The sequence below is a fragment of the Exophiala oligosperma genome, assembly GCF_000835515.1.
Source record: "Exophiala oligosperma strain CBS 72588 unplaced genomic scaffold supercont1.5, whole genome shotgun sequence".
NCBI classification, from domain to species: domain Eukaryota; kingdom Fungi; phylum Ascomycota; class Eurotiomycetes; order Chaetothyriales; family Herpotrichiellaceae; genus Exophiala; species Exophiala oligosperma.
In genome coordinates this window covers 26047-143165 of record NW_015622822.1, presented here as the reverse complement: position 1 = coordinate 143165, position 117119 = coordinate 26047, and the positions used below count along the sequence as shown (strand labels likewise).

At 51.1% G+C, this 117119-nt stretch overlaps 33 protein-coding genes across 37 annotated transcripts in view; 14 read left to right on the top strand and 19 right to left on the bottom strand.

Annotated features, from left to right (window-relative positions):
* Positions 1 to 4834: 4834 nt before the first annotated feature.
* On the top strand, positions 4835 to 6706 carry PV06_05448 (uncharacterized protein; the record flags this gene model as incomplete). The annotated part of the gene is made up of 2 exons (XM_016406453.1): positions 4835 to 5294; positions 5367 to 6706. The coding sequence occupies 2 exons, from the start codon at positions 4835 to 4837 to the stop codon at positions 6704 to 6706; spliced, it is 1800 nt and encodes a 599-aa protein (XP_016262057.1).
* Positions 6707 to 7714: 1008 nt separating this feature from the next.
* Positions 7715 to 10279, top strand: PV06_05447 (uncharacterized protein). Its single transcript, XM_016406452.1, has 4 exons — positions 7715 to 7887; positions 7954 to 8142; positions 8194 to 8317; positions 8384 to 10279. The coding sequence occupies exons 3-4, from the start codon at positions 8315 to 8317 to the stop codon at positions 10058 to 10060; spliced, it is 1680 nt and encodes a 559-aa protein (XP_016262056.1). The 5' UTR covers positions 7715 to 7887; positions 7954 to 8142; positions 8194 to 8314; the 3' UTR covers positions 10061 to 10279.
* On the bottom strand, positions 10171 to 12157 carry PV06_05446 (uncharacterized protein). Its single transcript, XM_016406451.1, has one exon. It carries the CDS (start codon positions 11827 to 11829, stop codon positions 10591 to 10593), a length of 1239 nt encoding a protein of 412 aa, XP_016262055.1. The 5' UTR covers positions 11830 to 12157; the 3' UTR covers positions 10171 to 10590.
* Positions 12158 to 13022: 865 nt separating this feature from the next.
* Positions 13023 to 15976, bottom strand: PV06_05445 (uncharacterized protein). The gene is made up of 2 exons (XM_016406450.1): positions 13464 to 15976; positions 13023 to 13406 (listed from the first exon to the last, which is right to left on the bottom strand). The coding sequence occupies exons 1-2, from the start codon at positions 15502 to 15504 to the stop codon at positions 13372 to 13374; spliced, it is 2076 nt and encodes a 691-aa protein (XP_016262054.1). The 5' UTR covers positions 15505 to 15976; the 3' UTR covers positions 13023 to 13371.
* A 1699-nt stretch (positions 15977 to 17675) lies between these two features.
* PV06_05444 (uncharacterized protein) lies at positions 17676 to 22231 on the top strand. Its single transcript, XM_016406449.1, has 3 exons — positions 17676 to 18146; positions 18204 to 21765; positions 21822 to 22231. The coding sequence occupies exons 2-3, from the start codon at positions 18207 to 18209 to the stop codon at positions 21920 to 21922; spliced, it is 3660 nt and encodes a 1219-aa protein (XP_016262053.1). The 5' UTR covers positions 17676 to 18146; positions 18204 to 18206; the 3' UTR covers positions 21923 to 22231.
* Positions 22232 to 22873: 642 nt separating this feature from the next.
* Positions 22874 to 24370, top strand: PV06_05443 (uncharacterized protein; the record flags this gene model as incomplete). The annotated part of the gene is made up of 1 exon (XM_016406448.1): positions 22874 to 24370. One exon carries the CDS (start codon positions 22874 to 22876, stop codon positions 24368 to 24370), a length of 1497 nt encoding a protein of 498 aa, XP_016262052.1.
* Positions 24371 to 27507: 3137 nt separating this feature from the next.
* On the bottom strand, positions 27508 to 28699 carry PV06_05442 (scytalone dehydratase). Its single transcript, XM_016406447.1, has 3 exons — positions 28466 to 28699; positions 28336 to 28391; positions 27508 to 28263 (listed from the first exon to the last, which is right to left on the bottom strand). The coding sequence occupies exons 1-3, from the start codon at positions 28494 to 28496 to the stop codon at positions 27799 to 27801; spliced, it is 552 nt and encodes a 183-aa protein (XP_016262051.1). The 5' UTR covers positions 28497 to 28699; the 3' UTR covers positions 27508 to 27798.
* A 2727-nt stretch (positions 28700 to 31426) lies between these two features.
* Positions 31427 to 31834, bottom strand: PV06_05441 (uncharacterized protein; the record flags this gene model as incomplete). The annotated part of the gene is made up of 1 exon (XM_016406446.1): positions 31427 to 31834. The coding sequence occupies one exon, from the start codon at positions 31832 to 31834 to the stop codon at positions 31427 to 31429; it is 408 nt and encodes a 135-aa protein (XP_016262050.1).
* Positions 31835 to 47587: 15753 nt separating this feature from the next.
* On the bottom strand, positions 47588 to 49391 carry PV06_05440 (uncharacterized protein; the record flags this gene model as incomplete). The annotated part of the gene is made up of 2 exons (XM_016406445.1): positions 47588 to 49100; positions 49159 to 49391. The coding sequence occupies 2 exons, from the start codon at positions 49389 to 49391 to the stop codon at positions 47588 to 47590; spliced, it is 1746 nt and encodes a 581-aa protein (XP_016262049.1).
* A 308-nt stretch (positions 49392 to 49699) lies between these two features.
* PV06_05439 (uncharacterized protein) lies at positions 49700 to 51136 on the bottom strand (the record flags this gene model as incomplete). Its single annotated transcript, XM_016406444.1, has 4 exons — positions 49700 to 50051; positions 50113 to 50296; positions 50405 to 50677; positions 50728 to 51136. 4 exons carry the CDS (start codon positions 51134 to 51136, stop codon positions 49700 to 49702), a joined length of 1218 nt encoding a protein of 405 aa, XP_016262048.1.
* A 218-nt stretch (positions 51137 to 51354) lies between these two features.
* Positions 51355 to 52453, bottom strand: PV06_05438 (uncharacterized protein; the record flags this gene model as incomplete). Its single annotated transcript, XM_016406443.1, has 6 exons — positions 51355 to 51377; positions 51458 to 51625; positions 51695 to 51839; positions 51935 to 52005; positions 52064 to 52370; positions 52430 to 52453. 6 exons carry the CDS (start codon positions 52451 to 52453, stop codon positions 51355 to 51357), a joined length of 738 nt encoding a protein of 245 aa, XP_016262047.1.
* Positions 52454 to 53114: 661 nt separating this feature from the next.
* Positions 53115 to 54352, bottom strand: PV06_05437 (uncharacterized protein; the record flags this gene model as incomplete). The annotated part of the gene is made up of 3 exons (XM_016406442.1): positions 53115 to 53516; positions 53559 to 53761; positions 53824 to 54352. The coding sequence occupies 3 exons, from the start codon at positions 54350 to 54352 to the stop codon at positions 53211 to 53213; spliced, it is 1038 nt and encodes a 345-aa protein (XP_016262046.1). The 3' UTR covers positions 53115 to 53210.
* Positions 54353 to 54785: 433 nt separating this feature from the next.
* On the bottom strand, positions 54786 to 56654 carry PV06_05436 (uncharacterized protein; the record flags this gene model as incomplete). Its single annotated transcript, XM_016406441.1, has 6 exons — positions 54786 to 55092; positions 55149 to 55275; positions 55330 to 55620; positions 55670 to 56135; positions 56186 to 56305; positions 56364 to 56654. 6 exons carry the CDS (start codon positions 56652 to 56654, stop codon positions 54786 to 54788), a joined length of 1602 nt encoding a protein of 533 aa, XP_016262045.1.
* Positions 56655 to 58927: 2273 nt separating this feature from the next.
* PV06_05435 (uncharacterized protein) lies at positions 58928 to 60000 on the top strand (the record flags this gene model as incomplete). Its single annotated transcript, XM_016406440.1, has 3 exons — positions 58928 to 59014; positions 59062 to 59679; positions 59737 to 60000. 3 exons carry the CDS (start codon positions 58928 to 58930, stop codon positions 59998 to 60000), a joined length of 969 nt encoding a protein of 322 aa, XP_016262044.1.
* Positions 60001 to 60295: 295 nt separating this feature from the next.
* On the top strand, positions 60296 to 60811 carry PV06_05434 (uncharacterized protein; the record flags this gene model as incomplete). Its single annotated transcript, XM_016406439.1, has 1 exon — positions 60296 to 60811. One exon carries the CDS (start codon positions 60296 to 60298, stop codon positions 60809 to 60811), a length of 516 nt encoding a protein of 171 aa, XP_016262043.1.
* A 112-nt stretch (positions 60812 to 60923) lies between these two features.
* Positions 60924 to 62698, bottom strand: PV06_05433 (uncharacterized protein; the record flags this gene model as incomplete). Its single annotated transcript, XM_016406438.1, has 5 exons — positions 60924 to 61354; positions 61405 to 62127; positions 62178 to 62277; positions 62328 to 62444; positions 62495 to 62698. The coding sequence occupies 5 exons, from the start codon at positions 62696 to 62698 to the stop codon at positions 60924 to 60926; spliced, it is 1575 nt and encodes a 524-aa protein (XP_016262042.1).
* Positions 62699 to 63125: 427 nt separating this feature from the next.
* Positions 63126 to 64492, bottom strand: PV06_05432 (uncharacterized protein; the record flags this gene model as incomplete). Its single annotated transcript, XM_016406437.1, has 2 exons — positions 63126 to 63971; positions 64025 to 64492. 2 exons carry the CDS (start codon positions 64490 to 64492, stop codon positions 63126 to 63128), a joined length of 1314 nt encoding a protein of 437 aa, XP_016262041.1.
* A 389-nt stretch (positions 64493 to 64881) lies between these two features.
* Positions 64882 to 67133, bottom strand: PV06_05431 (uncharacterized protein; the record flags this gene model as incomplete). The annotated part of the gene is made up of 5 exons (XM_016406436.1): positions 64882 to 65126; positions 65182 to 65245; positions 65297 to 65594; positions 65640 to 65834; positions 66688 to 67133. The coding sequence occupies 5 exons, from the start codon at positions 67131 to 67133 to the stop codon at positions 64882 to 64884; spliced, it is 1248 nt and encodes a 415-aa protein (XP_016262040.1).
* A 476-nt stretch (positions 67134 to 67609) lies between these two features.
* PV06_05430 (uncharacterized protein) lies at positions 67610 to 68464 on the bottom strand (the record flags this gene model as incomplete). Its single annotated transcript, XM_016406435.1, has 1 exon — positions 67610 to 68464. The coding sequence occupies one exon, from the start codon at positions 68462 to 68464 to the stop codon at positions 67610 to 67612; it is 855 nt and encodes a 284-aa protein (XP_016262039.1).
* Positions 68465 to 70162: 1698 nt separating this feature from the next.
* Positions 70163 to 71137, bottom strand: PV06_05429 (uncharacterized protein; the record flags this gene model as incomplete). Its single annotated transcript, XM_016406434.1, has 2 exons — positions 70163 to 70683; positions 70753 to 71137. 2 exons carry the CDS (start codon positions 71135 to 71137, stop codon positions 70163 to 70165), a joined length of 906 nt encoding a protein of 301 aa, XP_016262038.1.
* Positions 71138 to 71535: 398 nt separating this feature from the next.
* On the top strand, positions 71536 to 72571 carry PV06_05428 (uncharacterized protein; the record flags this gene model as incomplete). The annotated part of the gene is made up of 3 exons (XM_016406433.1): positions 71536 to 71608; positions 71665 to 71945; positions 71999 to 72571. 3 exons carry the CDS (start codon positions 71536 to 71538, stop codon positions 72569 to 72571), a joined length of 927 nt encoding a protein of 308 aa, XP_016262037.1.
* Positions 72572 to 76777: 4206 nt separating this feature from the next.
* PV06_05427 (uncharacterized protein) lies at positions 76778 to 78851 on the top strand (the record flags this gene model as incomplete). The annotated part of the gene is made up of 4 exons (XM_016406432.1): positions 76778 to 77154; positions 77207 to 77605; positions 77656 to 78320; positions 78373 to 78851. 4 exons carry the CDS (start codon positions 76778 to 76780, stop codon positions 78849 to 78851), a joined length of 1920 nt encoding a protein of 639 aa, XP_016262036.1.
* A 169-nt stretch (positions 78852 to 79020) lies between these two features.
* Positions 79021 to 80187, bottom strand: PV06_05426 (uncharacterized protein; the record flags this gene model as incomplete). The annotated part of the gene is made up of 4 exons (XM_016406431.1): positions 79021 to 79577; positions 79626 to 79808; positions 79865 to 80111; positions 80164 to 80187. 4 exons carry the CDS (start codon positions 80185 to 80187, stop codon positions 79021 to 79023), a joined length of 1011 nt encoding a protein of 336 aa, XP_016262035.1.
* A 350-nt stretch (positions 80188 to 80537) lies between these two features.
* On the top strand, positions 80538 to 81928 carry PV06_05425 (uncharacterized protein; the record flags this gene model as incomplete). Its single annotated transcript, XM_016406430.1, has 6 exons — positions 80538 to 80649; positions 80712 to 80782; positions 80855 to 80935; positions 80985 to 81232; positions 81292 to 81717; positions 81774 to 81928. The coding sequence occupies 6 exons, from the start codon at positions 80538 to 80540 to the stop codon at positions 81913 to 81915; spliced, it is 1080 nt and encodes a 359-aa protein (XP_016262034.1). The 3' UTR covers positions 81916 to 81928.
* Positions 81929 to 82471: 543 nt separating this feature from the next.
* Positions 82472 to 84418, top strand: PV06_05424 (uncharacterized protein; the record flags this gene model as incomplete). The annotated part of the gene is made up of 8 exons (XM_016406429.1): positions 82472 to 82853; positions 82898 to 82999; positions 83052 to 83291; positions 83339 to 83485; positions 83541 to 83652; positions 83699 to 83828; positions 83883 to 84104; positions 84158 to 84418. The coding sequence occupies 8 exons, from the start codon at positions 82472 to 82474 to the stop codon at positions 84416 to 84418; spliced, it is 1596 nt and encodes a 531-aa protein (XP_016262033.1).
* Positions 84419 to 84661: 243 nt separating this feature from the next.
* On the bottom strand, positions 84662 to 85438 carry PV06_05423 (uncharacterized protein; the record flags this gene model as incomplete). The annotated part of the gene is made up of 1 exon (XM_016406428.1): positions 84662 to 85438. One exon carries the CDS (start codon positions 85436 to 85438, stop codon positions 84662 to 84664), a length of 777 nt encoding a protein of 258 aa, XP_016262032.1.
* Positions 85439 to 88764: 3326 nt separating this feature from the next.
* Positions 88765 to 89814, bottom strand: PV06_05422 (uncharacterized protein; the record flags this gene model as incomplete). The annotated part of the gene is made up of 2 exons (XM_016406427.1): positions 88765 to 89198; positions 89238 to 89814. 2 exons carry the CDS (start codon positions 89812 to 89814, stop codon positions 88765 to 88767), a joined length of 1011 nt encoding a protein of 336 aa, XP_016262031.1.
* Positions 89815 to 90865: 1051 nt separating this feature from the next.
* On the top strand, positions 90866 to 92788 carry PV06_05421 (uncharacterized protein; the record flags this gene model as incomplete). Its single annotated transcript, XM_016406426.1, has 3 exons — positions 90866 to 91027; positions 91078 to 92274; positions 92357 to 92788. The coding sequence occupies 3 exons, from the start codon at positions 90866 to 90868 to the stop codon at positions 92786 to 92788; spliced, it is 1791 nt and encodes a 596-aa protein (XP_016262030.1).
* A 1906-nt stretch (positions 92789 to 94694) lies between these two features.
* Positions 94695 to 95872, bottom strand: PV06_05420 (uncharacterized protein; the record flags this gene model as incomplete). Its single annotated transcript, XM_016406425.1, has 3 exons — positions 94695 to 95428; positions 95479 to 95542; positions 95636 to 95872. The coding sequence occupies 3 exons, from the start codon at positions 95870 to 95872 to the stop codon at positions 94695 to 94697; spliced, it is 1035 nt and encodes a 344-aa protein (XP_016262029.1).
* Positions 95873 to 104337: 8465 nt separating this feature from the next.
* PV06_05419 lies at positions 104338 to 107384 on the top strand. 3 transcript variants are annotated; one of them, XM_016406423.1, is made up of 4 exons: positions 104338 to 105529; positions 105581 to 106228; positions 106283 to 106519; positions 106573 to 107384. In XM_016406423.1, exons 1-4 carry the CDS (start codon positions 105340 to 105342, stop codon positions 106872 to 106874), a joined length of 1377 nt encoding a protein of 458 aa, XP_016262027.1. In that variant the 5' UTR covers positions 104338 to 105339; the 3' UTR covers positions 106875 to 107384. The 3 variants fall into 3 exon arrangements, with proteins under 3 accessions (XP_016262027.1, XP_016262026.1, XP_016262028.1); XM_016406422.1 differs by having other exon boundaries at positions 105581 to 106519; XM_016406424.1 differs by having other exon boundaries at positions 104338 to 106228.
* A 231-nt stretch (positions 107385 to 107615) lies between these two features.
* Positions 107616 to 112354, top strand: PV06_05418 (uncharacterized protein). Its single transcript, XM_016406421.1, has one exon. It carries the CDS (start codon positions 108239 to 108241, stop codon positions 112055 to 112057), a length of 3819 nt encoding a protein of 1272 aa, XP_016262025.1. The 5' UTR covers positions 107616 to 108238; the 3' UTR covers positions 112058 to 112354.
* Positions 112355 to 112736: 382 nt separating this feature from the next.
* On the top strand, positions 112737 to 116377 carry PV06_05417. Of its 2 annotated transcripts, XM_016406419.1 has the most exons (3): positions 112737 to 114749; positions 114817 to 115497; positions 115558 to 116377. In XM_016406419.1, exons 1-3 carry the CDS (start codon positions 114095 to 114097, stop codon positions 116088 to 116090), a joined length of 1869 nt encoding a protein of 622 aa, XP_016262023.1. In that variant the 5' UTR covers positions 112737 to 114094; the 3' UTR covers positions 116091 to 116377. The 2 variants fall into 2 exon arrangements, with proteins under 2 accessions (XP_016262023.1, XP_016262024.1); XM_016406420.1 differs by having other exon boundaries at positions 114817 to 116377.
* Positions 116378 to 116945: 568 nt separating this feature from the next.
* The window catches only part of PV06_05416, a 2632-nt gene continuing 2458 nt past the window's right edge, over positions 116946 to 117119 (bottom strand). For both annotated transcript variants that reach the window (XM_016406418.1, XM_016406417.1), the window contains one exon: positions 116946 to 117119. This exon is cut by the window's right edge and continues 1800 nt beyond it. The gene's annotated coding sequence lies outside the window, so the exon portion shown is untranslated.

The window sequence follows — 117119 nt, the reverse complement described above, 5'->3', positions numbered from 1 at the left end:
GTAGAAGATGGTTCCGTACTGAGAAGCAAAGACCTGTCCGGTGATTTGTTGGCCAAACATGACGAAGCAAGCGATCAACGTTCTCCTCTGTTCATCGCAGTCAGTAAAGACGCTCCAAGGTCAGACGAGGGTCTGGGTTGTCTCTCTTGCTTACCCGGTTAGTGCCAGTGAACAGTTCCTGCCATCTACCTTTTCCTTCGTTGTTGTGCAGTGACCCGATAAACGCAGCTTCTCTCTCGAGAACCTCTGTAGGGACATCTCCATGGCGCAGGAACCGAAGAGATTTTACAGCGTCCTCGTTTCGTCCTCGACCGATCAGCCTAGTTGGCCAAAAAAAGTCAGTGACATTGAAAGAGAAACGAAGTATTGGGAATCAACTTTACCATCTGGGCGATTCGACCAACCAGGGGAAACAGAGAAGCATCATCGTCGGCATGGCGAATTGGACCATGATGGTGACTCGCCACTGGATTGGGTGGTGCAAGTGCGACACGCCCAAGTTCACCAGCGCGGCCACGAGGATGGCAAAGTTGATCTGGAATTGGACTTGACTGCCGATGAATCCACGGAGACCGGGAGGTGCACACTCTGCGAGGTAGATAGGGACCAGTTGGACGGTGAAGCCGGCCATGTAGAAGCAGACGATCCGTCCGACGGTGAACTGGGCCGGGCTGGCTGCGGAGATCTCGAGAGCGGCGCCGAGATAGGAGAGCCCGATGATGACTGCCATCATCTTCTTCCTCCCGAGACGCTCCATGAGGGGAGCACAAGTCCACGTTCCCAGAAGTTTTCCCACTATCGACGAGTCCCAGTCAGTTTTGTTGGAACCATCGCAAACAAAATGCCAGTGAATATCAGGGTGCGCAGGTTTTCGCGACCAAGATGAGATGTTCTGACGATGATGGTCGCTGAATAGGGGGAAAAAAGACTCACGGTATGGAGTGGAAGTCATGATGGATTGTAGGTAGGATGGGAGCAGATAGTTCTTCTTCTTTGCATGATACTTTCCAAAGCGTTTCTCAAAAGCTAAAGGAGCACACAGACATGAGTGTCAGTATTTTGCTGCAGACAGAGAGGGAGAGCATCGGAGATTGTGGCACAAGCCAGGAAGTAATCTTACAATCAAGAGCTTGAAGACCAGAGAAGTTTCCCTGGTCGTAACCAAAGTTGAAGGCCGCCAGGGATAGGACAATCATCATAAAAACCAGCTTGGGAGTGAACTGGCGCAGACGACTGCGCAGAGACCCGCTCTCGCCTGTTGAGAGACCAGTAGGGCCATCATTGGGGATAGCAGCATCGACACCCATATTTGTGGATGGTCGTTGGCCGAGGAAAGAGGGAAGAGGGAAGAGGGAAGAGAGAAAAGGGCGTGCGTGCGTAGGTGGAAGAAGCAGCTTTCTGAGTGCCTGGTGGTATGGACTGATGGGAAGACGGCGGTTTGAGGTCGACCCTTTTTATATCTTCTTGAGCAGCATGAAAGATCAAGCGATTGATTTCTTAGCGAGAGTTCGTCTTTTCTCCCGTGCCCGCTTCCCACTCGGCTGGCAATATCTTTTTCGCTTGTGACGGGCGGCTTTGACCACAGAAAAACCAGGTCGATTAAAGTACGGAGTTACCACCCCCCACAAAATAGGTGAAGAAGCGGAAAGAAAGGTGATTTGAGGTTGGGTTGGGTTGGTCCAGAACCTGGGGATCGAGGGCCTCCTCAATGGATTTCGGGTGTCCCGTGGGACGGTCGTGAATGGACACCCCGGTATCCATGCAATCCTGACCTGGCGAGCTCCGTGCGTAGCGAGGTCCGATGGAGAAGCGACCGCCGAATGTTGATTTACACCTCGTCGGGCTTTTTGCGTGGCCATTGAAAAATGATTTATGAGCCACCTTTTTACCGAGTGCTCGAATCGCCTTATAAGCAATGGTCTATGTATTAAACCATCATATTCGGTATCGACTTGAGATTTGGACTCGGCGTAAATAGGTCAAACACAAGGTCAGCACGGGAAACAGAAACAATAACAACGTCTTGAAACTCAACACCAGTCAACACGAAAAGAGAAAGGATGACGGCGAAGAAGCCCAACTTCCTCATCATCGTGGCCGATGATCTGGGATTCTCAGATACCTCACCCTATGGGGGTGAAATAACGACTCCCAACCTGCAGCGTCTTGCAGACTCAGGGATTCGAATGACAAACTTCCACACTGCTCCAGCGTGCTCCCCAACGCGTGCAATGTTGATGTCAGGCACTGACAACCATATCGCCGGCTTGGGTCAATTGGCCGAACACATGAGGGAGCATCCCGCCACGTTTGAAGGGAAACCCGGGTACGAGGGATACCTCAATTTTCGCGTGGCCGCTCTGCCAGAGATCTTGAAGGACGCCGGCTACCATACCGTAATGAGTGGTAAGTGGCACCTGGGGATGAAGAAGGAGCACAGTCCTCATGCCAGAGGATTCGAGAAGGTCTTCAGCTTTCTTGCCGGCAGCGGCAACCACTACAACTATGAGCCACAATTCGACGACCCAAAATACAAACTGCCGTGGCGAGGACAATTGTGGATGGAGAATGACCGATATATCGACCGGAAAACGGAGATTCCGGAAGATTTCTACAGTACTCCCTACACCACCAAAAGAATGATGGAATTCTTGAAGAACAGGACTGAGGAGGAGAAGGCGAAGCCTTTCTTGGCTTATTTGGCGTACTTGGCTCCTCACTGGCCTCTACAAGCACCGGACGAGACCACTGCCAAATACAAGGGCTTTTATGACGACGGCCCTTCAAGGCTGAGCGAGAAACGTGTAAAGCGGCTCATCGACCTTGGTCTGGTGCAGGCAAATGTCATTCCCGCGAAACCAGAAGGTCACATCGGACCTGAATGGGAGGAGCTCACCGACCTCCAGCGGGCGGAGTCCGCACGAAAGATGGAGGTATATGCGGCCATGGTCGAGGAGATTGACAAGGGAGTGGGAGAGGTCATTTCTTATCTGGAGGAGACCGGCGAGCTCGACAACACCTTTGTGACCTTTATCTCTGACAATGGCGCCGAAGGCTTGATGATGGAAGCGCTTCAGGCCATGGGTGACGGTACCATGATGTCGGATATCATAAACACCTACTACGACAACAGTCTGGAAAACATCGGCCACAAAGACAGTTTCGTGTGGTACGGCCCCCGGTGGGCCAGTGCAGCCACCGCCCCCAGCAGAGGCTGGAAATGTTGGCCGACCGAGGGTGGGATCCGCTGTCCGTGCATCGTACGGTACCCCGGGTTCAAAGCCACACCCAACTCCGTCACGCATTCTTTCACGACTGTCATGGACTTTCTCCCGACGATTCTCGAGCTGGCCGATATCAAACACCCCGGCAAGGAGTTCCACGGGCGTGAAATCGTGCCGGTGCGGGGGAAGAGCTGGGTATCTCATCTGTCGTCGTCGGATTTCACAAAGACCTCAGTCCACGGCGAGGACACTCACGTCCACGGATGGGAGCTTGTCGGTCTGCAAGCCATCCGACGAGGGCCCTGGAAGGCCGTGTGGATGCACGCGCCCCGGGGCGACAGCAAATGGGAGCTTTACAACCTCGGTGAGGACCAGGGAGAAACAGACGACTTATCGGCCAAGCGTCCAGACATCATGGCCGAACTGATTGCCCTGTGGGAGCAGTACTATGCGGAAACTGGCATGATCAATTACCCATTCGAGTTTGGCCCTGCCAAATCTTGATCATCACGATTTGATTTGTTCATTCCGCCTCGACAACACGAGGTATCGGTTGGTATAAACCAGGGTATCTTTATAGCGTCCATAGATCTCGATGGAAACAGAGAGTGTAAAATATAGTTGCCACGAACCTGACGCTGGCTTTCAGCCTCATGTTTGTTTCTCTTTCATGTTCATGGGCCGTAGACGAATGATTCACATTGCCACTGAATGATCGCGAATGCCGCGACGACCGAGCGACAAAGGGGTGCGTCGGGCTAGCTCTTGGTGCACTGTTGTTCGCGTGGATGTGAGCAGCATGGCGTGTCACCATCCAAATGGGAATTGCAGATTAGGTACTCCGTGTCATACTCCGTACATGGAGTATTCGCCATCCGATTTTCAGTCGCTCGTTGTTTCTTTGCCTCCGGACAGGCTTTCCGGAGTACCCAGTAGGTAGGTAACTCGTACTATGGCCTGACATTCTGTAAAGTTGTGACCATACATACCGTACAATGGGCTCCCAACCACGGACAATTTGTGGGCAAATAGCGCTGTTGAGTTTAGGACATCGGGGACTACTCAATAGATTGCATAGAGCCAATGAGTCGGTACTCGTCCTGACAGCAGTTTAGGCCCCAATCGCGACATCGCCCATGAAGACTCCCCGGGGGAGCGACTCGCCACCAAACAGCCGAGCTCCGAAAGTTCTCTCCCTCGATGCCGTCTATGGACATGGGCTCGCCGAGCTCCGACAGTTGAGTTCCGGCCGTCGGGGCACCGAGTGCCTCGAGCTATTCTCCCAACATCCATTGATGATGCCCCCCCGGTACGTAGTGACATCGCGGCACATACGGAAGTATTTACATTGTACTTCGTCGAAACACTAAGACTGGTGCGCGTGTAGAGGGGAACTTCGAAAGAAGCAACACGTTTGGCGGAACAATGAGTCCGTAAGATTTCTGTGTACGCGATTCTCTTTCTTTTTCCCAGTATCATCCCATCCAGTTGTGCAGAAGCATACAAGAAGCAGTCCAAAAAGAGGACGACGGTACACTGCGTACTTGCTGTACATATTGTGTCAACCCATCTTCTTCTTTTACACCTCATCGTCGAGTTGAACTTTCAAAATGGGCGAATATCAATCATCCCAATCCATGCGGCGGCCCAATTTCCTGGTCATCGTCGCCGATGATCTCGGTTTCAGCGATTGCAGTTGTTTCGGTTCTGAAATCTCGACGCCCAACATCGACGCACTCGCCGCAGATGGCGTGCGCTTCACATCGTTCCACGTCGCGGCGGCGTGCTCACCGACGCGCGCCATGCTGATGACGGGCACCGATCACCATCTGACTGGCCTCGGGCAGCTGTCGGAGTTTGTGCGTTCGTCACCCGCACATCAGGGACAACCCGGTCACGAAGGTTACCTGGTCGACAGCGTGGTGGCTCTCCCAGAGTTGCTTCGCGACGCCGGCTATTTTAATGTCCTGTCTGGCAAGTGGCACCTGGGTCTGAACAAGAAACATGGGCCGGCAGCTCGGGGGTTCGATCGATCGTTCGCACTGCTGCCGGGCTGCGCAAATCATTACGGTATGGGTCCTATGGTCAATTTCCTCCCCCTGTAGGCGACGGCGGTGTGATACTGATGACTTCTTTGAGCAGGGCATGAACCCCAATATGAAGATGCCGTCAACGAACCTCCCCCCTTCATGGAGACGGCGGTGACGGGTCTTCACTCCGAGAACGGCGAATACGTCAAGAACACCCCCAAGGATTTCTATTCCTCCGACTTTTATTCAGACAAGCTGATCGAGTATCTCTCTTCACGAAACGAGGAAGAGCAGGCCAAGCCTTTCTTTGCATACCTGCCCTTTTCCGCTCCACACTGGCCGCTCCAGGCACCGAAAGCCTCCGTCGACAAGTATCGAGGGCTGTACAGTGATGGACCGGCCGCCCTGCGCGAACGACGCCTCGCCAAACTCAAGGAGATGGGTCTGGTCGCACAGGACGTCGTCCCTCACGAGGTCGTCACCGTGGAAGGCGAGCCGCCGGAGTGGTCCCAGATGGTTCCTGAAGAGCGAGAGAAATCGGCGAGATGCATGGAAGTGTTCGCCGGCATGGTCGATCGCATGGACGAAAGAATCGGCAAGGTGATCAACCATCTAAAGGAGACCGATCAGTACGACAACACCTACATCATGTTCATGTCGGACAATGGGGCAGAGGGGGCTAGCTACGAGGCGTCACCCGTGCTGGGCGATTCCCTGATCCCGCACATCCAGAAATACTACGACAACTCTCTGGACAACATTGGCCGGGCCAACTCTTTCGTCTGGTACGGGTCGAGGTGGGCACAGGCCTCCACGGCGCCGGGGCGGTTGTACAAGATGTATTCCACGGAAGGCGGGTGCCGGGTGCCCTTGGTCGTCAAGCCGGCCGTGAGCGACCTGAGATGCGCCGGGTCCGTCACGGACGCCTTTTGCACGGTCATGGACGTCGTGCCCACCATTCTCGAGCTCGGTGGCACCAAGCACCCGGGCGGCGTCTACCGCGGTCGAAAGGTGCAGCAGGTGCGCGGCAAGAGCTGGGGTTCGTTCTTGGACAGCCTCACGCAGTCCGACGATATCCGGAACCTCACCATCCACGACGACGAACACGTCACGGGCTGGGAAATCTGTGGCAGCGGCGCCCTCCGCAAAGGCCGCTACAAGATCACCTTTGTTCCTCGGCCTCGTGGTCCACAGCGGTGGGAGCTCTTTGACGTCGTCGGCGACCCTGGCGAGACCCGAGATATTGGTCCCGAGAACCCTGAACTGTTGGCCACGCTGCTCGAGGCGTGGGACAAGTACAAAAAGGATGTGGGTGTGGTCGGACTGGCCGGCGAATTTGACCAAGCAGAGCAACCCGTGGACGAATTCGAGGACTTCGGAAAATGCATCAGGTTCGTCGGTAAAGATCCGTCTCTGGTGCCGGAGAACCTTCGTCACCTTGTGCCCACTTGATACATATATATACACGAAGCGACACATTAGGGGCGTATGTGAACTGGCTAGATATGGAGTACCATTCATTGTATATACTGAGCTTGACAGTGTAGAATAGTAGCATACCACGAGCACTTGGACATTGCTCCAGTGGATGGAAGAACAAAATTACTAGTTCCGTTATTTATTGATACTCCGTACCTCTGGGACCGCATTTTGTATGTACGGAAACTCCAAGTCTTTATCCCCCCCGGTCCCGTCCAAAGAAAAGAATAATACGGCAATCGTACTCGTTTACTTTCCCCCGGGTTCATTGGCTGTTGATTTCGCCACCGACCGGCCCGCGAAATCGGGGGGTAAAATACTTTACGGAGTATTACCAAGTTAAATAGATTCATTCCCGCTTCCATCCACCTCCCCAGCCAAGGATCGTTTTTCTTGCCTTCTCCTCCTCCATCTCTGGCCCACCTACGTCCTCTGCGCCGTACAGTACGACCTTTTGGCCGAATTCTAGAATATGTAATCTTTTTTCCCTGGACCGTCTTGAAATGCCTGATGGATGAACCCTCGACGACGCCGCGAGGACAGTACGGTAAGGGCTTTTCCCTGGGTTTTTTGTTTCTTTGTTCGGAAGTGTATTAGACTTAAACTGAATCTCGCTTCCAGGGTGTCTTGTCTGCAAAGCCCGAAAGGTGAGCGAGCGCCGAACAAGCTCCCGAATGCTCGTGTTTTTCTGGATATTGAGTCTCATACTCCCGCGCGAGATCACAGATTAAATGCGACGCGGGTCTCCCGGCGTGCGGCCGCTGTCGAAACCTGGGCCTCCGTTGCCCAGGGTATGGCCTAGACAAGGACCTCGATACGCGTCAAATCAATGCCCTCGTCAACGACATCTATCGAGAGGCCGGCCGGCAGAGACATGCCAGAGACGCGTGTGATCAATGCCGACGATCGAAGCTGCGGTGCACCGAGACGAGACCTTGTCAGCGATGCGCGCGCAAGGGCCTGGCTTGCACTTCCAGAAGCGACCACTCGTCTCGTCGGCGTCCAACAAGTGTTAGCAGGAGCCCAGGAGCCTCGGCCACTCCGTCGGCAGCAGCAGCTCAAGCTGAGAATGCACCACCTCGAGCTCGAACGGCCTCTTTTCAGCTGCTGCCCTCCATCTCGGAAACCTTGATTGTGGGCGACAACAATGAATGGTGAGTTTGCCTTTCCCCAGTATTGTCCTCGATTAACACTGACAACGCTGCTTTCTTCTGCCACAGGCTGTTCGCAGAAGATCTCCCGGCGGAGCCTGACCGACTGCAACTTCTCTTCAACGCCTACTTTGATCAAACGCAGGCGATCAACCAGTTTCTGCATCGTCCCTCGTTCCTGCGTGCCTTTGCGGACGGAGGGCTCGTTGAAAAATATGGGTCGGCTCTCCTGCACATCGTTTGCGCACTTGGTGCCATGTGAGTCCCGTTCAAATTTGCCGTCATCAACCATGCTCACTCGCTGAACAGACACTATGCGGCAAAAGAGGCCCCGATCACCTCGACGGACGACCATCCGGGAAAGGCTTGGGTCGAAAAGGCTCGTGCAACAGTACTCGATAAGATCGGAGAGGTGAACATTCCCAATCTCATGGTAGGTGCATACATGCTGCTGGCTGCGCGTTACGTGCGACTGAACTGATTCTCACCTCCCTTGCAGACTCTGGTCCTTCTTTGGCACTACAACCATTGCCACGGAAACTCACAGAGCTCCAGCCTCAGCCTGATGATTGCGGCGTGCTGTTCTCGTGCCCTCCAGATCCTGAGACTCGACGTGGTCTCACCCGGCGATTCGGAGATTCAAGGCCCTCCCGAGCGAGTCACTGAGGAGGAGTCGCGACGGCGACTGTTTTGGGCTTGCTGGTATATCGACATCAATGTCGCTGCCGGCGTGGACCGTCTAATCACGACGTCGAGGAGGCTACCCGTCGTCCCACTCCCGCGATGCGAGCACGACTACATTTATCAGATCCCGACGCCGACGTGCAGGTTGGGCCCTGATGCCTCGGCCGAAAGTGGCACGGCGAACGCGTGGGAACGACAAGGTCTGGAGGCGTGGAACCTGAGGATCACCTACTTGAGAGGGCTGACTCTGCAGTGCGTCCGGGACGGAAACGCCTCCCCCTTGCCCTGGAACCGAGGCTCCCCCTTCCTCCAGCTGGTCGACCAGCTCCAGGATTGGGCCAGGGTCCTTCCCGGCCATCTCCAGCTCACCGAACAAAACATGTTCGTCCACCACGACCAGCGTCGGCTTTCGTCCTTCATGGGCATGCACCTGGCCTTCCACGTCTGCCACTGCGACCTCTTCCGTGTCATGATGCCGGGATACACTTTCCCCATCGCCAACGCGCTGGAAGATGCGCCCGCCGATTTCGTGCGATTCTTCCAACGGGACTGCAAATACCACGCCGAGATGATCACCAAGGTGTTTCAGATGGCACTGACGTACGGCAGGGACGTCCGTGGCGAGATGCTGTGCCGCGTGTCGGCCTACGAATCCAGCCGGATCCAGATGCTCGCCACCAAGCTGGAAGAGCCCACCGACCATCATTCTGGTTCCTCCGAACGGGAAGGGTTGCGGCGAGCGCGACAAAATCTGGACGTCAACTTTTCCGTTCTCGATCTGGTCGTGCCGGACCCCGAGCAAAAGGAAAAGTGTTTTCGGTCCCTATTGCGCCTGGCTCACGACACCCCCCTGGCCGGCCATGCCACCAGGTGGTTCTGTCAAGCGGACGGCAATGGCGGCGGTGTCGGCGTCGAACCACACCACCACCATACGGCGTCGGCAACGGCGATGCACCTTGTCGGTGGTCCTGATACCGCCGACTCTGGCAATGGTCCTGACCACCCGGCTTCACAAGAGCATCTCCACCCCCTAGCTTTGTTCCGTCTCGCTTGGACCGAAATCACCAGTGCCACCTCACCTCCTGCGTCGATCATCACCAACAACACCACCACTACTCCGAGATCTCAACCCGACTTGTCCATTTCGGCGGCGACAAACACTCGCAACACTAAGAAGGCGAGACCGCCAACCTCTACGACGGTCAACTTGCAAGAAACGACCTTGCCAGTCTTTCCTCCACCTGCTACCACAACTACAACCACGACGCAAACCTCGCTGTCCGTGTCGGCATCCGCCCGGGGTAGAAACGACGACAATGACAACACACAGCAGCAGCTTACCTCGCCACCAGCACCAGCACCACCGCTCGGAGGGTTCGAACCTTCACAAGAACAACAACAACCAGTCCAAATGTCGATGCCATTTTACCAGTGTCCAGTCGGTTTCACCGGTTTTGATCCTTTTGAACCGTGGGAACTCTACGAAATGTAACAGTGACCGCGAGTGTGTCTTTGCCGAACGCAAAGCAGGGGAGGGAGAGCTTTGACGACTTATCTATGGTCGAAGCCTCAAAGTATTGTTTATGATGTTGATGACGATGGAGCCGAATATTGATGGGTTGGTTATCCATCTGTACAACTCTTCTGAGTTATGTAGAGGTTTAGATGCTTTCGGTTCCTATGGAGTATGCTTCGCTAAACACAGTCAATCGTACCGTATACAAATTGGCCCCCCTCCCCACTTTCCTATTTTCTCCCTCTCCAGGCATGGCTTGGACTCATGAACTCATAGATCATGTAAGGTAGTCGACTCTACATCGTCGCTAAGAGTGTACTCGCAAGTGTTGGTCATCTGATTTCATCTTTTGTCGAGAGGAAAGCCGCCAACTCTGGTACTCTGTACATATATGGGGGCGGAAAACATCACCAATCACGTACAAAGATCTCCGTACCTCATAAACCCAGGTCAGGGTTCTCCCCTTCCAGTGTCGTAAATACTGTAGATCGTCGTCGTCGTCGTCATCATTGGAAACATGTCCACCTGTGCTTCCGGCCACCTGTGGCCGTGGTTGTGGCGACTTGTTCCGCAGAAATCGCAACGTGACACTGTTTAGATGTGTGAATGGCCTTCTCATCCACGTCCACGGTATCGACATCGACACCATCATCGTCGTCGTCACGTTTGATTTTTTCCGTCGCCACTCGCTCGTCATCATGATCTGTCTCATCCGTTTCGTCGGTTTCGTCCAAACTCATTCGGAACCTCCTCACGCTGTCACTGTCACCGTCACCTCCGGTGTAGAATGCTCTCCGGGAGTTTTTCGAGTGCACACACTTTGGCAACATCTTCCTCAGGAAACCCCTGACGCCGGAATGAGCTCGGTCGATCTTTTCGTACTCTTCTCGCCGAGTGGCGTTGGAGGTCCAGGATATGACCGTGTTCAAGGGTGGTCTTCTCTGCACGGCCGCCGCCGCGGCCGCCGCGGCCGCCGCGCCGCAGTTGTTGTACACGCGTCCGCCCACAGACATTGACATTGATATTCTCGGGGTGACAATGCGTGACTGGTAGATCAACGAAGATTCGGAATAACTATGCCGGAAGGTCGGTGAGGACGACACACTCCTCCTCGTTGTGTTGTACGAACCACCATCACCACCACCACCAACACTACATTGTTCTCTTTCGACCATTTTCAACTTTTGGTCCACGCTGTGGCAAAGCTGGCGTTCCTCAACGTCCGCTTTGAAGTGAGAGCCAGCGACATCCCCTGGAACGAGCGAAGGGTGTCGAGTGGCCGTTCGTGTCGTCGAAACGCTGGGAGACGGAGTAAATTCTCGACTCAGGGCGAGCATCCCATCCAACGATGAAAAGAGCTGACAGCTCTGTCGGTGTAAAGCGGCCGGATCCTTTTTTGGGGAAGAGTGCCTTCTTCTCCTCTTCTCCCTCCCTCCAAGGTTGACACTGTTCTGCCGTCTCGGTATGCTAGGATTGGGACTGTTTGGTCGGTACCTGGACCGACTCGAGCAAGGTCGAGAAATTCTTCGGTCGGTCTCGCTTGACTCGGCCCCAGCATCTTCTGAGCTCGTCGAGCCATCAGGCTGCTTCATCAGGTCTTGCACGTGTCGCCTGCATGATCGTCGACATCTAGATTTCTTGGCGGGATGATTTTCTGGCATGGTCGTTTGTCGTACTGTCTTGTTCGTGTTTGATATGGCCGAATGGAATGATTCGGCGTCCGAGTGGTCAACTGTATCCTTCATTGCGTGTCACTGACTAGCTTTAATCATAAGTTGTTCGTCCGGGTTGGTCGCTGGTTATAGAACTTGTCGTCAAAATTCGTCAAAATGTTTTCTTCGAGGCCGTAGATGTGCTGTAGTCAAAGTTGGGGTGTGTGGGATATGACTTGGTGGTGGTACCGTTGACCCGATCGTTTCGTCAGAGGGTTACGAGAGACAAAGAAGTCAAAGCAAAAAAAAACAACGAATGGAGACAATGAATGAAAGAGAGCGTTTGTCGTCGTTGAAGCTCAGTTTGTCAGTATGGTGAAAAGAATTTTAAAGTATATTGAGGATCAGCACATGATGTACGGTGAGTGACCGCCAAATCTCGAGACACGCATCATTGCATGACGGACCATGTCGCAGTCCCACAACGGCGCTCAACAGCGGAATCGAAAAGCATAATTGAGACTGGAATTTCGCCAGGAATGAAACAATGCAAGGGGAAACGAGAGGGTCGTAGAATTATTCAGAGAGCAGAGGCGAAAAAGGGCGTCAACTGTTTTAGGAAGTCATGGTTAGCGAGACTTTGCTGGCATCTGGCGCCGTTGGGCGTTGCATCGTGTGGGGGAGTGCAAGAAACAAGCCGCCAGATGAGAGGGATTGGTGGGAGAAGGTCTTCGTAGAGATGATCGTCTTGGGCGCCAATTGAATCCAGAGTGGAGAGGAAACGGCACCGATATGCCGACATTTGTTCGACCAACATAAGGCCAGGAGGACACGAAATCGTCAATCATAGGACCATGTGATGGAAAACGGATTGGGTTTTGAGATCTGGCGGGAGGTCGAAACCCAGAGGCCACCAGACTAGAGACGCAGAAGGCCGTTGAAGACGGCGACTTGATTGGCGACGACGTGACTAGATCAAGTTGCTGCATGCCAAGGGGCCATGGTCTGTACCACCGCATACACCGCCAGATCTCGCCAATTACTGCGATATCATAGGCTCCAAGGGGGATACGATGGGCCAGATGACCTCGGAGGCGAGATCATTTTCAGGAGTCATTCCCATAGTACGTGTAGAGAGTGGCTCAGCTGAGCGGTGGCAAGGAGAACAGATACTGCAATTGTATTGCGTCAACGCCAGACAAGACGAAAAAGCTTGAGAGGGGCAATAGAGAAGAAGGTCCAAGAGACGTTTAGCTGCATCGTCGGGATTGGATGAGAAAAGGGAATGAAAAGTGATTATGATTGATGATGGTGATTTGTGTGGCTCACTCCTCGATCTTTTTCTCATTACGCAGGAGATCCAGAGTCACGTTATCTAACACGTGATCCATCCACCTCGACTACCTCCCCCCATCGAACTGATCACCAGTCTCTGTCGAGGATCATCATATCTCACTTCATCCCATTGTCCGATGCTAATGCTATGCGATGCATTTTTCTGACCCATGCCTCGTCCAACCGCGATGCTGTCCCAGATGAATCTCTGATGCCATTAAATCTTCCCAAGTTTTGCTTCTTGCGCCTTGAAATGCTACATCGCTGTATCGCTAGACTGCTGATCTACAAAGTCTCCGTCTAGAAGATACCAAACTTTTTCTTCTTTTCTCCCTCTGTGGTTCTTGTCAGTCGGGTTGTGCTTGTGTTGACGTTGACGTCAATTTGCTCACCATGTGGTCCAATATTGCCCGAACTTTTGCTGTCCGTCAACAATCCCTTCTTCCCGACCGCCGCCGCTGTCATGGGATCTGCCCCGGAACCAGCAGCTTTGATAGCTGCGATTCGGTGTTTGGCCCTCTCTTCTCCGTGTTCTGCTGCACGCACGTACCAGACATTGGCTTCAAGCGGATCGCGACGACAACCGATGCCCGTTTCTGTAAAGTAGCCCACGGTGTATTCGGCCTTGGGTAGACCTTGGTCGGCAGCCTTTTTCGCCCATTCATATGCCTCGGCTTCATCCTTGTCCAAAACGTTCGGTACGCCAACCATGTACCACGCGCAAAGTGCCATTTGTGATTCGGCATGGCCTCGTTCCGCTGCACCAGTGTAGAAGTGAATGCTGAGGGCAGGATCCTGGGGACAGTTCAATTGACCGAGCTCATACGCTTGTCCGAGTCGATAGTTGGCCTCGACATGGCCCAGGTCGGCAGCTTTGGTGTACAGCTGGGCGGCGTAGGACTCGTCCTTGAACACGTCTGGACCGTAGCCTGTCTCGTGAAGACATCCTAGATCGTGAGGAGCTTGGTTGTACTGGAAATCAGCAGATTCAGCGCCGCGCTTGAGCCATCTCACGCCCTCACGGTATTTTTTAGTCAATCCCATGTCGCCAGTCAAGCAGGCTCGTCCAAGTCGCAGCATGGCTCCAGGGTGATTTTTGCTGGCAGCGTGTTGATAGAATTGCACTGCTTTGGCTGCGTCCACCCGCGAACCCCAGCCAAATTCGTAACACAACGCGGTACGGTACCCCGCCTCGGCGTGTCCATGTTTAGATGCTGCGAGGAAAAGGGGAAATGCACGATCCCAGTCTTCTCGGCCTTTGTTGAATAGACCGGATGCATATCCGTCGGCCAGATAATACTGTGCGAATGGGTAGGAGCGATCAGACAATTTCTGCAGGATATGCTTGGCCTCTTTCAAAAGATCATCTCTCACAGACTGATGCGATTTCTCCGACTTTGCCGTATCTGAATGCGCGTCCCCTTCAAGTCCCTCCTCCTGAGCCGCGCTGATCATGAATACGGCAAATTCATACTGCACTGCCGGGTCATTGGTCTTTTTGACGTTGGCACGGTACATGTCGAGCGTTTTCCTGGTCGACAGAAGATTGGCGTTGTTCCCAACCACGGTGCGAAGACCCGAATTGACGAGATTTTCAGCACCACTCGGCGCAGCTTGAGGATACGGCACATTGAGAAGATCAACATAGGACAAAGGTCGAGTATCTGGCGAACGTGAACCTCGAGAAACAGGTCGACCTGGGGACAGATTATTGGGCGAATGTGACCGGCCCCGAAAATCAGAGGTGCTCGAAAATCCGCTATCTGGTCTCTGCAAGTTCCTGCCATATGTACTGTTACGGCTACCATCCGGCTGACCAGAATTGTCAGTATCGATGGTCAACTTGGACGCCCGCTTGTCAAGAGATTTCATTTCGGCATCCTCCACGAGCTGATGGTGGTAACTCAATGGCTCAAAGCTTCCTGGTGGTACTTCTGTTTCCAGAGCAGATGCAGAAACATGTCGTATGGCTCTTTTCTGGAAGGGTGTCAACTCAACATTCCCATCTTTAGAGGTAAAGTTCTCAGAAGAAACTCTTCGGTGGTCAGCGACGCTGTCACCGTCTACCGGCCGCCTCTTGAATATGGCCTGCGGTGTAGGTGAGAGTTTATTTGGATCTGGCTGCTGCGAAGGTTGAGGAGTCAAGGTTCGCTTTGGCGCTACAGGATCGGTTGATCTTGACATTGCTGTCTCTGGCGGAGTGATCTGCAGGCTTGAGGGCGCAGGGGATGTTGACAGTGGTCGCTCATCTGCCAGAGACATTGATATGGAAGGGTTGCTTATTTGCTTCGATTGTGCGTTGCTTGGCCGCGCAAGGCCAGTCTCGCGCTCATCCACGGGTTCAATGATCTGTGGACTATCGGTTCGGAGAGGAGGGGAGTAGATGGGTGGAGGGGGAGTCGGAGGGAGTGGATGACTCGTTGTTTCAGCCATGCCGACGCAGACACAGTCGCTGACACGTCAAAAAGAAGACATTTGTGTGTCAATATGGTGAAATGTATCTGTGAAAGCAACAGAGATGGCAGGAGATTGTTGGTCTCAGGGAACTTGCGCAAGAGGCGATTGACCAGCAACCACCAGGTCAGAGGCGAAGTTGGAATGCGGCCAATTGGTCGAGGAAGGTAAGGATGGTCTAGGAAATCACGTCGTTGGATGGAGGAATGCTGTGGCGTCTTCTTGATCACAGGGACAGTGTTCTTGGATTGACAAGGGAGCGAAGGGCGTAGGCTTGGGCAAAGGACTTCCAGGTAAAGCGAGCGACAACAGTCTGAGGATGCTAAACAACAGAACTCGCTGGCAACAATAACAGACACGAGCAGTACAGTCAGAGCGGAAGGAGAGGAATGGAGTTGCAAATAATGAAGTAGAACGTAGTAGAATGCCGGATAGGGATGGATTTGACAGGGAGCGAGGATGATGGAGGAGGTAAAAATGTATGTAAGGGAGAGTGACAGGGTTGACGCCCCCGCGCACACGCACACCCACTTGGTTGATGTCGCTCCCTTTCCTCAACTGCCTCCTGAAGCCTAGTGAAGCCGGCCTTCTTTGTTCGCCGGCTGTTGGGATATGGTTAGAATAGATTCTCTTTCTCACGCTCTTTTCCAGGAACAAACAAGACATGTCTTTGTGTAATTCTGGCAGTGCCAGGAATACAACAAGCAGCTGACTACTGCTCACTGTGCGACATAGCACATGGTTACACAACCCACTATTAGTGCTGGATACGAACGAACAACCCGACAGACCAAGCTCTCGGTGTTCATCGACGCATGGTCAATGATTTGACATTTCAGAGCCAGGCCTGACAGTACCACCTACAATACACTGTCCTGTCTATTATATGGAGAACTACAGAACGCAGAGTTCACACACGAATATGCTGAGAGACGACGCGTAGCTACCAACCAATAACTAAGGTACCTGACGTTTCTCAGGTATCAAGGTCTCCCTCATATTACGGAGTATCCATAGCAGATGCTCGTGGTCTTTGGTTCCCAGCAAGTACGGATACGAATACTCGGTCTTTGGAGTACCTCGAGACGCTCAGAGGCACCATGGGCGCTTGAAAGACCAACATGTTAGGCCTGCTAAATAGGCTGTGCTAGGCTGTATTGGGGGCGCTTAGTCTTCCGGGAGGGGCCGACCACCTAAGCCGTCTCTAGCAGTCCGTTTTCGCGTCCAAGCAGGTCTCAGTTTAGGAGTCAAGGAGGACTTTTATTATTGAGACAACAAGCCAACGCGCTCAAACAGCTGGGAATCTTGCTACTGGCCTGGAGCTTGTGCGTGCTGGATTGGGTGAGATGATGACGACTCACCACACCATCACCTCGTCGCTGACCTCCAAATTAATTCACTCGAACTTGAGATACACCCGATTACAGCACAGATGCCGCTGATGTGTCCCTCATAACGGCATACTGGAGTACGGAGGACCATTTACTGAAACGGCCTCTCACAAACTCCCCCAAAGAGCACTTTTGCCCGGCCCAACAGGTATTGAGGGAGGCAACGTGTCGAAGGTTGTCATGGCTCACTTGTCAGATGTCATCGCAGGCAGAAGAGTCGCGGCATGTGGCGGCAGAATCGTCTCTACTAGTGCCCAAGACTCCCAACGATAGGTCGATTTGACGGGCGACTGTCAGGGCAACATCGGGGTTAAAAATACCAAACCACACTAAACAAGCGATGATCGAAGCTCAGCCACAACCGAGGCCACTCCGCAGTTGAGAAACTGCGCCCAACAGATGTTGCGTACGGATTGTAGTACGGAGTATAGTACAGTAGTAGATGCAGAGGTAGCAGGGAGAGGAGAGTCGACAAAGGATGGTTTGAGTCTGTAGTTAAGCTGTTGGAAGAATCAAGTGATGTTTGACATTGTTGCTTTATGCTTCTCATTTTCGTTCTCTTTCCAGTATTGAAAAAGATAGATACAGCAACGCTTCACCCTGGTGAATTTTGTCAAGTCTCTCCTGATGATCCACCAGCCGAATCCCTGTCACCAGCCCATAGCCAATCCTGTATTTTCTCTTGCCGTATCCATGCAAGCCCAAAACACTGCACAGTACAGTACGGAGCAAGGTGCACAATTGCCATCGTGCTTTTCTCCCATCAGCACATTTGCTACTCCTGTTTCTCGCAAACACACGAACAACATTCATTCTCATTCTCTGACGCTCACTCAATCGACTGCCACTTTTCGGACTTCGTATCCATTCGATCTCTTAGTCTGTCAATAGATTTCCTCTTCGCTCGCTTCCGCAACATTCCTCGAATCTCGACCGTGGCCAACAAACGCAACCACTGTTTGTTTCACCCTCGGTGACGGTCACCACACTGCACACTGCACGTTGTCCTATCCATCCTACATCCTGCCTGTGTCCAAGGCTCTTTCAATCGCATAGTTGGCATTTGCAGGCGATAGAACAAACGCCAGACAGTATACAGACCACCATCGACTCTCGTTGAGTTTACCTTGGTTGAAGGGACGGCGCAGGCGCTGTCGTCACAGAAATAAATTTTGAAAAGAAAACGAGTTGCAGATACCAATGATCGGACGGTAATTGACATATCGAAGCGTACGTGACAATACCATTGTTGTTTGCACATACCCAGCGCTCACATTCCTCCCGTAGACGATGTCGGACCCGCGCAGGCCCTGGCCTGCGAGTTCGCCTACGCGCGAAAAATCTCACTCACCTTACCGAGACTCTCCCTCCAGACGATTGAGAGATATCGAGACTGGTGGATACAATTCACCTCACAACCGCCCTTACTCGAGTCAACGAGCCGGCCCCGAGCACGACCCTCCTTCACCCGGCTCTCGAGTAGCCGACTGGGAGCCTATCATGGCCAATATGACCCAAAGCGAGCTTGGCCGCAAGAAATCTCTCATTCGCCCTGAACGAAACAGAATTGATAGAGACCATCCTAATTACTATTACCGTCAACATGCTCAGAACATGGAAGTCTTCCCCTCGACAACGGGCAACGACCCAGCTATCGAAGATCTGGCCGAAAGACGCACTGTCAGTTCGGACAGCAGTAATCAGAAAACCGTATTGGACGATGATTTCACTCCTGCCCAGCAACGGAAAGCCCATGTGCCAGGAAAGTTGGAGCCGGTGGGCAAGAAGCATCAACCGCGCAAGTTGGTCAGGAAAGACACACGTAACATCACCGAAGAGGAGAAACTCCGGAAAAAGGAGCTAGACAAGATCAAACCTCCAAGCATATGGAACGTGTATTGTGCAATAATCACATTCTGGGCCCCCGATTTCATCCTACAATGCTTCGGTATGCCAGCCCGTGCCCAGAGAAGAGCCTGGAGAGAGAAGTGCGGCCTGATCAGCATTATTCTCCTCATTGCTGGGTTTGTTGGATTTCTGACCTTCGGCTTCACCCAAGCAGTATGTGGACAACCTGGACTCCGGCTCAAGATCAATCATGTCGATAGAGGGTACATGATCTTTCATGGCAATGCTTATGATCTGTCTCGCTCGCAACATCCTGCGGCTCTGGGAATACCATTGGACAGCAACGTTCTGTATGACCTCCCGCATAAGTATGGAGGGCAAGATGGAAGTTTTATGTTTCAGAAAGTCAACGGAGATTGCAAAGGGCTCATTACACTTGCCCCCGGATCAGATGTCCCTACAGACTCTGACGGGGACTTGGCCTGGTATTTTCCGTGTACAGCTTTCAATCAGGATGGTTCCTCGCCCGTAAACACCACTGTGCCTTATTATCTGGGCTATGCCTGCCACACTACCTCAAAAGGACGCGATACCTTCTTTCATGGTCTCAAAAAATCTGGAGAAGTGTTCTTCACCTGGGATGATGTCAAAAACAAGAGTCGGAATCTTGTTGTCTACTCTGGTTCAGTCATTGACTTGGACCTTCTCCAGTGGTTTAATGCCAGCCAAGTTGCCTGGCCTTCTCAATTTGACGACATGCGCAAAAATGATCAGATTCGTGGAATGGATATTACACATGTTTTGCAGTCTGGTAGTGACAAGAAAGTAGGCAAATGCCTCAGTCAAATTGCCAAGGTGGGCTCGATTGATACAGAATCAGTGGGATGCATCGCTTCCAAAGTCGTCTTGTACGTCTCACTGGCCTTCATCCTGTCCATTGTCCTTGCAAAGTTCTTTCTTGCCCTGGCCTTCCAGTGGTTCTTGGCCCGAAAGTACGGGGCCCCAAAAACGTCTCAGACGATGGATCCCAAGAAGCGAGCCGAGCAGATCGAAGCTTGGACTGACGATATCTACAAACCTGCACCGAAACTTATGGATCCTGCGACTACCATATCGGGTTCTGATGGCAGAACCAGCAAACGTGGAAGTATGCTGTTCCCACAAACATCACGTTTTACCAGCCCCTACGCTGTCGAACGCGTTGCGAAGGCCAATCGAGCTCCTCCAACCACCATGACCAGTCAGTCCTCACAGGCTAAACTGACCCAACCGGGTGGCAGTTTGTACAGGAGCGGCTATAACACCAGTCAAAATACGCTGGACCTAGCGACCCGCATGAGCGTCGGCGCCAGTAGATCCAGCTTGCTCCTATCCGGTCACGAATCACGTTATTCAGTCACAATGGACAATCTCGGGGCCAATGGACCCGAAGGTTTCATTCACGATAACGTCGTTCCGCAACCACCGCCCGAATGGCAGCCTTTTGGGTACCCGCTTGCTCACACCCTCTGCCTGGTGACTGCGTATTCCGAAGGTGAGGAAGGCATTCGCACGACACTGGACTCCATCGCGACAACCGACTATCCCAACAGCCATAAAGCGATTCTCGTTATTTGCGACGGTCTCATTAAAGGCAAAGGAGAAAGTTTATCCACTCCCGATATTGTCCTTGGAATGATGGGTGATTTTGTCATTGCCTCCGAAGATGTTCAGGCGTTCTCGTATGTTGCAGTGGCCAGTGGCTCCAAACGGCACAATATGGCCAAGGTATATGCCGGATTTTATGACTATGGTCCGGAATCTAGAATCGCGCCAAATAAGCAGCAACGCGTGCCGATGATGATGGTTGTGAAATGCGGAACACCCGACGAAGCCACCAAAAGCAAACCTGGCAACCGAGGCAAGCGAGACAGTCAGATCATCTTGATGTCGTTCTTGCAAAAGGTCATGTTTGATGAAAGAATGACCGAACTGGAATACGAAATGTTCAACGGTCTCTGGAAAGTCACTGGCATGTCTCCCGACTTTTACGAAACGGTTCTCATGGTCGATGCCGATACGAAGGTATTCCCTGACAGTCTCACCCATATGATCTCAGCCATGGTCAAGGATCCCGAGATCATGGGTCTTTGTGGCGAGACCAAGATTTCCAACAAGAATCAGTCTTGGGTTACACGTATTCAGGTCTTTGAATACTTCATCTCGCATCATTTATCCAAGTCTTTCGAATCAGTCTTTGGTGGTGTCACTTGTCTGCCCGGATGTTTCTGTATGTACCGGATCAAATCCCCCAAGGGCGGCCAGAACTACTGGGTTCCCATCTTGGCCAATCCCGACATCGTGGAGCATTATTCAGAAAATGTGGTGGACACTCTGCATAAGAAGAACTTGTTGCTTCTTGGTGAAGATCGTTACCTTTCGACGTTGATGCTGAAGACATTCCCCAAACGCAAACAAGTCTTTGTTCCCCAGGCTGTCTGCAAAACCCAAGTTCCCGATGAATTCAAAGTTTTGCTCTCCCAACGACGAAGATGGATCAACAGTACGGTGCACAATTTGATGGAACTCGTCCTGGTTCGAGATCTGTGCGGTACATTCTGTTTCAGCATGCAATTTGTGGTTGGAATCGAACTCATCGGTACATTGGTCCTGCCAGCTGCCATTGCATTCACCGTCTATCTGATTATCATCTCGATTGTGAGGAAACCAGTGCCAGTCATTCCTCTCGTCCTGCTTGCTCTTATCCTCGGTCTCCCGGCAGTTTTGATTGTTCTGACGGCACATCGTTGGTCATATATCCTATGGATGGTGATCTACCTGGGTTCATTGCCAATTTGGAACTTTGTGTTACCAACCTACGCTTATTGGAAGTTTGACGACTTCAGCTGGGGTGACACACGAAAGACGGCAGGCGAGAAGACCAAGAAAGCCGGTCTGGAGTACGAAGGTGAATTTGATAGTACCAAGATCACCATGAAGAGATGGGCAGATTTCGAGAGAGGTGAGGCTGTTTTCATACCCCAGTTTTCTGATCACGCATGACTGACTCTTGTATAGAACGACGAGCCCAGGCTACTGGGAATTGGGTCCCACAACCAAGTCGACCTGTCAGTGGTTACGGATCAACCCAGAACTTGGATCACTACCAGGACTACTGAATGGGAATGACGACTGGATTTATGTATGATGATAAAACATGACAAGCTAAGCAATAAGGCATATTGCATTCTCGGACAACGGAGGCGAAAGAAGAGTTGTTTGAGAGCACGGCAGCGAAAAATCTTTTTAATAGAATGGGATGGATTGGCGGCTGATATTGTCGGGTTTCTGTGGATTGGAGTTTCAATTGCACTTGAAATGGCTGTAGTGGTTGGGAATGGAGCAGAGATGTTGTCTTTGCAGGCTGGCAGTCGTGTGGATGTACTGTAGATACCATAGTACTACTAATATTTCTCCTACGAGAGCACTTTTTGACTTTCATCAATACTCTACAATTGCTATGGTACTCGTTGACAGGGATAAAGCTACCTAAAATCATAATGTAGGTTACTGTTTACACAGAGCACCATGTAATTGGTCGGTCTGGGGAGGGGGTAAAAGGGGGAACTCCAGCCTGACACGTGATAGGCTGACTTGTCATGCTGTTCGTTGGGCGTGGGTTGACCAAACTTGTCTCGAACTATGGCGGGAGGAAGTCAACGCCGAGGATTGCTCGTTAGGTACCTAGGTCAGTTCAAGGAATAGTACGCACTTGAATCACCGCTCTCTCCGATAAGGGCGGTAAAAACAAGTCATATGCCGCTCGCTTGTCCGTGCGGTTATCTCCAGCACATCCCAACAAGCCTTTAAAAGGTAAATCGACCAATCTTTCTAACGAGTCCGAACCCTGACCACGAGTAACCTCGATTTCAAGTCATCTTCAAACCACTACAGTACAATACGTCCTTTTGAAGAAGCGCACACCACGACATATACCTTTTTTGTTACGGAGTACAACGGGGGGGTTTTTCTGCAACCATGATATAATAACGACCACTTTTTAAATTCGATTTGGACCTTTCTTCCGACTCTGTACATAAACAAACACAAAAAAGACACCCGGGAAAAAAATGTCCAATGATGATACTCGGAAGGAGATCAAGGTCCTCATCGCCGGTGCAGGTATTGCGGGACTCTCCACGGCCATTGCCCTTGGTCGCCTCGCCACCGACACGCCCGGCCTGCATTTCGACGTCCAGCTGTACGACAAGGCCACGGAGTTGAGGGAGATAGGAGCCAGTATCGCCCTGAGCCCCAACGGTCTGCGGACGTTGGAGCGCCTGGGTGTGGACGACGCCCTCGCGGACGACGTCAGTTACCGGGGCCCCGCCGCCTTGCCCATGATCTACCACCACTGGAAGACCAACGAGGTGGTGAGCGCCGACCGGTTCGTGGACGTGCCGGACCGCAAACACCAGACGGCGCGTTTCCACAGGGGTCATTTGCACTCCACCCTTCTCGGTCACGTACCGCGAGAGACCATCCACCTACGCAAGGCCGTCGAATCCGTCGTCGTCCGTGACGACGATGCCGCAAACGGTGTGGGAGGCGGCGGCGGCGGTGGCGGTGGCACTGTGACGCTACTCTTCCAGGACGGTACGAGTGCGACCGGAGACGTACTCATCGGTGCCGACGGTCTGAGGTCCAAGGTCCGGAGGACGTTTGTACCGGGGCACACGCTACACCACACGGGTCGCACCTGGATCCGGTCGACGTTCGACGCTTCCCTGATCAGAGACATCCCCAATTTGCCAGCTGACTCTGCACACTGGTGGGGTCCGAGGTACACCTTCTTCGCCTCCCGGTTGGGAAGGAACATGTACACGACCGTCGGCAATTATGATCCCGAGGATTTGCCCGGACGACGAGGCCACGGAGAGTTTCGATGGGACCAAGAAGGCGACGTGAACTTCTTCAGGGACTTGTACGCCGACTGGAACCCAGTGGTGAAGGCGCTCGCCGATGCCACCCCTCACGTCCGCATGTATCCCAACCTAGCCGGAGAGCCGTTGGAGTCTTGGGTTTTCGAAAAGCGGGTGACGCTGGTGGGCGACGCCGCTCACACCCACGGAGGCGCCCACGCCGCGGGAGGGTCTCTGGCTTTGGACGACGCGTGGGCGTTGTATCTCAGCCTCAAACACGTTTTGAGCTCGAGCACGATCGACGACGACGACGACGACGAGTCAGACAAAACGTTTGGAAGCGAGGAATTCGAGCGTGCATTCACCCTCTACGAAAATACCCGAAGGCCTCACACGACGCGTCTCGTGGAGAGTGTCCTGGCGACCAAGGCGGCGGCCGTCGTGCCTAGTACCGACGAGGAGTTGAGAGAGAAAATGAACAACAGACCGAACATGACTTGGCTGACGGAACACGATGTCGAAGCCACGTTTGCAAAAGTCCTCGAGAATGAAATGGGTAACAATGTCGTCGAGGATGACGATGCGAGACAAGTCGAAAGAGAAAGCGTGATATTCGATATCAGAGAGGCTACCACCATCATGGGCATTCCCGGATCGGAGTCGGTACTAGATACAACGACAGAATCAGCTGTGATGGTGAAATGAATTTCTTCATAGACTTCTATCCTAGACACCGGATGATACTTTGATGGCCCTCACGAAGATGAAGAGAACGAGCCACGGCGTAGTATTTTCTTTGAGTCCTCAGGTCTTCTGACCTTCAACTTCCTCGGAATGCGTTGCGCCAATATGCCTCATTTTCAATCCGTCGTCATGCAAGACGTATACGTCGTTCGCGGCATCCTGGCGCAGAGCACATTCGTACCTGGGGAAATTGCGGACAGAGACACGGTTGATGAACATCTCGTCGAGTTCTTCGAGAGAACGTCCTTTCATTTCTGGCATGAAGAAAAACACCCACACGACGCAGACAAAGTTGGAAGCTGCCCAGACGTAGCCGTACTTGGCGCCCTATCCAGAACCCGAAAAAAAGTCAGCAACACATCGACTACCAATAGTATCTTTCGAGTCTGCTTGATCCAAAGTGACCCGGGTGGTGCGTGTCTAGTACATCCTCGGGGATGGAAAGGTGACTTACCAAACCAAGTTCAGCCGGGTTGATAAAATACGGAGAACAAAAGCTCACGAGCCAGGCTAGCAAATACCCAATGGCGGTCGAGCTTCCCACAGTCCAGGCTCTCAATCGGGTACTGACAACTTCAGTGGCGACTGGGTACGATGCAACGCCCACTCCCCCATTGTAAAAGAATTTGAACAAGGCGATGAAGGCGGTCAGGATGTTGGCGCGGAGTTTGAGGTCGTTGGTGGTGCTCGCGGCGATGGCGGGCGCGAGTTGGCAGAGACAACATGCCGCGGCCCCGATCATGAGGATACTTCGTCGACCGACCAGGTGTCTCATCGTGTACATTCCCACGTTCTATGAACCTGTCAGTAACGGGGGAGATGGGATGGCACCTGACGATGCGTTAGTGTGCGACTTACCACACCGATGAAGCCAATACAGCTGGTCATGATTGTATATTCAAAAGCCTTCGTGACACCGCCTTGAAGGAGGAAATACGTCTGGTAGGCGATCAAGAACCATATCCCCGATGCGCTCTGGCATCCGATCATGCCATAACAGAGGAGTGTGCGGCGCAGGTCAGCGCCTATGAATAGTCAGGAGAGGGATTGATCAGGACAGCAAATTGTGGGACTGGTACTTACCCCTGAACATATCCATCCATGCAACACTCTTTGCATTCTTCTTTTCCTCTTCAAAGCCACGGAGCATCTCGGCCCATTCGAACTCCAGCTCCTCCTGGGTGAGAGCTGACCCGCGTAGGTACACCAACGACTTCTTCGCCTCGGCTTCTTTGCCTTGATGTAGCAGGAACCTGGGGCTTTCCGGGATGAAGAACAAGCCCACGGCCAAGATGGTAGGCACAATGTACAAGCACCCAAGTGGTATCTGGTAAGACGACTTGTCCAATCTCACTTTCGTGGAATTGTTGACCGTCGCTCCGAGAATAGAGCCGATATTGACCCACCACGCAAACAGTCCGACGATGATTCCTCTCTGATGGGCAGGGGCTGCCTCCGAGGTGTAGACGTTGGAGAAGGTAACCAAGAACCCGTTGGCCAGGCCAAGCAGGAGTCGGCCGAAATATATAGCTCCTTTGGACGTGGTGGCGATCTGAATGGCAACAGCCACCGCGTTCAGGGCGCACGCAGCCCAGATACCAGTCTTGCGCCCAAAGTACGCTCCAAAGACGCCAGCTAACAGGGCCGAGATGAAGGATCCGAGGGTCAGAAGCGAGCTAATCAGCTGTTGGAATGTCGACTATGTTTTTTCGGCAGGTCAGAAGACTGGATGCTTGTGTGCATTGATCGTCGAGGTACTTACATCAATGGCGTACCCATTCGGGCTTTGCTCACTGGGATAGCCAAACACTTTGAGAAAGCCAGGCATGGCTGAGAAGAGACGGCATTAGCTACTTTGGTGTAGAGAAGTTTCCGTGTGTCTCATGACATTACTTACCTTGCAAGCCTCCCACAGCGGCAGTATCAAAGCCATATTGCATGTTCGAAATGGCCACGACGCAGCAAATGAAGAGACATTTCCGGTTTGTCCAGAGGCTAGATTCTTTCGTGTCAAGCATCTTGTCGTCTTTGTTGCGATTGTCCAAAGACCCAAACCCCTTCCACGTGCGATTTCTATGGGGAAATTTCTCAAGCAGACCAAAACTCTAGAAGCACATAGACAAGAAGCGAGAAGACTGACGAAATGGTCATTTAATGCTTTTTCAAACCCATCGGCGTGGGTTATAACCACAAGCGGGATATCAAACATTGTCGCCCAAGCATGACTCGTACCATTTGCCGATCCCACATTGGAAACGGAGTCTGGGGCCCCGGCATATGTTGAAGAGATTCATTTCGGGGACACTCACCTCATCCCAAGAGATGTTAAAGTCTTGGAAAGCCACAAGGATCCAACCAGAACGAGTAGATACGCAAGGGGGCGATCGGTGCCAAGGGCGGGTTTGTGCGAATGCTTCAGGAGAGGCCCCGTACTCAAGGGACCTTGGCGTATGCTCTACCTCGGGCCAGCAAACGTGGATTGAAAAACAGATTAACTGTAGTGGGGATTTGGTGGAAGGGGCTCACGATACTTTGATTTGGGAGCTCTGATCTGATCTGTGTTCGGTACATAGCTAGGAATCAGTGACATACTTCAAGATATCTTCCCCTATCGGCATATAAGGATAGCAGCTCGTGTTCGTATATACAGTGGAGAGAGTAGAAGCATGGGTTAAATCGCAGACCAGGCGAGCTTTGGAGCTAGTCTTCTTGGACTTGGATTGTATCACCCACTCCTGGTGCTCGCCAAGCTGGTGTCAATGAAATAGCCATCCTCAAGCTGCTGTGGCGGGAGAAAAAGAAGTGCCGATAGAACGTGGGGCACTCATATATCGATATCCTGAAAACAGACAAGGGCTTCTGCGAGATACACTGCTTAATCCGTTAATTCATAAAGGACATCGAATCATACTGGGCGTCAGTTGAAAGACGCGGAAAGAGGCGAGCGAAAGGAAACACAAGTGATCCATGAGGCTTTGTGCTTACACGTGACCACACGGCTTCACCAGGCGACTTTCGGCTTGTGGAAGAAATATCAACGCAGAGTGCAGGGTACCAGTAGAGTAGTGGCATGCAAGGACTGGCTCAAGAAACATCTACTACACGTAACTCATGTCGCCAGTCCAGCTCACATCTTCTTCTCTGAGACAAATCTAGTACCCTCATTCACGGCCAATCGAGGACATCTGGCCCCTAATATCAGTCTGTATGGGAGCTTGGCCACATTGAGAAGACGATAGAGTGAGCATTTGCGAGACCTTGTAATTCTTCGTATTCATTAAATCCTTGGATTATCAAAGTCCAGCCTTTACCTTTGGTCGCGGCCTGTCCAGTTGACTCCCTTGCACTCGGTCTAGTCGTATGCCAGTTAACCAGGTTCCTCTGCCACTCTACGCAGCTGGAATGCCCTGGGCTTCCTGTGCCACCTTCTTGGCCTCTTCCTCGCCGAGCTCTTCGCGGCCTTCAGCAAAGACCTTGTCAAAGTCGTACTCGCCCCATCTGATGTCTGGGTTGAGACCGGCGAACTTCCAGACGCCATCCACCTTCTTGTACCAGTGCATGTTGTACGAGTGGGCGTGACCCTTGACCTTGACCTTTGTGCGCGAGGCGTCGGTGTACTTCTGGTGGGGGACGCGGAGTTGGTGGTGGCCGATGATCTCGGTGTCGCTGACCTTTTCCCACTTGGAGGCACCGCAGAAATGTTGAGTCATGAGGAGAGGGTCGCCGAGGACCTTGGGGTCGGAGATCATCTTGATAAAGTCGTCGGCAGGCATGGCCTCCCAGAGTTTGTTCAAGAAAGAGCGGTAGTCAATGCGGACGGTGGGTGCGACGATTTTTCGCAGGCGTTCCCAGTCCTGATCAGAACGAGAGATGTTAGCATTGTCATTGTTGGAATTGTTCCACGCCGACTTGGTAGGACTACTTGCCTTGGAGTCATAGCTCTCCGCCCACTCAAAGTAGGCAGTGAGACAGCCTTGGTAGTCTGCGCCGTTGTCAGTGTTTGTGGTTCTCTAGGCTGCAGGCGCCTTTTGCGCCGCATGAGGCATGGGGACGCACCTTCATATGAGATCAGCTTGTCGGAGGCCATGATGAAGTTGATTTAGATCTTAGACAGGACACAAAGAGGAGAGAGGGCGAGAGTGATGAAGTATAAGAGTCGAGAAGGAGAATGGAGGGGTCAGGAGAGTGCGCAGATAGTCCATAAATTGTTTGGTCTTGGGTGTGATTTTCTGTCGCACACCGCCTCCTATCTTGGGAACTTTAGTTCCTACGGAGTACTGTACACTGTACTTACCTAGGTACTCCGTGTTTTAGGTGACTATTGCACCACCCAAAGATCAGAACTACTCCGGGTCTATATTTAGCGAAGTGTGATTTCAAGCAAGCCACTCGGGGCGTCCCAAAGCCCCCAAAGCTCCCTCGGGTTCCTGAGCAACACTGCGAGATGCGGACGCTAAAGGCGGGACAAACTGCGCGGGGTCTTTGAACTACAGTCCGACCACTAATTAGGACTTTTATTTACCATACAGCCCAAAACGCTCTAATCGGAGTACTGTAAACACGCCAAAATCCCCTTTCACAGATGAAATCACCATTTATGTACTCCGTACGCCGTATGCCTCTGCAACACCATTACTAATCTATTTGGAGTGGATGTCACTTCTTAGTATACCACTACAAGCTTTGTATTTCTCGGCCTGGTGCTCTCTAGGATGATGGAGGTTCTCAGGAAGATCAAACTCAGGAGTAATTTCGACTATACGGTATGCAGTGGTGTCCAAAGCTTTTCCGTGAGGAGTCGCGAACAAAGATCCAAGCAAGACCTCGAGTGTGATGTTCGGATGACAATTGTGATGGGTATGACATGGAATCTGGCCCGGGAAATGACTGAGGCTGGCTCGATGTCAGTTTTTGGCGCAGCATTTTCTACTTGACATGATGAGCCTTCACACAACGGACATGTTCATTTCGCGAGAAGGGCGTTGTATCAAAAAAGGCTTGTGAACCCCCAGAGATGTAGTTAGCGAGTTGGCATTAATTCGTGAGTTTGAGATGGAAGACGCTTAGAATAGTACGGTGCATCGAGTCTATGGGTCTGTCCAACTGCGGGAGACGCGTTGCGGTGGGCTCCAAGAGGCGACGCATGTTTGTAGGTGAAGTTTCGTAACTACAGTATGGAACGATTCAATCAATGACCCTCGTGGATCAAGTGCACATATCGTCAAGCGAAGCCGCGGATATGACTGGCGAGGACGCTCTGCACAAATCCAATTGGCTCTTCTATACTCCGTATCCGTACCCGGATTACTATACTCGGTGTTCGGAAGATAGATACTCCGGCGCGAGTTGTCTACTTGATCCTTCTTTCATCTCTTCCTACCTCCCTCTTCCCAAGGTCCGCCTGTGATATCGCTACTGATGTTGGATGTTAGTTACTACACAAGTCCTGCCACTTAGGCCACATTTGGGGATGACCCTCGTACAAGGTGCAAAGTAATTCCCCTCCAGTCACCAACGCTACTTTGCATTTCCTATTTGAGATCCATCTGGCGGCCTCGTGAACAAGGAAGGTCGATCAAAGAAGGCTGGGGTGAAGATAGCGTCAACCTCTACTTTGGAATCACTGCACCTAGCGAAGTAAGTTCATGGAGCCGTATGATGATGACTGTACGTTCTTCCTCTCACTGAGTAGGAAGTTGTTTTGCGGGGTTTCGTTCCCGATGACGCGGCATCCCGGAATAATGAAGCCTTGTTGGTTGGCTGGAGAACCTTTGGCCATTATCATTGAGAGCTTGCTTGCGCCGGCAGAAGTGTCCAAGATCTGGTATTTAATACGCCACAAGGAACAGGCTGCTGACGAAGATATAAGTACCAGTCATTGTCCTTGGGAATACTGGATGTATATGAAAAAAAATCCTCAAATGCTTGTCAATGCTTATGTACCAGCAGGTGATCAGAAGTAAAGAACCAAGAAACCAGAAACAAAATTGTGCTCAGACCGAACCCGCAGTTACAATCCATCCTCTCTCTTCAAAGCATATCCATATATTCTCAATCTCTCGATGCGCCACTCTGGAAAAGAAGAAACAAGTTGTGGTGGACTCGAGTTGATGACATTCGGGGATGTTGTCTGCGTGTGTGTGGTGCCAGCCATGCGATCGATCAATCATGTTTGTATAGAAGTCTTGAGAAGCAAAAATTTCTCCATCACTAGTTTTTGTTAATCTCTCAATTCAGTCAACATCCACAAAGTGAGTTCAAACCAGGAAATACACACCTAGGTAGTTTTCCATACCTCGTAAGTCTCCCACCTCCTTTGTTGAAACCCGCACCATCTTGGCATCTTAAGAAACATTTCACCACCACTCATTTTAATCGTTTCCCTTTGGTCTGAAGAATCGTAGGGAGTGTCTGACTTGGGTCGAGACCGGCAGGACGGGCAGGAGGAGACAAGTAAGGAACATCATTGTATTGGTTGAATTATTAAGAAGTGCCAAATACTCTGTAGGGTCCCCTTGGTGAAGTTGGGATGGAAACAGAGGTACGAAAGGGCGAATACTAGGTATACATAGTCTTTATATATCCCGCATACTTACGGCTTGGGAAATTTTATGCAGTTCCTCGAAACACCGCTTACTAGAGAATCACTCTCTCGAATGACTACAGTACACGTACACAAAACTCGTTGTCGCTCTCGTAAGCACTCCTCTGGTCCGAAAGCCCGAGCATCCGGGGGAGCAAATGTGGGATTGGCGGTCTTGTGATTTGATTTGATTCCCGAATACGTCTCTCACGGAAGTTCAGACTGTCTTCCGAGATGTACCAAATTGTGCAATTACATTCTTGTGGTTATAGCGGCGCGAAGAGAATTGAATGATACGAAACAATTTAAGATTTATACCCTAGTTTTACATAATTGTAGATATATTCTATAGATTCGAGCGCTATTGTGGCTACAATATAAATTACAATATATATAACAAATAGCGATGTGTGTTGTTGCGAGATTTTTCCGATTTACGGATCTTTGCAAGGGACAATACAAGGCGCATGATCTGGCCTGAGTATTTTCAATTTACTCTCGCTGATAGAAGCGAGAGAAATCTTCGCAGTCAGAGGACATATTGTCAGTACGGTCGACGTTATGCCTGTTTCGCTTCCCGCTTTGTCTGAAGCTGGCGGTTTCTTCGCTGCCACTGGAGCGCTTGCCGTAGTTGCAGGGGGTGCCGTGATGGTGCGCGATGTCACCGGTCGAGAGCGGACGGATGGTTCAGCTTTAGCGATTATTGATTGCTGCGACAAGAAGGTCGACATTGTGGTTGTCAAAGTGGTTGACAGGTCTGGTGGTCCATTTTCGTCCTCGCCGGTGATTTTGTCTCTCACCAGACTGACCACGACGCGGGTAGCCACCGATTGTTCTGGCATGGTATGTAAAATGCCCCAATAGAAATTCTCCTTGACGCAATGACATATGGCTCGTACTTTGGGCCAAGTTTGTTTTTCGTGTCCTGGGGGAAATGGACATCAATGTTGATGGTAACCTTGGAGGAGATTCTTTGCGTACGTATGTATCTATCGACTGTCTGACAAGACTTTTAGGATGCATATGATATACACGGCGAGGGAGATATACTGATAAGGTGTCCATGAGAGCACCTTTGCGATGAAGGGGTCATGGAATTTCAAGTCCGCCAGAACAAAGAATAGCTCAACATCGGTCAGAAACTGGGGTGTGTCTCCCTCGTCCGACCCGCGAAAGGATTGGCCCAAGAAGAGCTCTCATAGCTATCATTAGCAGATGAAAAGATGCAATTTCTTTACCAACAATGTCAAAAAAAGCCAGTCGAAATAACTTCGACCTATCAATAGGCTTGACCTCCTTGGCCTCCAGTACATCAATGAGCTTTTGCAGCTGGTTCGCGATCAAAAGTTCAGCTTCAACCAAGTTTGATTGAGAGAATGCATGGCTCAGTGATATACTCCTCTGACTGTGGTCTTGCTCATCTCTCTCATGCTAAACACAGCGTTGGGAGGCAAAATCAGAAATTCATATATAGGTACTTTGGTGAAAGCAGTTTGTTGTCGTAGAGTTCCTTGACACTGAAAACACCTGACAGGGTTATGTCGTTGGGTCCAGCCCGAACAATATGCCCATACTGTCTGTAGAGTTCGTTGAGTGTGGCTGTAGAGATATACACAACCCGTAAGAACCATGTCGCCACTCGTGCCAGGAAAGGTCCGGGGATCTCGCGCAGAGGTGACCATAGAATGTCGCATACGATCTGTCCTTAGTGAGACAGGTACATTGGACGGCTCAGGTGCGTAGCCTCGTACCTTTTAGAGAACAAAGACTGCAATAAAGCTTGCGAGTGCAGCCAACCACCTCGTCATCATGGAGCATAGCTAGAATCTTGTTGGTTCGTTTCCAGCATGCATGACCGAGTTAAAGACGCTGTTTCTGATGAACTGACAGACTTGGTGGATTGATATCATTCTCTATGATCTATGAAGGATGCAAAGCAAAATGGAAAACAGGCAAGTGCTATGAGGCAGAGGGTGATAGAGATGCCAATACTCATCTAGCACGTGACTTAGCCGCCAACGGTCTCTATGTCTGAGCTGCTTGTACGGAGTAACTCTGGCTTGAATATAATACAAATTGTGCTGCTCCAAATTACCTAGGATCGCCAATGCAACCCGCGGTTGTTGAGCCGAGCATGCCGTACTCTGAGAAGCCCACAAACCAGCATGGACTGGTATCTCTCCGGCCTTGTGGTCGGACAGGTCACAAGTATATCTTGCCCATCTTGGTGTAAATTGTAGCAAAGTAAGTGGTAACGCTTCAGTAATCCGTATCGAAGTCCGTTTGGAGGGCTTTGGGAGACTTGTAGCAAGTCTAGGCAGCATAGTGCCTTGCTTGGTACCCTATGACCCTCTGAGAAGTCTTGTACCTTTTCCGAAGCTGTTCGTACATAATACAGTGTTCCCCTTATCCTCAGTCTCCATAGTGTTGTTACTGCCTGTTGCGTATTCGTGAGCTTCGCTCGAGACTGCCTAGATGTCAGAGGTTTACTCTGGCTTCCTCCCTTGAATACCAACCGAGACACCGTCATCTGGATCGGCAAGGCTTTCTAACCCCTGGCCCTGTTCAGGAGTTTGGTCAGATCTCTCCTTGTTTGGCACTATTGTAGAAGTTGATTTAAAAAATATATAGTGATAATCTACGCTTATCTCAAGTACAATTTTCTTCTGGTAAGATATTATGCTTCTCTATGCCTCTTCGGTATATCTGGCCTGTCTCGCTTGAGCTCTCGGTATGCCTGCAAGGGTAAGTGCGGTTAATGTATGGCGTGTCGCAGGGCCGTTAGTCCATGATGCGCAGCGGAGTCGAGCATAGGCAGGATACGAAAACACCGGGGTTTTGGTGGGGGAAAGCCCGTTCCCCGGGCCCTCCCTCCAGTCTGCGAATGGGACTTTTGGGCTTCTGACCGCAAGGCTACATTGTCGTTACGAGATTACAAACGGCCGCCTCATCAAGTCCATAACATATTTGACTCAAGTTATTTGAATTGTAAGGCATATCTCGCGTGGATCGTAGTGGGAGTTGATATGACGGACTTCGCGTCTTCTATGACTGCCTCCTAGTAACCATAAGGTCAAGAGCTGTAGATGATGAGATGCAGTAGGAGAGCCATGTAGACATGCTAAGTGGCACTTCGATTCGATGGACCAAAGCTCAGGGGTTGGACGACTGGACCACGGCAAATCCTTCGGAGAGCGCATCCGAGGAGTCGTCGGGTTACAACGACTCAAGTAGTACCGCGGGATCTCACACTTTGTGCGCTTTCTGGAGGGACTGATTAGGCTGGGAGAGGTCATCCCTTTTCAAAATAAAAGCATTGATCGGAGTCGAACCTCCCTCGGTGACTATAGGGCGGTAACAATCTGCATTGCAAAAGCCTGGCTGAACACAACAATGATGACCTTTCCAACTGACTTGGTCCCTGTTTCATGGACTACTGGCCTCGTCGCTATAGTGCTAGCACTTATCCTTCGGGCTCTACATCTCACTGTTCAACGCTGCTTCTTCCACCCTTTGGCGAAGATACCAGGGCCGCGGCTAGCCGCCATTTTGTATCTCTATGAATTCTACTATGATGCCTGGTTGGGCGGCAAGTACTGTTTCCATATCGAGGACTTGCATGAGAAATACGGTAGGGTCGTCTGGCACTTTTGGGTACGAGTCTCTGATTTAGGCGTAGGACCGGTGGTGCGAATCAATCCAAACGAAATCCACATCAAAGACTCGGAGTACTACGACAAGTTCTACAACATCTCGTCCAAACTGAACAAGGATCCATTCTACTACGGATTCTTGGATGGCCCGGATGCTGCCTTCGCGACGGACTCTTTTCTGGGGCATCGACAGCGACGGAAAGCCTTCAACAAGTTCTTCTCACCCGCCGCTCTCAACGCACTCGAGATCCAGGTTCAGAAGAACATTACGCAGCTAGTTCACCGCATGGAGGAATTCAAAGCCAGTGGACGACCCCTCCGACTCGGGAATGCATTCCGTTCTCTGGCGAGAGATGTCATCAGCCAGTATGCGCTTCCGGATGGATTCCATCTGCTGGAGTCACCGGATCTGGGTGAAGACTTGAGTAGTGTCAATCAGATGCTATCACATGTCGCAATTTGGAACAGACACTTTCGCTTTATTTTCCCGGTTCTGATGGCAACTCCTTCGTGGCTGATGCACCGGATCGCTTCACCAGGGATGATCCAGCTAATGAAGTTTCAAATGGTAAGCTGCTTGACCTCTTCTTCTCGTGTGCGAATGACTCACTCCAAGTGCCAGTACAATTACGAACAATCGAGGAGAATCGTAGTAGGCTCAGACAAAGGAGATGACAGGGAAACGGTCCTCCACGGAATCCACAACTCTGATCTGCCCGAGAGCGACAAAACTCCCGCTCGCCTTTTCTCCGAAGCCACCACCATTGTCGGCGCTGGGTCCGAAACCACCGGAGCGACCTTGGAAACCCTTTTCTACTTTATTTTGACCAAGCCCGATATCAGAAGCAAACTCGTCGCGGAGCTTGAATCCGCAAAGCAGAACGGTGCTGACATTAGCTCCAAGGCCACCCTTCTCGGCCTCCCATACCTGGGGGCCTGTATGAAAGAGTGCCTGAGGTACGGGAACGAAGTCTCTGGCCGCCTGCCCCGGTACGATCCAAACAACGTCATAGTCTGGCGGGACCACTCCTTTCCGCCGGGGACCATCATCAGCATGAACATTGCCGACATGCACATGGACCCCAACTGCCATCCACGTCCCCACGAATTCGATCCCGAGCGGTGGCTTGACCCCTCCACGGCAGCAACGGCGGAGCGCTTCTATGCCCCCTTCGGCAAAGGATCGAGGGCCTGTATCGGCAGGGATCTGGCGCAGTTGGAGGTCCTTATCACGACGGCGACGCTGTTGGACAAGTTCGACCTGCGCATCTTTGAGACCGAATACGACGATGTCAAGCCGTATCATGATTTCTTCTCGCCTTTCCAGAAGGAAGGGTCCAAGGGCCTGCAGGTCATCGTCCAGTAATTCGGGCTTTGCTGTTGCTGACGATCGGCTCTCCAGAATTCTGTTTGGTCCGATCGTGTCGTCGTCAGTTGTTTGACACCTCCATTTGGACCTGCAAACCCCATCACAGCACTAGGCGCAGGTTTACCGCGGCGTCCTATCCTTGACAAAGATTTGCAGATTAAGATCTACTGCTGCGAACCATGTGAGAATTCAATGTCAAGTATTATATCATCATTAGCTTCGAACAGAAGAGGTCCTTCTCAGTCATTGGAGCAAACCGAGGGAATCAAAGTGGAGGTTAAGCAGGAGAAGACGAGGGCAAGTAGAGGATAGTTATTATCATTATCACCATGGCTAGATCAGGAGCACGAGGAGACGCAGCCCCGTCCGAAATACACCTAGGCATCGCACCAAGGCACGTTTCATCCGGTTCATGTGGCATGACGGCACTTCACGGGATCCGTGATGCCCCGAACGAGACAATTTTCCAGCGCCGTCAGCGCCGCCAGGTAGGTCTTGATGGGCGGCAGTGGCGTGTCGTCGGTTTCGGTGCTCATCAGTTTGCGCAGGCTCGAGCCATTCGACGGCGCTGGGTAGGGCACTTTCTCAAGCAGCAGCCGATCGTACGCGATCGCGGCGCACATTTCGACGAGCTGGAGATAGTAGTCGACCACTTCGTAGCGTTCGGCGAAGATGGCGAGCATACGGTAGCAGGTCGAGAGATCGTGAACGATGCAGGCCGAAGTGGATGCTGTCGAGCGAAGGTAGACGGTGCTGATTATGAGGGGGACAAGGACGTATGGTATGCTACGTAGTGCACGCAGTTTTAGTATCTTACTCTGGTCAAGTTTTGGGGGTGGTGGGGAAGAGGCAAGAAGTACATTGTGTCCTGGAGATATCTGACATAGTCCTGCTGCAAGAGACCACGGAGGATTCGGGTGATGTTGGTGGAAGCCTGCTGGAGCACTGTGCAAGACGTCACCTGCATCACCGCCGCCCACTTTGTCGTGCGCGGCCGGTTGGATGAGAGGTCCAGTTGGTGTACCAGAGATAGGATATACCTATGAGATGATGATTAGAACGAGCAGGCCGTCTAGGAGGTGTTCCTTACCAGTAACTTAACTCGACGCTCGCTTGCATGACCCAGTTGCTGACTTCACCCGGAACAAAGGTCGCGGGCCATTTGATCTTTTCGAACAACTTTTCGCGTGCATCGTGCCACTCGGTGAGCTGAGATTCCACGGATTCGAGGTCGCTGGTCATCTGAGACCGCTCTATCGTATTGGGATCTCTGCCGAGCGTTGAGAGCACCTCCGCGTTTCGGCACTGTAAGAGCCGACGCAGTGGCAACAAGATCTTGGACACATTCACGTAGCCCAAGAACATCTCCATCGCCTTTTTCTTCGTCTCGGGGTCCATGAACCAAGTGCAAGTTGCGTCTTCCAAGTCCTCGATCTGCATCTTGGGAACATCATCGGGGACATCGATGGTCGGTCCCCGGAGTCGGGAGGAGATGATGTGTGAGCACAGTTCCATGATGAAACAGCAGTAGAGAAGTCTCCATCGCTTCTCCAGCTTTCCACGGGAGTTATTGGTAAACTGATACTGCAAGTCTGCCTGGAGAAGGATCCGCCGAGCTTCAAGGAGCCAGGATCCAGGTTCGTGATTGGCCACGGGGAAAGACTGGAAGTGGCTCAGCAGCAAGCATATTCGCAAACGATCCATGTTGTTCTGCTCACAGCCGGCATCGTATAGAGTCTGTTGAAAGCATGTGGTTTAGCCAAGGGACGACAGGTTACCACATATGACGCTTACTTTGGCACGAGTATAGAATGTCCTCCGCATTAGCATAATGCTCGAAAACCCTGCAGCCTCGGCGACTTCTTTCGAGACAAACTAGCACTTGATTAGCATCGTTCTATTCCAGAGGTGTGTCCCGGCGGCTCCGATGGGAAACGTACCCCACTAGCTGCGAACAGAACCGCGTTCAGCAACGACAGACTAATCTTCCATTGTTGGCCCTGCTCGTCCGATGACCGCTCAAATATGCATCGGTACAGGTCCCATTCGCTGACGCAGGGCTTGGATGTGTTCAGGTGCACGAAGTAGTGCTCGAAAAGCACCAATACGGTTTCGAAGGAGGGCGCTGTCAAAGATTGGGTGGCTTGCAGTGTTGCGATGGTAGCTGTGTCTAGGTTGCGACGGCACCAAATCGCAACCCACGGAAAAGGAGACTTGCACGCAATATCGCAGACGCAATCGGAAGTGGGCTTTGATGAAGTCGTGGTTGACAGTGCTGACAAGGCCTGAGGTTGTCCCCGTAGACTCTCGAATTCGTTGGACATGTATGTCGGCGCAGGTTCTGCTGCAGATAATGCCCCCAAGGCGGTTCCAAAGTCGATGTTGTCTACTACCTCGGCCGCGAATTGCGGGTCGATCTCGTTCGCCAGTCTGTCGTTTGACTGATCGGAGATCATTGGCTGAGAGGTGCTACCGGTCGGAGGCAGCGAGAGTGGACTGCAAGTGACGAGGAAATCAGACAGGTCAATGTCAGAGTAGAGAGCAGAGTGGTCGAGTTGGGGTTGGCTTGCCGCGCTTGATTGTGGTCCAAGAGACACATCGTACCTGTTGAGCCGACTAAGCTTCCCGGGATTCAATCGACCACACTGGTACTTACGCTGCTATCTCGGGCCGTTGAGACGCTTCCGGTCTTGCGTCAGGCAGATATCGAGGATTGCCTGGACGTTGTAGACTCGCCGGTGGAGAAGGAATTTTGTGTGACGGCACAGGTGGCGGAGAGCGCATATACTGCCTCCGGCGCATGATACATTCTGTCTTATCGTACTGGCAGTTGCTACACGGCTGCGGCGCTAGGTCAACCGCATTACACCGGACTTTTCTTGCTCGACATGACAGGCAAGCTATATTAACAGGTGGTCAATCACTGTGTGGGATGTGTCAGATCTTCAGCTAGTAGCTTACCGCGTGATGCTCTCCGGCGCTTTTGCCCTCGTGTAGACGAAGGGCTGGCTGGCTCAAGGGTAAGTTGATGAGCTGAGAACACTGGCCCTTCGGGGCCTGACATGGCCGACATCATGCGCTGTGGAATCGAAGTTGTCGCTGTCGTTCACGAAAAACCGTCGAGAAAAAAGGTGGCAGACAGTCGTGGTTCAAAATGCGGCATAAGAGGATTTTCCTCAGACCCGGTTGAATTAATACCTGGGGTTCTGTTTCCGGGGTAGTACGTAGGCTCTAGGAGTGTTAGAGTGGGGGACACTGGGCCTATTTTAGAAATACCGCGGTAGTTTCGACGTTGGACACATGGAGGCGAGGAGATGGATCCAATCAATCAAGGCTGGGGCTTGGTCTGGCCCGCCTCCATGGGGAAGACTGACTCGATATTGGGATCCTTATCCCTATGATTGGGTAGAAGCTCCGAACACATTACTCGGGGGAGCCTGATGAACTCCAATCAAGTCGTACATTTGTACTCCGTACTGTACCGTCGCCGGGTCTTCTAAGTACCGAAAACAACGCACGCAAGTCTTCGACCCTCTGGTTCTTCTCTTTATTTCGAGCACTCATTGGTTATTGGAAGACGCTTATGATCTGATATGCTCCACAGCGGGATGGCTGATTTGGCCAGTACCAACCAAAGACTACAAGACTGTCCTGCGCCCATGCCATGGACTTAGGACTACGCAAGCGGAAGGTTCCCCAGAGGTGTCACTGCATGTGTGGGTCCCCTGAAGTGGTGGGAAGTATTACCAGCAGAAACAATAATTTCGTGTTAGATGGTGTTGCCAAGAGGGCAATGATAGTTGGAGATCCAATATGATGTATTGACGAGTCTGACCTCGATAACTACGATGCCGTTCTCTACTATCTGTTTACATATTTCAAAGGGCCGTAGATCTTGCTTCGGTTGAGGCTGCTCTCGTTGCCGCGTCAAATGTCACCGAGGTTGTCTCAACAACGAGCGCTCTTCCTGATCGACTCTGAAGTAAACGAGTGACAAGACGGGGTGTACTAATGGACGTAGACAAAGCAGAGAGTCCAAGAACGTCTTTCTTGTTATGAACCAAAAGGCTTGTTGGGGAAGAGAAAGTACCCAGTGTTGCCGGAGTACGTAGCCTTTACACCGTGTGCCCCGACAAACACGGGGAAGCACGCAGCCTTTTGATGACCTACATTGTCTTCCGCCTCGTAGCACGCCGATGATCTATGCACTCCATACGTTGTTACACAGCTTGACATAATTTTGCACAGGGTAAGGTAGGTGCACCAAGGCGCGAGTCAACAATCGTAAAGCTACAGAACGCCCGTAGAACCTACGAGTAGGCTCGGAGCACGGAGCATCTTTGGTAGTTGTGCAGGACCAGTATCAACCAGAAGTACCGAGTGCATGTGGCCCAGCGCAGGCATATTTGGGTAGCACTACTCGTACCGGTCCACCGCGGGGATTAGACTTGTGCTTCCTCGAAACCCGTGCAGCTGGTTGGCCAATCTGCCTTCTTCGCATATTCTTGTCGCCATAGGCCGGTTTGCAAACAGTTGACTGACAAGGTCTGGATGAGAATGAGGATTTTGCACTACGGACTGAACAACTTTTTCGTCTATGTACAAAGTCGGGATCCAATGTCGGAAAGATACAAAGCTGTCACCAGGTTCCAGGTGAACGAAATGTCCACAGCCGGTGCAACAGTACGATAAGGTCACTCTCTCTGCTTGTCTACCTTGCTCGGTTAGGCTGACGTGATTGGGGCTTTGTCCGTCAGAGCCGTGATTTCCTTGCCGTGAAGTCTCCTCTCGACGGTGTCGTCCAGCTTGGCCTCCATATTGGCAGAGAACAAGGAGAAGATGATGCCAGCACCACCCCACGCAATTGTCGACAGATAAATCAGCTTGAATGTCTTGGTGTAAGCTGTCTGATAAGCCACTGTCGATGCACTAATAATCCCGGGTGTGATTCCCGCGATACCAGAAAAGTTGCCTGTGCCTAAACCCGTGATCAATCCTGGGAGCTCACTCGCTGGCAGGCCAGCATTAGTGGCTGCGGGAATAACGTATTTGGGAATGTTGGTAGATAACTTGCTACCGAGTACGCTCAGGTATATGGCTGTAGAAATGCTAGGGATGAATGTGCGTGCCGTTAGCATCACTCCAAGAGCGAGTCCAATGTCTTCCGGTGCACACAGAAGCGGGGCCAATGTGTATGCCATGGCTTCGATAGCTCCCACTGCGAAACAGCTCAAAATGACGAACGCAACCGCCATCGACCTACTACCAGAGTCGGTCGCTGCCAGACCGGCAGTGAAAATGGTTCCCATGACGGCGTAGAATACGGTTTGCCACCTGTGTTTTGGCAGAGGGCGAATCAGAGAACATGCAACCAGGTCGCCCAACAATGCGCCTCCACCTGTAGTCGTCGAAAGCCAACCAATTCCGACGATGCTTGTTGGATACACAACAGCAGATTGCATCGGCCACAGAATCGAAATATTGTAGTAATTTAGTGTTATAAGAGCAGCGCTGATGATGTATCCCATGTACGGGAGGTTCGTGAACAACCGCATGGGAATGAGGGGGTAAGGCTGTTCGTGAAAGACCTCTAGGCCAAAATGAGCATAGAATCGGAAGACAAGCACCGAAGAGACATACCATAGAGCCCGAAAGCAGCGAGGAGGGCGACGCCGCCGACGATGCACCCGATGACCTGTCCGGACTTCCAAGGGTACCTGTGACCTTGATTAGCTTGCAACGTGGTTGGTAGGAGCATGCTCACTGGTTCCCGCCCCATGATATGCCCAACAAGAAGCAAACCAGACCGCTGGAAAGCAGGATCAAACCTCCAATGTCCAGCATCTGGAGTTTGGACACCTGCCTCGTTTCGGCCGCGCGCAGTTGCTGGAAGGTGGGAGGGTGGTAGAAGACAAAAAACAAGACTGTAGCAGTCACACTCATTGCCATAGCAATGTAATAGCACCCTCTCCATCCTGCAGCTGTGTTGGTGTATAGACTTCGGGCAATGACAGGTGAGAAAACGGAGAATGGAAGTGCTGTTAGCCAAACGATGGCGTTCACAATTCCACGATCGCGGTTTGGGACCAGTTCGTCAACCGCCATCGGCCACATCTGTTGCACCCCAGCTGCAAGCCCGATAAATACGCTGGCACCAATGAGTTGGGGGATCGTTTGCGCTTGCTGACGCTGTCAGTATCGTTCCGACAGGAAAATCACTTGCTCTTGCTCACCGAGGCAAAGATTGAACCTATGAAGCCACTTTATCGACGATCAGTATCCGTGTCGTCCACAAATCCGACTGAGACTTACAGGACATTTCCCACGATAAAGTACCACCGTCGTCCGAATAGGTCGGACAATCGGCCACCTACCGCAAAAACAACCGTCGAGCTAGTTGTCCATACGAGCGATATCCACACATAGTTAGGATTTGGCCCTGACGGCTTGTTAAGGCACTGTCGAGAACCACGCACCACAAAGAAAACGTACCAAGATCTTCGTTGATAATTGACAACAAGTTAGTCGGAAACCCAAAAGAAGCATAGGCGCAGGCACTATTAATGCAGATCGCTGCGAAAGTTCCGATGAAAGTCCAAGATTTGTAGTATCCCTCTGGGATCTCGTTTCGGTGCACTGCAGTCACCCCAGAAATGTTGATTTTTTCATGGCCTGGGAGGCTGCCTGCTTCGATTTGCGCTACATCTCCATGCTCTGCAACAGCATCGGTCTTGCTCTCAGTAGATGCCATCTTGGGAGCTGATACTTCTACGCACACAGTCACCAAAGATGCGCAGAGAGGTGATACTTTATCCCCAGTCAACCCCGGAGTGGATTGCGGGCAAACTTCCCCCAGATAGACGGGGGTGGGATATGCAGTCCCCTCATTGGTCCCTTCGGCTCGTGATCCGCGGCTGTGCGCGGCTGTACAGCCTGCAAGAGCTAGACCTATTTCGATCCCTGAGGCGATAACCGGGACCGAGATTACCATTCCGTCTCCTGAAGTGCATAGTCGAAGCTTGCCTGGCACGGAAACAGCCACGCCTAAAGCAAGCGTCCACCGGGCAGGCATTGTGACATAGCGCTCCCTGTTTTCCTGTAGCCGTGGTTCACGCTGATCGTTGTAGAAAGGCGGTGGTGAAGCAGGCGGTCGTGGGGACTCTGCGGCCGGAATGCCGCAAGGGCACAGCGTTCGGCTCGCCGTGGCTTGAGGCCTGATAGAAGTGGCCGCCAGCCTTGTGCCCAGCCGTTCATGATTGGCCCACTCCAGAATGTCGCTTCACAACATTGACTGTCGCGACGATGTTTTACCTCGAATCCCTCCCAAACAGAGAATTTGTTCATCGGCGTTCTGTTTACCATTGGCCAGCATGAAGGACGGGAATATATATAGATCATATATTCCAGACATCAAGGTACCCAAGGATTTGTCAATTCATCAGTATCTCACTGCGTTCAATCCCGACGATGCGCCTGCTCAAAAAGTCATCTGGGAGGATCTTGAGTCGCCCAAGAAGACGATGACCTACGGCGGACTGCGAGAAGCTGCGTCACTTGCGGCAGGCGGATTAGCCAGTAAATACGGGTTGAAGGAGGGTGATTCGGTGGCAATCATAGGCTCGAATTCTGTGGACTGGGCTTTGGCAGCACATGCTTCAATCTGGTTGGGCGCAATAGCTGTGTATGTACGCATCAACACACCCATCGGCTGTGCCATGAGCTCGAGGTTGGAGCATACTGACCCATTCCAGGGGCGTCAATCACCTCGCAACGTCCTATGAGCTCAAGCATTACCTTGAGTTGGCCGATCCATCAATTGCCATCGTCGAAGCAAGCAGCCGGACCAAGGTGCAACAAGTGCTCAGTTCTATTTTCCCGGACAGAAACATTCCGATTTTGATTTTGGGAGGGAATGATGCCCATATCGCAGTATAGCCCTTCTCGAGCAAACATTCAACGTCGCAATGCTGATCATGCAAAATAGTTTCCTGACTGCGTCATGGTTCAAGAGCAGCCTATCCCGCCGCTCAATCTCAATGGTCGCAACAGCCACGACGTCCCAGCCTGCGTTTTATTTAGCTCAGGAACGACCGGGAAGCCCAAAGCAGTCCATCTTAGCCACTACAACGTCCTCGCCAACCTACTGACGTATCGTGCCGGTGCGCCACACTTCAACAATGTCAGCATGGTCGAGGTGTTCTTTCCACCGTGTAAGTAAGCCCTTGAGGGCGAAAGAGCTGACCCACTAGTCTAACAGCAATATCTGTCTAGTTGCACACATGCTAGGTCTTATGACTGCAGTACTCGGCGCGGCGTTCTTTGGAAACTATGTGTTGATTATGAAGCAGTACGAGTTCCGCAAATGGATTCGATCGTGTGCAGAAAAGCGTGCAACTTTGATGAAGATCGTCCCCTCAATCGCCATGAGCATTGCGAAAGATCCAGAAGTGCCAAAGTTAGACCTGACCAGCCTGCAATATATTGTCTGCACCGGAGCACCACTTCATTATGAGATAGTCAACATCTTGGTAGAGCTCATGAATGGCGTCCACATAGTACAGGGTTATGGGTATGTTGTCCCTGATATAAAACACCCACAAAGTGTTCCTGACGTTGCTAACAAACATGTTAGAATGAGCGAAGGCACTGTTTCGAGGTTGCACCCGGTCCAGGCGACTCTCAAAGCTGGGAGCGTGGGAACTTTGTTCCCCAGCGTGTGAGTTTGCACTGGCCCTGAGTCCCCTTGCGTTGGCTAACCAAGTGGTTCAAGTTCATTACGACTTGTGGATGACAATATGAAGGACGTGTCTGTAGGCACACCTGGCGAAGCCTTGATAAAAGCGCCAACGGTGTTCATGTATAGTCAGGCCGCTCCATCGACCATACTGTTTGGACTAATTTCGTTGACCAGGCACTACCGGAAGAACGAAGAGGCCACCAAGAATGCATTCCACGATGGCTGGCTGAGGACTGGAGACTCGCTGATAATTGACAGAGATGGCCATCTGTGGTTCCAGGACCGAAAAAAAGACATGATCAAGTACAAAGGGTTAGTGGGAGTCGCGATTTTTGAAATATCTGCTGACCCAGGGGCTGTAGTCTCCAAATAGCTCCGTCTGAGCTCGAAGACATTCTTACTTCGTACTCTGACGTTGTTGAAGCTGCGGTCACTGCTACCTGGGACGCTACACAGGAGACGGAGATACCTGTTGGTTACGTGGTTCTGAGTCCGAGCATAGAAGAAGAACAGCAGCACAAGGTTCTGGAGAATATTGTGAAGGACTTCAACACCAAGGTGTCGTCGTACAAGAAGCTCCGAGGTGGCTTATACTCCGTCAAGTCTCTACCGAAGAATGCCACCGGGAAGATCATGCGTTCCCTTCTTCCCGCTCGTACTGCATCTACGCCGCGCGGTGTCTTTGTCGGCCTTTCGCCAAAATTGTGAGCCAAGAAAAATTTGTAGCGGAAGTAGACAAATAGAAAATGTGCGGTTAAATGTGTATCAAAGTCAAGGAAAATTGAGGATTTGCTTACTCAACGTCGGTCAAAGTCTCAAATCATGTCGAGCTCTTATCTCTAATAGCATAGGAAAGGCCCTTAACATACAATAGTATCCTAGTAACGGCTTTCGAAGTCGTTGATAAAGACACTGGGACAGTGAATCATATCCCCTAGAGGCAAGATATGTAGACAAAGAGGTAAATGATCAGATTCTGTTGAAATGTACCATGATATCTTATAAATTGCTTGTCATGTCTCTGATGGAAGCAGAATGAATTACGAGACTCAGGATATCCGCTGCATTTGGCTTTCCGAGATCAGTATGCAGCCAGTACGGAATGCATAGACCATGGTTGCGGAAAGACACAGGATGATTCTATTCATTTATAACAGAGCTATCACATTTGGTGTACTTGCCACTCCGCCCTTGACATTCAGCGGAGCCGATGCGAGGAGAAAACTCCATTTCTTGAGTCGAGCGCACGCATCAGCCAATTTGTCCAAGTGCCATAGTTCCCCTATCGGTACCCCTGCATGCGGAATAAGCCAGTGGTGCAAAAGCTCTGCCCCGATCGGTGGGTTGCCTAGCTGTTATCAGTAATAGCTTCACTCAGGCATGAACGAAAGGACGGCTCTCCGATGAGGCACAGAAGCGTTCAAGGAACGTACACTCGAAGCCAAACGAATCAGCAGCAACTGCGGCAAATCTGCTATCCCAGATCCAACGCTGCATCTCTTCTCCTTGCTTGGCACCCGCGAGCTGGAGACCTGCAAGCTGTTTATCCCTCTCAGCCTCTGCCGTTGCCTCGTACCACTCAAGGAAGCCGACTCTGAGGACGAGGACGTCCCCGTGACGGAACTCGACTCCTTGATGGGCTGCTATGGACTTCATGTCCTCGACGGAGATTTCTGAGCAGCTGTCAATACAAAGTCAGGGATTGTATAAGGAGGGTGCAGCTACCTTGTCGCGTGACCGCTGAGGGTACTTCCTTGCCGGTCTCCCTTAGCCATCGTGGCCAATCCAGCAACACCCCCCGTCCCACAATCCCAGACTCACACCAGTCTCAGAGCCCATAAAGATTAGCAATCATTGTACTCATCCTCCAAGTGATGACTGGAATCTTACAATGAACGCTGTGGGCACCCTCCTCTGTACAAACGGTGTCGCTGTGCTTAAGGCCATTATAATAAGCTCCACTTCTTTGATCGCCTTGATGCATGAAGCCGTCCCATTGTGACCCAGCTTGTGTGTTGAATGACACTTCATCATCGTGCACTAGTTGGCCATTCTTCGGCTGGAATTTGATGAGCGTGTGTTTTAAACCGTTTCGTCCGAAGGCTGGCGTGCCGATCTTATGGAAGGGCCAATCAAGCTGGAAGCTCTCCCCGTACTTGACCTCTTGAGCGGCCAACAGACGCCTCTCTGGGGTGAGATGGTTGAGGGCTGTGGATGCCATAATCTTGGGTCAGTTGATCTTGTCGCCAGTCGAAAATCATATACTTTGGAGGAGTCTCACCTCCTAAGTGATCCCTTTGGCCATTGATATCCCAGATCCCTATCGCTGATCGCTTATCCACATCCGGATGAAAAGGGAGAGAATCATAGCTCGGGTATTGGCGCTCCATATTCTCATTTGAGGCCCTTGCTCAACACATTCGTCGGGGACACTCCAGGAAACCAAAACTTGTCTGATATTTGGTGTTGCAAAAGTGTCACAAGGAGCCTAAGTCCGAATGTTTTGAGCATGACAATGGTCCCCAACTGCTTATTATCCTGTCGTTTCTCTTCTGTTGGCAACCCCGTCAACCGGGGGCCGAGGATCCGAAGCCGCCTCAACCGGATTCGGGAACCTCACAACAACCGCCAGTCTGTCATGCTGTGGAGGTACTCGATCCTAATCAGAGATGGGCTGCAGGCAAGGCTGGCCAATGTTTCCTTCTCCCGGCTTGTGAGCGCTCTCGATATGCGCGAAGGATCTACAGTGACACGGTGAAAAGACATCATCAAGGCCTTATGGATATCTATTTATGCTGGTGAAGTTGATCTAGGAAATGTTGTCTTCAACCATGTATCAAGCACGATCGCCATTCTCAATAACTTTCCGCGCGAGATGACCTTTGCTCATCTCAAAAGAAGCAAAACCCGAGTCTGCCTCTGCATTGCAGTAATTGAGATATTGCGCAAGTCCTCCGAAATACAACAGCACTCTGTGTTTCTGGCCAGGAACATTGGCGCCCACATACCATGATCCCACCTTTCCCGCTGCCTCTGGGATCAAAGTCTTGCTCACTGCATCATTCATGACCTTCTCCCACCGATCGACGGCTTCCTTTTTAGGCTCAACCTTCGTCATACCATGCTTCTTCATGAACTCGAATGTTTTGCCCAGGAACTCGATACTCACATCCACAGTCATCGGTGCGTTCACGGCCGGTGCTTGTGCACCTGCACAGAGGAAGAAGTTGGGGAAGTCCTGGACGCCGATGCCGAGATACGTTGTCAAGCGGTCGTCCCAATCCTTGTGTAGCACGTGGCCTCGACTCTTGATGTCCATCTTCATAAGAGCCCCGACAGCCACGTCGAATCCGAGCCCGAAAACTATGATATCGACCTCATACTCAGTGTCTCCGACCTTCAGACCATTTGGAGTGATTTCACTGATTGGTTGCTTGCTGATGTCGACCAAATGGACGTTGTCCCGATTGAAGGACTCAAAATAGTGATGACCGACTGGGGGTCGCTTGACCGTGAAAGGGTAGTGAGGACACAGCAAGTCGGCTGTTTTCTTGTCTTTGACGATGGTTCGAATCTTATGTCGGATGAACTCGCAGGCAACCTCGTTGGCCTCTGGGTCCGTCGTCATGTCGTCAAACGTTTCGAAGATGAATCTGAAGCCTCCAGACTCCCAGCCAGCTTCCAGTATCATTTGCTGCTCCTCCTTTGAGTAGTCTTTGGTTTTCCTTCCGTATGTTGGGATTGCAAACCCCATCGAGTGCTTTCGGGCCAGGGCCCACATGTCTTCATAGTTCCGCTTGATCTCGTTCATCGCCTCCTCGTGCAGTGGCCAGTTCCTGCCTGGAAGCACGTAGTTGGGCGTTCTTTGGAACACGTGAAGCGACTTCGCGCCGTGGGCGATGATAGGAACAATCTGGACCCCTGTCGCACCGGTGCCAATGACGGCTACACGTTTGCCCACAAAGTCTACCGGCTCGTATCCCCAGCTCGAGGTCATGAGCCACTGCCCTTTGAACGTCTCAAGGCCGGGAAACGGTGGTTTTAGGCTCGAGGACAAGGATCCGGTCGCCGCAATGATGTAGGTGGCGGTATGCCGCTCCCCCTTGTCGGTAGTCACCGTCCACATGTTTCTGTCGTCGTCGTACTGGGCTTCCGTAACTTCGGTGTTGAATTGAATGTGCCTGCGCATGTCGAAGCGATCGACCACATGGTTAAAGTAGCGTTTCATTTCAACCTGACTGGGGTATCGCTCTGGCCAGACCCAGTCGTCGTTCAGTTCTTTGGAGATGTTCAAGATGTACACCCAGCTCTCGGTATCCGTGCGGGCGCCCGGGTAGCTGTTCCAGTGCCTGTGACGACCGGTCAGTTCACAATTACCCAGCCCGGCTGTCTCAGATTTGCCCGTACCATGCTCCACCGACCCCAGAGGCCCTCTCGAACACCTTGAACGTAAAGCCTTGCTTCCTGGCTTCGTGAATAGCCCGGATGCCACCAAAACCCGTGCCGATGATCACAACATCGGTGTCGACGTCTGGGCGGTGGGTTATGTCTGGCGCCGGGACTGCTGGAATGTTGTTGTTTGTGCTGCTTACTTGCACAGACGGCGGCACGAAGTTGTTCGGGGGGCCAGCGTCACCCATGTTGGTTGACTCGGAAATTGTGGGGGACAAGGTTGCACTTCAGGGGATCTATCATGGTGGAATTCAATATCTTTTGAACGTTGCTTGTTTATATCGTCCCCTGTGTATGCTAAACCGAGGATTGGCCCGCAAACCGGCGGGAACGGTGGGCTCAGGTGACTCGCCCGAGGCCCGCGGGGATAGGGAGATCAGTGGACTGACACACTGGCCGAAACTACAGTTTAGGACACTGAATTTGGGCCTGGCCTCGCCTGTCAGCGGGCCGGAGTTCTGCTTTCTACAGTCCTACGCCAACCGCTGGGCAGGGTTTATTGTATCTGAGAGAAAAAGTCTTCCAAATCTTTTTTGAGCACCTCTGGCTGCTCTAATCCGGCGAAATGACCACCTTTGTCATGATGCCGGAAGAAAGTGACATGGAGCTGCCCTACAAACCAACTCTGAGGGAACGGGGCTGGTTCTTTTGGAAACCAGCTGATACCAAATGGCGTTGTCTTGTTCCCTCCCTGTGTTCCAAATGAGTTGTTCGAACCAGAGAACAAGTCCCTGTATGGGTAAAGTGATCTGGGGAGTGTGTCCGTCAGCCAGTAGAGAGTGGCCGTTTCCAGAATCGTAATCAGAGGTGGTGTAGTATCCGTCCAGTCCTGGTACTTCTCCCCGATCCTGTCATTCCATTAGGATTGAAACATAGCCCACGGTCTGCACCTTGTGGAGGGTTTCTTACCAGGCCAGTAGCGCGAGCGGATTCGTTGCAAGAACGAGGCCTATTGTTGCTGGCTTGGTAGACTGTTCTATGGCGTAGCCCGTCCCGCTCCTCGAGAACTCTGCCACTCTTTGCAATCCCTCGACCTCCTGCTGAGTGTAAGTTTCGTCTGCGTCGTCAGGTTTGGATGATATCCCGTTGGTCACTATGATCCAAGATTTAGAAAAGACCACTATTTTACGCCTGGCGGGACTCACAATGTACTGCTGTTCAGAGTTAGTACGGGCTACTCTGGACATCGGTTGATAGCTACCTTTCACCGCCGATGAGGAGTTTGCTAATCTCAAGGCGACTTGGCTTCCAACATCGCCTGCGTGTATGAGATAGCTTGTACCCAGCTTCAGGCCGTCCATTAAGGAGTGGATAATCTTCGAAACGTCGTCGAGGCTAAAGTCTGTCGTGACCGCTGGTCCGGAAGAGAATGCATAACCTGGAAGAGAAGGAATGATGATATGATACGGAAGGTTCTCCTCACTATATTGGCGCTTGAACAGGTCGGCGATTGGCAGAAACTCGAGGAAGCTTCCTGTCAGCAGGGTCAGTAGCCGCAGTCGATCCGCCGGGGTCGATCTCTACCTGGCCAGCCATGCAAGAGCAGCAAAGGGCGGGCATTCTGGTTCTTGGAGAAAAGACCGACAAAATGCACATCATAATCATGGTTTTCATAAGCAAGGGAAGCCTTGAAGTTTGGGTATTTGTTGATGTATTCTTCTGATTTTCGCCAGTCATATTCCGCCCAGGCTGCTTTAGCCTGGACAAGGAAACTGCGGGAAATTCCAAACTTTTCATCTCCAAGATCGTTCTCGTACGTTACAGGAGCAATTTTTGCGCTGCGGACCAACAAGTGTAGCTCTTCCAGAGCTTCTGGTGACATAGACGCCTTGAAGCGCGAAACCGGTACGGTTGTGCCGTGGGGCAGGACGCCATATTGCATATCAGCCTGGGTCTTGAAATGCTCCTTACATCCATCTACTATCGACGACATTTTGTACGTGGGGTTTAACAGCACGAAATAGAAACAACAGCGCCAGTGAGTCGGCTTATTGATAAGTATATTCTAAACATTTATGGCTGAGCAATCCCCCTGCACAATCCCGGCAGGATGGAAAATGCGGCCGAAGGAACCTCGGAAAGGAGGCGGCCGGCTATTGGCTGTTACCCCACGCTTCGAGCAAAGTCCGATTCCTCGATAAGGCCCAATGCCTAAGCAGTCCACCCTCCGTCAACTACATTGCGCGCAAATGTGTCAGCAAACGGCACATCTTGATGGGATTTCAGCGAGTTTGCACAAGCGAGAGATACCAACCTGGATAGGCGCAGCCTGTAATGAAACTTGCCTCTTCGCCCAACAAGAAGGCAACTACGCGAGCCACCTCATCAGGATCAGCTCCGCGTTTCAAAGCCTGCTTTTCCCACGGCTTAAAGTTTGGATCCTTGTCTGCAATCTTGGTTGTCATGGTCGTCATGATAGTGCCTGTACATCCATGACTCATTAGACTCGTTCTCTGGTCTTAAAGAATGAGGAGCAGCGTGTTGGTCATACCCGGGCATATCGCATTCACCCTGATGCTTCGCTCTCCGGCTTCTCGAGCCACGGACTTCGTCAAACCAACCACAGCCCATTTACTTGCGTTGTAGACGCTGAAATTCGGGGTGCCAATAAGACCGCCGACGCTTGCAAAGTTCACCTGGAGATGTGGCCCGTAGTGTTAGTTGCCTACCACGCAAGAGGTACAGGAAAGTATATCGGCACGGTGCCATACACTAGTCAGGTTACACGCACAATAGAGCCGCCGTCATTCATATGCTTCAATTGGGCCCTCATGCAATTGAAGATGCCTTTCGCATTGATGCCTGCGTTCGAATCAGCTCAAACTATCCCGGGCTAAGATCGGTCACCGCAGCCTCTTACCCATTGTTGTGTCCCAATTTTCGTCGCTTTCTTCAGTAATGGGAGCAGGATGGCGGCAGACTCCAGCTATGTTGGCCGCGCCGTCCAGCTTACCCAATTTTGTCGCCGCTTCCTGTATCCACTCTTCGACCTGCTTCGAGTTGGTGACATCAACAACGGTTGCAATGTGCTTTCCCGGACCCAGAGAGGCCAATGCTGCCTCCAGCTTAGCCTGGCTGATATCGCCGAGAGCAAGTGTAGCACCGCGTTTGGCAAGCATACGTGCACTGGCAAGGCCGATGCCGTCGGCTGCGCCAGTTATCGCAATCTGTGAAGTTGTCAGTGCAGTTTCTGATGTTGGGCATCGTGTCCGAGACCAATACATACTATTTTACCTTCCAGGGAACCCATGGTGTCGACGGTGCACAGGTGTTCCAACGCACGAATGAGTTATTGTCGTGGGATGTTTCTCATTTGGTAGCAAGATCCTGACTGGGGTTTATCTCAGTCCGTTGAGACAATATACCGCCGCCTCATTCGGCTTTCCGAGTAGACCGACCATACTCGGAAGCTGCCCAACGTGATGAATTACTCGTGTTTTGGCTCATCGGTTCGAGCTGAAATCGAGCCGAAGTCCGCCGATGGACCGATGGAGCAAATCAAGGCTCGGTGGAGTACCGATAGCCTACAATAGTTGTTCCATTTATATTTTCGCGTACCAGGTCCCCAGTTTGCACTGCAGGTTTGTGCTGGCACTGATCTCTCAGGATCTAAGTTGCGCTGACAACATCCAAGAAGGGTTCCCGCCTAGAGAAAGAAATGATACAGAACTCCTGGCACGGATGTCCGGCACAGCAACCTTTGAATCGGAACTCCAAAATTGGAACTCTTTCGCCGTGCTAGGTTGACAACAGTGCCTTTATTGAGGATGGTAAGTCGTCTAGTTTGTAGGGCCATTCACCGAGTGCATGGCCACGCTCAAGACATGGGTATTGCCGAGTTGGCAAGAACATAAATTGAGTCTATGGAACAGTTCTTATGGCGACATATTCTAGGATCTGATGTAATATATCTTAGAGATAGGTAAATGCTTGTCACAAGGCGGTGGGCATGACCAAGTTTCCCTTCTCCCAATTTCAAACTGAAATTGCCCTCTTCGAGAAAACATTCACGCAGAAGAATCCTGCGCTTCCATTTCAAGGAAATAGCGACATACATCTACGAGAGTCTCCCGAAATGGGCGGTAGCTCACTCCTAATACCTCTTTTGACAAAGCGTTGTCTGTACGAAACATTTCTGGCCCCAAAGTATGGTTCCCCGGATTGCCCAGTGGAATGTTCCTGTCGCGGTCAGGGAATGCTTCTCTCATAATATCAGAAATCTCTTGATTGAGATTTTCTCCCGCAGTCACAAGGTAGCGTCTGTTGCCGACGCTCGGGGCAAAGCATGCCTGGTAATGCGCAGTAGCAAGATCCTAGACAGTCAGTCAGGACTAAAGAATCATGATTCAACTCACTCGAACATCAACGGATGATTGAACATAGTCTTCGGGAACTGGCAGTTCTTTCGAGGAGGCGAAGAAATTCTCGTACAAATGATTGTTAGATGAATTCAAGTCTTTGATTGAATCGATGCTGTGCCGCAGAGGGCCGTACACCGCTGTCGGACACAGGACGACGAGTTCGAACGGGGGCTTTTCGTTCTGAACGAACTCCCATGCTGCCATGAAATGGAGTAAGCCAAACTCAAGTTTTCAAGCTGCAAGTGGAAGCGTCTCTTACCTGCTTTTTCGGCGATTGTCTTGCCCGCCCAGTAAGCCACTTCTCCATGACTGAATTTTGCTTGTTCCATCGTAATTGGGTTCCAGCTGTCAGACGAATAGACAATGCCACCATTTTGTATGTCGAGTACATTACCAATCGACGAGAAGCTTCCTGTAATTACCACACGCTTGACAGTCGGCGCATGGCGTGACACTGATCGCAGAATCTCAAGCGTTCCTTGCAGCATAGGCCCGAGAGATTTGGAGAACTCAGTGGGAGCCAAAGGCGCCGCAGTGTGGACGACTGCGTCAAGAGGTTGGCATTCCTGCATGCACTTGTCAAAGCAGCCTTCAACTGTTATGTCGGGGACAATTGAAAAGTCCAACCTTGTCTTTTCGAATGCAGAGAAGTCCTTGCGAAGTCTAGCTGCCTTCTCAGGGCCACGAACTATCGCCTGCACAAATGCACCGTTTTTCAGGAGGACGTCGAGGACGTGGGCTCCGATAAATCCATTTGCACCCGTGAGCAGTACTCGAGGGCAATTCATGTTGTTGGAGATCGATCTGTGAGGCTAATGTGGTATGGTGTACGTGGAATTAGTGCAATATGTAGTTTGCAGCAGATCCCAGCGTGCAGTAGCGGAGCTTTGGCTGGTGACTGGAATATCCTTAGCCACGGGCAGATGTGCACTGCGAATGGGAAGTTGGCACCCGATAGAATCCAGCTTCCCGCAAAAAATGCTCCGAGTGAACCGCGGCTGGATCGTAGGAGAAACCTCTTCTAAGATTGAATACAGACGATGCATATATTTCCACTTGCCAGGAGTAGCCTGCTCTTGGTATCGAGCTCGGATACTGTCACCAGTACCGTCTGTATGGCTAGGACGCGAAACGACGGCACAGCAGTAAATACGTCCTGCACAACGAATACACTAATGCCATCCCCTGAGATCGAAAGGGATACCTGCCACGCGTGCTGTCTTACACAAGTGTAGCTGGCCTTGTATCTCCTCGTTGGCTACCATCGTTCTCCACTTCTGCATGCACGCCTTGATGTTTCTCTTCCGCCAAATGATCAGAGGTGTATATGACTGTGTCTTCCAGCGCACTCAAATCCCCGACAGCTGCAAGCTCACGCTGATAAACAGCTACATCTTCAGCATCACCAAAGAGTTGAGCAACTTCTTCTAGTGGCATTCCTCTGGTGTTGGGATAGAAGAACCACATGACAACAGCCATGACGCAAGAAATGACAATGAACACGATATAGTATCTCCAGTGGATGTTGCTATACGATCTGTCAGCAAGCCCTTTAGAATCGTTGGCGGAAGGAAGCTGTCTTACTCGAAGGCAGTGGGAGCAATTTGGAGCCAGAGGATGCATGAGACGCAAAAGTTCGCAAAAGCAAAACTCATGCCTTTCGCTCTAAGATGGTTTGGCCAAATTTCACTGAAAAAGGCGTATTGGATCCCTAATCGTTGTCCATAAGCAACAGATCGGGGGTCGCGTGCAGTTCAAAGCTCACCTTCAAGAAATGCCGCAATGAAGAAGTTGAAGATAAAAAGCATCCCAACAGCAGCTTTCAAACCTGAGGTGTTGTTCGTGGGAAGATACTCTGCTATAAGTGCGGTGAAGACGGCGAGACATAGACCAGCGCCGCCTACGCCCGCAGCAGCAAACTTGTTTCGGGCAATACGGTCGATGTAGAAGGGTACAAATAGGTTGATCCCAAAAGTCATGGTGGACCAACCGGCTGGATAAAGGAGCTGCTCTACAGGGCTGAAATTGAGGCTCTTGTAGATAATTGGGCCGTAGTCTGTCCCGGTGTAAGTGATGAGAATCCGAATTCATGCGGTGCAACTCACTATTTATGACCAAGACTCCAGTGCTGCTAATACTCCAGGTCATGCCGGCTGTGAGTAGGCAACGCTTCCTGTTGGAGGGCTTCCTAATCAAGTCCAGCCAGGAAGCGCTCATCTGACGGTCAAGTTCAATTTGCTTTGAGATTTGAAGAATCTCGGCGGCCACGAATAGACTGTGTTCTTCTTTAGGCTTCTGATGGACTCTTAGTAGAATCTTCTTGGCTTCCTCAGTGCGGCCTTTCATCATGAGAAAACGTGGACTCTCAGGCAACCAGTAGAGGCCGCCAAGGAGGAACAGGGGGAATATGGATTGAAAGGCCAAGGGGACTCTCCATGCGACGGGCTCGGTCCAGAAGTAGAATCCCAAGCCAATCCAACCCTGAACTGCATATCCTAGACAGTAGCCCAGGGCGTGGATTTCTACCACTGCTCCACGGTACTTGGGAGGCGCAATCTCAGCAGCCCATGTCTGTGGAGTGTAAGTCAAGCTTCTTAAACATGACCTTGTCGTTGACTTACAGGTACGCCGATGATGAGTGGAAACGCTCCAAAGCCAGCGATGAAGCGAAAGACGATGAATTCTGCAATATGAACGCTACCAGCCAAGAAGGCTCCCGATATAGTAACGATTATGAGAGCCTACATGTTGGTGTCAGCAGGCTAGCTCAAAAAGGCCGACTGATTCTTTGTAGCATACCACAGCGATGGCCATCTTTCGTCCCAATCTGTCAGCCACAAGGGGATAGCAAAGTACACCAAAGAACCCCCCTGCAAAGTAGAGGCCGTTCATGGTCCCAATCAAGCCTGCACCCTGGCTTGTAGTGAGGACAGGAAAGTAGGCGTAGAAGGAAGGCTGACCCAGGGTCGTCCCAATGATGGCGCTGGCGTAACCATAGGCGAGGGAACCAACTGCCATATAAAGCAGAATGCCCATCATATAGAGGGTGAACGGCTGGCGATTAAGCGCCGCAACGTCGGTGGCAGTCATGTTGGAGACTGGTAGGGTTGAACAGCTCAAAGGAAGTTGAGACAGCAAAGATCCTGAGTGTAACGAGCTGGCTGGCTTTGGAAATGGGACTTCGGTGTCGGTATGGAATCCCAGCTATATTTTATACTGCTGACCCGGGACACAGCGCTGGAGTCGAGTGGATGAGATCTGTGGGGTACATATCTGGGGAGACGCACGTTTTCGCGATCTAGAGCCAAGAGGAGCTACCCCAAGCCAGTGTTCTCGGTAGACTAACCTCCTTCAAGGCGTGCCGGGGCTGTTACGACTGAGACCCGTTCCGCGGCAAGAATGCCACCTTCATTACTCGGTTACTCTCCTGCAGCGCGGATGAGTCGCATCAGCTTGTGGAGCGTGTTCGGTGGATATCCCGTGACAAGCATACAAAGGTTCAGCAAATTTGAGCACCATCGACGACGTCGGTCCGCAAGCGCCCTGTCTCTTTTGGAAGTATTGATTTCAAGGGATACAGCTCAGAGCAGGTCTTTGCATCGGTTGTTACCCATTGAGGGGCATCACAACGTCAAAGGAAGCACTCCAGTGACTATGACGGCCTTCAACTGGGAGTATGTGGCCGCGCACCCCTTCCGGTTCTCATTCATCATGCTTGAGTTTGGGCTGCACAGCATTTCGCTCAGCATTAGAAGACTCCTGACCTTCTGGAGGACCAAGCCGACAAACTTCGTTACCGCGTGGAAGTCGCTTTTATTGCGCATTTTCATGCACCGAGACTACCGCTACGTATACACGGCTTCGAAAGCTGAAATTAAGGCCGCGAGACGAGTTGACGCTCCCGGTGTGGAAGCCTATGTCGTCTCACAGTATCCAACTCGCTCACTCGCGAGTTTCGATGCAGTAATTCTGTACTGCCATGGCGGTGGCTATGTTATTGGGGAGCCTCTACAATGCTATAGTAGCTTTGTACGCTGGACCAAGAAGGCTTCACAGAAGGGTCTAAATCTGGCTGTGTTTAGCATCAGATATCGTAAGGTTATTTGTGTTACACTTGAAGTTGAGCCTGAGCTGAAATTTCCAACAGCGCTGACTGGAGACAAACCCTTCCCAGCCCAAAGAGACACAGCTCTAGGGGCTTATGACTATCTCATCAAGCAAGAGGATGTGTCGCCAAAGAATATCATCATTTCCGGTGATTCTGCAGGTGGTAAGGCGCTCTATGCCTCATGCAATAATTGCAAACCATGGGTCGACTGACGAACTTAGGTCATCTTGCCGCCTCGATCATATACTATATGAAAGATCATCCAGAGATTCCACGCCCGGCTGGCACGATACTGATCTCTCCCTGGATGGATCCGTCAATGAGAAACACTATTACAAGCCCTTTCACTTACGTTGATTTTGTCTACGGCGATGGGACGAGCAGAGCAGCCCAGCTGCAGGCCAAACAGCTGGCCGGTAATAGGCCCATTACCTCGCCTGAGATCTCGATGGCGTTGGCCAAAGATCTAAAAGGGCTTCCGCCGCATATGTGCATCTACGGCGACGTTGAAGTCCTGGAGGAACATTCTAGAGCTTGGATCGAGAACTGCAAGCTCAATGGAATCGATGTAGAGGTTTATGCTGGGAAAGGTGCCATTCATACTTTTCCAATGGGGGGCCTGACAGCCGACAGATTTCATGAGAGAGAGTCAGATGATCGTCTGATTAGTTACATCAAGAGGCAGGTTTTGGGCGGAACATAGCATAGCTTTGGAATCCGAGAAATTGGACAATATTGATTTGATACAACATGTCAACACTGCGTTGCTGTTGTAGTACAGCTGGAACTGGGCGGCGGGACTGTTGGTTTTTGGAGTTAGAATTCTTGCAGGATACATTTGAGCTGGTGGCTTATACAACCATAGAGAGCGCACGAGACAGGAGACAAGCTTAATGCTTCCTGCTAGCAGGGAGCGTTTACCTACCCTGAGACACATACCATAGAGCAGTGTGATACAAGAGCCTACTCCACTTGCCACAGCTCTACCCAGGACAGCGTATACCGAAGACATGGAAAATTTGATCTTATGTTTTGTGATTGATGGTAGATTGTGATTTGCGGACCTTCAAGGCTGTTGACCCAACCAGAATTGTGAAAGCGAGTCCAGATGACAGCGGCGTGCTCTTCCGGCGAAAAAAACCCCTCGGGAAATTGCCGGCTTTGATTCCGTCGGCTACGACATTATAAAACGTAGAATTTGGCGTGATTCTACCACCATCAAGCCCACTTCATCGGCATTTCAGCGACATCTATCATGACTAAGAGCAAGGCATTCGTGGTTGGTGGCGGGGGTGAGACCGGACGTGCAATAGTTGAGGCTCTGTTACAGGATGCACACTTTGTATGACTACGAAGTCTCCTGCGTCCAGTATTGCTGACCAAATGAAGGAAGTGACATGCTCAGTCCGATCACCAGCTGCTGCCCATTCAGCTCTGCGAACCTTTCGACAACAACACGGGCTCAAAATCGTCACTGCAAACCCCTTGAACGATTCTGTGGAATACCTTGCGTCTTTGCTGCAAGGTTTCGATGTAGTCATTGTGGCTGTGAATGCCTTTTCACTCTCTGTGCAGATTCCACTTATTGATGCTTCAGTCAAAGCTGGAGTCAAACGTTTTGTTCCCACAAACTGGGGAACACCATGTCCACGAGGTGGCATTATGGATATGCGTGATGAGAAAGAAGAGATCCATGACCACATTTTCCGCCACCGTCTCGGCTTCACGATCATCGATGTTGGCACATGGTATCAGGTCAGTTTCCCCCGGGTGCCTAGCGGCCGTCTAGACTACGCTGCATTTGACCCCTCGAATGAGATCTATGGCGATGGCGAGACGCCCAACATGTTGATCGATGAGAGAGACGTTGGGCGAATCACCGCGCAGATTATCAAAGATCCGCGAACTCTGAATAAGAGGGTATACTGTTATGGGCAGATTCTGAGCCAGAAAGAGGTTGGCACAATTATTCGCCAAAAGACGGGTGAAGAATTAGATCTGGAGTCGGTGAGTGAAATTGCACCTATCCCATGGTATTTGCGGTAGATTGATGGTGATCTATAGGTCTCGGCTGCCGACATCTACGATAGAATCGCAACCGCACGAAAGGCTTATGCTGCAGAGCCGCAAGACTGGATGAAACAGGTCCAATTATGTCAGGCTTTGTATCTGCCCAGCAAGTATCTACGTGGTGACAACACGCCGGAGTGCTCCGAGTATCTGGGCTATATCAGTGCTCATGATTTATATCCGGATTTTCAGTACAAAGCATTCGAGGACTTCGTGGATGAGCTTCTCCAAGGATCTGTCAAGAAGCCATACACATAAGGACGGTCGCCTGTCGTGGCGACCTGATCCAAGTGTTTTTGTAAACTGAGGCGTCGTTGTTTCCATGACCCTCGGGACCCTCGGGATGTTGGTTTAGCAGCCTTACTCGGCAAGTCTTTGAGGATGATATAGCAACCACCCCTTCAGACCGATGTAGCCGAGACTTCCGATCCACTCTGTATGTACATATAATCTACTACAGTGAAAAAGGGGAGCAAATATTCCGGACTTAGAGCGCTAGCACCCGGTAATCCAACTGCTTGTTACGCCAGTGCACTCACATCGAACATCTGAGATGGAATCGCCCAACAACACGAGCGGAAAAGGGCCCCAAAACGTCCAGCGAATTGACCACGTCGCATACGTTTTCTACAAGGAAAATATCCCGTCGGTGATTGAAACTTTGAGCAATGCATTCGGGATTACCGACTGGGATGGACCCGCCGAAATGGAAGCCTTTGGCATTCTCCAAGCCCAGTCGGTAAGCGCAGGAATCGAAGTCCTGGCGCCCCTTGATCCTTCCGACGGTTCGCAGTTTTCTCAACACCTGCGAGAAAAGGGAGAAGGATTTTTTGCACTCATTTTCGGGGTTGCAGACCTGCGCAGATCTGCTGAAGCGGCGACGAAGAAGGGCATCCAGTTCAAAAGGGGGCCGGACGGGGAGTGGCTGTTAATTGATAGTATGAAGAACAAGCATGGAGGGCCTGCGCATGCTTCGTGGGCCAACAAGTTGCACCGCTACCATGAGTACTGGCTTGAGCCATTGTTTGGGCAGAATTTTTTTCTATCGCAAATCGAGCTGAAGGAATAGGATGCGAAATGATTTGAAACTTGCCATAGCTCACCCTTTCGCCTCACTCAGTGCGGAGAATTGAAAATCAAGATTATGACCCTGAGGGCATTTGTCGATATGCGGCAGACATCTATAACAAAGAATCGTTGGCGCCCGCCGTTCTCTTGAACATGATCTTTTGCTCTGCCGGCACCCAAGCACCTTGACCCATCCGCATTTCAGGAACGCGTCCGCCTTCAGGATACTTCCAGTCGTAGCCGATCAGTAAGTACACGAGAGCAATTTTGAGCTCGTTGCTAGCAAAGAATCTGCCAGGGCATGAGTTTCGACCATGACCGAAGCCAAGATGTTGCGCAGACGTCGATACAAATTGCCATTTGCTGTTGGCAACCGTATCAATCTCTCTCAGCTTCATGAATCGATCCGGGATGAACTTGTCCGCGTCTGGGTAGATCTCTGGGGAACGGTGGACAAGGGTGTCGAGGAATGTGTCCGACCCTGCAGGCAGAGTCAGGCCATTGGAGAGCGTGACCGGTGCCAGCACCTTTCGTTCCATCATAACTGTGCATGGTTAAATGAAGTCACAAGTAGAGACTGAAGGAGTAACATACTAGCACTGACAGGATGTAAGCGTTGACTCTCTTTCAAGACCGAGTCCAAAAGCTTCATCTGCCCAAAAGTGGTTTTAGTCCAGGTATGAGTGCTAAGAACTTCAACAATCTCGTCTCTCAGCCTATCGATCAGTCCTGGACAGTCAACAATGTCAAGGAGAACGTAGGTCAGGTTCTCAGTAGTGGTGTGGATGGCGGCAAAGGCAAGGAAAAGCTGTGCATCCGCCACAGGGACAGTCGTATTCTTACGACTTGCTATTTCCTCGAGCCAGCCAAGCATATCGGAGACTTTCACTTTTGTATCGGACCTGTTGCGGCGTTCCTGCTCTTGTTGCTTGATGACGGGTGAGATAATGTCTCGGATCGTCTTTCGAAGCTGTCTGACCCTTTGGCACTCAGGAATGAACCAGTGCACGAATGGACGAAGCCAAGGTTTCCATGTACGCAGAATACGATGAGCCATGAATGAGTCCATCGTATAGGATATCGTGGCGTCGAGGTACTCGTCATTGTTGGAGACCCCGGCACCGAAGAAAATGCGACTGGAAAGCCGTGCAATAAGACGAGCATTGATGTCTTTTAGACTCATTTCCTTCCACTCTGTCAATGGAGTTAGGTCAAGGCTCTTCCGTTCTGGGCGCAACGAGGATTTACCTTGGTCTTTACCCAGGATGATGTCCACGGACTGTCGAGCTTCGTCACGAAGCTCTGGAGTAATAGCGTCTGTTCATGATTAGCTTTGAAAATCGGTTGGCATTGCCAGCGTTCCTAACCCAGGGATCTGGTGAGCTTGAGTCTGACAACATCTCTCATAACACCTTGATGGACAGCGAGGCCGAAGGGTTCGAACCCTGACAAGGTATTAAAAGTGCCCTAAGTCAATAGTCAGACTAGTAAAGTGGCAAGACATCATGCTGCATCACCTCTATCGCAGATTCACCAAAACTCATGTTCTCATTGTCGCGTATCTCATCTGCAAATGAGTTCGGGAGTACGATACGCCGGCCATCGCCTGTATACACCTGGAATGGTCCATTGAACTGCGAGCACATAGTCAGAGGTGAAGTCCTCGGCCCGCGAGCTTGTGTACCTTCTCAGAGCCCTTTTTCAACAGTCCATTACAATCGGCCATAAACTGCATGCGGCAGACATCAGGATCGCCAACCTCCTTGTCGTCGAGCGAGGCGAAAGGAAGGTCGGGGTAGATCACCGTCCGCTTGCGTCTCGTGTACCACAGCGCTCCCAACGAGCAGCAAACACCGGCAATAAGTATGAGTCGAACAAGTGCTTCCATTTTGGTATGATAAGAGCTGATGCTCAAAGGCAGGGAAGAAGCGATCGTTTCATTTGCTTTCCCAACTGCCTTCACGATCACATAGTTGTATGGTAATTACATTCGAGGTTTCCGCGGCAGTCTGGAAGCCTCCTTGGCGTAGCCACAAGACTGCCTCGGGACACACAGTTCCTCATCCCAGACTTTGTCAAAACTCAATGTGGGGCTTTTAGATCCTCTGGAACTTAGACCGGCAGAGCTGACGAAGAACTGCCTTTACACCCTACAGTATAGCAATTCGCGTATTCTGGATTGTGGTTATTTGCGGAGGAGCCGAGGGTTTTGAATCGGACTCTGTGGACATGGCAGACCCACACACCCCGAGGAGAATTGATTTCAGTGTATCATCGCTATCAATGACAATCTTTGGGTTCAAATTGTGAACTGGTTACAGCGTGGCTTCTATGCCCTGCCTCCAAACCTTTAGGATCCCATCGCCTTCCCACAGGCATTGCAGATCCCGAACAACGTCGCCGCGTACCAGTACGAGATCTGCTCTCTTGCCTGCTTCAACAACTCCGCGGTCATCAAATCCGAATCTCCTCGCAGGCACTGATGTTGTTGATCGTAAAACTTCAAGAGTACTCATGGCACATAGGCGGTGATACATGGCGAGCTCCATCCATAAACTTGGCCCCAAAGCGGTGCCATTGAGTCCGGGCATAGAGTCAGTCCCCGCAAGAATGTCGATACCCTGTGCTCTCAGCACCCTGACAGATTCAACTGCGTACTCGAACTTGACGCCATGATCGCTCCAGGATACGGATTTTCGCATCAATTCCAGAGTTTTTGGATCCACCAGTCTCTTCCGCTCTGCGGCCTTTGCAAACTCGTCTCTGAAATCCTGTGCCTCGCCTGTCAATGTTGACAGTGCAGTGAGTGTTGGAATAAGGAAGGCGTTCGTCTCCTTGTACTTCTGAACAATCTGTGTCGTGGGATATTGATCTACGAATGTGTGTGTCAGGCCGTCGACTCCAGCATCGAGAACGAGTTCGGAAGACTCGACACTGTTCGCATGTGCAAGCACGAGTAGTCCCTCCGCATGAGCAGCTGCAGTAACGGCGCGTTGCAATGTGATCGTTGGTATGGGAACACATCCCGTGGGGACAGCGAAGCACTTGCAATCCTCCTGGAATAGCTTAATGTAATCTGCTCCGTTCTCTTTGCTGTTTTTCACGTACTCGCTTGCCGTGTCCTCTGTGACACTTGGCCAGGAATTGATGGTAGCTTTTAACTGCGATTTTATTTAGCCTCGAGCCTCGAGCCTCAACCCATGACTCAACACACCTCATCCGAAGGGTTCTCGCCCAAGAGGAGTGACTTTGGATACCCATGACTGACAGTAGCTGCGTACAAGGCGCTCTTGAGATCAGGCATGCTGACCTTTCCCCCCATTTGAAGGGCCTGCTCTCGCTCATTAGCTACTCTTAACCGCCATCGCTTGACAGCGACTGGGTCGGAGTGCATGTCGCAGACAGTTGTGATTCCACATCTGAGTGCAGCTTGTGATATACCACTCTCCTCTCCACCGTCCAATACTCCTGGTGCATCACAGTGGATGTGCGAATCAATGAAGCCGGGCAGTAACGTGCACCCTTTGCCGTCAATCACCGATGCATCTGGAGTGGCTTGTAGTTTCGTCCCGACAGTGACAGATCTTATGATGCCAGATTCGGCCTCAAACGCGATGGTGGCGTCCTGGTGGGTCGTATTTCCGTCAAAGAGAAGCACGGAGTGTACAATAGTTGTGCCCATGCTAAGTGCCTTTATCGTCGGTGATGGCTCAGAATATCATGTGCGTCGATGCAGACTGTTCATGTCTAGATGATTGCTTCTCCTTGTCTAAGATGGTCTTCTCGATTGGAAATATTTTATGTGATACCATAGGTAATCGTCCACAGGCTGTTCTTGTGTACCCACCCCGCGGTAAATCGCGGTCCCGCGGTTCAGATTTGATCAATCTAGTCACAAACAGCTCTATCGCCCCATCAAGAAGTAGTCGAACAGGGTCAACTTGTACGTCCACAAAATACATGTACTACTCTGCTAGCTCGTGACGAAGTATAAGTCAACTCGCAGAATAACATCCATTTCACTCAAACCCCTTCACCGACACTGCTTCACCATGATATGAAATGACCGAGCTAAGCGTCACTGATATCGCAGACAATAAAGTGTTGCTCGATCGCCCCCCCAGCAACTAATGTTTGGCGTTTGTCATCAAAAGCAGCGCCTGTCAGTACGCTCAAAAGCGATCCGTCGTCCCAGTAGAGTAGTTTGGGACGGTATTCGTCCCCCTTGCCAAGACGAATAATAGCTGCATCGACATGAAGGCTGGTATTCAGCGGCTGCGATAATCGTTCCCAGGTTTTTGCGATGTCAGGAAATGCTGGCGAAGCAATATTTAGCGTTCTGTCCCAGACGAACCGTCCTTGATTGCTTACCGCAGACTAAGACATCTTCTGACCCAGACACAAGTGAAAGATTGTCTACTTGCGAGCCGTGAGACTACATCAACTGATTTAGCGGTGACCACTGGGAGCCTTCCTTCGTACTCACTATCTTCTTCATAAATGTAAGCATGTTGGATTGCGGTTCGACCCGATAGATGGTCGTGCTCGCGTCAAGTAGATCGTTGATCAATAGCTTAGTGCCGTTTTCCACCAATACAGCCCCGTTAGCCGCAAGAAGCGACCATTTCGGAGAGACGGTTTTGCAATTCACGAAATCATCAGTGGTTGAGCAATGCACAACATTGGATGCCCACCAGAACGGACCGTACTTGTGCTCCAGATGTCGTGGAACGCCACCCAGAGTACCTCCGTAGAAGTAGTGATCATTGCTAACGAAGAATGAACTGTTTCGTAAGATTTTGGCTTGCTCGTCGGGAAGGACCACTTACCTAGGACTTGCGGCAGCTACTGCGTTCGGTGTCCTGATTGCAGAATGCTTGAACTCTTGCTCGAATCTGAGAGTATCAGTGCCGAGATCATGGGAAAATTTGACAATGCTCTCTCCATCACGGGCATGATTCACAGCAAAGATGTAAATCTTGAATCGCTTAGTGCCTTCTGCTCTGTTGTTGTTCTTGGATCTTCTAGCTCACCATGGACTCGTTTGAGCTCGAAACCACATCCATACCATGGAGCACAAGGTCCTGTGCGGGATCGAGTCCTTCCACCCGGAGACGTGTGGTTGAGTTTGTCTGGCTGGTCGTCAACAAAAGAGACGCCCTTTGTTCAATTCCTTTTACCTTTAGGTCATACTTTACAAAGTACTCAAGATAAGTGGAAGCCCGTTCTTTATCGTGGTTCCCAATGGGTGGAAAAAAATACTGCCTTGTCTCTGGATACCCGCATGCTTTCCGCTATCAGGATAGGAAGACTAGCACTCGGATAGATGCCTACCTAGGAAAGCTACACCAGAGTCGTGGTGGATACGGACATCCTCACATGCCTTGCCAACTGTAACCGGTCAGACAATGCCCCGAGGGTAAGACTGCAAGCTTACTTGAATTTTTCCAACACCTGTCGTTGTTCAGCGATCCATGGTTTAGTAGCCCAGTTGCGGAAGCTGGATTTGCTCGGCGCCCTGCAAAAGTGTTCAAGATCCAATACGGCTCATACCAGGCACATGCCACGAGCACAATCAAAAGGGCGGTTAGAGACTTCAAGCTTGGCATCTTCGGAAGCTGAAGTTGTTATTCAATATCAATAGCCTACACAATTTGCAGTCCGGGATGTTGAGTAGTTAAGCATTTCTACCCCATCTCTAGTTATGGCTTCGAAATACCGAACCCACCCCTCGGGTAGTGACCCGTTGCCAAACAACATCTGGTAATAACACCTCAGCCCATAGTCCGCGCCTCGAGAATTATCCGTTACTGCACCCGTCTAAAGCGGCGGACGATCAAGATTCGTCCCGATACATCAATCAGCGTTGCCACATACGTATCCTGGCTCTCATCCATGCGCCGCATAAGGATAAAGTCCGCCTGGCCGTTGACATCCTTGCTGATACGGTAATGCGTACGCTCATCCACTTTGATGGTGCGGACATATTGAATGGGTTTACCGATAGCAAAAGGATATGGGCTCTTTGTACGTTCACGGAACTCAATCGCTGCCCGCTCTTGATCTTGTTCTGGGACCCCTTCGATGCCTCTCACTGTGTAGGGAGCCCAGTCTGTACTGTCGTAGCGTGAGGTATAACCCATTCGTAATGTCGGATTCTGCCCATAAAGGACCTCATACTCTTGGACCCCATTCTCGATCTTCATCTTCGTAATTTCCGAGCCAATATTGTCGGCGACATAGGTTTCTTTCTCAGCATCCCAAATGCGACTCTCCTTGCTCGTGAGATCAACATTCCATGTTCCTTGGAATGGGTCTACCATGTTTGCTCGCGGACAGTAAATCTAGCAGTTACAATTGGATTAAAGCTGTTGTGCCTTGCATGCGTGTTGCCGTGTGAACCCAAGTCATAGAGTGAGGTGGACGGCTGACGATGGTGCTGAGCCCCAACTTAACCCCTGTGGCTGACTTACGGCTGCAATAGCTCCCGCGCATATTCTCGGGTTGACGTACCGATCACGTTGCTAGAGGCGGATAAGAAATTGTTTCACCTTGGCAAGAACAGCCGCGGACGTGTTATTGAAGCCTCCTTTGCGCAACGGGGAACAGGCCGTGTCTGAATTTCACATTGACCGTGTGAGCCTCTATCGTGTTGCTGAAGAGTAGCATCCTTTATTGAGCTCCTCTTCGATCCAGTAATGCGTATTACAGGCGATGAAAACGAATTGCGCCTCATCGACCAGCCTCAAGCAGGGAGGTGATGTCGATTCTCTCCTTTTCTCATTTGCTCAGCGACATTTTACAACTTACAGCCACTGAATTTCGGTGCTCTCTTCTCAACGAATGCCTTGACCCCCTCCTTGAGATTCTCGCCATTGAGAAGCCTTCGCTGCCAGACATCCAAGACCTGAGCAGTTGCATGCTCTGCAGATCCATCCTCCCAGCCAGAGGTGATGCCGGCTCTGGTAACAATAACTGCATCAGGGCTATTTATGGCCACGTTCTTCGCCCACTGTAGCGCCTTCTGGACTACCGGCCTGTCCATCACTTCTGAGTCAGCGGGTGCATCTTCGGAGACCTCATTGATGAAACCCCAGGATAGTGCCTCCTGCGCAGACACTGTTCGACCGGTCAGGCCCATATCCATTGCTCTCACTCTGCCAATTGTTCTGACGAGTCTCGGCAAGAACCCCCCAACGGCCGCGACACCTCTTTTGACTTCCGACAAACAAAACTTTGCATTCTTGCTTGCGACCACCAAATCCATACTGGCAACCATCTCCATTCCACCGCCGTATGCCAGACCGTTGATAGCGCCTATAATAGGCTTCTTTCCACTGCGACGGCTGATACCGCCAAACCCGCTGGGGGGCATATGTCTGAGCACATTGCCTTCGTCATTCGTTTGGTTCCACTCTTTGAGATCTGCCCCGGCGCAAAATGCTCTCCCAGCGCCAGTAATGACGGCACAGATGAGCGAGGGCTCATTGTCGTACCATTGCCAAAGGGCATCGAAAGCCCAATTCCCGTGACTCGTTATCGAGTTGAGCCCTTTGGGGTTGTTGAGGACGACAAGAACAATTGATTCGTGAGGATAGCTCAGTGTGTAGTGACGATCAGTGGGTGGCTGGGTCTGAAATTTCGTTTTCACCATGGTGGATGCTTGCTCTCGTTATCTTTCTAGTCGATATTGAGGTCGCGGCCAGATGAACTCGACCCTGTAAAGCACTCGTGCGCTTCTGGAAATATTTCGTGCCCGGTGCCCACCTAATTAAACATTCCGAGGATTCTGGACAGCCCGAAGCTGTGGAGTCTATTGACACTACCGCGGAGTGCCACGGCGGTGGATCCCCATCTCGGTATGCTGCTAGGACACATGCATTTTTCCATCAGAACACTCGCCACAACGGAGTCGCTCCAGATGCATCCCTTCCACGTAGCCGGTTCAAGAAACCTAAATTTTAATCGATACACGTCTCCTGTACAGAGATGAGCACGCTTACCGGCCTCAAGCCTGTGCCGATCATGCCGGTTATGATCTATGGTTCCACTTAACGAACAATGTCCGAGGCCACAATAGAAGCAAGCGCCATTTGCTCTTCATTGAAGCCCGAGAAGGTTTGACTGTCAAGAGGCTATCTCAGTACGTCCAAAGTTTCTAGATCAGATTCCTACCAGATTTCCCTCTGGCGCGGGCTCGGCAGCGTAGCGAGTGTTGTAGTACCCTCCGTCACAAATCACATTCGAAGCGTGCATGAACGTGCTCTCATCACTCAGCAGCCAACTTACTGTCGCCGCGAGCTCTTCTGGCTGACCCATTCTTTTCGCTGGGGGCCCGGAGATGATGTTGTTCTCTACAAATTCTTTCGCTCGAACCTCAAGAGTGGGAAGCCATTTGTGAAACCCATCACTCATGATTGCACCCGGCGAAACAGTGTTGATCCGAATATGAGAAGAGCCATAGAACTGACTCCCAGTGCGAGTCACCGATTGGACTGCGGCTTTGGCGGCAGCGTATCCAGGTTGGCCCATGCCTACCAGTCCGGCAACGGATGCAATGTTCACCACCGAACCTCGTGATGGTACAGTCTTGGAAGATGGTCCGAGCTGCACCTGTCTGGGAGGTTGTTTCAGCATTTGTTCGCATTCGTACTTCTGGCAGAGCCATGCGGCCCGAGGAAGAACGCTGTACATCCTGTACCAGCCTGTCAGAATTGTTGGCTCACGATCTTCTACATCAGACTCACCTGTCGAAGTTCTGTACACTGTAATCTTTCTCCGTGAAAGTGATGACCTCTCCAATAGCTGCATTGTTGCATGCGTAATCGAGCCTGCCCCAGCGATCGACGGCCGCCTTGACCATCGCTTTAACATCGTCTTCATTGCTGACATCAGTCCTGACAAAAAAAGCATCCACGCCAAATTGACCCTTGAGTTCCTGTGCCACTTGAGGGCCTGTAGTCTCGTTGAGATCTGCAACGAGGACGTTGATTCCGCGAGAGGCAAGCTTTCGGGCCAACGCAGCCCCTAACCCTTGACCAGCACCGGTTACGATCGCCGTTTGTGTAAGAGGCATGTTGATGTAGAGTCGCGGTTTACAATCAAAAGTAATCGTTCTGTGGTCTTGATATTCACTCGCGATGGCGATGTCTCCGACTCCTTATACCCCAGCACCAAGGACACAACTCGGCACGGGATTGGTGAAGCGGCCCGCCAGACTGACAGCCGCGGACATAATGAACATAACCAGCGAAGATACGGAGCCATGTGATTACGTCAGTCTCAAATTCCGGGGTCTGAGACAGGGTTTCAATTCCATTCAACCCTTTTTGCATACTATGTAGAGCTACTTTTACCGTATCAAAAACCCGCCGTCGACTGGAAGTTCGACTCCGGTCATGTAGCTTGCCTGATCTCCCGACAGATACACGACTGCCTGAGCCACCTCTTCTGCTCTTCCGACCCTGCCTACTGGGCACATTTCCCCAATCAACGTTGTGATGGCATCCTCCCCATTGTCTCTGTACAAGCCCTCAACCATATTCGACTCCATGTATCCAGGTAAAACCGAATTTATGGGAATACCATCTCGCGCATACTCCAGTGCGGCGGCCCTTGTCAACTGTGTTATTGAACCCTTGGACGAGCAGTAACAGGTTGACCCTACGGCACCGACTCGACTCAAGATGCTTCCCACATTCACAATCCGACCGCGAATGCCATTGACGTCAGGTTGCTGTGACAGCATTTGTTTGACTGAGTGCTTCACCCCCAACCAAGTGCCCCTAGCGTTGACGGACAGTACTCTGTCCAAAACGGAGACCTCTTGATCGTGAATGCGCACGGGGCCTGTCGTAAGTTCTGGAGCTATTCCTGTACAGCAATGTTAGAGATTACGTTTCGACTTCGCCTCGCACCAGCCACGGCCATGGACTAGGGGACCATGGAAAATCGCAATTGAGTACGTGCCTGCATTATTAACCAGTATGTCAAGTCGCCCGTAGGACTTCACTGCCTGTTGAACCGTTGCCTCTACGTCTGCCTCTTTTGTAACATCGCACTTCTGGAAAATTGCCCGTGGTCGGCCGTCGATGTTGCTGGGCCAATTCGTATTGGCGAGTTCCACTGTTGGGGTGTGGAAGTCTGTTTCTTTGTATCTCTTCTCAAGGATCGGTGTGACAGGGGGCTTAGGTGAGAGGTCTGCAGAGACAACATGAGCTCCAGCGGCGGCGAATGCCTGTACAACGGCTCGTCCTAATCCTGAACTGCCGCCGGTCACGATTGCGACTCTATTACTCAATGAGCTCAGATGCTTCACGGCGGCCATTGCATCAATTAATTGCGTCGTCTGACCCAAAACTACTCTGTCTATATCATGATTGACGGCCGCCTCATGCTCGCGTACTTCAGACCGAACCGAGGAAACAATGGTGGGTCTTTAGGCGTTAACCTGTGGGTACAATCAGCTGAAACGGGCTAGCCCGCTGAGGTATGTTTCCGCGGCTCATGCATAGCCTTGGACCGCAGGCTACCAAACACTCAACGCGCTGCTGCCTATACCGGGACACTCGTATACATGAACAAGCGATTTTCCGCTCGAAACGTAAATGGAGCGAACTCGTTTCCAAATCCTCGAAAGGTGACGGAGGACAGACAACACGTTCGCGCAGCTGACCAATCAGATCTTGAGATCAACTTTTTAAAGCCGAAGCAGCCCCTATCAAAATGTCAACGCCATCAGCGCCTAAATATCCAGATTTGAGGGGCAAGGGTGCTATTGTCACAGGGGGCGGCTCGGGTAGGTAGCGTTGCTGCCACAACACATTGACATTGACGCTGACCGGTCGGATATAGGTATTTGTAATGCCTTTGTCAAGAAGCTGCACGCAGCAGGGGCAAATGTACTGATTGCGGACCTTCGCCTGCACAAGGCTGCGCAAGAGTGGATGGATAATCTCAATCAAGCCAGTGCTCAAAGCGGGACCCGGAATGGAGATGGCCCTGCACCGCGTGTCGCCTTCACCAAGATCGACGTGACGGACTGGGACCAGCTCGAGGGTGTCTTTGACGTCTATGAAAAGGAATTTGGAGGACTACCATACCTCATTTGTCCAGGTGCCGGCGTCTATGAGCCTGTGAGTTAATGCCGAACGGATTTTTCTTCACCCAAACACTGACCCACGACCAGTCCGCCCCAAATTTCTGGAATGAACGTGAAGACAAGTCATATTTGGTCCTGCGAGTGAACCTGGAACATCCTATTCGAATCTCGCGCATTGCCATTAGGCGATGGGTCGCGGCAAATCAGTCCGGTAACCTTGTGCTCATCTCGAGCGTCGCAGCGCAGAAAGCCAGCCTTTTGACGCCCCTGTACGGAGCGTCAAAGCACGGAATTAGCTGTTTCGTGCGAGCCATGGCTGGCCTGGACAAGATGGCCAACATTAGGGTCACTGCAGTAGCTCCAGGGCCAACTAGGTCACCTCTATTCACCGATGACCCGAAAGCACTTAGCTTTATTGATCCGGAAAAGGACAAGCTGGCACATCCAGATGAGGTTGCTCAGGGTCTTCTTGGTGTAGCTTTCTCGGAGTCTGGTTTCCCAGCCGGTACTATTCTCGAGGTTACCCATTGCAACCAATGGAGGGAGGTGAAATTGCTGAATGACCCAGGCCCAGGAGCCCACACTTTCCCCAGCAAAAAGGACCAAGCAATAGTCGATGTACAGAAAGCCTTAGATGCGGACAGAGCATGGAAGCGGTGAGACACGATCACGGGGGTATAGAACAGTACTCCATGGTTCTAGTCAAGCTGGTGACTGGGTAACACTTGGTAGTGTCTAGAATGGAAAACTGTATATCTATTACTCGTAAGCTCAGGCACCACTAGGCCAAAGAACAGAACCGCCTATAACAGGTACGGTTCGCGGTCTTGCGGTAATTCTTCTCTTGGAAACTCGCTTCGCCCGCAATGAAGCGGTCTTTCTGCCGAATCGTTGAAAATAAGTGGGGGTTTTCACCCGGCATTTGTATTGTGCCTCGTACAAAACCATGCCACCCCCCTCTTCATCCCGATCGGTTGCTAAAGCAGGCCGCGTACACAGCAATCGAGGACCATGGAGCACAAAAGTATTCAATTCCCAGTCTCTGATAGCACGACTAAAGTGCGTATGATTGATACGACAGCGGTTATGATGGTACGATCGGAAACTCTGATTGAACCAGTTCCTGCCGGTCATGAGTTCCTGAATGTGACCGACATAGCTTTTCTGGTCGAGCATGAAAGCTCCGGGAGGAAGATCCTGTTTGATCTTGGTATTCGGAAGGACTTTTGGAACTTGCCACCATTTCTCCAGCAACGCCTAGCCCGTATGATACCAAGCTTGCGCGTAGATAAAGACGTGGCGGAAATCCTCGAGGAAATCGGAATCGACTTGTCGTCGATTGGTATGCATTTCTCAGTCTCGCAATATCATCCCGAAAATTCCTTACACTAATGCAAAATCATTGTGCAGACTCAATTGTATGGTCACACTACCACTGGGATCATACGGGCAATGTATCACTGTTCCCAAGATCCACGGGCATTGTCGTTGGGCCGGGGTTGAAAGAGACACCGAATCTGCTTCCTGGGTTTCCGCAGAATCCTGACGGGTACCTAGCAGCAGAGTATTTTGCTGGTAGGGCACTGACGCAGATCGATTTCGACAAAGAAGATGATTTCATCATAGGAGGGTACAGAGCACACGATTTCTTCGGCGACGGCTCATTTTATCTTCTTGGTACGTCCGCAGTGCTTGAACAGCTCTATCTCCATGTTAGCGATCTGAGAGCTGACAATCGTTTGATAGACACTCCAGGGCACTGTATTGGACACATGTGCGGCCTCGCACGGACTACCGGTGGCCCTGACAGCACATTCATATTGATGGGGGGAGACATCGCCCACTTCGCGGGTGATCTACGACCACATCCCAAGATTCCGCTGCCGGCAATCCTTCCGGAGGGTGTTCTAGACGACGACCTTGCCAATTTCCCAGTGCCATGCCCCTGCTCTGTCTTCACCGACCACCACCCGCTGATAAATCACGGGCTAGACAAGGGTGATCGGCAGCAAACACCATTCTACAACGTTTCAACTGGCCCGGTCTCGTCATACATAGACCCCGCAACCAGTCAACAATCAGTGGACACACTCAAGGCATTTGACGCTTCTGATTCCGTACTCGTCTGCCTTTCACACGATGGCGCACTTCTGCGTTATCTTCCCACCTTGAACCAGTCGCCCGAAGAGACAATGAACAATTGGAAACAATTGGGTTGGAAGTCAAGGTGCCATTGGGATTGGCTGAATGAGCTACCGAGAAAGTCAAAGCCTGGGAGGGCTCCTATTGTAGATGGATACTGGAAAAATGGAAGGCCCTGGCTCGATGCCAAAGACGCGTTGATGGAGGGAGCGTCTGTTGCATTGGCGAAAGCCATGGAAGCCTAGGACCCAGATTCTCACAATGAGGCAACTGGAAAGTGTCCGTTGGTATTGGGCTCTCGACAATGCAACGAACGGAGAGGGCTCACTGAGTGTTGTTCGATACCTTTTTTAACCCCACCGATATCTCCTAATTGTTCAGAGTGCGATCATTGCCCTGTTTTGGACACGTATGCGATATCTTGCGATTCCCGTATGCGAGTACACTCATTCGTGCGACTATGATTGTTGATTCTTAGGCTCCTCTAGTCTCCTGAAAACACGGTAAGTCATTCAGCACACGCAAACCAACCATCCGAAAGTGCTAGAATTGTCAGCTATTCGCCAGAATGATAGATATTACACTTGTACGTGATCAAGGCAGCTGAATCAAGGTCGTAGAGGTAGCGCACATCATTACGGGAAGGAGCCCTGCTACACGTACATGTGTGTCCGTCTTGAAATTTTCAAGATAGAAGCCGTTGATTGAGTACTATCATGGTAGTCTAGTAGAATTAATTCTAATATGTATCCCCTAACAGAACATTGATGGCCTTGATCTCCGTATGGGCGAGTAATTCTTCCAAACACCCCTCTTTACCGTAGCCAGAGTCCTTAAGACCTCCAAAGGGGACACCGAAGAAGTGCTTGGACGTTTGGTTCACCCAGATCCATCCAGCGTTGATCTGCCGAACAATCTTCGTAGCTCTCACTAAGTCCTTTGTCCACACAGATGCACTAAGGCCATACGGCGTATCATTTACTAACCTCATCATCTCCTTCTCATCTGACCACTTGAACACAGAAACCACTGGTCCAAAGATCTCTTCTCTGGCAATACGGAAGTCTGGCTTCACATCGGCAAATACTGTAGGTTCGATCCAATAGCCTCCTTGCATAGACTTGTCGAGGACCGGGACTTTACCGCCCGTCACACAGCGCGCACCTTCTTTCTTTGCCGAGTCGATATAGCCCAAAACGCGCGCATGGTGCTCCTTACTAATCACGGGGCCCATAGTGGTGCTCGGTTCAAATGGAACACCTGGTCGATAGTCTCTCTCAAGGATTGCCTTGACTTTCTCCAACACTACATCGTGATGAGACTCGTGTAGAAATACGCGAGAAGTAGAGATACACGATTGTCCAGCCCAGGTGAAGTTCATCCCTCGCACAACTCCCGCAGCGAGTTTTTCGATATCGGCGTCAGGAAACGCGATCAACGGGTTCTTGCCGCCCAACTGGAGGATTGTCGGCTTTAACGCTCCGGCAACTGACTGCTGAATCAACTTTCCCGTGGCTGCGCTACCGATCAGTGTGACCATTTTGACGAGTGGATGAGCGGACAGGGCTTTCCCGCATTCAGCCTTGCCTGGAAGGACGTTAATAACACCTGGTGGAAAGACATCGGTGAGTAGCTCCGCCATACGTAGACAGGCTAGTGGCGCTTGATCGGGTGTCTTGATGATGACCGTGTTACCAGCAGCTAGCGGCGCTGCGATTTTTGCACCTGCAAATTGAACCGGGTGATTATACGCTATAATGCGAGCAACAACACCTAGAGGCTCTCGAACGGTATAGTGAAAGGTGTCTGTCTCGTCTTGTGGAATAGTTTCTCCCCTTATCATTGGAATGAGGCCAGCGAAAAAGTCGAGTTGAATGGCTGCGATCTCGGCGTCTCTAAGCATCTTTGATAGTGGGTTACCAGTGTTCCAAGAGTCCAGACGAGCTAGTTCGACGGCGTTTGCACGCAGTACGTCCGCGGCCTTTCGTAGCAGCCGTGCTCTCTCGGTCCCGGGAACCGTCTTCCAGGACAGGAATGCTTCATGAGCCACGCTCACAGCAGCGTCGACGTCCTTGGCTCCAGCAACTGCAACCTTGGTCACGGGCTTGCCGTTGGCAGGGCTGAACGTGTCATCGTATCTGCCATCCTGTGGCTTGTGCCAAGAGCCACCGTAGAAGATATCAAGGTGCTCTGGCAGAGTCGGGCCTTTGATTTCACCGTTCATGCTTGCTGATTGAGTGGCAAGTACTGTTTTAAAGCCTCGTGGAAGTTTTGCGTCAATAGGAGCAATGAGGCTGAGAGGAATGCCGCGTTGTATTTGTGCTGCAATATTATCGCATCGAGAACAAGTGCTCGTCGGCAAATCGGATTCTTCACGGATTAATTTAGACCGAGTTACCAAGAGCAAAGGCTCGGATTGATTAGACATGGGTATACAGCACAATTAGCTGGGGCTTTTCGGCCGGCCCAGTTTTCTTGCGCGCGGTATAGGTGGACCTTGTCATGGTGCTATACTCATCCGCGGTCCAGCCTTCTGGAGGCGATCCACTACTTGCACGTGCCTCCCCACCTTACTACGTCTGAGTCTGCAAACCGAGGAAGTCGTCCGGTATGCTCATCAAGCCAGGAAGAGGATCAACTCGAAACTGAAGCCGAAACGGCATTTGCGGAGACGCAGTACCGCCTGCCGATCCTGGCTTCTGTGTATTATGAACAGTGACTGTCATGTGCCAAGTGGCCTACGATGCTCAATATAGAGTAAGACTGTACTTTAGAAGTCCGATTCAGCCAGACCTGAGTAACAACGCAACATCCCAATATCCCAACAATCCGACATCACCATCTACACCCATGTCGACCCTACAGAGAACTACGCTTTTGCGAGATCATCTAACCAGACCCGATCATCAACACCTACCAGAATGGAGACTCAGCCGTCCTATTCATGAAGAGCGGCACTTGCGTGTGGTGTGCGTAGGTGCCGGGGCTTCTGGACTATGCTTTGCCTACAAACTCCAACGATCGTTTGAGAACTTCGATCTGCAGATATATGAGAAGAACCCCGCAACGTCGGGCACGTGGCATGAGAACACGTATCCTGGGTAAGACTGAGTTGTGATTGATGCAAGGGCCGGGCTAAATAACAAAATATAGATGTGCTTGTGATGTTCCTGCTCACAATTATACGTTTTCATGGGAGCCAAAGCTTGACTGGTCCGCGGTGTATGCGGGTAGCGCCGAGATCAAGAAGTACTTTCAAGACTTTGCGGCTAAATACGATCTTGATAAGTTCGTCAAGCTCAACCATCAAGTCGTGGGTGCATATTGGGACGATAAAGTAGGAAAATGGAACGTTCAGGTGGAGGACAAGGTCGCCAAAAGTACCTTTTGGACTACTTGTGATATTCTGATCAATGCTTCCGGAATCTTGAATGCCTGGAGATGGCCTGCTATACCAGGAATCGATAGATACAAAGGGAAATTGTTGCACAGCGCCAACTGGGACCATTCAGTGCAAATGAAAGGCAAGCATGTTGGCTTAATCGGTAACGGGTGAGTCAAAAGCTGAGTGTTATATCAAGCAGATTCTGACTGTAAGGCAGTTCATCTGGGATCCAGATATTACCAAGTATCCAGCCACTAGTAGGACACCTTACAACGTTCATCCGTGAGCCGACCTGGGTCTCTCCAGTTCAGGGTCTTGAACAACACGTCTACAACTCAAAGGAGCTCCAGGAATTCGCAGATGTTCCTGGAGCCCTCCTCAGCCTTCGAAAACAAAATGAAATGGCCTTGGATACGATTACAAACATTTTCGCAAAGGACGGGCAGGCCCAGAAAGAAACCCGTGCGGTAATGACACAACAAATGAAGGAGAAATTGCAAAACGATAAGCTAGCAGCTCAGCTCATTCCGAACTGGGGTGTCGGTTGTCGCAGATTAACGCCAGGGGTCAACTACCTGGAAACGCTCAGTGCGCCAAACGTTACCGTTGTGTACGGAGAGATCAATGAGATTACTGAAAAGGGCTGTATCTGCGATGACGGCAATGAATATCCCGTCGACATCCTTATCTGCGCAACCGGATTCGACACGTCGTTCAAACCTCGTTTTCCGGTTGTGGGATTAAATAAGATTGATCTGAGAGAGCAGTGGTCCTCGGAGCCTAAGGGCTATCTTGGCCTTGCTGCGAGCAACATGCCCAACTATTTTCAATTCTTAGGCCCTAATTGCCCTGTTGGGAATGGACCACTTCTTTCAGCCATCGGTAAATACTATCCAGGGGAATTGGGTTAATACATACTGACAGCTCATCATAGAGTATCAAGCAGACTACATGCTCAAATTCTGTGACCGATGGCAGACCGAGAACATTCATTCATTCAGCCCAAAGCAGGCTGCTATCGATGATTTCACGGATTTTAGTGACGAATGGATGAAAGGCACTGTTTGGACCGAGGATTGCCGCTCCTGGTACAGGGGAGGCAGCCAGTCTGGAAGAATAACAGCTTTGTGGCCGGGGAGTGTGCTCCATTACATCGAGTGCGTATCGCATATTCGTCATGATGATTGGGACATTAAATACGCCGGTAATCGTTTCAATTATCTCGGCAACGGACGAAGCCAGGTAGAGCTTGACTTCAGCGCCGACTGGGCATGGTACGTTCGTGAAGGTGACGACAGCCCTTTCCTGAGCAAGGCCCGCGCCAGGAAGGTATTGACTTTAAGCGGCAAAAATGATGCCCATGGTCAGGCTATGAAGAGCCTTGGGGGTAACCTGATTGGTAAGACAGTATAGACAAGTTTCAATTCATCGTCAAGAGTAATTCCTCATTCAGATTCCATTGGAAGTCGCCCTCGTAGTGCATGTAATGTTACGAGATTCTCCGTTCGACAAGGACTCCTTATGGCGTACGTATGTCTATCTAGTACTTGCTACGGAATTCTCTGCTTCCTAACTCTGCACCTCAAAACACGACTGCCATTCTCGAGGTCGACTTCCCCGAATGCATCAAGTCAATCATTTCTTGGATTTGTTCCAATTTATATGTTGCAACCTTTGTTTTGATGTTGTGCTTTGAGATGAATTCGACAGCGCGAGGCATTTTTTGCGGTGGACCAGTTGCCGTGCTACTCACACGGTACAGATTCCTCATTAGATCAAATGCTGCAAACTCGAGCGGTTTCGCGGGCAGCCCTATAATCATGAGGAGGCCTGCGATGCGCAGAATCTTGATCGAGCTTCCGAATGCTGCGTAAGCAGCACTGAAAACGACGGCCGCATGGGCGCCACCCTCGCTGATTTGTTTAACCTTTTCAACGTAATCCTCAGCCTTGCTGTTGACGACAAAGTCTGCTCCGGCCTCCGATGCCGCTTTCAAGACGTCGTCGTTGATGTCGATTCCAATAACTTTGAGTCCCATGGCCTTCGCAATCTGAATGCCCATTTGCCCGAGTCCTCCACAGCCGACAATAGCCATCCACTGACCCGGCTTCAACTCACACTGATCCACAGCATGAAATGCTACGCGACATGAGGAAATTACTCGTCAGAGGAATAATAGTCACTCACCAGTAATGCCGGCACAAAAGTATGGGGCTGATGTTTCGGTCACAAAGTTGTCCGGTAGGATGATTGCATTGTGGTGGTCCACAGCTGCATACTCAGCAAAGAACCCATCGGTATGAACCCCATGTAATTTAGGTGTTCCTCGTAGGCAGTTAAGGTTGTGTACTTGGCAACCTTCGCATTCATCTGAGAGCAGCCTATTAATCAAAGGCACCTCGCGTGAGGCAGGACGATGTACTCACAGCAGACACCCTTGATGTACAAAAATCCTATCCGGTCACCTGGCCCGAACTTTTTCACATTTTTCCCAATCTTTTCAACGAAACCAACCCCCTCGTGTCCCATTGTCACCGGCTCAGTAGCAGGAAGTGAGCCTTCAAAGAGCATCAGATCCGAATGGCAGAGGCCGGCGGAAGCCATCTTGACGAGAATTTCATCATCAGTGATATCCGGAATCGGTATGTCATCGACCGAGCACTTGTTCGTCTCCTGTGATGCTTCAGTTCGAGCATTTGACTGCCCATTTGTTTCTCGTACATACTGGATGGTATCTCGCGGCTTTCATGGTTACAGGCGCTCTGTATTGTATCTCTAGTGTTTGATGTTTGTGTGCTCTTGGTGGAAAGTTTTCTCGTCCTTAGTGACATGGAGGATAAATACTCAAGTAGAGACCTGTGGAGCCGGCTCCACAGGGGCCAGATCTTAAGGCATGCAACACCCGCGGGATCCTGATTGGTCCCCAGACGACAATGCGACTCAGACCCAAGGCGTGAAACGGCGAGGGACATTTGCCGGGGCCGCGGCAAAACTGTATTTTTGGGATCGCTAAAAGGCACTTCTCACTTTCCAGGCACCTAGGCCTGTCGCCTTTCCAAGTCTTCTGGAATTTGATTGCAAAGATCTACAATATACACAATGTCGATTACCACGCCGTTAACGTCACTGTTGGGCATCCGACACCCGATTCTACTGGCGGGTATGGGCCAGGCGTCAGGCCCGGCTCTTGCTGCAGCAGTCTGCAATGCTGGTAAATTCGTGCACCAGGTTTTGAGGATTGCGCGGTCAGCTGACTGGGTCGATATCCTGTAGGTGGTCTGGGTGTCATAGGCGGTGTCAATTACACACCCAAGATGTTGAGAGACATTTTCAACGAGTTGAAGGTATACCTCGCCAAGCCGTTATTCTAAGGGCTTTGTTTCATTTCCAGTATCCGAGACTGATCACATCATTAGTCGCAACTGAAAGACCCATCACTGCCGTTTGGAGTGGATTTGCTGTTGCCACAAGTGGGAGGAAACGCCAGAAAAACCAATGTGAGGACTCTGAAGGGTCTGTGCTACCTGCTGCTGACTAGGTTTACAGTACGATCATACAAAAGGAACGCTTGATGCACTTCTGGACGTCATCATAGAGTCCGGCTGCAAAGTATTCGTCTCGGCCGTCGGCGTACCACCACCACATATCATAGATCGGCTCCACAAGAATGGCATTATCTATATGAACATGGCAGGCCACCCAAAACATGCCGAGAAAGCTTGCAAGGCTGGTGCCGATGTCATTATCGCTCAAGGAGGAGAAGGTGGCGGACACGGTGCTGACGTTCCCACGAGGTAGGTTCAGCCACGTCCCGTGTGCCCGAAGCCCTCCTAATAGTCTTTGTTCGACTTAGTGTTTTGATACCTGCATGCGCAGACGTCTGCAAGAAATATAACTCGACTTTGACTAAGCAAAATGTACTGCTCGTGGCTGGCGGGGGAATTTATGACGGCCGCGGGCTCGTCGCTGCTCTAGCGCTCGGAGCAAGTGCGGTATGGGTTGGCACAAGATTCGTAACCGCGAAGGAGTCAGGCGCATCGCTAGACTTGAAGAATGCCATCCTCAACGCCAACATTGACTCGACTATCAAGTCAACTATTTGGTCCGGGCGTCCTTTACGCTCTTTGAAGACTGACTATGTCACAAGGTGGGAGACGCAGAGGCTTCAGGAGAAAGAGGCTCTGCAAGCGAAGGGTGTCCTTCCCGTGTACCATGACATGGAGACTTTGGAAGAAGAAGGAAAGTGGACTGACGAGATGGATGACCAGAGTGCTGTCCGGTAAGTTCTACTACGCTCTGATATTTTCTTCAAGATGGTCTGACAGGTCTCCATAGTCCCATGGGAGTTGTCTCCGGCCTCATCAACGTCCCGAACCAGTCGGCCGAGGAAATTATAGACGAAATAATACTCAAGGCTACGGAGGTCCTGCAGGCGTCTCACAGGGCTTTGAACCAGCAGAGAGCGGCTAGATTATGAGTGCACTTGCGACATGTCAAATACTAGATCGTAGATCCTAAAGAAGAGTCACGGATCGCTCTTGGGCCGGCAAAGGATGACTGTGCAACATAGACCTCGTCCAAGAAATCGATTTTGCCCAATCCGTTGACTGCTGGGCTCGAAAATATTTCAGATCGATCGTTATCCTAGGCTTGAATCTTCCTTATCGCGCGTCGTTTCACCATGCCATCACGTCCGTATTGAAGCCTATCCAGCGGCGCCAGCGCCCACTTCCACGGTAGCCTGCACGTTGTGTTTTGCCGCACTATTGTTCTCAGCCACACCGGGTGATGCCTTGTTGCCAAACACACCGCGCACTAGACACCGAAAATGTCCTGAGCCGAGGCAGTGGGCTCCACCGATGGTCTAGCAGGCCAACAGCCCCAACCGCAAGCTTCACCTCCTCTACGGTTTTCTGACGCTCTGGATACCTTCGCTTTATCATCAAAGCTATGCTTTCGACAAATTATCAAGAAACACATCGTCACTGCCGCAGATACCGTTAAATCCCTTAGGTCCAAGGTATAACCACATCATGTCAGACAGAGCCACACCGATCATTGTTGGAATTGGGGAGTTCAAGAATCCGTCCAAACAGTGCAAAGATGCAATCGAGCCAAGGTCCATGATGCTGAAAGCAATCAACAAAGCTATCAAGGATGTAAAATTGTTCTCCACAGTCGAGGAGAAGTTGCGAGCAGATATCGACAGTATCGATGTCGTCGAAACTTGGTCTTGGTCGTATCCAGATCTTCCCGGGCTCCTGGCAAATGATCTCAAGGCGACAGTGAAGCACAAGGCGGAGTATCGCTCTGGAGGTAACGCGCCAACGCTGGCACTGGATGAAGCCGCAAGGCGCATTGCAAACAAAGAATGCCAGGTGGCAATCGTGACAGGTGGTGAAGCAATCGCATCACGTAAGGCCAATGCAATTTGGGCGAATTTGTCTGACCCCATACAGGCGAAGCATGCGAGAAGATCGGTCAAATACCCCCGGCTGGGTCGACTCAGGTCGATTCAACGGCCCCCGCCATCTCTCCCAAGACGATGGTGTATCCGCCTGGTATGTGTGTGAGGATGCTGACGGACCGACTTTTAACGTGGTGCCGTTGCAGGACTGAGCGAGGCACATAAAATCGGACGGCCGACACAGATCTATCCAATGTACGAAATTGCATTGGCAGCGCACCGAAATCAAACCATGGAGGCGAACAACGAAGAGTCTGCCCAACTCTACGCGGAATTTGCAAAAGTCTCGGCGAGAAATGCGACTGCCTGGAGTCACGGCAAAGAACCCTGGACAAGCAAAGAGATTGGAACAGTTACACAGCGCAACAGATTAATTGCGTTGCCATGTGAGTGTCTCGAAATAGGAGTAAATACTTCGCTGAGAAAGAATCAGACCCACTTCTGATGAATGGATTGAATTCGGTGAATTTGTCCGCTGCCGTTGTCCTCACCTCGACAGAATACGCAGAGAATCTTGGAATAGCCAAACAAAAGTGGATATACATGCTTGGAGGGGCAGGAACCTCTGATGCGTCACTATGTAGGTGTCAAATGCTTCCGTCGAGGCTTGAAAACTAATATCCGTGGAAACATAGTGTGGGATCGACCAAACTTTTACGAGTCTCCATGCATCTCTGCCACTCTTGACGCGGTGATGCAAGTGTCCAGGACCAACGCCAAAGAAATTGATCTGTTCGACATCTATTCGTAAGCATGACTGGAACCACGGCGCTCGTCTGCTGACAGTGCAAAGATGTTTCCCAATAGTGCCAAAACTTGCAGCCATTCATCTCGGTCTGCCCATTCATGGCGGTCCCAAGCCACTGTCTTTGATTGGGAGCATGACTTCGTTCGGCGGAGCTGGTAACAACTTTTCAATGCATGTGCGTTGTCGCCATCCCAAACCTTTCTTACACAACCGCGACTGACCAATCTAGGGGGTGGCCGAGATGGTCAGGGTCTTGCGGCGGCGCAAGCGAGGAACTCGAGGACTAGTACTGGGTAACGGTGGCAATGTCACCTATCAGCATGCTCTCGTCCTGTCGGCAAATCCTCCTGCGATGGGTCAGGAGTACCCCCGGGAGAATCCCCTTCCAAAGTTGCTTGATGTGCGTGGCCCAGCCATCGACTCCAGGCCCGAAGGAAAGGCCACTATTGAGGTAGAGACTGATTCTGGTTTCATGAAGACACAACCGCTAATCCATGAAACTAGACTTACACGGTTGAGTTCAGCCGTGGAGGTGAGCCAGAGACTGCAATAATCATCGGACTGCTGGAGAAGACGGGTCATCGATTTGTAGCAAATCACGCGGATAGGGCAACATTGAATACCCTGTCAAGCAAAGTCGACAACCATGTCGGCAACCGCGGATACGTGAAACCAGACCAGAGCCACCCCGGGAGGAATGTATTTGCGTTGGAGCAGAATGATCGCACTGGGATGCAGAAGGCTTTGGCGCAGCCAAAGCTGTAAGACATAACTGTACTCAGACAGATCTTTACTTTCGGGCTCAATTGCTCATTTAACACCACTGACAAGATATCGAATACTACTATACAAGGGAAGAAATCTCGTTCCAGAAGATTGATTCGTCTTTCATTAATCAAGTCTGCTTGTTCAGAGACAGTGGTCATCAATCAGCAAGCGGAGTAGGACTCATTATTTGCTCCCAGTTGACAGCAAAAGACCCCAAGTCCAGAATTCCACCTTATCAAGCTACGGTTTACACCCATTGCTTCCCATAGTACCCAAGAGATGTTCAAGGTCCTCATCATCAGTGTAGTGTGGCATCACAAAACCGAGCCGACTCATAGGCTCCCACCACCAGTCGCTGACAGTCTCGTTGGGTATGTTAGGCGTGGTGACAGGACCTGGTCTGAGACTACCCGCTTCGCTAATGTCAATGTCAACGGAGCCAGCTGATCCATCAACCACGGTTGTTGCTTGTTGAAAAGTCATGTGACGATCATGGTCGATTTGATACGGTCTCAAATGAACTTCGTGATGTCCACATTCGTGGACCTCTTCCCAACTTGAATCATCATTGGAGGAAGTTTGTAGCAGATCGTGGATGAAGAGTCGATCCTGATCCCAAAGCCAAATCCCGTCGTCGGCGAAGTCAAAAGGGCTGCCTCGAATACGTTCATATATCCCTGCGGAGTTGGATGTCTCTCCTACAGCATCTCCCTGCTGTGGACTTTCCCGTGACGCGACAATGGGTATTGCAGGATCATGCATGGGATGGTCGCCTTCTGATACGACAGCCGCATCATGCTCCAAACCCTGACCGCGAGTCGGACGTGTTTGCTGCTGCGTCTGAGGCCGCACTCTTCGAGGTCTTTCGTGGCCTGATGTTGGCGTATCCCAGCCCAGTACTGGGTGACACCATCTTGTGGTAGCCTGAGCCCTGTGCAGTTTCGTCCTCTGGCGCTTCCGCGCAGGCTCTGTGTTCTCGTCTGCGTGAGTTTGATTTCCCGGACCTGGTAGCGCCATAGGATCTGATGGCGTGAGACTGACCTACGGGCTTTCCCGGCACAGAGCCAAATTGGACTTAATCAGGAGAAGGTGTACATGCGCTGGTCGCTTCTGGACCATGTGCCGCACTGGAATGCCTGCTGAATAACTTGTCGATATCCGAGTATATCCGGCCACTTAGCCATGCCCTGGTTCTAGCCGCGGCTGTCGCCCAGATTGACAGCTAATTTCTGCGGTCCAACGGCCGACATAGTTGGCCAGTCTCGTCCCACTTGAAGTGCCTGGTACAGGTTCTGGCTTCATAAGCCACTGCCTCGGATTACGGAGGCACTGAAGCGGTGCAGGATCGAGGAGGTTCATGCGGGTGTGGATAAACAAGCTTATCTAGATACATCCATTCCGCGGCATCTTGGATCCGAGGAAAATCGACTTCCAAGCCTGTAATAGCCTAGTGTTGCCCTGATCCAGGATCTGAGGTGGGGAGTTTAGAACTAGTTTAATTCAGTTTGTCCTGCGAAGCGTAGCCGAGATTGTACGAGTACGAGTACTCCACCTATGGAACTATATGGCGGAAGAACGCCTATTCTAAAAGGCTGCAAATTATCTGAGCTTATCTATTGGTTCCCAAAACAGAACTACACGTGATCAAGCCCTCAGACTCCATGTCTCCCGCTTCATCGGGACCCTTTGGGGAGAAGTAAACCTCACAGGCCAAGTTACGAACAAGTTTATGCCCGGATAGTAACAGCACTAGATCTTTGGGAATCTCATCTGCGCAACAGACTTTGGTATTGGCATTCAGGCTCGACATCTTCTCATGCTTGATACGGAGTTACTCGACCGTCCAAGGAGTATCACCATTCCTGATATAGCTTGCGAGCCCCTGCACGCTGCCCGTTAGATTTGCCTTGATCACGCCGCTGCCGAGATACGCGAAACGATTTCGGTAACGATAGGTAATCTCATAGTCTTCGAATCGTGGTTCCTGAATCGTTTTCAAGTAGTGGATGGCCTGTTATCTCGTCAGTAGGGACTGTGGCATTGCGCAACACACGTACAGATCCTGGCCAGATGTAGATGCGGTTTTCAATCTTGCCATCTTTCCACCAGCTGCGGCATTTTTCCTGCCAGACCGTGTCTCTGTGCATCTCATCCATATGCTCAAAAATGTCATCCACCACTTCCTGCTTGGCCGAGAGATACTTTATCCCTTCGGTCGAAATGCGTTTGATCACCTTGAGAATATACTCAATGTTTGTTTCCACAGAAGGCAGTAGCGCGCCATTGGCCCAGGCTGCGCCGGGACCGACAATCGAAAAGTAGTTGGGAAATCTATAGTTGAATAAGCGAAGGACTTAGGCGGAGAACAGAGACACTTACCTAGGTGCTGACATGCCAAAGTAAAGATTGACACCCTCGCCCCATTCTTCCTGTATACTGACACCTTGTGCATTGACAACCTTGAATGCGGGTCTAAATGCCACTTTGAACCCAGTCGCGCATACTAGAATATCCATTTTGTGTTCGACTCCATCAGCAGTTAGTAACCCATTTTCGGTAATGCGTTCGATGTCATCGTAGATATGCTTAACGTTAGGTTGCACGAGAGCCTCGAGATAGCCCTCACCCGGGCTTAGTCGGCGGCATCCAGGGGAGAATGTTGGAAAGAGGTGTTTCTTTAGTTGGTCGTGACCTGGACCTAATCTTCGAAGCATTGAGTCTGTGATTGCCTTTCGGAACAGATTGTTCTGTTGGGAGTTCTGCTTGAAAGCGAAAAAAAAGCCGTTGAGTTCTGCTTCCATCTTTTGGCGGTACTCCAGGTGATACTGCGGATCTTCTCGAAACCTGCGCTTCTCCTCCTCGCTGTACAGCTGAGGTCCTTGCGGGGTGGCCTCCTGACTTGACCCTAAGAGCTCACTAATCGGGGGACTAATCCAGGTCGGGCTGCGTATGTACACTTGGACTTCCTTGCAGATTGGTTGAATGTTGGGTAACACTTGAACGCTGCTTGATCCCGTCCCTATGAGACCGACGACTTTATCCTTGAAGTCAACACTGTGGTCCCAGTTTGCTGTGTGCATTACAGGCCCTTTGAATTTTTCTCGGCCCTCTAGGTCAGGCCATTTCCAATTGTTCAGAATTCCTGGAGATGGTCAATCTACCGAATACTTCGTGCAGAACGACTGGGAAATTACCTGTCCCATTAACTAGAACGTGACACCAGTCGTTCCAGGTGTTCTTAGACACTTGATCCTCGAGCGTGAGTCGCCAGATACCATCCTCCTCCTCAAACCTAGCCTCAATAACTTTTGTGTTTAGCTTCATATACTTGTGCAGTTGGTATTTATTGGCGAATCTTTCGAAGTATTGCCGAATCTCCTCCCCACCTGCAAAGAAGCTCGTCCATTCGGTGTTGGGCTCAAATGTGTAGGTGTAAATATGAGCAGGAACGTCACAGGCCACGCCGGGATAGGTGTTCTCAAGCCACGTGCCACCAAAGTCGCGATTCTTGTCAAATAAAGTAAGTTCGTAAGACCCTTCTTCGAGCATTCTTTGAGCTTTATAAGCCAGACATAAGCCAGAGGCTCCGGCGCCAACACATGCCAGACGTAACTTCTCTGGCTTGGAGTGATACTGCTGCATGATTTCATATTTCCCAGTCTTGGAAGCCGCAGGGTTCAGGTGAGCATATGAGAAGTTGACGCTGCTAGCCTGAGCCACCAGAGATCCAAGACCAACACTAGCCTGCTCAGTCGGTGGAGAAGAAATGTCACCCATGTCTGCGAATCAACAAGAGTAGACTTGGGACGTTCGATGGTTCGAGTATGCTGAGAGCGTAATAGTAGATGTTTGGCAAATCTTATGCAAAAAGATTACAGTGCAAGCCAATGCCAGCCTCGGAAGGCCTATATGCGGCCGCCCGCGGCTCGTGAGAACCGGATTGGATGCTCGGGCAGCTGTGATGGGGTCACGCCACTCTTACTGAATACTAGTGGCTTGCTGAAAATCGTACCGGATCCGACCATCTTGTTGGAAATAGAGTGAAGACTGTCTCGTATACCATAATACTGAGGAACTCTCGTATCCGACCGGAATACCGATAGAGCTTAACGATAAACCCATCATGCACCGGCAAAAACCTCGTTCTCTGCTCAAGACATCTGGCTTCATGCGCTCAATCACAACAAGAGGCTACCACTAGCAAACCACGTTTCGTGATGCATGTGTCACGTCTGCGACTATCATCAGACACAGTGTTATCATCCAAAGAAGTATTGCTCGGACTAGAAACTCTATCTTGCGGGGCCGGAACAGTTCTATACAACCGATTATCTCGACCCTCCCTATAGCTTTTCGTTTACAAACAAGCCAGCCATACCTTGCCCGGACCCAACACACATCGAGGTCACGAGAATCTGCTTCCTGACTCTCCGAGCCTCGCTCAGAATAGTGCATATCTGTCTTGCCCCCGTAGCGCCGAGTGGGTGACCGATGGCGATCGCACCTCCACGAGGGTTCAGTTTTTCATGATCCAGGCCAAGTGCTCTCTGGCAGTATACGGCCATCGATGCGAAAGCTTCATTGATCTCGATTATATCGACATCCTCTTGCAATAGCCGGAATCTTTGCAGTAACTTTGGGATGGCAACCACAGGACCGGTGCCCATGATACGTGGCGATACGCCGGCAACGGCGGCACCACAATATTTACCCAAGACTGGTTGACCAAGCTCAAGGGCTTTTGAACGTTTCATCAGGAGAATTGCGGCGGCTTCGACTGTGAGAACATATTCCATCAACAGGTACAATCACTTACCGCCATCTGTAGTTTGGCTGGCATTTCCAGCCGTGGTATGCGTGCCGAATTGGGGCATTGCGGGCTTGAGCTTCGACAAGCTCTCGACTGTGGTGTTGTACCTAGGCCCTTCGTCTCGTGTTATTACAATAGTAGTGCGGTGGCCTGCCGAGTCTAAGACTGTCGCGTCAATCGGAACAATCTCGTCGTCGAACCAACCGGCCTTCTGGGCGACCTCTGCTCTTCGGAACGACTCCGCAGCGTACTGGTCTTGGTGATGTCTGGAGATGTTGAATTCTGTGCTGACGTTCTCTGAAGTTTGAATCATGGGCTGAGCGCAATCTGCTGCGTCTTTGTTTGCCATGATCTCTTCAGGCAAAGGGTCCGGGGGAGGAGGACTGTTGGTCATGCTTTCCCCGCCCACTACGAGGCCGATCTCGATATCACCGGCCATGATCTGGTTGGCGACATCCTGAACTGCTTTTAAGCCACTCGCGCAAAAGCGATCCAGGGAACTCGCCGTAGTGGTAGCAGGGAAACCCGCAGCAAGCGACGCTGCACGGATCTTGTACGCGGATTTGCCATCTCCGACCTGCATTCTCTATGTTAGCATCCTGTTCTCGCTCTGTAGGTGGACCAAGTTCTTTCATTTGCCAAACAAATATCATCGACCAGTCTGGGGTCAATCTTGCTCCTTTGTAGGACGTGTTTCAGGAGCTGGTATATGAGTGATTCGAGGCTCATATCCTTGAAACCACCCCTTCTCGCCTTCGTCAGCGGCGTACGAATCGCAAGCGTGATTACGACATCGTCGGGTGCTTTTTTCGTTCTAAAGTCCAGTCAATATGAAACAATATGTGCATGGCTAGAAAGGTTGGGATACAATGAATCTCTTCCAGTCTCACTACGTTGTAAGTGAGGAAGAAGCTGGCTAAGACGATTTAGTGCCATATTCAAGGTTGAAGTGCTCCGATGACCCTAGTGCAAAAGATGGATGATCGAGTTCAAGGAATGTAAATTTGGGGATAATCAGTCCTATAACGTGCCCAAGGTACAGTTCGAAGCTAGCGCTTGGCAGATAGCTTCGGGCGAGAGCCTGACATGTCCTAAACTCGGAATGAGTGTCGTTGGTGCCGAGGCGGGGGTCTCCCTTACATACCCAGGGGCACAGTGAGCAAAGTTGGAACCAGTGGTCTCTCGCTCAAGCCACCGTCCTACGTAGTCACCTTCATATCGTACAAATCTTACGCCAATAGTTACCTTAGCGTGTTTGTCCATACCCCTGACTCATTCCCTACATCTGAACGATGTCTAGCGAGGTCGTCGCTCCAATAAAGGAATGTAAATTTCGGAGTGGCCTGAAATACCACCCAAACTTTGTAAAGCTATTCCGAGCGCATGAGAACCGTCCCCTGGAAAACCATCCAACCGCAGAAGTTTCTACGCGCTGCTGAAAATTGCCATCTCTGCTGTGAATATTCCCTAGTGCCGCGGTTGAGTATCCGAGCCAATGACGCCTACCATTCCGTGGCCCCACAACTGGTAAGTTAGTGGTCGCTGGTTACAGACTGTATCTTGATAGCAGAAGAATGTTGGAAAAGAACTCGGCTCGCGACATCTGCTACAGTCTCAACGAAACGTCGTGAGTGATGGCGATAGAGACCTTTCGATTCGATGGCCAAACCGTGGTCGTCACCGGTGCTGGTGGGGGACTTGGGAGAGCATACGCACTATTCTTCGCTGCCAGGGGAGCAAATGTCGTGGTTAACGATATGGGCGGCTCAGTGGATGGTAAAGGGAGAGCTGCCAAGGTTGCACCATCACGACATTTTCAAGCAATCTGAAACTTACAATAAAATAGGTTGCCAGTCGAGTTCGGGATGAAATAGAGGCAGCGGGTGGAAAGGCTGTCGCGAACTACGACAGCGTGGAAGACGGGGAGAAAATTATACAGACAGCTATTGACACTTTCGGACACATCGACATCCTCATCAATAATGCCGGCATCCTGCGCGACAAAAGTTTTAAGAATATGACGGATCGAGATTTTGACTTCGTCTACAAGGTGCATCTCGCAGGGACATTCAAGTGCACGAAAGCCGCATGGCCGTATTTCGTTAGACAGGGCCACGGACGAATCATCAATACTACCTCTGCTTCCGGTCTGTTTGGTAATGTTGGCCAAGTCAATTACGCATCGGCCAAGCTCGCAATTGTTGGCCTCACCAAAGCGCTGGCAGTTGAGGGCAAAGGATCGAATATCTTCTGCAATGCAATCTGCCCAGTTGTTGCAAGTAGGATGACGGAGACAGTCATGTCGCCAGAGGAACTAATGAACATAAGGCCGGAGCTCGTCGCTCCATTTGTGGCTTTTCTCGTCCACCGGTCCACAACCTCGGAGACCGGTTCAATCTTCGAGATTGGTGGTGGTCACATGGGAAAACTACGGTGGCAGCGCACACAATGCCTGCAGGTCAGTAACAACACTCCCATCAGCTTGGACGAGCTTCTGTTGAGATGGAACCGGTTCAACTGCTCCGACCCCTCAAGGCCATCCAGCGATGCGGCGTACTCGGTCTCTCCGTCTGTGAACCCTGCCGGCCTTCGGTTTGATGGAAGAGTTGTGATAGTGACGGCTGGATCCACGCCAACCGGACGGCACATTTGCAAGCAACTTGCGTCCCTTGGTGCTTGTGTCGTCATCAATGATAGCACTGGTACCGGAAGCATCGTGGCAGAGATTCAACACGATGGCGGTAGAGCTATTGGATGCCAAATACCTCCCGGAAAGAGCGACATCTTGATCAAGACTGCCCTGCAAACTTTCGGCAAGATTGACATCCTGATAGATAACGACGAGTATCCATTACGGAGACCATTTGGCGAACTCACCGAGCTCCAATGGGAAAGCACCGTGCATGATCAGCTACGAGGGAACTTTCAGCTGCTCAAAGCAGCTTATCCTTACATGACTCGCCAGAAATACGGAAGGATAGTCTGCATTTTCGGGTCGAACGTGTTGGGCGGCAACGTCGGGGCTTCGGAGCAGTGTGCAGCAGTACGTTCAGACCACCCGCGGCACTCGACCCATTGGTGTCAGCTGTGCAACTGTCAACACGAAACTTGCTGACTGGGAACAGAAACACGGCATCCTAGGGATGGCGAAGACCTTGGCCATTGAAGGCCGCAAGAACAACATCCTCGTCAACAGCGTCAGTGTCAACCCTGAAGCAGTGCTATCTATGTCGGAAGACTGTTCACAACACATCTCACCTGCAAATATCAGCTCTCTCGTGCTGCTGCTTGCATCGGACCGACTACCCGAGCCCTCCTCAGGGCTCCTGCTCGAGATAGACTCTAGGAGCTGTTCAACCGTCGGGTGGCAGCGCACTCGAGGTTATAGCTACCCTACAGACGGCAACATCACACCTGAAATGGTGGCTTCCAAGTGGCAGACGATCGTGGACTTCGACAACGGCCTTTGCGACCATCCAAAGACTAGTCAAGAAGGAGTGAAGTACGTGATGGAAAGTGCATTCAAGGGGAAACGAGCTTCGACATCCAAGTTATAGAAGCGAGCTATGGAGCCAGCCCTGCCGGTATCTGAAAACAGGGAACGGAGCAAGATTCTCTGCTAGGGCCAACACTGAAAATAGAACATCGCTATGGTGAATTGGAGTATCGTGTACTCATTTATGCGAAGGCACGCTAGATGCGTGAAACAAACCCTTCATTCTTGATACGCTCTCGTTTCCATGACTAGCCTGCTGGATTGCTTTGACGGAAAAGGGTCTGTCACCTCCTACTTATTATTTTACACGACGAAGCTAGCTATGCGGCACTAATTGGCAGTTGAGTAGTGTCTATTCCGAGCATAATCGAGAGGCTCAATCGTCCCATACGTCGAAAGATAGAATTGAGATAAGACTGCCTCCCCTTTAGAGACAATTATTGCAGCATTCCAAATCTGTGAATACCAAGGACCACACATACCATTGGTGATTCTAGCTGGACATACTCCTCAATAACAAATCCTTTGATGGAGGGATAGCGAGGCTAAACCGGAGAGTTGGGCCTCGAAGCTTTGCGAAAGAAAAAAGAGTTATCAAATAAAGCAGCGATTAGGTCATAGGAAAGGCTTAGGGATCGAAAGCGGTGTGGGATCAGACCGGTAGCATATCTTGCCGGACAGACGACTATGCATGTACTCTTCATATACATCTGCGCCGTTGTACCTCGCCGCGGTGGTTTTTCTGTGGCAGCAGTGGTGCCAGTCTCTCTCACACACGCTGACGATTCCCTTTTGTTGAGTGAGAGTGAAACAGCGAGACGAAATCGGTGTGTCGATCTTCAAGACAAAGCCTTCTTCAAACCCCTCAAAGCCTCCAGCACGAAAGGCTCAAAGGTGGCCGCGTTTGCTGGGATAGCGTCCTCAGTGGCCTCCTTGGAGTCGATCCACCATGTCACCGTAGTTGAGCCCTCGCCCCGACTTTCGAGTTTCCAATTGCCATAGAGGGTGGGAACCTGCCCTCCCTCAAATTCCACCTTGTAAGAGATAAGGTGCTGTTCTTGATCTAGCACCTCCAAAGTTTCATACGCGCGGCTGGCGGACGCTGCAACCCCTCCGGCCATCACAGTGCGTACGGTGCCAATTCCATGGCCGTCGACGGTGCAAGATTTGATCGGCATCCAGGCCTTGAGAGCCCCGAAACTTGATAGCAGGGCCCATATTTGCTCGATGGGAGTCTCCCATGTCACCTGCTTTTCAAGAACCTTTGTCAGAGGGGGAGCCATTTGAGTCGCACAGTTGCGGGTATTATGTGGTAAGACAAGGGATAGTGGTCTTTCTTACTTCTGGCACTCGACAAAATGAACTGGGGCGCTGGGATATTTAGCAAAGGCTGATGAAGAGCTTGTGGTTCGACGAGGTCCTTCAAGCCGTGGACCGCGATTGGACTGGAATGTCGCCGGCATTTTCGGGATAGCTGGGGTTTCTGTTTCGGCTCAACGTCATGTACACATGCAATGGGGAGGAAAAGTTATGCGGCGAGAATTCTGTAGAGCCACCACGCCATGTGGCCACGACCACAAGTTCCACTGGTGGCTTAGCAAGCATAGCAAATAATCTGTGCAATTTTGTATTTTACTAGCTGGTACCACTGATGACTGCTATAGCCGGTGAGGCATTTGCAGTCACTATGAAAGGCTCATAAGACGAGCAAGGTGGCCTTGTGGGATTCAGAGAGGAACAGAAATACTTCTTTGGATCACGACAAAACCTGTTGGAAGATCTCAGATGCTTCACGCGTCCTCGACCCTTTCCTCAACCTGTTGTGACTTTTCTTCAAGATGCGAAAAGTTCGATTGTTTCTCCATCAGAGCCTCGATTTCCCTTCCCTGGAGCTTCTTGCCGACAAAGTCTGTAAAATAATTCTCCATATGGGGAACGAAACATGCGAAGACAATGGCAAGAAGTCCTCACGATAGACATGATAGATATATGAGTCGGAATGTAACCGTATAAGCATGCTGGAATGCCGTAAATGACGCGGCTATAATACTCGGTGCGATGCCTTTGAGAGCCGAGGGATTTCCAGTTGATAGCCCTTGAATGAGTGAAGGAATCTCTGAAGCAGGAAGACCTTGTTCTATAGCCACAGGGATAACGTACTTGAGAATGTTGATGGTTAGCTTGTTAGTGAGAACACTGCCATAGATAGCAGTCGCCACAGAGGCTAGGAGAGTTCGGAAAGACGCCATCACTCCAAATGACAGACTAAGATCCTCTGGATCACAAAGTAGCATGGCCAGTGTGTAAATGATACATTCCACTGCGCCCACCACAGTGGAAGCTAATACGACGACGGCGATGCTTGTTGACTTGTTGCCCGGGTTTGATCCCGCCATGGCTGCCCAAAAGCCTGCACCAATACAGTTGTAGATTATCATCTCCCATTTGTGGTGACACAGGATTTTGACAAAGCACCCTGCCAGGATACCTCCAAGGAGAATGTTGGCGCCAACGCAGGTGGTAATCCAGCCAACAGATAAAAGACTGCCAGGGTATAGGCCGGCAGCTGCTATGGGCCAAAGGAACGAGTTGAGGTAGAAGGAGACCGTGATGAATAGTCCGGAAAAGACGACCATCAGGTAAGGGGTGTTCTTGAAAATGTGGGCCGGTAGTAGAGGGTAAGGCTGGGGAAAGTAGAGCTCTGCAGAGATTTAGGGAGTCATTTATTGGGTAAACAAGGATGAACCTTACGATAGGCTGCAAAGGCAGCAATCAATACAGCGCCTCCAATGATACAGCCGATGACCTGGCCAGACTTGAGTCACAGCCTGTCAAGAAGTTCTAGGAATACCTACTGCTGCCCACCCCAGGAGATTCCCATCAAAAGAAGGACAAATCCAGCCGTCACAAGAATGATTCCTCCGAGGTCGAGCATATCCATACAGGACTTCAAAGTCAACCTTTTACCCTTGTGGAGTAGCGTGAATGGAGGCGGATGATAGAAAAAGAAGAATAGCAAAGCAGAGCTAGCTTCGATAGCAAGAGCAAGCCAGTAGCATCCTCTCCTCCCGACAGAGGTCTGCTCCACGAAGGAACGCCCAACGACTGGTGCGAAGCCACCAAATGAGAGAACCCATACGAACATGGCTGCGGTCATAAGCCTCGGTGTTTGTTCGCGATCAGCTCATCCATAGCTAGCGGCCAGCAATGACCGACACCGGCGGCAAGACCGATAAGAACGCTGGCGCCGAGAAGGATATCGATAGAATGAGCAGTCTTCTTCTGATCAGCCTCACGCAGAGTTCTTGTGTCTCCTCATAGCAATTGAACTTACAACAGCCACAAGAGCACCTATAGCACCTCTGTTCTGGTTAGCATGACCATCTCTGATGGCCGGAGAGAGTGATACGAACAAGGCATTTCCCAAAGTAAAGAACCAGCGGCGACCGAAAATATCCGTAAGTCGACCACCGATCAACATCACAATAGCACCGCTTAGGGTGCAGACAAGCGAAATCCAGACATAGTGCTGACTGGGACCTGCAGAGGATGTGTTAGAACAGCTACAGAAAGTCTTTTCCAGCATGCTAAGATTGGTTGAGAGATACGCGTGGGGTGAGTGACTTTTCCTCCTGCAGAGAATGGAGTAGTAAGTAAATAGGCAGACACACAATCAAGAAGAGTTTTACGATAATGATAGCGCTGTTGCGCACGCAGCGCAGGCAGTTCACAGAAACGTTTTGAACGTCGCAGCTGACAGAGTCTCTACGTGCAAGGTGTACCTCTGAGTTCGAGGTTGTTGTTATTAAGTTACAGGCACGCCCTAAGTACACCTGGTGCTTCCTCCTTTACTCCTGTTATAATATAAAAGAGTATGCAAGCCGATGTAGTAGCCAGAAATGTGTGTCTTCGACCTGTCACACTAGGATCACATCTTTTCTATGCGGACAACTTTCTGAGTCTCGAGTCTTCCGAACCCCTGACGGAGGTTGCTGATTGGCCTCGGTGGGACGACGTACGGCAAACACAACAACTGCCTTACCTACCTTGAGGATATCTCTCTAGTGTTGTCGTCAGCCTCGTTTTGGCCCTGGTTCTCTTTTTATCTGGGAATCATCTCTTTGTACGAGTCGTATTCATGTTTCTTTCCAAAAAAAAAGGAGGCAAATGTATGCTGTTTGAAAAGAGAACATAGAGTAACCGATGAAAGAAATGCCATTACTGGAAATCCCAGTACATGCACAAACACACCCAATGGCGGAACATTAACGACTTACCACTGTACAAGAGACAAAAAAGTTGCCCCTCAGAGATGATCTTGATTTGAGCCTTTCTTTTATTTCGAGACAATCAGGGGGAATTAATTCTGATCTCACGTCACCCTCAATGCGTGCGTGTGTGTGTGTGTGTTAGTATCTTGTCTTAATCGCGTGTCCAATTCTACTGAGATGAACAGTAACAACGAGTGGTGCCAGCACAATGTACGGTGAAGGTACAGTGAAAGTACAAAATATATCACATGCGAGCGATGCTCCAAGCCAATCTCGAGTATAACTCGCACAGAGTGAAGAGGATATCTCTTTGGATCTGACAGAGGCGGAGATGAGATGGCGAGCCTCACCCCTTTTTGAAAATCAAAACCAATCATCATTCCGTTTTCTATTCTTATGCTGTCGTAAAACAAGAACACAATCTGACATATGAAAAAGGTTCTAGCCCCGTGTGGCCTCGATGCCCTCTCTGTCTTTGATAGCGTACCCCGTACAAAGTCTCAAAGCAAAGTCTCACTCTCGTCACTCAGAAGATCCGTTGTCTCCCTCAGGCCGATCGACCCTACCAACCTCTGGCTCAAGGCCCCGTCATGGCTCGTCCATTGGTATCTACCATTCCGGACTCTCAGGCTGTTTATCCAGGCCTTTGAACCCACAAACCAGCCCGGTCGCATCGTCTCTCTCCAGTCCGATGCACACTTTCGCCTCCCAGTCGTGATCCCACGTGAGTCTGTCCAGATTTTCGGAGACTTTGGCCCAGTCACCAAAAAATGGATGCGTTCTGACGTCGTCGTCGACTCCGCTGTCGCCTCCTCCCACCAAGCCATGTCCCAGTGTGACGCAAAAGAGTCCTCCAACCTCGGCGGCATGTGCGTTGGGGTCGTCATCAGACTGGAGCAAGAACGAATACACGGTCCCCGTGAACGGTGTGACACTCTCTGCCACGTCGCGTGGAAGTACCCACTTCCCATCGTGCATGATGGGATGCCACTCTGTGACTTCGAGCTGTCCCCCTCCGACCTTGCACATGTTGACACCGTCGACTTCGGTGGCGACGACAGACTCCACGCGTCTCCTCCCGAGCGGCGTCCAGACAACAGTGCCCGGCGCCACATCGTGCGCCGGTATGAACCCTCCCTGGTAGCTGGCCAATTTGACGGGGCACTCGCCGGCGAAGCACGGTGTGTTGCTGTTGTTCCAGCTCCGCATGCTGGCGACACGGGTGTGTGGCACGCTCCTCGTCCCGCTCACGGCTCCGCGCTCGTCGTACACCGGAACCACGCGCTCCGGGCGGCTGGGATGCGGCGGGGGCAGGTTGTCGAACGCAGTGTCGAGTTCACCGCGGCACTTGATGAACAACGGACTCGTCGTGCCGTACAGGAGCGGGCCGGGGTCCTTGAAGGTGTTGCACAGTTGGCGCTGGTGCGCGTGCAGAAGACTAGGCAGGTACCGATGTCCCCATTTCGCCCAGAACTGTCGTCGCGAAGAGTGGCTCATGGCTTTGCTCACTTGGCCCGCCGGCTCCTCGCCCTCGAGGTCCTGCAGGATCGATGAAAGACTTTCATCGCCATAATTGGCCAAGGCGGCGCGAATGCTGGATGTGAGCTCACGCAAGCCCGCCTCGGCCTTCACTAGTTGGTCGGGTGAAATGACATAGTCGTGTTCGCCGATTTGCTTGACCGGGAATAGTGTGCAAAGAAAAGCGCACAGTCGAGCTCGGAAGAAGTGGTAGTTTGAGATAGGTAGAGGAACTCCAGGAGTGGAGAGGGTCGTAGGTGAGTAGTCGATGCTGTACTCGACACCGGTTGACAACTTGTACTTGAGGGTGATGGAGACAGGGGTGCCATCGCCGTGTCCCTTGGCGAAGACAAGGTCGCGGTTCTGGCCGTATTGAATGTTTCCAAGGCGCAAGGCGTACGGTTTGCCGATTTTGGGGATCACAAAGTCCTGAAGACCAACGCTCTCGATGGAGGTGTTGTCAGGAATGGTGACTTCGAGGATAGCAGATGTCGCAAAGGTGGTGAAAAGATTGGCTGCCGCGTGGACGAAGACTGTCCCGATCATGCCAACGTCGGGGATGAAGCTGTAGTTACCGTTGCCAGTTTCTGCGATGGACTGCATGAGAGCTGACCTAATGCCGTAGCCAAATCCGAAGGTGTGAATTGTGGGAACAGTGGGAATCTTTTCGCTCAAAGACGACAAGATGGGTTCGAGTTTGGCCACGTAGCCTTGCTGGGGACACATGTGGTTTGGCATACCGTCAGTGAGGACATAAAGACCCTGGAAGTTGCCGACATGGTTGGTCTTCTCAAAGAGGTTGAGTCCCGTCCGAATGCCGGCCCACAGATTCGTAGAGCCTCCACAGCGGATCGAGGTAATGCGCTTCACAGTTTCTCGTTTGTGCTCGCGGGTCATAGGAATGAGGTTTTGAACGATCTATATTCCGAATGTTAGGACGGCCCTTTGACATACCCAGAGTGATGTCCAGCTTACCGTCGCACTATGGCTGAATGTGACAATCGCAAGTCTATCGTTTTCTGTGAGCGTCTGGAGAACAGTCCGCGCTGCGTGTTTCGTGAGATCCAATATACTGAGACCTGCAGCCTCGCTCTCAAACGGATCTTTGACATCAGGTTGAGGTGCTGCTTCGTTCATGCTGCCGGAGACGTCGATGACCAAAACGATGTCGCACGAGGCTCGTTCAAGATCTTGTTCCGGTTGTTTAGGTGGCTGAATCGACACCATGAGGTACTCGCTCTCCTGCAACGCTTGAACTTCCACAGAGATGCCATGCTGACTATTGCCGGTCTGATTTGGACGTAGTGGGAGTTTGAAGGTTGCTTGAGATTCCGGTTCCGGATTGGTCACCATGAGGAAGTCGTCTTCGCCTGTGGACGAGATGCTGCGAGAGGTTTTCCCACTTCTGGTCATGATGACTTCTTTTGGGAGAGTAAAGATGTAGTTGGTACAACTGATGGGAAGTTCCTGATGATAGATATAGGCGATGATTGCACTTTTGTTTGCGTCGTTTGTTCCGTTACACAAGCGACGTTGAAGACACAATCCAGGAAACTTGTGCACTAGACGTTGTGATACGCCGATTGCGGTGAAAGCGAGCGGTGATGTTCTCGCCACACCCCTTCACTCAAGTGCAATGCGAGCTGATTTCAATGAGGACAGAATATGGTGGTATGAGTCAAACACTCTTTGTTGCTAGAATAAGGAATCAAGCAGCAATGAAAGGGTCAGAGTCCATGTCCCTGAGACCCTTGTGTGGCAGATGAAATATGTTTTACTTATACCTCATGGGATTTGCTCCGCGACCTCAAGTCTGCCTCCTGTTGAGAGCATCTTTTGTGCTGGAGCTTAGTTCGATGTCATTAAGGAGCCACAACATCAGCCTCTTCACTGTAGCCATCGGCGGAACCTAATGAAGCTGCCTAGAGCGTGTGGGTTTCCCATCGCATACTTCACATCTAGTAGTACGGAAACGTATTGGTATCGTGGCGATTGAGAAGACATGGTGAATCCAGACATCAATGTTATGGATATTGGGACTGTCCATGGTTTCACTAAACTCGAAGCTAGTATATTCGTAGCCTATTCGTAGCCTGATTGAGGCTCAAATGCAACCAAAGATCCGGGAGTGAAGGCTTTGCAATAACTGATTCTCGACAAAAGTGCAGACGTGGAGATTGTTGAAATGGTTGAAAGTCCCTTGTTGCCTGACGAGGCTTTATCCATTTTGGTTTGCGGGGAAAATAAACAACACAGCCTCGTTATCGACCTTGATACAAACAAGGCTCTTTTCAAAGGCAGGAATTATTACTTAATGCAAACCGAATATAAAAAGTCTTCTCTCTTAACTATGAATCCTACATAGCACTTATTACTGCCATATTGTGGTCACTGTTCAATTATTGGGTGATAAGTTCCTTGATTGGAACATTTCACTGGAACCAAAACTCTCCCTCGCCAGTGGCTGCTAGTCCTTGGAAGCGCCGTTTTATCATCACCCATGGCTGACTTGACGTACAAATTGTATGAAATTGAACGTGTCAGCCTTCCCCCTAGCCTCAGTCAAGACACCTCGGGATTTTGGGTCTTCCCTTGGAGGTGTCAAATCTCTCGAACACCTCAATGTGCCAACCAAAATAATCTAGAAGTTGGTCAATGGCTCGATGTCTTAATGTCCCTGACCCTGAGTCCGCAAATTTTGCTGATGTTAGGGCTTATCAAGTCGAGAGTGCTGGAGGCTAGAGATTCGTTGTTGGTTCTCATTTTTACCATCAGGTCGCTGCGCATATTCTGCCAAACCACTTTCTGGGCATCAAAAGACCGAATATCCCAGGAAGAACCAGGCTTCCAGCTCGATCAAGACACGTATCAGCTTGCTGAAAGCAAAGCTTGCAAAATGTTGGACATAGGTTATACCCCCCTAGATGTCACTCTTGTGGACACAGTTAAAGATCTTCTCAAGGCGGAGAATGATTCACAGTTGACAAGACCCGTGCATTCCCGGGGCTGCGCCAAGCAAGGTAGTTGATTGATGCAGTCAATGGGATGTCGCTCGAAGCTGTACAGTACTCGGAGTGACAGGAGAGTAGTACGATGCCTTGTGATGATCATCAGAGCACCCAACCCGGTGGTACCAACCTTTCTCTGCACAAGATCGACCTCGATGAAGCACGTCATGTTTAGGCCGGTCGTTCGTCGCCGAACGGCTCATCTACTATGTTTCGTTAATCAACTTAGGACCGCAGCGTAGACTAAATTGGGTGACAAGACGGCTGGGCCGGTGAGAAAGTGATGTGTCCTGTTCTTCCACAGGTTCGGGATCCTGCGGGGAACTATCTTCCCACTGTCATACAAATCAGACAAGTCAGTACTTGTATAGCCCAAAGGCATGGGCTCAGCTGTGTGGGAACTTGTGTTTCTTTCAAAGTCGACATGTCCACATCAAGGAGCGATTGGTCAAGCGGGAGACACAGTAGCCAGTCAAATTCTCTGCATAACGGCAACGTCAGGTTTTAGACAGTTTCACCGTGGTCGGCTGGGCAGTCAAGCTGTCAGGTTTGATTTCAATATCGGGCGGAAAGTCTCGCTTTGAGTCAACGACCCGAATAATCATGACGACTGGTGGCTGCAGTAGTGGAGGGCGCGCGTCGCTTCGTTCCTCGTAGCGGGCTGAAAGCCACGCGAGGAACCCACAGAGCCTATTGATTTCCTTCGGAGCAATCAAAGGATGAAGTTTGTTGTTGGCATCTGTTGGACTTGTACGGAGTACGCTATTTTGAATGGAATGTGTGTACGTTGTGATCAGCAGAAAACCAAGTCACTCCTACAGCTTTGAAGAGTGTTCGAGGCTGGGCGGGAGACGATCCGTCCAAGCACTCCGAACCGGATACAAACAATTAGGCCTAGGCGACCCTGGAAAGCGGCAAAACAAGCTTGCCGTTGCCACGTTTTCGTGACCCCTGCACTCAGCGGCTCGGGGCCCTTCGATTCGCCCTCTGAAATGGGGGTTGCAAAGCACAAGCCAGTTCTCAGCTGAAGTGGCGCACCAGGTGGAAGGAATGTCTTGGAGCTCGTGTCGAGCAACGTCATGAGCACATGGTGCAAAGTCATGGACCTTTTATTGTGCGCCAGAAACTTAATAGTCGAGATGGTGGCAGCTTCTTCCTCGCATGTGTCCAAAACCAATATTCAGCCATGGATCGTGATCGAGGCTCGACTGAGTGCGTTGATTTTGATGCTGACTGCCGTTCGAGAGTGGATTCCTGCTCAGGTATTGATATTGGGAGGCTGGCACTCGGAACTGGTAAGGATCGTCACCATTGAAAATTGGCACCTGCAGGATCTTTTCCCTAGGGAAGGCGTGAGAAGCCCATTATCAATAGTGCGGGAGACCTTTGTCAAGTCCTGCAGGGATGGTGCGGTGCCTAGCAAGTCTTGGACAGGAACAAGGAACGAGCCTAAGGGAGGCACAGGGCCTTATTATTGTGGACAGGCCCCTGACCCGGGAGCCCGATAAGCGTGGGCTGAAGCTGACGGGGGTTTTGAAGGTGGAGAGATGGCTGTCCTGACTGCCCTCATGCATGTACTGTACGTAGTACGCGTACAGTAGACCACCAAGCGTGGCCGCTAAAAGTCCCTAGGCAGGTGTCTTCAAATATCAGGCTTCACGCTTTTATTCGGACCTTGATTCTCTTGCCATCGAATCCTGTGTTCTTGTACTCTGTTCTAGTACATGGATACATCGTGTGTTGATAGGCTCGTGCGAAAGGGATTTTCAAAGGGGCGAAATGATCGACCGAGGGACGAAAATGGTGACACGAGGTCGCCACGAGCCCGAGGGCCGATCTGTGAGAGGGGGACGGTACGAGGTACAGTATGCCGTGCTGCCTGTGGTGATGGTCAATATCCGTACCGCGTAACAAAACAACTGCAATCCTGAAGCGAAGGGGTCAGCAAGGGGTCATGAAGGGAACATCAAGGTTTGTGCACGTGGGCTGAATGCTTGCTAGACTTCCGGCATATGTTGCATGACTTCGGATAGCTAGTGAGGCTTCAGCAATAGGCAAGCTGCAGCTGTCACAAAATGGCCTGAATCGTACAAGATGGGCAGTCATCGATCGCATGCCCACCTCGTATATATGTCACGTCGAATCTGTGATCAATGGGTTCATTTCCCCCTCCGACTGGTGGGTGCTGAGGTGTTGGTACCAGTACGTATGTATGTACCTCCGCCAAAGAAGCTCCACGATAGCGTCGTATGCGGTGCCGCTCGCAGAGGGACCAGCAGCAGCCAATCCGAGATTTCACGCGATCGTCGTACGATTTCCCAATGTTGTTGTGACCTACTAGCCAGATGAATACAGGATCTGTTTATCGCAAATGTAGATACGACAGATAGGAGTTGTCAATTGAGATTTTTGTCAGAAGAGAGGGGGTGGAGGGCTGAGTGGTTGATTGAGCTTCTGGGTGCGGTGTTGGGAATGGGTGCACTGCATGTGAGGGAGACAGACGAGCAGGATCACTGTCTCCGGCTTCGAATGGGGGGGAATGGGGTGGGCACTGGGAGGCTTTCTGGTACCCGGAGTAGAGGCCGAGTACCCCAAATAAGCCACCGGCTGGGCACTAGATGCGCCTGGCAAATTACGCAGCGTCTCCCCCCCTGTGCCTTCGCTCGTCTTCCGCTATCGACTTTATCTTCCTAGGTTCTGAAAAGTGCTCTGTGCATTATCTGTCCGAATGCAGCAGTGGCCAAAAACTGGAGAACGGGAGCTAAAGAGTAGTAGAGAGACTGTTGAACGGGTCTTTCATCTGCCACTGTCACCTCGACTCGACTGCGACAAACCGCATCTTCTTTGAACTGCAACCTCTTGTTTCTTCCTTCTCACTTCCCCTCTATACGCTCTTTCAGGGCGCCCGCAATCGCCTACGTATCTAAGCGAACCATATCCTCTTCTCACAAGTCTCGGTCCTGATTCGATCGCACCATCTGCGGTCTGAAACCCTCACCACAGCCCTCCTGCGTTGCTCGGTTCAGCAAATAACCCCATTTACTCCTCCGTCGAACCTCGATCGTCCACTCAGCAGCAGCGTCGGTCGCATCGTCGTCGACGCAACTTCCCGCCGCAGGCTTGGGTCTCGTGTCTCTCCCTCTCGCTGGTGCATGTGCGACACTCGGCTCACGGACCTTATCATTCGAAGAAACTGCGACAATCCTGGCCGGTCGCATTGTCTCGACCCCGATCCACGATATCTCTCGGCGCCACGTTTTCAGGAGTTGCTCGCACTTCCTGAAACAATTGCTTTGCGGCTGTGTAAAACAAGCAAGATTCTGGAACCTTGCCACGAGGCACCTGCCCTACGCAGTCAGCCCATCGGCGTGCAAGAGGAGGAGTTCTGTCGAGCTGTCTTTGACGCAGCTCGCTTTGCGCTCCAACAGACAATTTGATCAAACCTGTCAAGGGGATAGGTAGAGTACATCGTTGTGCTTTGCCGCTAACAGGTCACATCCACGACCAGCTACTGGGTGTACCAGCGTCGGCATTCTGCCTCCGGGCATAAAATCTCCAGCACGAAAGAGCCTGTATCACATTTTTGCTGCCGTGTCAGCACTTCTAAACCACCGCTCGCCGCACATCATCTGGCGTACCATTTCAGCAGAGACATCAGCCAATTGTCTCGCAAGATCCCAGGCTCGTCGAATTGACGGGTCAGGGACTAGTCAGCTGTTGCAAAGAACGTATGTGAATCCATAACAACTATAGTCGACTTCCCAAGCTTGTCTCATTCGCCTGGCGAGCGACAAGTAAACAAAAATTTCGCAAACATGGAGACCACAAGCCACCGTCCATGGGAGACAAATCCTACTCATTCTATTCCCCAAACCACCCAGACATTACCTTCGATAGCTTCTTTGACTTCAAAGCTGCCTGTACAACCTATCGACAGACCTTCGCCAGACCTTTCAATCCTGCCGCCGCAGAGAGACTCTGGTAGTTGGATGACACCCGGAACACGTTGGTCTCTCCCTGCGCGACAGGATTTATATTTGAGCTAATGTCATTTAGGTTCTTCTGTTAACTCTGCGAACTCCATGCCTTATCTGAATTCCGCTCATTCTCCTACGGGACCTTCACCATATACACCTGAGAACACCACGGCCCCACCCGCACCGTTCAATTCGGCTTTGTCGCACCAGACAAATGGCCTTCCCACGCCATCCTCTGACTTAAATCAGCACCGTGGCAGTGGAGACTATGATGAATCTAGGCGAGGAAGCGTCACAAATAGCATTCACCACGGCATGAACAACTTAGGGTTAGGGCCAACTTCGCCCTATACTAGCACCAATGCTTCGCAGACTTCGCTGGTCTCTGGTCTTCAGAGAGAACGGGGCATACAACAGAATGGCTATAACGGTAGCCGCTATTCCACTATGAACAACCCAGCTGCTCCTTATGCTTCAAGTCGTGGCGGACGAAGTGGGTTCGTAGGAGGACGCGTTGCGCCTCCAATTTTGGAAAATCCAAAGCAGGAAGTGTACAGCGCAGAAGCTCCGACTAGGGGTCAGGCATATGCCTTTCCTGATCCTGAGGCTGCTCCTAGACAACAGGGGCGGGCGCCTTCCACCTTCTCGAGAAGAAACAGCTTTGCGGAATCCTTTACTAGCAGTATCCTGACCGTTGAGTCGTCTCGACTACCTCTCGGACAGCATGGTAGATCCACCAATCCCCATGACTATTCACCGATACTGACAGCCGATCTATCAGAACTCCCAGAAGCTCATCACCATTCCCTTCAACACAAACAAGTCGATAGCTTACGAGGTGATCCTGATTCTCCCAACGGAAATACGCCGTACAGTCGAACTCCAGAGCTTCGGATCACACACAAGCTTGCGGAGCGAAAGCGCAGAAGTGAGATGAAGGATTGCTTTGAGCAACTCAGGGCTCGGCTGCCTGCCAGCCAGAACAATAAATCAAGCAAGTGGGAAACACTATCGCGCGGTAAGCATCCTCACCTTGAAATTTTCTTGACTCTTTCGCTAATGTCTCGCAAGCTATTGATTATATTACCCAACTGGAAACCCAAAACAAACAAGCGCGGGTTGATTATGAATCTCAAAGACTAAAGCTCGCAGAGCTGGAAGCGAAAATGCACGAGATGAGCCAGCAAATGCGAGGCATTCAGCAACCGCAGAGTTCGTTCCCTCCCCCGCCGAACGTGATACCACAGAGTCCCCTCGGTTACGGATCACATTTCAACAACCATGATGGCGCCGGCGAGCCCAACCGAACATTACCGCCAATCATGACTACAAATTCTATGCAAGGTATACAATATTCTGAAGAACGACGATAATGTTAAAAAGAGCTCGTTCGGTTTTATGCAAACCACCTAAAGAGACATGATATTTTCCGGGATCGTTTGGGTCGCTCGCTACCCAGTGTGGTGCATCTGACGCTGCCATGCGGCGTTGTTTTCTTATGTTAATCAAATGGAGGTCTTCCAATCTGAAGGTGACTGATGGTATTTTCTGGCACCATTTGTTAATGTGAATGGGTTCGGTCGAATTACGATATCATCTTTCAGCAGCGATGTATTGATGTGCAATTGTGAAAATAGGTCCAGGCTGCGATGATTTCCTTACTACTATTTCCCAGAGCTTCGAGTCGCGGTCGAGGATCTGTGTGTGAATTACTAGATCGAGTGTCATGAATTTTGAGGTCCCGCCATGAGAGAGTCATGCGCCTACAGTGAAAGAGATACGGGGGTATGAACTACAATAGCTGCCCGTCTTTTGTCAGCTTGCGCAGAGGAAATATATAGTACGAGTATCATCCAAGATGAATAATTATTGTTCAAAACCGGCTTCTCGATCCGGGCAAAATGTCTTATCTGCGCTGGCCATCAGCTCCAGCACAAGACACTTGATTGAAAAGGTCGAAAATACTCCTAACACACTTCTTCAGCCTTGTGAAACACGGCGCGAGGCTGTCTCACAAACCCACGTGACCGGCGTTCTATTGGTCGTGGTCAGCCTCAACATCAAACATTCTTAAGCGCGCGTTCATTTTGTTTCTCATCTATCTACCAGTCCCTTTCACTCCTTGCCAACAGGTTGATGCGCTTGAAAATGAGGCTTACTATGATACTGGATCAGTATGGAGCTTCCAACTTGGCTGCTATGTTTGGGATTCCGCATTGTCCCAGAAATTAGGATCTTGGAAGCGACTTCAAAGATCCAAACAGCCTCAATCAGCCTATCATGAGACTCTGGCAGCCAATTTTGAGATTTTTGAGTCAGTATACCCAGCTTCGTAGTTGGTGGGTAAGATTTTCAAGATTTGACTGATAAATGCTGATGTTTGTCTCCTCAAATTGTTTCATCATTTTGGCTGTGGTTTTTTGTTCCCTGAGGTGTCACTCACTTCTATTCATCAGCATTATTTTCCTATTGTCTTTCCTATTGTACTACGACCACTTCCAATATGCATCTCAACAATTAATCATTTTTACAGCATCGCGTTTGGGCGTTGAATTTCTCACCATATAGTCGTTTCTGCACCTACGGCCGGAATCAACTTACACGAGCAATGCCCTCATTTACATGAACATAGTAATCGAATCACCCTAACCTAACCTGAAGGACCCCTTTGAAGTCCCGGGCCCAGCCATCCAACTCGAACTTCTCCAACATTTCTTGTGAGCACCACAGTAACGTGATGGTGACCAAGTTCGAGCCATCTAGAATGTCCTCCCAAGCCGTTGATGCTCAACAAACATATCGAATTCGGCGTGCTCCCTTGCATGACTTACTACCGTCAAGCCCCTCAATTGCGACTTCTCCTATCCCAGCACAAAGTAAAGGATACCGGGCTCCTGATGATCGATCCTCGCCTTCGTCAACTTTCATATCCAGCATTTCTGACGATGAAAGCAGCTCTTCTAGTGGACCAGACCAATTCTACCTAGAAAGATACAGTCAAGATGCCCAAAGGGGTCATTCATCCTCCACTACGACACAGCAAAATCCCACTAAGGCCAAGAAGCATGGAACATCGACTTTGAATCTTGAAAACAAGCGACGTCCAGGGTTGAATATTGTTACAAATTTCTCAAATCCACTGTTGAGATCTCAATACGAAGGGATTGTGGTGGATCAAGTGCAGTCGCAACGACCCCGAATTGGACAAAGAAACGCCGCTTCTGTGGTGTCTGCAAAAGCCGAACATGTCAATCAAACAACAATCAACTTGGTTTTGGAACACTCTGTGGCTGCGAACACCGCGGAAACCTGTACTTCAGGTCACGACAGAAACCCTGCTCGTGCTGCATATTCGAAATGGCGAGATTTACAGACAACTCGCAGAAAGGTTGCCGATGGTGCCAAAAGCGCAACGTCGGTCATCCATCACGATTCTTTGGCCACAGTTGACCTAGACTCTGCACACAGCAAAGACCAGTCGGCTGATGGAAGCTCTGTTGTCATTGGACTAAGCGTTCCCTCAAATGAAGCAAATACTCACCAGTCGAGAAACGTCGCTAATGATACCATATCGACAAAAACTCCAGAGACCCCAGCAATTGTCATTACCCCAGCCGAAGATGGAGAATCTTGGAAACCTTCTTTCATGCGCAAAGTGCGACCTTCTTCCAGCATCTATAGTGTGCACTCCGGACTCAACGATCCAAGAAGAGAAGCTTTACCTCCAGTACCGGTGGTACCCCAGATCCACAAGAAAGACCGCATGCCTGTCGCAAGAGCTAGTGTAGTCCAAGGAATCTACGAATCGAAGCCCAATCACGAAGATGATATTGCATATGAGGAAGACAAAGGGACTCGGTACCCCGAGAGTGTTCGGAGAGCCTCTTCAGGAAGCCAAGAACATATTCTGCCCAAAGAAGATGACAAGGCCAGACATAGATCGCAGGGTTGGTGGAATCTCATGCTCTCGCCAATGCTGTCCAGAAAAGGGACCATATCGGAGAGGGTCCGAGCCAACGACAGTGAAAGACCGCCGATGCCGCCAATTTCTACCCTCAATGAGGTTGATAAACACTCCTCTGTTTCGTCTCTTTTCGCAGAATCACCCGAGACGCCCAGACGTCTTGGCCTGGCTAGTCCTAGAGCAAGCATATCTGCCAGGTGGACCTTTTGGGCCAAGTCCCGGGGAGTGGAGGAGCAGCATCACGACAAAATGGTCGATCCCTCACAACTACAAACAGATAATACCTCTGCACTAGACGCTCAGAGGAACCTTCCCCTCGAGACTCTCGCCGGAGCTGAAGTGGGACTTGCTGCAGAATATTACCATGCGTGCGCCGTGGAGCAATTAAGTGGTGTCCGTTATTTCGAATGCAATAATCATTCTTGTACGAAGAGACTGCCACAACTCCACTCAATATTCGAGCACGAAGAGCGAGGCAACCCTACTTCCCACGAAGTTGACGCCGAAAAGTCTTTGAAGGGCACCAAACTGGATGGGACTACGGAAAACAGGGTTAAGAGTCTCGCCTCTATACAATCCGAGCCTGAAGAACTCTCCCCAAATGTAAGAGATGCAAATACAGGTACTGTGACAAAGGCTAGAGCGATCGGGGCTCCTGCTATTGCCACTTCTGCGGTCATGGAAGCAATCTGCGAGGACGAATCGAGCAGCGCCAGAGAAATGCAGGATGACATTCAATCTCCACCGGCACAAGTACGCGGTCTTAGTAAAAGGACTACCCGGCAAATTGCCCAATTACCTAGTTCGGTAGCAGTGATGCCGCGTGAAGTCATTCAAGCAGCAGTGCAGTCGCCCGGCCCAATTTCGCCAGCCACGCAGCAAGCCATGAGATCTCAAGGAGACGTACCTATGTCAGAGATCAGCCACCCATCAAACTCACATGCAATTCGGTCGCTAAAGCAAACGAGAAAACCGGCCGAGAATCAAACGTGGGATCAAACACAACCAGCATCGGTGACAGTACACCATCATACCACTTATTCAGAGCGATTTGTACCTGCACCTGCACCTGCACCGTTTCTGTACGAGGCAAGGAAGAGCCCTGAAGTCCATGCCATGCCTGCAACGCTAAACCGAGATATGAGTGAATCGACTTCGCAGAAGCCAGCATCGACCAAGCGCCGTAACAGCGACGTGTCAAAGAAACCCGGGGTGTTTGCCAAAATCAAATCCTTATTCAAGAAGGGAGAGAAAATCGAGGCAGACTCAAAGTCCAAGAAGCGAAAATGGACTCTCATTGTGGCGGTTCCTTTGCTATTGATTGTGATAGCCTGCATTCTTCTTGCCACCTTGCTCACTCGTCATGGGGACGGCACTCCTGTTCAGAGCCAGTGGCTCAACTTGACAGGATATCCTCCCATCCCGACAGGTATCTCTACCATCGCGATGCCCGACGCCGTCCTGGAGCAACCTCGGTGTGTAGCACCCACCACGATGTGGAGCTGCGCACTGCCGAAAGAAGATCAGGCTGAGATAGCGCCGAACAATCCAGATCAGCCAAACTTCCGCTTCGAGATCACATTCAAAAATGGCACGGTGCCAGCCAACATGACGATTCCTGTGAAAGACCTAAGGAAGAGATCAGAAGACCTTGGCCGTCGAGCAAGTGACCCATTCACGAATGATCTCTTCGACCCGAACCCGACGCCCCCCAGTCGAGCAGATCAGATATTCATGGGTAATACGACCGACAACATCACCGAGCCTTTCCAGGGTGAAGACACTCCATTTTTTATGACGTTCCTCCCAGTGTTTCCTCTCGACCCGTTTAATACGACCCAGAGCGCTTTCACAAGTTCCAAACTGCTCTCGAGCCGAGATGGTAACAATTCAAACATCATCCCTGCACCGGACGTACTCGACGATGGAAGCGCAGCTCCAGCCAACCTACTTCCGACGTCACCGTACCCTACGTCCCAGCCGATCAAACTGTACAACCGCGGACAGCAGGACGAGCACTTTGGCTTCTACATGTACTACGACAAGGCGATTTTCTTGCGCTCGACTGCAGCACTCAACACGTCAGGCTTCTCTGTCAATGACGGGATCGACCCGGCCGACCAAAATGGCGGATGTACACGAGACCAGTCGCGTTTACGGTGCACCTTGAGTCAGACTCGATTCTTGGTGAGGATTTGGACGAACCCTGCGTTCGGTGGAGCGCTGCTCAGCCCGACCACATCGAACAACAACTCGGGGCCTGGAAACTCTTCGGCCACCGACTTCAATCGTCCTGGGTCGTTTCCCTACCCGACGACAATCCGTCTCGACCGGCATGGGGGAAACATCAACAAGAAGGCCGTGTATTGCTATGGCGTGGACGATCTGCAGGTCATTCAGGACGGCGTCAAGGGCATTGTGCCGGAGCTGAGGGGCGTCGGCGGACACTTGATCAACCCTGCACCTCCCTTGGTGGAGGAGGGAGGAGCGGGAGGTGGAAATCCGACCGCCGATGACGATTTTGACCCTGAAGCGGGCGGCATCGACGGTGGTACGGGTGGGTGTGAATGTGTTTGGCAGAATTGGAGTTGAAAACGGCAAACAACAAGGACACGATTTTGGGTATGTAACGAAAACGGGCGGTAATCGGCTATATTCTGATTGTGGGTGTTTTTTTTTTGGTTTTACTTGGGAGGGCATGGGCAACATAAAAATAACCTAATCAGGGATTCTTTTGTTGGGAGATGGAGGCAGAGTCAGAACTCTGGAAGTTCTTTTCCAAAAGCATGGGGACCAAAATCAACAAATACATGGTAATTTCGTACTGGAATAGTTTCAAATTGAACATGAAGGTGGTGAGTTGAGATCTGGTCGAGGGAAGCTGTGACGCGCGGCGATTCTGCGTGTGAAAGATTTACCCAGGTATGTAGCCAAAAAAAAACAAGGAATCAATCAACCCGTGTACGTGGTTTAAAAAGTGACCAAAAGATTATAAAGGCACAGCAACAGGTTTTTCATCTCAGTCATGTCAAAAGTCAGTGTTCCATGTTACATAGGATGAGTACGCACATGCATGTTGTGTATGTCCTCGTACATCTTCATCAAAGTGGTGGTGGACCATGATTTTCTGTGTTTGTAAAGTCGTTGCCGGGAAATCCGCCTTCGGTTTAGGCGGTCCGGCCGTTTCGGGTATGGTCGCGGGCTGGGTGCGCCGCCGCTTTTGACGGCTATAAGAACCCTCTCCCCCTCCCCTCCCAATGCTCTCTTCCTTCCAACCTGTTTTCCTTCTTCACCTCCATCTTCCTGACGCACCCGTCGTGCATCACGCGCTACAGCCTGCATCCTTCTCGGCCGCATCAGGCCCCCCCTCGATTCTCCACCAGCTGCTCCAAAATCCGCCTCGCCTCTGCCTGTGCACTCCGATCCCCCTCTCAATCCTCGATCGTCGCGGCCTTTGCGCCCCTCGACGCAGCCCGTTTCGGCTCCCTCGAAGCCTGCAACTCCTACGTGACACATTTGGCTCCACCGGCCGCACAGCCTGCAGGCTCTGCTGATTCCGTCCATCATCCACACCTCCACCGAGGATCCTGTGGGGATCCGCGAAGATGCGTCTCCTTGTACCGCCTCGCCTGCATGACTCTCTTGATGGGCTTTCCTGTCATTTGTTCCAGACTTGCAAAAGAGTTGGGGGATCGTCACCAAAACAACCTCAGTCGTGGTGCGCGACACGGCTCTCTTGCTATGCCGTCCGTGCCGGGATTCTACATCTTGAACCGGGTGGAGAATGATGTGGCAGACGGCGAAGGCGCAGCTGATATTTTGCTGCAGGGCGGCACAGCAAGCTGAGTATCGCACCTGGTGCGTCCAATCACAAAAATGCCTCACGAGTCGATCGGCAGTGTGCATGCATTGCTGCCTACGCTCCGCCTCGAATTTGCGGCGTCGAGCTGGGCCGAGACCTCCATTTTGGCCCTTAGCGCTCGGGGGGAAAGGATTGTCATCCGGCAACAGGGGCACGTCAGCGTGTTACAAGTGGATTCTCAGCTGCTGTCTCGTTTAGGCTGGATGCAGTACGGTGATTCCCAAAATCGAGGCCCGGTGACGACAGGATGCAGGGATGGAAAGCCGGCTTCGCAAGACACAATTTCGCTCGGACGAACGCGGACGTCGATTCTCCTTCGCAGATGATGATCCCAATGGTGGACGGGCGTGTGCTTGTGAGGTTGGCCATCAGTTTCGAGGAAGACTACAAGATCGTCCCAAAAAAATCACTGGAAGCAGTTGTCTCGGTGCTTCGGAGATGTTCTCACCCATCCTCGAACCCTCAGGACCGGGGAGACGAGCCAGCGCCCCATGCCCACCCCTCATCCTGGGACCACCGTCGTCATGGTCAATGCCGCGCTCAGGATACCTAGAGCCCTTGTCCCTCATCGCGTTTCGGTGGCATGACCTGCTCCACTTTGTCGCCTTGATGATCTTCCTTACTCACGCCGCAAGGGGCCCCGGGGAAACACCAATAGAGGAGCTGTTTGCGGACGAGGCCGTCAACTCGGCAGTTGTGAAAACTTGGAACTACGCCATCTGGGAAAGTCAAAACCGGGTGGTCGTTGGGCAGTGCCGACCGTCTATATGTACGGCACCAGTTCTTCCCTCATCTTCGGCCGTCAAATCCATTCTCCTTTACATCTTTCTGAACCATTGTCGACCGCTTGGCTCATATTTCATTGCTTTCCAGTCATGGCGACCTTCATCGCATATCAACCTGGAGCAAACGCACCGCCCTTCGAAAACCATGTTTTCGGCAAATCTCCCCCAGTTGCGTCTTCCACTTGTGTGTCAAGCAGACAAAGCTCAAAATCTCCTAATCAGACAAAGTCTGTGGGCAAAGCGGATTTCGTCGATTTTGTGGATTTGACTGCTTCTCACCAGGACACCCCTCGGGAGTGTCTGGCGCTGCGAGAACTTCTGGAGCCGATGTGTCATGATCCCGACAAATGCGGTATCCGATTTACTAGAGACCGTAGTAGCGGCGCGACATGCAGCGACAAAAATGATGACGACATTGACTGTGAAAGCGAAGCCAGTGACCTTCCATCTCTCTATGAGATCTTTACGCGGAACGACACACAGTTTGGAGGTAGCGGCGAGTTCGGCTGCAAGGTCTTCGCATCGTCAGCCCCAGTCGACCGGACGAGCGAAGAGCGTGGTCGCGAGGGTGACAGTGAGGAGATTGCCGATCTCGCCGCCGCGACTGTCACAAGCGTACAACTCGGTGCTAGCCAAGGTGAGTCAAGAAGATCCCATATCGCGCGGAGTATACCGAGACCGTGCATGCTGACGTATTATTCTAGACAACCCAATTGTGCTGGACGATGACCAGCCAGTTGACGCACACCACGACGCCACCGTCCCTGACGGCGAAAAGCCTACCTTCGAAATCGCGGATCCGGCAGATCCTAGCCATCCCTCTTCAAATTTATCAAGAGGAAGTACTGACCCTCGCACGAATGACGGAAAGAACACTTCAGACCATTTAGCGAAGTACAACACCGACAACCCTATGGGCCACGAGCAAGAAGAAGGCAACGAATCACACAAGGACGATGCTGTCCACACCCGTGCTCTGGCTAGAGGTAGCGGTGATAACGAGCGCAGTTGCAGTGACAGTACAGATTCGGATGCACCGGCGTCTGTGGGCCGAATCCACGACGTCTTTGCCGAGTACGAGGAGATGTTCGGCTTGCCTAAGTCGAAGCAAAAGGCGGCACGTTCGACTCTACCTGATTGCCCAGAGAGTGAGACCACAGCAGGCTCTATTCCACGTGGCGTCATCCAGGGAGAGCCATGGGCGGCTGCGGGTGACGGCGTCACGGACCTTGAGCAGGCTGCAGAATCCGCAGGAGGTGATGCTGCCCGCCTTTCGAAGAGAGGAATTGAGAATGAGTCCGGACTGGAAATTGTTGGACAAGAGACAGACACCGCGGAGGTTAAGTCCCAGGGTGTTCACGCATTGGCTGGCAACTGCCACTCAGGTAAAATTCTGTCACCACGCTGTTGAATCTCGTCCCTGACTCTGACATGTGGGATCACAGAAAATATCAGTGCTTTTCTACATCATCCACTATCGTCGCCTCTTATGATGGCAGAAGAGGCTATCGGATCTGATCCTGGCGCTATCACCCAAGGAGCACGAACTCGAAAACGAACTCGGTCATTTACCCAACCCACACTTTTTTCGGACGGAGATGTCCCTCAAAAACGGCCTCGCCGTGCAACGAAAGAGACGCAGAAGGCCAGAGAGGCCAGGGAGGCGCAAGAGGCGGTAGAGGCCCAGCGGGCTCGTACGCCATTGCGTTCATCCCGCGCAAAACAGGCTTACTTCGTTCGCCCCGGTGGCGGTGTTGCTGGAGTGGGCGGCAGGGTGGCAGAGGTCGAGGACGTTTATCTAGGGGAGGATGGCTCCATCCAGTGTGTTGTCATGTGGAAGTCGTCGTTGATTGCCATAGATAGCCTTGCTGGTGGAGAGCTGCGGCAACGATGCGAGCAACTGTTCAGGAAGAGGTATGGCCGAAAAGAGTTACAGAGGAGGACGGCGGCGATGAAGCAGCGGATCAAGAAGAAATGAGGCCTGGAAGGCAGGTTGTCTGTCCTTGGATCCAAGAGAATTAGGAGCTTATTTCACCATGGTATTGTGGTATGGTCAATGTAGACAGGCAAACGTTAGGTCCATTCAATGAAGTTAAGATACCATTCCTGTCGAAAACTGTCTTGGGCTGATTTCCCGGTCCGCCACTGAAGAATGCTCAAAGTATTTCTCAGTACTCGAGAGCTATCCTCGGGCGCTTTCTGCAAAACATTTGTGCTTGCCAGCAATAGATCAGGCATTAGAGCATAGTGAATGAGAAATTCATGGGGCCCTTCATTTGCCCTTAATTGATTGTGCCGAACCTGACGCTTGGAGGGACTCGGGCTGCCTGAATCATGTCGCATAGCCACTGCTTGGCGCCGATGTTACACGATTTAGCAGTTGCTTCGCTGACAACTTGAGATTACCTTGTTTCCAATGGGACGTCGACTTCTTTCCATTGATAAACCATGCCTTTGGGCGATGACCGGAATGAACGATCCCCTTCGACCTAGCCTGGAACAATCCTCGATCATCCTCGACAAGTCCCGGCATTCGTGGGGTGCTCTACTGGCCTGGGCACTCTCTGCCAGCTGTTGCAGGATGGCATCTTTCGGTATTGCCTATGGTAACCTTGTTGCATCTCGGCTTCCGGGGTCCTTGTCCAAACTTGTCACCTGTTCCAGGCTAGTCGGCTTGGGACGTGGGCCTTTTTGCCGCCGACGTTACGTACGACTTGCCAGTCCATACTTAAAACGTGCTAAGCATTTGGTTCGGTCGAAACGTATCGACCACCGTAGGGCGGTTAACCCGACGTTCGACTCTACATTGATTCGAGATGAGGGCGTATCGCGCGGCTGTTGTGGTCTCCATTGTCTCGAAACTGTCTCAATACTCCGGGATGAACATAATCATTTCCCAGGAATCCGAACCAAAGTTCAAGTATAAGTGCTAGAGAAAAGTCGCTCTTGACGTAGAATCTTCAATCACCAGCATCCAGCCCGCAAACGGCACTAACAACATCTATTT

Bases quoted from the DNA above. Each gene is read 5' to 3' on its own strand.
- PV06_05446 (XM_016406451.1), bottom strand. From the start codon at position 11,829: ATGAAGGATACAGTTGACCACTCGGACGCCGAATCATTCCATTCGGCC.
- PV06_05445 (XM_016406450.1), bottom strand. From the start codon at position 15,504: ATGGCTGAAACAACGAGTCATCCACTCCCTCCGACTCCCCCTCCACCC. The intron at 13,407-13,463 runs GTGAGCAAATTG...CAAGAACCACAG, and splicing joins GGGCAATATTGGACCACATG to AGGGAGAAAAGAAGAAAAAG.
- PV06_05444 (XM_016406449.1), top strand. From the start codon at position 18,207: ATGTCGGACCCGCGCAGGCCCTGGCCTGCGAGTTCGCCTACGCGCGAA. The intron at 21,766-21,821 runs GTGAGGCTGTTT...ACTCTTGTATAG, and splicing joins ATGGGCAGATTTCGAGAGAG to AACGACGAGCCCAGGCTACT.
- PV06_05442 (XM_016406447.1), bottom strand. From the start codon at position 28,496: ATGGCCTCCGACAAGCTGATCTCATATGAAG. The intron at 28,392-28,465 runs GTGCGTCCCCAT...ACAACGGCGCAG, and splicing joins CAAGCTGATCTCATATGAAG to ACTACCAAGGCTGTCTCACT. The intron at 28,264-28,335 runs GCAAGTAGTCCT...CGTTCTGATCAG, and splicing joins CGGAGAGCTATGACTCCAAG to GACTGGGAACGCCTGCGAAA.
- PV06_05419 (XM_016406422.1), top strand. From the start codon at position 105,340: ATGGAGACCACAAGCCACCGTCCATGGGAGACAAATCCTACTCATTCT. The intron at 105,530-105,580 runs GTTGGTCTCTCC...AATGTCATTTAG, and splicing joins TTGGATGACACCCGGAACAC to GTTCTTCTGTTAACTCTGCG. The intron at 106,520-106,572 runs GTAAGCATCCTC...ATGTCTCGCAAG, and splicing joins GTGGGAAACACTATCGCGCG to CTATTGATTATATTACCCAA.
- PV06_05418 (XM_016406421.1), top strand. From the start codon at position 108,239: ATGGTGACCAAGTTCGAGCCATCTAGAATGTCCTCCCAAGCCGTTGAT.
- PV06_05417 (XM_016406419.1), top strand. From the start codon at position 114,095: ATGTACGGCACCAGTTCTTCCCTCATCTTCGGCCGTCAAATCCATTCT. The intron at 114,750-114,816 runs GTGAGTCAAGAA...GTATTATTCTAG, and splicing joins ACAACTCGGTGCTAGCCAAG to ACAACCCAATTGTGCTGGAC. The intron at 115,498-115,557 runs GTAAAATTCTGT...GTGGGATCACAG, and splicing joins GGCTGGCAACTGCCACTCAG to AAAATATCAGTGCTTTTCTA.